At 46.1% G+C, this 114930-nt stretch overlaps 3 protein-coding genes and 1 long non-coding RNA gene across 6 annotated transcripts; 2 read left to right on the forward strand and 2 right to left on the reverse strand.

Annotated features, from left to right (window-relative positions):
• The first annotated feature begins 393 nt into the window (after nucleotides 1–393).
• SENP8 (SUMO peptidase family member, NEDD8 specific) lies at nucleotides 394–41297 on the forward strand. Of its 2 annotated transcripts, XR_014296292.1 has the most exons (3): nucleotides 394–437; nucleotides 17283–18057; nucleotides 41114–41297. XR_014296292.1 is itself a non-coding variant. In XM_082647369.1 (2 exons), exon 2 carries the CDS (start codon nucleotides 17319–17321, stop codon nucleotides 17955–17957), a length of 639 nt encoding a protein of 212 aa, XP_082503495.1. In that variant the 5' UTR covers nucleotides 394–437; nucleotides 17283–17318; the 3' UTR covers nucleotides 17958–18541. The 2 variants fall into 2 exon arrangements, 1 of the variants encoding a protein (XP_082503495.1); XM_082647369.1 differs by lacking the exon at nucleotides 41114–41297 and having other exon boundaries at nucleotides 17283–18541.
• A 6532-nt stretch (nucleotides 41298–47829) lies between these two features.
• GRAMD2A (GRAM domain containing 2A) lies at nucleotides 47830–80724 on the reverse strand (the record flags this gene model as incomplete). The annotated part of the gene is given in 12 exon segments (XM_082648786.1): nucleotides 47830–47938; nucleotides 48786–48897; nucleotides 48900–48921; nucleotides 48924–49256; nucleotides 50227–50289; nucleotides 50780–50851; nucleotides 50984–51082; nucleotides 51688–51791; nucleotides 52417–52492; nucleotides 52854–52911; nucleotides 53689–53769; nucleotides 80665–80724. Coding segments are annotated over 12 exon segments (1170 nt in total). The 5' UTR covers nucleotides 80706–80724.
• LOC309818011 lies at nucleotides 53781–55655 on the forward strand. Its single transcript, XR_014296293.1, has 3 exons — nucleotides 53781–53891; nucleotides 54640–54764; nucleotides 55057–55655. It is a non-coding gene; the product is annotated as an uncharacterized lncRNA (long non-coding RNA).
• Nucleotides 80725–81872: 1148 nt separating the features above from the next.
• Nucleotides 81873–108227, reverse strand: PKM (pyruvate kinase M1/2). Of its 2 annotated transcripts, none has more exons than XM_082647809.1 (11): nucleotides 108108–108227; nucleotides 96608–96789; nucleotides 95944–96035; nucleotides 92716–92847; nucleotides 92059–92245; nucleotides 91068–91338; nucleotides 89647–89797; nucleotides 89046–89198; nucleotides 85244–85410; nucleotides 83333–83514; nucleotides 81873–82622 (listed from the first exon to the last, which is right to left on the reverse strand). In XM_082647809.1, the coding sequence occupies exons 2-11, from the start codon at nucleotides 96759–96761 to the stop codon at nucleotides 82516–82518; spliced, it is 1596 nt and encodes a 531-aa protein (XP_082503935.1). In that variant the 5' UTR covers nucleotides 96762–96789; nucleotides 108108–108227; the 3' UTR covers nucleotides 81873–82515. The 2 variants fall into 2 exon arrangements, with proteins under 2 accessions (XP_082503935.1, XP_082503936.1); XM_082647810.1 differs by lacking the exon at nucleotides 85244–85410 and adding an exon at nucleotides 85793–85959.
• Between the last annotated feature and the right edge of the window lie 6703 nt (nucleotides 108228–114930).

The raw sequence follows: 114930 nt of genomic DNA on the forward strand, positions 1-114930 counted from the left end.
CAGCAGCCACAGCCAACCGCCGCCCCGACCCCGTCCGCTCCGGCCCGCGCGCCCCCGACCCCGCGCACAAGGCCCCGCCCCGCGCGACTCCTCGGCTGCAGACGAGCAGGCGCGGACTTACCTCCCACGCCCCCTACCGCCGGCCGAAGCTGGCCCGGCCGCCCGGCCCCGCCCCCGCCCCCGCACGTGACGCCGCCCGAGAGTACCGCATGCGCTTGCGCGGACACGCCCCATTTCATCCGTCCCGGGCGGCCCCGCCCAAACTTTTCTTCCTCACCTTACGGCAGAGCTGGGAACTCTGCCTTAGATTCTCTCTCTACTAAAGAGGAATGTCGCAATGTTGGGGTAGAAAACTCAGGGTTTGCGACCGTAGCTTTCGTTTTCCGGCCAATAGAGAGCCGCCTGAAGGCTGGTTGGGGTGGTGAGGTCCGAGGCAGGTAAGAAGCCTGCTCCCCACTTGGGTTTGCTGGTCGGTGTGTCTGGGCCGGGGACCGCTTTACCGCCCACGCAGATCTAGGGTATCCTTGCCCCCTCCCCAGTTTTGGCGCAGGGTTCTCAGCTCCACCCCGTTAGCCCTCCCCACCCCGTTTCCACACACACGCCCTCCCCCTCATTTCCCCGCCCCAGACCTCCGTTTCCTAGCCTTTCTTTCCATTCATTACTCAGTTTTTTCACTGAGTGGTTTCCAGGAGTTAGACTCCAGAAAGTCAGAAGCAAATGAAACAGGCTCAGCTTTCTGAAGCGCTCTGTTATGTCGAGACGATGAGAGAATCCGCAGTGGTAGTAAATTTATAATAGAAAAAAAAAAACAACACAGGATACTCTGAACCTGATTGTATAGAAGGACTTGAGGAAACCCTTTCCAAGGTGACCTTTGGGTCACTCAATTTGTGTTAAAAGGCTAGTGAGCAGAAGCTGGTCAAAGAAATATGAGAGGAGATAGAAGCAGAGGGAATGACGAGTACAAAATCATATGCCAGTACTGGCTGGAAGAGTAAAAAGTCATAGAACATAGCTGGTAAAAACCATACAGGTGTAGGCTACCCTTTAAAGAAACATCGTTGTAAAGTGATGAGATGAGGGGCAAGTGTGTGGGCCGCAACAGTGTGTTCTTTTAAGATGGGAAACTCTTAGGCATAAAAGTGTAGCATGGAACCGAGAAGTAGACAATTTATGGATGAGAATAGCTAATTTACAGAACCAAGAACACTAGTGGAACTCAATCTTGTATGCACATTAGAGTCACCTGGGAAGCTTTTTAAAAATAAAACCAATGCAGTTGCTCCATCTGAGGCCAATTAAACAAACTCGGGAATCAGTGTTTCATTTTTAAAAACTCCTGAGGTGACTGATGCTGTGGGTTGAGAACCACTAAACTAGAGCAAAGGAAAGGATGGGAAGTAGGGGAAGGCAGAAGGTTGATAGAGTTGACTCTGTAACATTAAGATGGGAGTCATTTGATGAGAGAGAGTTAGAGATGGAATGGGACGCTTGGTCAGAGTGATGATAGTTTTGAATAACTGCTCTGGGAAATGGGAGAAGTCGTCACTCCTGCCTTTCCCTTCAGCACATTTCCATCCTTCAGTCTTAATCAGATCCACCTCAGTTACTGCTCTCTTTCCCCTGCCTTTCCCCTCCATCCAAGATTTATCAGCTGGGGATCCAGCCTTAGAGCTCAAGGGCCTCCTCATTTCTATCCCCAAAAAGATCAGAGCTAGGCGAATTTATGAGATTCAGAGGCTAACTTCACTCCCCTAGAGATTATTACTACACACAGTGCCTTGCCAATTTAGAATCTGTCTTTTATATTCGTTTCATTGATCATTTACGTTAGGTATGAGAAAGATTAAAGATTCAGCCCTATTAGGACCTCGTAGTATTAGGGAAAACAGACCTTTAAAAGAATTCACCTGGCAGGCAGAGAAGGCCTGGGTAAGGCAAAGCCCAGGCCAGTGCATGGCTACTGTCTATTAACTAGGGTTAATTCAAAAACCTATCTGCCACCAGATAAGAGAGAGTCACTATTGTCTGGTATGACTAGAGTTTAGTATGAAAAGTAGGGGTGGGACAGAGATAAAGATGATAAAGTGGGTGTGAACAGTTAATGAGGAGCCTTGAATTCCATGCTAAAGCGTTTAGATTATATACTATAAACAATTAATAGGTATAAATAACAAAGGTAAAAATAAAATAACCTCTTTTATGTCATGGACCACTTTGGCAGCCTGGCCTGTGGACCTTATCTCAGAATAATGTTTTTAAATGTATAAAGTAAAATACATAGAAATGTAAATGAAATTATTTTTATTGAAAGTTTTAAAAATATTAAAACAAATGTGTGATGTAGTTATATATGTGCTTCCTTACACATTAAATAACATCTGGCAGCAGGTCTAATTATGTAATTTCAAAATAGTGATGAGTATAAATTATATTTTGAGGTAATTGGAACAACTTTAATGTGATATGAAAATATATTTCTAATGGTGACAAAGACATAGGGACTGTTAATACCACTGAGGATTATTGCCTACACTTAGTGAAGAAAATGCTAAATTTCAGCTAGAGTTTATTGAAAAGATGCAATTTTTTTCCCCAATCCAAGTTCATGGAACCCTTAATTCTAGCCACCTCCTGGCCCATGGATTCTAGATTTATAAAAAGCTTACTGTAATGGTTTTAAGCAAGAGCATGACAGATCAAGTCTGTGTTTCGGAAGAGTACTTGAGCAGTGTTCACTTCTTAACCTCTCAGTTGGAGTGGGAGTGGGGAGCTGGCTCTTCTCTTTTTCCTGTACCTTAGTTGCAGTAACCACTACGACTCCACTGTTGCCTAATAATTTGGGCCTGCAGGAGAATTGAGCTTGTGGCTGTGTATGTGGGAGAAGTACAAGGAAATAAATTGGGAAAGGTTGCGGCTATTTTAATGGAAATAATTTAATGCCGTGCTGTAGTTTGTACTTAATTTTGGTAGATGATGGAGAAATGTTTAAAAATTTGGAGAATAATGAAACTAGAGTTCTGTTTGAAAAATAATGTAGCAGTAATGTATAGGTTAGATCATCAAAGGATAGGAATGAAGAGACTAGACCAATAAATAATTAAAGTTTTTTAAAAATAAATTTTATCATAAAGCGATCTCCAAAGAGTCTGCTGAGTTCCTTTATTTTCCCAGGGTGACCAATCTAAAGAAAAAGATTGGACTGAATTACATACCTTTCAACAAGGACACGCACACCTGTGTAGAGATCAGTTAGCAGTTTACGTTGTCAAGAGGCTAGCCCATTCTTTTATGTTATAAATTATAATGTTAGAACTTATGATAAGCAATGGCTTTACCACCTATCTACGTTTCTAGATATTGCTAAGGCCTTCCTTGGTTAAATTCCATCTACATCTGTAAGTCCTAAATTTCTGACTGTTTAAGGTCCAGACTCCTCTCCTTGCCAATTCCTTAAACCTCTTGGATGAGTAAAATGCATTAGTAAACAAAAAGGAAGTCCTCAAGGCCCAGGTAACCCATCTCTTTGGAAACTGACCATTGCCAGACTATATAAAACTTACTGCTCAAATCCCAGGTACTCTCCAAATAATGTGCTTTTTTAACCATATTATTCAAAAAATTGAATTTGAGGTCCAAGTATTACTAATCCAAATGAGTAAAGTAACTTAACTTTTCTGAACCAGATTCTCTGAGAGTCTACCTTCTTCAGCATGACTAGCTTATATTCACTTTGTCCATCTACCTACTGGAGACCGTTTGGGTAATGATATGGTTCAATACAGATAGAAAGTCAAGTTTATGTAGACTTTGAATTTCATCTGTCTGTCTCCTTTTTTAGGGAAGGGGGGGAATAGGTCTATCTTAAAGCAGAGAGAATACTTGACACATATGAGAGATTTTAAGCATTTTTATTACTTACAGAAAATCTCTGGAAGTTCCTTTCTCTGGCTTCCAATTAGATGACTACACTTTTGCACATTCATCTGTTATAAAAGTACTAGAACACAGTCATGATACTGAAAAAAATTGTCCTGGTTACAGTTATTATTTTTGAGCATCTATATTGTAGGTTTAAAAATCGTTCTAGGCCTTCCTTCCCTGAGGGCCAAAAAATAAATAAATGCTCTCTCAGAGTAGTGTGATAGGTTAAATTCCTTCAAAACAATAGGGTGTGGATATCTGGCCTTAGCTGGCCGTAATTTTCCCACTACTGTTTGTTGCAGCAACTTGGCACTTTATATTAGCAGCTAAAATATATAGTTGCTGGAAATGTTTAGTCCTACTTAATAATATATAGTTCAGACCTGGTCAGATGACTCACAAGTATTCATATTAATTAACATTTAAAGACAAATTGCTAAGAGAATTCTATGTCATAATTGGGTCCCATCAGACACTGTTTTCCTGTCAGCACAGTACAGTAAAACAGAAATTCATTGTTTCTTCCATTTGTTCATTAAATATTTACTGAGCACCTGCTATACACCAAGCACATTTTTGAAATCCATTAAATAGGAGTTTGTAATAACAATTTACCTCTTAACTATCTATGAAAAAAATAACTTACCAGGCTTTGAAATCTAGAAGACAAAAAATAAAAGATGATGGCTTTTTTATACTCTTTCAGACAAAATGCTTGTGTATAGCTACTGTGGGCTAAACACAGTGATTATTTGCGAAACCAGGCAGATTATATAACTTTAGCTTGACCACATCTTATCAGCTAGGATATATTAGCTATATACTAAATAAAATTCTGTCTACTCTTTTGTAAAATATCTTAGACCTCTCATTAAATCTAGTGTCCTCCCCAAACACTATTTACAGCCCTAGTCACTTCAGATTTTGCAATTGTGTTAAGTCATTTCTCAGAAAATTTAAGCAAAACAAAATCATTTTAAGAAAAGGCTGGTGGGGCTTCCCTGGTGGCGCAGTGGTTGAGAGTCCGCCTGCCGATTCAGGGGACACGGGTTCGTGCCCCGGACCGGGAAGATCCCACATGCCGCGGAGCTGCTGGGCCCGTGAGCCATGGCCGCTGAGCCTGTGCGTCCGGAGCCTGCGCTCCACAGCAGGAGAGGCCACAACAGTGAGAGGCCCGCATACCGCAAAAAAAAAAAGGCTGGTGTTTACACCAAGTAAAGGAAAAAAATAGTGACACAGTTATAGATGGAACCTTTGAAGTAGAAATGGTAGACTAAGAATAAAGTACTTTTTCTGGTCAATGACCCCTTAGCCATTGATAGCCATGCCTAATAAGTAACAGAACAATAAATGCAGAGCCTCAGTGCTAGAAGAAATTCTAAAAGGTTACTTAGTCTATCTCCCTGGCCCAAGGTAGGGCCAAATGGAATTTATGGCTGTAGAGTTACCAGGCATCATCATCATACCAAATGGTTTTTCTGCTTTGAGAGCTGAATTCCTCTATTTGTAAAATATTCATGTTAGAGTAATATTGTTCAAATTTATAAATAATTTATAAAATTGAGAAATCTTCCTATGTTTATAACAATTTTGTGTTTTCACGCACTGAAGATAGCACGGTTGAGTAAAATATAATCTTTGTCTTCAACAGGGATGTAAAATCTTGATGGTAATTTTTAACATGCCACTTTATACAAATCTCTGGATGGTTTAGCCTAGCATTAAAAGGAAACGTTTAATTAGGGGAAATTGAAACCAAAAAATAAGGCTTCAACTTCCTTCCTGAAAATTTTTCTGCTTATGCTGCCATGAAAAGCACATTTGGTCTTGGATGTGATTCTTTTTGTGAAATTGCAAAGGGAATCATTCATTAGAAGTTGGACGTAATCTAATCTTAATGAACATCAGATTATATTTAAATCTTTGTGTTCGAAGTTTTGTAGAAGAGAGATTAGATTTACTGTTTTTTTTCCAGAGGACGAAAGTGAGACCTGTGAGTTGAAGAAACAGACATTTTTAGGTCAGTGTAAGAGTGGGAGGTGGTACATTTTTTTTTTTTCTTGAATGAAAATAGCTGTACTTACTGGTATGTGCTCATTATAAAAAGAAAGGGGAAAAAATTAAGCAGTCAATATCAAAAGAAGAAAAAAGTTTAAATGTATTAAAATTCCATTCTTAAAGAAAACTGTATATAACTTTAGATGGCTATCATTCTTGACTATTTTTGTGTATATTTGTGTACAGATTTTTATATAACCTTTCTTTCCATAACATATTGTGAACATATTTCTGTGTCAATAAATTTATTTCTATAACTTCATTTTTTAATGGCTGCAAAGTATTCCATTGAATGGAAATCCTATTATTTAAATTTACCAGTCCTCTTTTAAACTTTCCAATTTTCCTGTTATAAATATTGCTGTGGTAAACATCCCTGTTAAATTTTTGCACATATCCTAATGTTTCCCTTCAGATAAATTTCTGAAAGTGTAATACCTACCTATAGACATTTCTTAAATATTAAAATATAATGGCAAATTATCCTTCAAAAAGCTTGCATTTGTTTACATTTCTGTTAACAATAAGAATGCCCATTTTCCCATAGTTACTCAGCAATGCTGGTTATTATCAGTTTTCTACATGCTTGCTAATTTGACAGGTAAAAAATGAAATGTTACTTCAACTTACATTTCTTTGATTACTAGTAAGGTGTTGAGTATCTTTTCATGTGTTTATTGACCAGTTGTATAAGTGTTTTTAAGCTCTATTTTCTTTTAATATTTTTGTTTCACTTTTTAACATTTAAATTTCACTCCATCTGCAATGTAATTCGATATGAGGTCTGAAGTAGGGATCTAACTTCATTTTTTAATCGAATGATTAACAACTTGTTCCAGTGCCATTTATTAAATTACCCAGTTAGCATATCCCAAACTTCACTGCACAGACAATAAGGTGTTAATAGATAATATACCAAAACAAACACAAAAAGGATTTCATTGGTCAAATGAGTTGGGAAAAAAATCAGACCAAGAAAAGTTAATTTTCTTTATTGCAGAACCTCTCGTAGCCTCTAATATGCTTGTGCAACAAGCAACAATACAGAGTTTTAGGATGCAGCATTTCCCTAACTTACTTAACCATATAATCTTTTTTCTTTCCAGAAATACCTATGAAATCCTATGGAACTATGCTGTCCAAAATAGTAGCCACCATCCACATGTAGCTATTTCAATTTAAGTTTAAATTAATTAAAATAAATAAAATCAGTCCCTCAGTCTCACTAGCCATTTTCAAGTGCTCAATAGCCACATGTGGCTAGTGGCTACTATATTGGACATTGCAGATAAAGAACATTTATTTCCATCATCACGGAAAGTCCTACTGGACAGCACTGCTATAGAACATAGTGTTCATTGAAAATGGAATAATCCATAAATTTCTCCCATTGATTTTTAATGTCTTCATCATCATATTTAAAATTTCTAAAATGCATGGATTTGTTTTTGTACTGTTGCATTGATTTATCTGTTTCTGCTCCAGTATTACACAGCTAGTTGTAAGTCAGGCTCCTGCACATTTTTCCCTGAGAGCAGAAATGAAAAATTCCTGCATAGAGTAGGAAGTTAGACTAGAAGGGATAGTAAAGGCCTTTACACTTCTAAGACTCTATAAAGGTAAAAATTTCTCTGCAGAACATGATATATATCATGTGAAGATCCATACTCCATTATTCATTCATTTATTCTTCAATTATTATTTATTGTCTGCCCGACAAGTTTTGTTTTAGGCCCAGGGGGCCAAGGTGGTAAACAAGTTTAGGCAGACAAGGTCCTTTATTCTCTATGCTCATGGAGCTTACATTTTTGGCCTGGGGAGGGGGAGTGTTAATCAAGAAACAAATAAATGAAAAAGAAAACTGTCAGACAGCCACAAGTGCTATGCAAGGAATTGAAATTAGAGGACAAGAGAGTGACTGGGGGCCTCTTATTTTGACTGATCATGGGAGATCTCTGTGAATAAGTGACATTTTAACTGAAATCTACCCAACACATGGAGCCAACCACTAGAAGGTTCAGGCACAGCTAGTACCCCAGACCTCAGGAGAAAAAAAGCATGGTGTGTTTGAAGAATAAAAAGAAAATTGGAGTGGCTTGAGCTTAGTGGGCAAGGGGAAGAGTGATGGAAATGAGATTGGAGCGGTGGCTGGGGCCATGTGATCATGCAGAGTGTTTGTAAGCAGCTAGGGCAGGGCATTCACCTTTTTTTCTGAGTGTAATAGTGTGCTACCAGAGGGTTTTAAACAGGACAGGTGTGACCTGACAAATTTTTAAACAATTACTCTGACAGCTGTATGAACAATTTACTGGAGGGGTCAATAGTAGAAGTAAGGAGACCTGTTAGGCTATATCAAGATAAGAAATGTTGATGGTCTTGACTGTGATGGAAGTAAAGATGAAAACCATTGGACAGGTTCAGAACATTTTGGCTGTAGAATCAATAGGACTTATCAATTGGAGAGGCGGTATGAAGAAAATAGAAAGTTCAGGGATGATGTCTATATTTTCATTATATAATATTAGGTTCAATTTCTAGTCATTATTGTAGGCAAAATTGGCACACAGAAAACACGAGTAAATGTATTTTGACCAAATGAATAAATTTGCTTCAATAATTGTCTTGCTCCTATACACATTTAAGCTGCTAAAGCATAAGGTTTTGCTCATGTCTTTATTAATTTTTAGGGAATCTGGTTCCTAAGAATCCTAAATATTCAAGTAGTATGCATTTTAAGGTTTTTAAGGTTAATATGAAAAATAGTCTCTTCCTTTTGTTAAAATTAAATATTTGGGAAGTGTTCTATACTATGAATTCAGTGTTTACTTCATTTAGCTACAGAAGTTGGAAGATGTAATAAACTAAACCCTGTAACCACAAGGATAGAAAATCGCCTTTCTCAGGTGCAAAAGTTCTCTGGAAATTTCTTATTTTAAAAATCTGTGCTGATTTTGCATTTTATGCTACATTATGTCCATCTTTATGTTAATTAAGATGTTGTAAGTTACTGATTTAAACGTTTTAAGTATTTAAGATATAAAAATATCAATATTTAAGATTAAATTGCTTAGCTCTTTTCCCCAAAAATTAGTGAAATTGAAGCTCTAGGAAGATGCACTGGGATTATTAGCCTATGTTTGATTTTCGGTGTGTGGGTGTGTTTGTTTGCTTTTGTCTGTCAATACCTGCTGGCACATAGCCATGTATCTAGTTAGAGGAGCACAGACCACATCTGTGAGCGTTTGCAGTTTGATACAATTTAAAACAAAAACTGAAGGGAGTGAGGAGGGGAAAGGGGAACTGCATTTCAAAACTACTAACTGTTATAATCTTCACTTAAAATGAGTAAATAGCTGCACTTTGCCCTTTGTAGTGTTTAAAAACATAACTGAATGAAGCTGTTCCTTTTTTTTTTTCTTTTTTAAGGAACGCTTTCTGAATAATTAGGGGGAAAAAAATGAATAAAAGTCACAGTTCTGGGATAGTGTTTTCTTTGGGGCTTTACAGTAAAACTTATCTGGCTCACTACTGTGGTTTTAACCACAACAGGCATATTTTCCCAGAAGTTATGAGAATTGATGCATACCTTATGAAATGCTTGTTAATTAAAAACTTCATGTATATTTTTGATCTTATGAATATTTATGCATCTCTAATGTAGGCAATTCTTATATCCACTGTAATTAGTATTTTTAAGTATTTGCTCATCAAAAATTCCAACTGAATCAGCAGTAACACCTCTAGTTAAAGGTTAATCTACTTGGAAACTGCCTTTAAGATATTTTAACAAATAGCTCCAATGCTTTATTAGATCTCTAAAAGCTCTTAAAATTAATTCAGCCTAGACATTTACAGTAGGTTACATTATAGTGGTCTAAAACAGGGATTGGCAAAGTTTTTCTCTAAGAGGGCAAACAGTAAATATATTAGACTTTGCAGGCTACTCAGCTCTTATAGCTCAAAAGCAGCCATAAAGAATATATAAAGAAATGAGCATGACTTTGTTCCAGTAAGACTTTAAATAGGAAGGGAAGATGTTTATTTTATTGTATTGTATTTAACATCTTTATTGGAGTATAATTGCTTTACAATGGTGTGTTAGTTTCTGCTGTATAACAAAGTGAATCAGCGATACATATACATACATCTCCATATCTCCTCCCTCTTGCGGTCTCCCTCCCACCCTCCCTATCCCACCCCTCTAGGTGGACACAAAGCACTGAGCTGATCTCCCTGTACTATGCGGCTACTTCCCACAAGGGAAGATTTTTAAATTTGCAAAGATTAGAGCTTAGAATTGTACAACCCTAGAGCTAGAGGAGTCTTTTAGAAATCATAGAATCACTTGGAAACATCTTAAAAATACAGGTGCCCAGACCCTCCCCCCAGAGATAGATCATGTGTGTTCTTTAAAATCTCCATAGATGATTCAAACGTGCATCCCTGGCTAGAACCGCTATTTATCTAGTCCAAACCTCACTTTACAGATGATGAAGCTGAGACCCAGAAGTTTAAAATGTCTTCTCCAGAGTCAAACAACTGGTTGATTGCAGATCTGAACTGAATCCCAAGTCTACTGACTCCCAGCCTAGTGTTTTTTCTACTGAACCTGCAGCTTCTTGCCTTACTTATATCAGCAGGAAATCAGAATGGTTCCTATTGAATTATAAACTTTCCCTTTAAATTAATTTTTATTTAATTTCCCTGTTTTTATATCAAACAGAAATATTCAAGTAGTATGCATTTTAAGGATTTTAAGATTAATATGAAAAATAGTCTCTTCCTTTTGTTAAAATTAAATATTTGGGAAGTGTTCTATACTATGAATTCAGTGTTCACTTCATTTAGCTACAGAAGTTGGAAGATATAATAAACTAAACCCTGTAACCACAAGGTTTGTGTATGCTGACAACACATTAACAGCACGCTTCACTCAGGTTGAGAGACTGCTTTTCTCGGGAGTTAGCATTCACTCTGCTTATGCCAAAGGTAAAGTACAAGAGTGCAGAGTCATGCCCTGGCTAGATCTATCCTTGGTGACTTTGTGGCTTTATATAAAGAGACAAACAGATGCTTTATTTTCAAGAAATCTTTAAGATCCATTATTACCACCGCAAATATATAGAGAACAGGGCAGGAAACAATTTTTTTTTTGAGAGCTTGCTATCTACCAGACAATGTGCTGAGTCTTTTCACTTGTGTTTTTAATTCACAAAGCAACTCTTGAGAGACAGGTTTTATTATTACCTCCTTTTACAGATGAAGAAAATGAGGCTAGGAAAGAGGATGAATAACTTGTCCAGAGTCACACAGATAGCAAGTGGCAAAGTCAGATCCTGAACTCAAAGCCTCCTGGCTCCAAAATATAAAACTATACTATATATTTTTTTAACATCTTTATTGGAGTATAATTGCTTTACAGTGTTGTGTTAGTTTCTGCTGTATAACAAATTGAATCAGCTGTATGCATACGTATATTGCCATATCCCCTCCCTCTTGTGTCTCCCTCCCACCCTCCCTATCCCACCCCTCTAGGTGGTTGCAGAGCCCCGAGCTGATCTCCCTGTGCCATGCAGCTGCTTCCCACTAGCTATTGGTTTTATATTTGGTAGTGTATATATGTCAGTGCTACTCTCTCACTTCGTCCCAGCTTACCCTTCCCCCTCCCTGTGCCCTCAAGTCCATTCTCTACCTCTGTGTCTTTATTACTGTCCTGCCCCAGGTTCATCAGAACCATGTTTTTTTTTTTTAGATTCCATATATATGTGTTAGCATACGGTATTTGTTTTTCTCTTTCTGACTTACTTCACTCTGTATGACAGGCTCTAGGTCCATCCACCTCACTGCAAATAACTCAATTTCGTTTCTTTTTATGGCTGAGTAATATTCCATTGTATATATGTGCCACATCTTTATCCATTCATCTGTTGATGGACACTTAGGTTGCTTCCATGTCCTGGCTGTTGTAACTAGTGCTGCAATGAACATTGTGGTACATGACTCTTTTTGAATTATGGTTTTCTTAGGGTATATGCCCAGTAGTGGGATTGCTGGGTCGTATGGTAGTTCTATTTTTAGTTTTTTAAGGAACCTCCATACTGTTCTCTATAGTGGCTGTATCAATTTACATTCCCACCAACAGTGCAAGAGGGTTCCCTTTTCTCCACACCCTCTCCAGCATTTATTGTTTCTAGATATTTTGATGATGGCCATGCTGACTGGTGTGAGGTGATACCTCATTGTAGTTATGACTTGCATTTCTCTAATGATTAGTGATGTTGAGCATCTTTTCATTTGTTTGTTGGCAATCTGTATATCTTCTTTGGAGAAATGTCTATTTAGGTCTTCTGCCCATTTTTGGATTGGGTTGTTTGTTTTTTTGATATTGAGCTGCATAGGCTGCTTGTATATTTTGGAGATTAATGCTTTGTCAGTTGCTTCATTTGCAAATATTTTCTCCCATTCTGAGGGTTGTCTTTTCGTCTTATTTATGGTTTCCTTTGCTGTGCAAAAGCTTTTAAGTTTCATTAGGCCCCATTTGTTTATTTTTGTTTTTATTTCCATTTCTCTAGGAGGTGGGTCAAAAAGGATCTTGCTGTGATTTATGTCATAGAGTGTTCTGCCTATGTTTTCCTCTAAGAGTTTGATTGTGTCTGGCCTTACATTTTGGTCTTTAATCAACCCATTTTGAGTTTATTTTTGTGTATGATGTTAGGGAGTGTTCTAATTTCATTCAAACAGATGGGGAGATATACTATGTTCTTGGATTGGAAGAATCAACATTGTGAAAATGACTATACTGTATTTTGTAGGATTTTACAAATAGAACTATGAGGAGGTCATTGTCTCCCCAATATTCCTTACCATCCACCAGGACCAGATACATAGGTCTCTTACTTCTGAAGGAATTTACTACTAATCAACAGAGAAAAAACAGACAAGACACAAAGCCAAAGCAAAAATGGGGATGTTACAGACAAAACAAAAATCTTAAAATGCCTTATTTCCCTTTTTTCCTAATCTGTATTTTCTGACTCCCTTTTTAAAAAGGTTCATTCATCTGACAAACATTTATTGTACCTCAGGTATGCTAAGCACAGTGCTCACTATATGGAAAGGATATAACCCTAGGATGGTTCCAAATGGCTCCTGGGTCTTGTGCTAGGTCCCCTTCCATCTCCTTTTCCCTTACTCCATTAATGATGGGATCACTGTTCTTCCAGTCACTCCAACGAAAGCTTCCAGACCGTTTCTTAATTCTTCTCTCTTATCTACCCTCCTCTGATCCCTTATTGATACTCTGTCTATAATATCTTTTCCTCCTTGCCTCTCTCCTACTACCATTTCGCCTGGTTTAGGTCATGTCCTCCTACCTTTACTTTCAATGAAAATCTAGTTGATCTCTACCTCCAATTTCTCTCCCTACCAGTTAATCCTGTATACTATGCCTGAATCATTAATCTTCCTAAAGCACTGACAAAGCCATTAATGGCTCCACATTTTCTCCAGTATAAGTTCTACACTTTACACTTGGAAATCAGTCTATCAACACTTAGCTTCTGATAATCCTCCTCCAGCCTTCACCTACATCCCTACTCCCACTTCATTCCAGACAAACTGGACTACACACTTAAAGGCACTTTCCTTGCCTCTCTGCCTTCTTAATGCCCTTCTACACGTGCAACTCTACCTGGCTTTCAAGAGCCCACTTTTATGCCACTTTCTCCTTGAAGTCTTTCCTGATCCGAGCTCTCCATCCATTTCCCTCTTTTGAATTCCCATTCATTTTATTTGTGGCTTATGGGCTTCTTCTTTGAGTGTAAGCTACCTTACACATCTTTGTATCTCCCATGACACCTAATATTAGGTACTCAATAGGTGTTTATTGACTAAAAGAGATGTGTATATTCATTATGTATTCATTATATAGCATAATAGGCTTAAGCTCAGTGAAGGTAGGAACTATGACTATCTTATCCCCATTCTGATTTTCTAGCCCCTAGCACATAGGAAACACTCAATAAACATTTGTTCAGTGTGAATCACTACAGTTACCAGTTATCAGGATATAAATTTCCTGATGACCCAGTAGATATCTGGAAATACTACTTTTATATTTTTTTTAAGTATTAGTTACTTACGTTTCTTCATTAAATACTGACAAATACCGGTTGGTAAAGGCCATGTATTAATACTTTCACTTTACAGAAAAGGAAACTGTTTCTTAAAGAAATGAAGTAGTTTGTTTATGATCATATAACCAATGAGTTAACATAATGGAGTCTAAATTTCAAGTCTTCCGATATGACGTTTAGCATCCATTTTCTTGGCCAAGGTGGTTTGCCCAAAGGCCAGTCTGGTTCCATCTGCTTTAGAATTATTGAGGTTAGGGCTTCCCTGGTGGCGCAGAGGTTAAGAGTCCGCCTGCCGATGCATGGGACACGGGTTCGTGCCCTGGTCCGGGAAGATCCCACATGCCACGGAGCAGCTGGGCCCGTGAGCCATGGCCGCTGAGCCTGCGCGTCGGAGCCTGTGCTCCACAACGGGAGAGGCCACAACAGTGAGAGGCCCGCGTACCGCAAAAAAAGGATTGTTGAGGTTAAGCTATTGCAATCATGCTGTATGGAATAGAATTAAGTCCTGATTGACCCAATGTCTGTATGTTGGATGTTTTCAAAATCAAACAAACAAAACACAAAAACTGTTTTCTGAAGAAAATCTTGGCCCTGCCTGTAGACACTCCCTCCAAGGTGAGATGCCTGTCTGTTCAGGCACTCTTCTTGTGGGCTTCTACCCCTAGTTGGGTTTGCTGTTAAGGTGTGGGTCTGATTTCAGCGGGCTGCATAGAGAGCAGGTCTCCAGGTATTTGCGAGGCAGTACAGTCTGGCCCTTACCACTCCTCATAGTCATTGAAGGCATGAGGGGGAGAGTCAGGGAGCCTTGCTCGATGCACATGCAGTCATTCCCTTTTCATACTCATATATTCTTAAATCCAGTCACAGCAGCAGCCAGCTGAGCACCTAGCCTCCCACAGCTGCTTTTACTAGATTGCTGTTTGCTCATTTGCCATCAGGCTGGATATTAAGGATCATTGTAAGAAACAGTCCTCTGAAACGGTTTCATCTTTTATAAGGGTATTATGGGACATTCATTATAATACACCATGTCTTTTATGAAAATTTCTTGAGAGAAATCTGTCTGACCTTAATGCAAAGAATGCTTTTACCTCTCCAGAGCAATTGCTTTGTTTTTACCTTATGGACATTGTGAATGTTTAACTTAACACTCTCTGGTTAGCTGCCAAAAGGCAAGAGCCAAATTTGTGGCCCACCCATAACAAGTGTACTCTATGCCTCGTTAACTTCGTTCCTGGCTCCAGTTTATGTCTGTGCTCAAGTTATTCTTCTTAAGAAAATCTTAACTCATGCCATCTTATTTTATACAGATTGATATACACACTCATCAACAGCCTTGTATTCTGAAATAGTTCATATTATGATACACTGTATGCACAAAAAAACCGTCTTTGGTGCTTCCTAGCTAACTCATTACTTGAGGTTTTTTCTTCGGGGTATATTTATTTTTCTGTATGGATTTTTGTAGGGTTTTGATTACATGAAAATGGTAAAATTTTATTGTTTTAATAGTGTAACCAAGTGGTAGAATAACTGGTCTAATGGCCAGAGTTGATTAAATTGATGTCACTATTCTAGCCCAGTCTTTCATAGCAGTGTTATTTTCTTACAATATGCTTTGCTTTGTACTCACAATCTGCATGTGACAGTTTATTGCTTTATGATTTTTAGAAATATTGTTATGCTGCCAAGTGAGTGCATAGCAGTGACCTCTGTTAGGTTCAAATATTATATTACCACACTTATCACATTTCTTGTCTCTGTTAGCACCTTACCTCAGGTGATCATGAGCATATTAATTTACTATATGACTTGTCTTGCTCCCACTCTAAGTTAGTCATGCCTTTGTTTGAACAAGGTAATAAGAATGGATATTTGTTTCCAAGCCTCATTTCCTTTGATTAGTTTGGAGCTCTATCCAGATTGTCCAATCATCTTACTAATATCATCCAATTAATAACATAAATACTATTTGTACAACATTTTATACTTTTTTAATACCTTCGAGTAAAATTATTTGGCCTTTTCTACAACTTTCTGGGGCCTTTTTACAGATGACCAAAAACAAGGACAAAATCAAAATCAGTTAAATGACTTAATCAGGATGATACTAGCAAATCAGTGGTAGAACTAGGGCTAGACCCAGGTCTCATGATTTCTGTGCCACACTACCTTTCAGTGCCCAAAGAATTTCTGTAGTCTCTGTCTTACCCCTTGAGGTTAAAGATGGGAAAGACTGTCACTCATGTTCATAACTGGGCAGAATCAGGAATGAATTTCATTTGTATTACTCATGATTTTCTGTTCTTGAAATTACAGTTCCTTTTAATACTCTAATCACTGTCACTTTCCATTATGGAATGAGGAAGCAATATTTTATCTTATCTCTTGAAAATTAATTTTGAAATGGAAGCTATTTCCCTTAGTAATTAGTAACATTTAAATTGGACTCTGAAAATTCATCTTTTTTAAAATTAATTAATTTATTCTTGGCTGAGTTGGGTCTTCGTTGCTGCACGCAGGCTTTCTTAGTTGTGGCAAGCAGGGGCCAGTCTTCGTTGCGGTGTGCGGGCCTCTCATTGTGGAGCACGGGCTCTAGGCACGCAGGCTTCAGCAGTTGTGGCTCACAGGCTTTAGAGCGCAGGCTCAGCAGTAGTGGCACATGGGCCCAGTTGCTCCGCGGCGTGTGGGACCTTCCTGGACTGGGGCTCGAACCCATGTCCCCTGCGTTGGCAGGTGGATTCTTAACCACTGCACCACCAGGGAAGCCCTGAAAATTCATCTTTAATATAAAAACAATTTACCATTCTTATCATGCATATTCATTAAAGGGCCAAATATATGGTTAATGCTATAGAGTTTGGTAAAACATTAGTTATAATTTTAACCAATCTCTGCATTTAAAGAGGAGATTTTAAATCCATGGTTACTATTTCAGATGCAGAATTTCCAAAGTTTTCATTCTAACTAATTGTTAACATAAAGCACATAAGCTAGAGGGTTTTTTTTGAGTGTTTACTCTTAGCCAGACATTGTTGCTAAACACTTTACAGTTATATTTAATCCTTACCCAAAACCTTGTAAGAGTAGTTGATATTTATGATCCCCATTTTACAGCCAAGTGTCATATTCAACAGTAAATATTGTCTTCTGCCTCTCCTTCAGCTTCTGGAATTTCTGAGCAGCCCTGGTCAGTACAAGATGGACCCAGTAGTCTTGAGTTACATGGACAGTCTACTGCGGCAATCAGATGTCTCACTATTGGATCCTCCAAGCTGGCTCAATGACCATATTATTGGGTTTGCCTTTGAGTACTTTGCCAACAGTCAGTTTCATGACTGTTCTGACCATGTCTGCTTCATCAGCCCTGAAGTCACCCAGTTCATCAAGTGCACTGGCAACCCAGCAGAGATCGCCATGTTCCTTGAACCCTTGGACCTCCCTCACAAGAGAGCTGTATTTTTAGCCATCAATGATAATTCCAACCAGGCAGCTGGGGGAACCCATTGGAGTTTGTTGGTTTATCTCCAAGATAAAAATAGCTTTTTTCATTATGATTCTCATAGTAGGAGCAACTCAGTCCATGCAAAGCAGGTAGCAGAGAAACTAGAGGCTTTCTTAGGCAGAAAAGGAGACAAATTGGCCTTTGTGGAAGAGAAAGCCCCTGCTCAACAAAACAGCTATGACTGTGGGATGTACGTGATATGTAACACTGAGGCCTTGTGTCAGAACTACTTCAGGCAACAGCCAGAATCACTATTGCAGCTACTCACTCCTACGTACATCACAAAGAAGAGAGGAGAATGGAAAGATCTCATTGCCACACTTGCTAAAAATTAGCTGTTGAAATATATTTGTGACTTTTGAAGTCTCGCCTCTCCCCATGTATTTGGATGGCTACAACCTCAGTGCCTGAAGGAAGATGACTGGTAGAGGAAAGGTTAGAATTCTTACTTTTTCCTGAGAGAATGTTATCCTCTGTATTATCCTAATGGAAAGTTTCACTTTAACCCTAACTTGAGAGCAATATGTTCTGTGAAAATGTCTTGAAAATATGCACCAAAACCTTAAAACAAAGCTATCTTAACACTTATTAATTCCCTTTTGGTCTCCCTTATCCACATTGGCTTATTCCAAATGAAAAGCAGTGATCGGTAAAACAAATTAAGACTATGTGAAGTCTAGAATGCAAGAAGAAAATTATAGCAGAACCAAAAACTTATTGCACAGCCCACATATTTTTTTTTTGTCAAAAGTGATTTGACATAACATGACCTATAACTAAATAAACAATTTAAAAGCCGTATGCCAACTCACTGTGCTATTCTGTTGATTTTTAGTTAGTGCCTAGTGACATGTAAAAGGATTGTTTTATTTTTTTTGAATTTTATTTTTTTATACAGCAGGTTCTTATTAATCATCAATTTTATACACATCAGTGTATACATTTCAATCCCAATCACCCAATTCATCACCAGCCCCCCCCCCGCCGCTTTCCCCCCTTGGTGTCCATACATTTGTTCTCTACATCTGTGTCTCAGTTTCCGACCTGCAAACTGGTTCATCTGTACCATTTTTCTAGGTTCCACATATATGCGTTAATATACAATATTTGTTTTTCTCTTTCTGGCTTATTTCACTCTGTATGACAGTCTCTAGGTCCATCTACATCTCAACAAATGACCCAATTTCGTTCCTTTTTATGGCTGAGTAATATTCCATTGTATATATGTAACACATCTTCTTTATCCATTCGTCTGTCGATGGGCATTTAGGTTGCTTCCATGACCTGGCTATTGTAAATAGTGTTGCAATGAACATTGGGCTGCATGTGTCTTTTTGAATTATGGTTTTCTCTGGGTATATGCCCAGTAGTGGGATTGCTGGATTATATGGTAATTCTATTTTTAGCTTTTTCAGGAACCTCCATACTGTTTTCTATAGTGGCTGTATCAATTTACATTTCCACCAACAGTGCAAGAGGGTTCCCTTTCCTCCACACCCTGTCCAGCATTTGTTGTTTGTAGATTTTCTGATGATGCCCATTATAACTGGTGTGAAGTGATACCACATTGTAGTTTTGATTTGCATTTCTCTAATAATTAGTGATGTTGAGCAGCTTTTCATGTGCTTCTTGGCCATCTGTATGTCTTCTTTGGAGAAATGTCTAGGCCTTCTGCCCATTTTTGGATTGGGTTGTTTGTTTTTTTAATATTGAGCTGCATGAGCTGTTTATATAGTTTGGAGATTAATCCTTTGTCCATTGATTCATCTGCAAATATTTTCTCCCATTCTGAGGGTTGTCTTTTCGTCTTATTTATGGTTTCCTTTCCTGTGCAAAAGCTTTGAAGTTTCATTAGGTCCCATTTGTTTATTTTTGTTTTTATTTCCATTACTCTAGGAGGTGGATCAAAAAAGATCTTGCTGTGATTTATGTCAAAGAGGGTTCTTCCTATGTTTTCCTCTAAGAGTTTTATAGTGTCTGGTCTTACATTTAGATCTCTAATCCATTTTGAGTTTATTTTTGTGTATGGTGTTAGGGAGTGCTCTAATTTCATCTTATACATGTAGCTGTCCAGCTTTCCCAGCACCACTGATTGAAGAGACTATCTTTTCTCCATCGTGTATCCTTGCCTCCTTTGTCATACATTAGTTGACCATAGGTGTGTGCGTTTATCTCTGAGCTTTCTATCTTGTTTATTGATCTATATTTCTGTTTTTGTGCCAGTACCATATTGTCTTGATTACTGTAACTTTGTAGTATAGTCTGAAGTCAGGCAGTCTGATTCCTCCAGCTCCGCTTTTTTCCCTCAAGCCTGCTTTGGCTATTCGGGGTCTTCTGTGTCTCCATACAAATTTTAAGACTTTTTGTTCTAGTTCTGTAAAAAATGCCATTGGTAATTTGATAGGGATTTCATTGAATCTGTAGATTGCTTTGGGTATTATAGTCATTTTCACAGTGTTGATCCTTCCAATCCAAGAACATGGTATATCTCTCTATCTGTTGGTATCATCTTTAATTCCTTTCATCAGTGTCTTATAGTTTTCTGCATATAGGTCTTTTGTCTCCCTAGGTAGGTTTATTCCTAGGTATTTTATTCTTTTTGTTACAGTGGTAAATGGGAGTGTTTCCTTAATTTCTCTTTCAGATTTTTCATCATTAGTGTATTGGAATGCAGGAGGTTTCTACGCATTAATTTTGTATCCTGCAACTTTACCAAATTCATTGATTAGCTGTAGTAGTTTTCTGGTGGCATCTTTACGATTCTGTTTGTGTAGTATCATATCACCTGCAAACAGTGACAGTTTTACTTCTTCTTTTCCAATTTGTATTCTTTTATTTCTTTTTCTTCTCTAATTGCCATGGCTATGACTTCCAAAACTGTGTTGAATAATAATGGTGAGAGTGGACATCCTTGTCTTGTTCCTGATCTTAGAGGAAATGCTTTCAGTTTTTCACCATTGAGAATGATGTTTGCTGTGGGTTTGTCATATATGGCCTTTATTATGTTGAGGTAGGCTCCTCTATGCCCACTTTCTGGAGAGTTTTTATCATAAATGGGTGTTGAATTTTGTCAAAAGCTTTTTCTGCATCTACTGAGATGATCATATGGTTTTTATTCTTTAATTTGTTAATATGGTGTATCACATTGATTGATTTGTATATATTGAATAATCCTTGTATCCCTGGGATGAATCCCACTTGATCATGGTGTATGATCCTTTTAATGTGTTGTTGGATTCTGTTTGCTAGTGTTTTGTTGAGGATTTTTGCATCTATATTCATCAGTGATATTGGTCTGTAATTTTCTTTTTTTGTAGTATCTTTGTCTGGTTTTGGTATCAGGGTGATGGTGGCCTCTTAGAGTGAGTGTGGGGAGTGTTCCTTCCTCTGCAACTTTTTGGAAGACTTTGAGAAGGATGGGTGTTAGCTCTTCTCTAAATGTTAGATAGAATTCACCTGTGAAGCCATCTGGTCCTGGACTTTTCTTTGTTGGAAGATTTTTAATCACAGTTTCAATTTCATTACTTGTGATTTGTCTGTTCATATTTTCTATTTCTTCCTAGTTCAGTCTTGGCAGGTTATACCTTTCTAATAAGTTGTCTATTTCTTCCAGGTTGTCCATTTTATTGGCATAGAGTGGCTTGTAGTAGTCTCTTAGGATGCTTTGTATTTCTGTGGTGTCTGTTGTAACTTCTCCTTTTTCATTTCTAATTTTATTGATTTGAGTCCTCTCCCTCTTTTCCTTGATGAGTCTGGCTAATGGTTTATCAATTTTGTTTATCTTCTCAAAGAACCAGCTTTTAGTTTTATTGATCTTTGCTATTGTTTTCTTTGTTTCTATTTCATTTCTTTCTTCTCTGATCTTTATGATTTCTTTCCTTCTGCTAACTTTGGGTTTTGTTTGTTCTTCTTTCCTTTAGGTGTAAGGTTAGATTCTTTATTTGAGATTTTTCTTGTTTCTTCAGGTACGCTTGTAGAGCTATAAATTTCCCTCTTCGAACTGCTTTTGCCGATTCACATAGGTTTTGGATCATCGTGTTTTCATTGTCATTTGTCTCTATGTATTTTTTGATTTCCTCTTTGATTTCTTCAGTGATGTCTCAGTTATTTAGTAACGTATTGTTCAGCTTCCATGAGTTTGTGTTTTTTACCTTTTTTTTTCCTGTAATTCATTTCTAATCTCATAGCATTGTGGTCAGAAAAGATGCTTGATATGATTTCAGTTTTCTTAAATTTACTGAGGATTGATTTGTGATTTGTGACCCAAGATGTGATCTATCCTGGAGAATGTTCCATGCGCACTTGAGAAGAAAGTGTAATCTGCTGTTTTCGGATGGAATGTCCTATAAATATCAATTAAATCTATCTGGTCTATTGTGTCATTTAAAGCTTCTGTTTCCTTATTTATTTTCACTTTGGATGATCTGTCCATTGGTGTAAGTGAGGTGTTAAAGTCCCCCACTATTATTGTGTTACTGTCGATTTCCTCTTTTAGAGCTGTTAGGAGTTGCCTTATGTATTGAGCTGCTTCTATGTTGGGTGCATATATATTTATAATTGTTATATCTTCTTCTTGGATTGATCCCTTGATCATTATGAAGTGTCTTTCCTTGTCTCTTGTAACATTCTTTATTTTAAAGTCTTATTTGATATGAGTATTGCTACTCCAGCTTTCTTTTGATTTCCATTTGCATGTAATATCTTTTTCTATCCCCTCACTTTCAGTCTGTATGTGTCCCTAGGTCTGAAGTGGGTCTCTTGTAGACAGCATATATATGGGTCTTGTTTTTGTATCCATTCAACAAGCCTGTGTCATTTGGTTGGAGCATTTAATCCATTCGCGTTTAAGGTAATTATCGATATTTATGTTCCTGTGACCATTTTCTTAATTGTTTTGGGTTTGTTTTTGTAGGTCCTTTTCTTCTCTTGTGTTTCCCACTTAGAGAAGTTCCTTTAGCATTTGCTGTAGAGCTGGTTTGGTGGTGCTGAATTCTCTTAGCTTTTGCTTGTCTGTAAAGCTTTTGATTTCTCCATCGAATCTGAATGAGATCTTTGCTGGGTAGAGTAATCTTGGTTGTAAGTTCTCCCCTTTCATCACTAAGTATATCATGCCACTCCCTTCTGGCTTGTAGAGTTTCTGCTGAGAAATCAGCTCTTAACCTTATGGGAGTTACCTTGTATGTCACATGTCATTTTTCCCTTGCTGCTTTCAGTAATTTTTCTTTGTCTTTAATTTTTGCCAATTTGATTACTGTGTGTCTTGGAGTGTTTCTCCTTGGGTTTATCCTGAATGCGACTCTCTGTGCTTCCTAGCCATGGGTGGCTATTTCCTTTCCCATGTTAGGGAATTTTTCGACTATAATCTCTTTAAATATTTTCTCATGTCCTTTCTCTCTCTCTTCTCCTTCTGGGACCCCTATAATGCAAATGTTGTTGTGTTTAATGTTGTCCCAGAGGTCTCTTAGGCTGTCTTCATTTCTTTTCATTCTTTTTTGTTTATTCTGTTCCACGGCAGTGAATTCCATCATTCTGTCTTCCAGGTCACTTATCCGTTCTTCTGCCTCAGTTATTCTGCTATTGATTCCTTCTAGTGTAGTTTTCATTTCAGTTATTATTCATCTCTCTCTGTTTGTTCTTTAGTTCTTCTAGGTCTTTGTTAAACATTTCTTTCATCTTCTCAATCTTTGCCTCCATTCTTTTTCCGAGGTCCTGGATCATCTTCACTATCATTATTCTGAATTCTTTTTCTGGAAGGTTGCCTATCTCCACTTCATTTAGTTGTTTTTCTGGGGTTTTATCTTGTTCCTTCATCTGGTAAATAGCCCTCTGCCTTTTCATCTTGTCTATCTTTCTTTGAATGGCAGTTGACATATTTGAAGAGATCAACTGGCTAGAAGCAGATCAAGACCTAACCTAATTCAACATCTAAATATTAAGAGAATCGGTTACTCAGTTCTGTGAGATCTCTTCCATTCACCATGCAAAGACTTTCCCAGCTATAACTTTTGCCAATACTTGATAAAATGGTGTTAGTCCATTTTCCCCCATCTGATTCCCGGAGTGCTTTAAGAAAGGGGGAATATTAAATAACTTCATCAAAATAAATGTCTTGGTGGACATCTTAGTTTGCTCAGTGAGTGGGCTGCCTTGCTACTCTGGACTCATAACAAGCTTTCCTTCACCTCATCTATTAGCCATGCACACACTCTTTCCTTATATCCAAAGTTCTGTGGTTTTAAAACTTATAGCTGATAACTTCCCAAGATTACCTGGTTTTTCAGATAAATATTTCTGCTTTCTGATAGTCATTTTTCCTCTCCTCTCTATCCTTAATCTGACAATTGCTTTCAGTTAGTCATGGTGATTTGAGGACTATTGTATCTGAAACGTACAGACAAAGTTGGTTTATTTTTGAGATATAAAGGAGAAAAAGTGACCTTTCTCAGCCCTTTCACTTAATTCAAAATGCAGACAATGTAACTTTTAAAATGTGGAGCTAAGAGTAAAAAAGAAAAGCTATCCCTCCTAAATCATGGATATGTTTTTTCAGAGTTATTTCAGATAATTAATAATTTAAATGATACGTTAGATGCACATATTCTATTTCTAATGAGAATTAGATTGCAATGTGTATGGGACTTGAAAGCCAAAGATTAGCTTCAGCCATGAAACTTATTTCAGCTACCTCCCCAGCCTAACCCTGCCCCCAGCCCGCATGGCCCAAAATAACCTCACCACTCAGTGACCACAGAGGCAGTAACCCAGTTCCTTTTAGTCGGGAAGGGAAAACCCGACTAAAGTGTAAATAAGTACAGGTCACATAGCAGGCCTCAGTGAACACAAGTTGAAACTAAAAGTCAAAGAGAAAGCTACCAAAAAAGTTTCCATTTCAAGTCAGTATATTTGGGATAAAAAAGTGTACCTAATGGAAGCTGGGAGCAGGAAAAAAAGATTAGGAACTGGCAATCAGCCATTGAGGTGAAATAGGGAGGAAGGGACAGCAAAAGGACACAGGTTGCTGAGGCCAGGAGTGTAGATATGATAAGAAAGCAATATTGTTTAAATAACTGTTGACTTAGGCATCTAGTCTAGACTGCGAAAGGGTCAGATTCTCTCTGGGAAAAGTTGTTGTCTTTCTGATAATGAATAGTACAAAGTATGTCTGTTTAAGTGTCAGATTGTCTCCCTCTTAAGATAGTACATATGGGAGCAATCTTTCCTGACTCCCTAAGATTCGTGCCAGAAATAAATTATTTTTTGAACTATACTAGTAAAGCCTAAAAAAAAGAAAAAGGCTAAATCTAAGGTCTCCTTTTCCAGATACATAGCATGATTGGATTGTACCACAGGTTAGTCTACTTCTGTAAAACTTTTGAGTATGCCATTTGTAAGTGTTAGCATTGTAAATGACAGGAGAACTTGAGTCTACTTGTAATACTTCACTAGATACTATAAAAGCCTGTAAGTTATACACCTGCTTGACCATATACCATTGATATTACATGATACACAATAGGGAAAAGATCTTTTGCTGGTATTGTGCTCCCTTCTTTTAGAGTCAAAAGGATCTAGTGTGCAGAATTCAATTTAAAAATATTCAGTGGGTAAGCAGTTTATTCAAAAGTGGATTGAGCAGTTATTACACTGAACCCCTGCTTTCAAATATCCTGTTGTATTGATCCATAAGTAACTCACACTTGTCCAACCTGTGTCTCATATGGAATTGAAAGGTCACCATATATAAACCCAGCTTCAGATGGTAGTCAAAAATATCATTGAGTTTTCTATTTAACACTGTCCAGATCAAAATATTTCTGCCCTTTGGCTAGATAGCTGTTGAAGTTCCTAAGCACTAGTCCTAATTGGATCAGAATAATTTAAAAACAAGTGGATTATATTTCTGATATGTCTTATTATTTTTATCTATAGTTTTTACTATATCCATATTGACTATATGTTTTAATAATAGGTATTCCATTGAAATGGCAAACTCATATGGTTATTTACTGATACTGAAATTTTTTTCTTCCATCACTTAGAAAAAGGGAAAATAGTTACAGAAATTTACATGCTATGGTGTGGGAAAGAGCATGAATGTTGCAAATCCAAGCACTATCAGTTATACACTTATAGTCTTGGGCAAGTTTCAGATTCAGTAGCCTCATCTGCAAAACGAAGTGTTGTAGTCTGTTTAAGCAGGTACAATGAGGATTCAGTATGGTGTGTAAAGCATATAGTACACACAAAAATAAACCTGTTTCTCTGTCCTACTACCAGTCCATTTTAAGACTAGCAGCAAGTTTGAAAACTTAGTTTTATAGTGCACCCATTCAGCTGTGTGAAAAATGGCCTGATAAATACTGTTATGTCAAAAGAGAAAACTTACTCAAGGGTGGTAAATGACAACTAACCTTTGTATCACTCTATAACGTGCAAAGTACTTTATATACGTTATTATATATAATTATAATCTCATTTAATTGTCAAGTTTTTTCCAGGTATTATTTTTGTATTGAATTATGGTTGATTTACAGTGTTTCAGGTGTATAGCAAAGTGATTCAGTTATACATGTATATATTCTTTTTCAGATTTTTTTCCATTTTCTATTATAGGTTATTACAAGATATTAAGTATAGTTCCCTGTGCTATACAGTGGGTCCTTGTTCTTTACCAATCTTATATATAGTAGTGTGTATCTGTTAATCCCAGATTCCTAATTTATCCCTCACCCCCACTTTCCCCTTTGGTGACCATAAGTTTGTTTTCTGTCTTGTGAGTCTTTTTCTGTTTTGTAAATTAGTTCATTGTGTCATGTTTTGAAATTCTGCATATAAGTGATATGTGATATTTGTCTTTGACTTCACTTAATATGATAATCTCTAGGCTCATCTATGTTGCTTCCATATATATATATATGAATATACCATATCTTCTTTATCCATTCATCTGTCGATGGACATTTAGGTTGCTCCAATGTCTAGGCTGTTGTAAATAATGCTGCTGTGAAAATTGGGGTGCATGTATCTTTTCAAATTAGAGTCTCCTCCCTATGTATGCAGGATTGGGATTGCTGTATCATATGGTAACTCTATTTTTAGTTTTATAAGGAACTCCACACTGTTCTCCATAGTGGCTGCACCAGTTTCCATTCCCACCAACAACGTAGGAGGGTTCCCTTTTCTCCACACCCTTTGTTGACTTTTTAATGATGGCCATTCTGACCGGTGACCAGTGAGGTGTAACCTCATTGTAGTTTTGATTTGCATTTCTCTAATAATTAGCGATGATAAGCATCTTTTCATGTGTCTGTTAGTCATCTGTATGTCTTCTTTGGGGAAATGTCTCTTTAGGTCTTCTGCCCGTTTTTTGATTGGATTGTTTGTTTTGTTGTTGTTTTGACATTGAGCTGTATGACTGTATGAGCTGTTTGTATATTTTGGAAATTAATCTCTTGTCAGTTGCATTATTTGCAAATATTTTCTCCCATTCTGTAGGTTGTCTTTTTGTTTTGTTTATGGTTTCCTTTGCTGTGCAAAAGCTTGTAAGTTTAATTAGGTCCCATTTGTTTATTTTTGCTTTTGTTTCCACTCTAGGAGACAGTTCCAGAAAAATCCTGTTGTGATTTAGGCCTGTGTTTCCCTTTAGGAGGTTTATAGTATCCAGTCTTATGTTTAGGTCTTTAATCCATTTTGAGTTTATTTTTTTATGGTGTTAGAGAATGTTCTAATTTAATTCTTTTATATGTAGCTGTCCAGTTTTCCCAGCACCACTTATTGAAGAGACTGTCTTTTCTACATTGTATATTCTTGCCTCCTTTGTTGTACATTAACTGATCATAAGTTCATGGGTTTATTTCTGGGCTTTCTGTCCTGTTCCATTGATCTATGTGTTTGTTTTTGTGCCAGTGCCATACTGTTTCGATTACTGTAGCTTTGTTGTATAGTCTACAGTCAAGAAGCCTGATTCCTCCAGCTCCATTCTTAAGATTGTTTTAGCTATTCAGGGTCTTCTGTGTTTCTGTACAAGTTTAAAATTTTTTTGTTCTAGTTCTTTGAAAAATGCCATTGGTAATTTGGTAGGGATTGCATTGAATCTGTAGATTGCCTTAGATAATATGGTCATTTTAATATTGATTCTTCCAATCCAAGAACATTGTATATCTTTCCACCTGTTTGTGTCATCTTCAATTCTTTCATCAGCGTCTTATAGTTTTCAGAGTACAGGGGTTTTTTTTGCCTCCTTAGGTAGGTTTATTCCTAGGTATTTTATTCTTTTTGATGTGATGGTAAACGGGGTTGTTGCCTTAATTTCTCTTTCTGATATTTCATTGTTAGTGAATAGGAACTGTTTATTAATTTTGTATCCTGCAACTTTACTGAATTCATTGATGAACTCTAATAGTTTTGTGGTAGCACCTTTAGGATTTTCTATGTATAGTATCATGTGATCTGCAAACAGTGACAGTTTTACTTCTTTTCCAGTTTAGATTCCTTTTATTTCTTTTTCTTCTCTGATTGTTGTGGCTAGGACTTCTAAAACCATGTTGAATAAAAGTGGCAAGAGTGAGCATCCTTGTCTAATTCCTGACCTTAGCGGGAATGCTTTCAGCTTTTCACCATTGAGCATGATGTTAGCTGTGGGTTTGTCATATGTGACCTTTATTATGTTCAGGTAGGTTCCCTCTGTGCCTACTTTCTGGAGAGTTTTTTTCATAACTGAATGTTGAATTTTATCAAAAGCTTTTTCTGCATCTGTTGAGATGATCATATGGTTTTTATTCTTCAGTTTGTTAATGTGGTGTATCACATTGATTGAATTGCAGATATTGAAAAATCCTTGCATCCCTGGGATGAATCCCACTTGATCATGGTGTATGATCCTTTTAATGTATTGTTGGAGTTGGTTTGCTAGTATTTTGTTGAGAATTTTTGCATCTATGTTCATCAGTGATATTGGCCTGTAATTGTCTTTTTTGTGTGATATCTTTGTCTGGTTTTGGTCTCAAGGTGATGATGGTGGCCTCATAGAATGAGTTCAGAAGTGTTTCTTCCTCTGCAATTTTTGGAATAGTTTCAGAAGGATAGGTGTTAACTCTTCTCTAAATGTTTAGTAGAATTCACCCGTGAAGCCATCTGGTCCTGGACATTTGTTTGTTGGGATTTTTAAATTACTGATTCACTTTCAGTACTGCTAATTGGTCTGTTCATATTTTCTATTTCCTCCTAGTTTGGTCTTGTGGATTGTACCTTTCTAAGAATTTGGCTATTTCTTCTAGGTTGTACATTTTATTGGTATATAATTGTTCATAGTAGTCTCTTATCATTCTTTGTACTTCTGTGATGTCGGTTGTAACTTCTTTTTCATTTCTGATTTTATTGATTTGTGCCCTCTCTCTTTTTTTCTTGATGAGTCTGGCTAAATGTTCATCAATTTTGTTTATCTTTTCAAAGAACCAGCTTTTCGACTCATTGATTTTTTTTTTCTTTGCCTCTATTTCATTTATTTCTGCTCTGATATTTGTGATTTATTGCCTTCTACTGACTTTGGGTTTTGTTTGTTCTTCTTTCTCTAGTTGCTTTAGGTATAAGATTAGGTTCTTTATTTGAGATTTTTCTCATTTCCTGAGATAAGCATGTATCGCTATAAACTTCCCTCTTAGAACTGCTTCTGCTGAGTCCCATAGGTTTTGGATCATCGTATTTTTGTTTTCATTTGTCTCTAGGTTTTTTGGGGGGTTTTTTTTGCGGTATGCGGGCCTCTCACTGTTGTGGCCTCTCCCGTTGCGGAGCACAGGCTCAGGATGCGCAGGCTCAGCGGCCTTGGCTCACGGGCCCAGCCACTCCGCAGCATGTGGGATCTTCCCAGACCGGGGCACGAACCCGTGTCCCCTGCATCGGCAGGTGGACTCTCAACCACTGCGCCACGAGGGAAGCCCTGTCTTTAGGTATTTTTTGATTTCTTCTTTGATTTCTTCAGTGATCCATTGATTGTTTAGTAGCATATTGTTTAGCCTCCGACATGTTTGTGTCTTTTGCAGTTTTTTTTTTTTTTGTCTCATAGTGTCGTGGTTGGGGGGAAAAAAAGATGCTTCATACGATTTCGATTTTGTGAAATTTACCAAGGTGTGTTTTGTGGCCTAGCATGTGATCTATCCTGGAGAATGTTCCATGTGTACATGAAAAGAATGTGTATTTTGCTGCTTTCGGATATAATGATCTATAAATATCATCTGGCCTAATGTGTTATTTAAGGTCTGTGTTTCTTTATTGATTTTCTGTCTGGATGATCTGTCCATTGATATAAGTGGGGTGTTAAAAAGCCCCCTACTGGGCTTCCCTGGTGCTGCAGTGGTTGAGAGTCCACCTGCCAATGCAGGGGACACGGGTTTGTGCCCCAGTCTGGGAAGATCCTACATGCCGCAGAGCAGCTGGGCCCGTGAGCCATGGCCCCTGAGCCTGCGCGTCCGGAGCCTGTGCTCCGCAATGGGAGAGGCCACAACAGTGAGAGGCCCGCGTACAGCAATAAAAAAAAAAAAAAAAAGCCCCCTACTATTCTGTTACTGTTGATTTCTCCTTTTGTTTCTGTTAATATTTGCCTTATATATTGAGATGTTCCTGCGTTGGGTGCATGTGTGTGTGTATGTGTGTATATATATATATATATATATATTTACAATTGTTATATCTTCTTCTTCGATTGATCCCTTGATCATTATGTAGTATCCTTCTTTGTCTCTTGTAACAGTCTTTATTTTAAAGTCTATTTTGGGACTTCCCTGGTGGTGTAGTGGTTGAGAGTCTGCCTGCCGATGCAGGGGACACAGGTTTGTGCCCCGTTCCAGGGAGATCCCACATGCCGCGGAGCGGCTGGGCCCGTGGGCCATGGCCACTGAGCCTGCGGTCCAGAGCCTGTGCTCCGCAACGGGAGAGGCCGTGGCAGTGAGAGGCCCACGTACCACCAATAAATAAATATAAAGTCTATTTTGGCTGATATAAGCATTGCTACTCTGGCTTTCTTTTGATTTCCATTTGTGTGGAATACCTTTTTCCTTCTCCTCACTTTCAGTCTGTATGTGTCTCTAGATCTGTGAGTCTTTTGTAGGCAGCATATATACGGGTCTTTTTTTATATCCATTCAGCCAGTCTGTGTTTTGGTTGGAGCATTTAGTCTGTTTATATTTAAGATAATTATCATTTTTTTTTTTTCTGCTATGTTGGGTCTTTTGTTGCTGCACGTAGGCTTTCTCTAGTTGTGGTGAGCAGAGGCTACTTTCTGTTGCAGTGCCTGGGTTTCTCATTGCAGTGGCTTCTCTTGTTGTGGAGCATGGGCTCTAGGTGCATGGGCTTCAGTAGTTGTGGCACACGGGTTCAGTAGTTGTGGCTTGTGGGCTCTAGAGTGCAGGCTCAGTAGTTGTGGCGCACGGGCTTTGTTGCTCCGCGGCATGTGGGATCTTCTCAGACCAGGGCTCAAACCCATGACCCCTGCATTGGCAGGTGGATTCTTTTCTTTTTTTTTTCTTTTGCAGTACGCGGGCCTCTCACTGTTGTGGCCTCTCCCATTGCGGAGCACAGGCTCCAGACGTGCAGGCTCAGCGGCCATGGCTTATGGGCCCAACCGTTCCGCGGCATCTGGGATCTTCCCGGACCGGGGCACGAACCCGCGTCCCCTGCATCAGCAGGCGGACTCTCAACCACTGCGCCACCAGGGAAGCCTGGCAGGTGGATTCTTAACCACTGCGCCGCCAGGGAAATCCTCGATATGTATGTTCTTAATGCCATTTTATTAACTGTTTTGAATTTGTTTTTGTAGGTCTTCCCCCCACCCTTTCTTCTTTTGTTCTCTATTTTGTGACTTGATGGCTATCTTTAGTGTTATATTTGGATTCCTTTTTCTTTTTTGGGGTGTATATCTAGTATAGATTTTTGGTTTGCCATTACCATGAGGTTTTTGTATAGCAGTGTATTATATACATGATTGTTTTCAATTGCTGATCTCTTAATTTCAAGTGCATTTAAAATACCCTGCATTTGTATTCACCCCTCACGATTACTGGTTTTGATATCATGTTTTACATCTAATTGTTTTGTGTATCCCTTAAATGCTTATTGTGGATACAGATGATTTTACTACTTTTGTCTTTTAACCTCCATACTGCCTTTGTGTGTGGATGATTTCCTACCTTTACTATATGTTTGCCTTTACCAGTGAGCTTTTTCATTCCATAATTTTCTTGTTCCTAAACATAGCCTTTTATTTTTCACCTAGATAAGTTCCTTTAACATGTGTTGTAAAGCTGGTTTGGTGGTGCTGAATTCTTTTAGCTTTTGCTTGTCTCTAAAGCTTTTGATTTCTCCATCAAATCTGAATGAGAGCCTTGCTGGGTAGAGTATTTTTGGTTGTACGTTTTTCCTTTCATCACTTTAAGTATATCGTGCCACTCCCTTCTTGCCTGCAGAATTTTTGCTGAAAAATCAGCTTATAGCCTTACAGGAGTTCCCTCGTATATTGTTTGTTGCTTTTCCCTTGCTGCTTTTGTATTCTCTTTTTATCTTTAATTTTTGTAATGTTGATTAAAATGTGTCTTGGTTGTTCTCTTTGGGTTAATCCTGTGTGGGCCTCTGTGCTTCCTGGACTTAGGTGACTGTTTCCTTTCCCAGGTTAGGGAGGTTCTCCTTCTGGGACCCCTATAATGCAAATATTAGTGTGCCTGATGTTGTCCCAGAGGTCTCTTAAACTGTCCTCATTTCTTTTCATTCTTTTATCTTTTTTCTGTTTAACTGCAGTGATTTCCACCCTTCTGTCTTCCAGCTCACTAATCTGTTCTTCTGAATCCTTTAGTCTACTATTGATTCCTTCTAGTGTATTTTTCATTCCAGTTATTGTATTGCTCATCTCTGTTTGATTGTTCTTTATATTTTCTAACTCTTTGTTAAAAACTTCTAACTTCTCGCTCTGTGCATCCATTCTCCTCCCGAGTTCTTTGATCATCTTTAAGATCATTACTCTGAACTCTTTCTCAGGTAGATTGCCTATCTCCACTTCACTTAGTAGTTGTTCTGCAGTTTTATCTTGTTCCTTCACCTGGAACATATTTTTCTGCCACCTAATGTTGTCTCAGTTGCTGTTTGCATTTTATGTATGTCATAGGTTACCTACGTTTCTCAACCTTGGAGACATGACCCTCTGTAGGAGGCAGCCTGTGCATCCCCGCAGTGCATTCCTCTCTCATCACCCAGGCTATATGCTCTAGAGGTTCCCCCTAAGAGGGCTGCATGGGTCCTTCTGTGTAGCGGGCTGACTGTATGGGCTGTCTGGTAGGCTTGGTTAGCCTCTAGTCCGGTTGGTTAACGGGCCCTACTTTGCGCGGATTCTGCTGTATGTTGTTTAGCAGGGCCTGGTCCTGAGGTCGCTGGTTACGGAATCCTAGGGAGCCCCAGGGCTAGTGCTGTCTCGCTGGTAGGTAGAGTCAGGGTCCTGAAGACTCTGGGGCTGTTGCCCACCTACTGGCAGGTGAAACCAGATCCTGGGGTTGGTGCTGGGCTTCTGGCAGGCAGAGCTGGTTCCTGAAGTCTGGCTGCAGGGCCCAGGGATCCCAGATCTCATTTCAGATCATTGGTGGGAGAGGGCCAGTTCCTGACACAGTTGGGTATGGGGTCTGGAGTGTCCTGAAGGTTGCGTTGCCCTGCTGGTGGGCAAAGGCAGGGCCCAGCCGGTCCCAGGGTAGGGTCTGGCCTGTGTTTCAGGATCATAATTTTCTTGCTTCTGATGTCTGCTCCCCGGTGGGTGAAACTGGTCTAGAGGCTTGTGCAAGCTTTCCTGGTGGGAGGTGCTGGTGCCTGTCCACTGGTTTGTGGAGCTGGGTCTTGGCCCTCTGGTGGGCTAGGCCATGACTAGGGGAGTGTCTAGAGGTGGCTGTGATCTCTTTAGTCTTTAGGCCACCTGTCTGCCAATGGGTAGGGCTGTGTCCCCACCCAGTTAGTTGTTTGGCCTGAGTCATCCTAGCACTAGAGCCTACAGGCTATTGAGTGGGGCCAGGGCTTGGCACTAATGAGCCAATATGGCAGCTGCCGGGAGTGTTCTTGAGGTTGAATGTTCCCCAATACGTCTGCCACCAGTGTCTGTGTCCCCAGGGTGAGCCACAGCCACCCTCCCACGTCTCCAGGAGACTCTAAGACCAAGAGGTAGGTCTGGCCCAGGCTCCTATCAAATTACTGCTTTTGCCTTGGGTCCCAGTATGCATGAGATTTTGCGTGCCCCCTTTAAGAGTGAAGTCTCTGTTTCCCCTAGTACTGTGGGGCTCCTGTAATTAAGCCCCACTGGCCTTCAAAGCCAAATGCTCTGGGGGCTCATCTTCCCGGTGCCAGACTCCCAGGCTGAGCAGCCTGATGTGGAGCTCAGAATTCTCACTCCTGTAGCAGAACCTCTGCAGTATAATTATTCTCCAATCTGTGGGTCTTCTACCCAGGGGGTATGGAATTTAATTATATCACGAGTCCACACCTCCTCCCCTACTCATTGTGGTTCCTTCTTTATGCCTTTAGTTGTAGAAAATCTTTTCTGGTAGGTTCCAGTATTTTTTCATCAATGGTTGTTCTGTAGATAGTTGTGATTTTGTTGTGCTTGTGAGAGGAGGTGAGCTCAGGGTCTTTCTACTCCACCATCTTGGTTGTTCCTTATTATTCTGATTTTATAGATAAGAAACAAACTTAGTGGAGCTCAGTCACATGATTTCAAGTGACAGGGCCATGACTCAAGTGCAGGGCCTCCATCTCCCCTTCTCACAGTCTTTCCACTTGTACCTTTCTCCCTCTTCCAGAAAATGATAGCAAAAACTCCTTGCTTGAACATTTTAAATGTAATCTTGCCTCACTTTATAAATGTCCTAAATTCAGCAAGTATATTACAGAAACCAATAGTGAGAAACTGTCATCTCAATTAACTGCTAGGTAACAAAATGTATATAATAACTGGCTTTGTTTTATATATTAGATCATATTTGGATCAGCTCCTGACATCAATGTACTGACCTAAAGCATTTTAAAAGCTCTACATTGTACTTCCTTTCAGATTTCATGTATATGAAAGATGGGAAGTAGAACAAGAGCAGCAGCCTGGGGAAAACTCATACAAAAGAAAGGACTTAAAGGAATTGAGTCAAATAAATGGTACTAAGCAAAGGTGGTACACTGTACAAAACTGGGGAAATTGGTCACTAATTTCCAAAATGAAGCAAGTGAAACTCCACCAAGGAAAAAATCAAGTGCCAGATGCATTTAAATTAAGTCTTCTTGTGTAAGGAAAACATACGTGTCAGAGTGTCAAAGGAGGAGGTAGCCAACTAGAGTGTTAGTACTAGGGAAGAGTTACCATTACTCAGGAAAAAATTCATCTCGGATCCTGCAGTTTGGGATAAAAGCCAGAAGAATTACTGCCTGGCTCTTTTCCCTCCATGTACCAAAACAGAGCAACCTGTATTTAGAAGAAAACCTGTCCCCCACGACGCAGGCTAGGACAAGTTTCTCTGCCCTTGGCCATGCTTCCCTTGCCAGCTCACACTCTAGCTCTCCACAGCTACTGCCTCAGTCTTCGTTCCACAAACCTGTGAAGCCCTCACCTCCTCCCACACTCTCCAACTTCAGAGAGAAAATAGGAACTGTCATGAACTTCAACTTTCCTGACACCAAATCTACAAATCTAACTATATCTATACCCACCTTTGAGCCTTCCTCACGCCTATCGCATTGACCCTCATAGCTATGGCTAATGCCTTCACCTGTGCACAGGGATTTTTATGCAGACAGTTCCTTCACACACAGCAGCAGCAGCAGCAGGACCCTCTCTCTACTGGCTCTTTTCCATCAGCATTTAGATGTACATATGTATTAAATCTCCCCATCTTTAAAAATAAATAAAAGCATGACCTCATGTCTCTCTCTAGATATTGACCTTTTGCTTTCTTCCTCTTTACAGCCAGATCTAAAGTGTCAGTTTCTCACCTCCTGCCCACTTCTCAACCCACGGTAATCTAGACTCTGTGCCCACCACTCTACAAAAAATTCTCAACAAGAGCACTAATGGTTCTCATTTTACTAGTCCTCCTAGCAACATTAAACCCTCCTTTTCAAACAACTCTTCCTTTAATTGATGTGATACCTAGTTTTTCTAGTACTTCCTTGACCACTCTTTCTTACTTGCCAGTTTCTTGTCTATTTGCTGCAGATTCTCAGGTTTTTGTTCCCATATCCCTTTTCTCATTCTGTACACACTTCCTAGGCTCTCCCATCCTTTCCCCAGGCCAGTGATAGATTTGGGCATATCAGACCTATACTTCTCTCCTGACCTCTGCCGAACTTCTACCTGAATATCCATTTACCAGCCTACATCTTCCCTTGGATATTTCACAGGCAACTCAAACCCAACAAATCCCAAAGCTCAACTCATCTTTCCCCATCAAATCTGCTCTATCAGTATTTCTACCTCAGGAAATGGCACCACTGCCCCACCCAATTCTAGCCAGAAATCTAGGAGTCATCCTTTACTTGTCTCTCTCTCGCACACGCTTCACATTTCCCAGTCTCCTAGTCGTGTTGATTCTACATCTTGAATATCCTTAACTCCATGGATTTCTCTCACCAATGCCACCACTGTCATCCGGGCAACCATCATCTCTCATCTGGACTGCCACAATATCTTGTAAAGTAGTCCTCCAGTGTTCACACATATTGTCCATCCCCCAGTCGGTTTCATATCCTGCCAATATCTTTAATAAAGCTCTGCACAATCTGGCCTCTTCCTGCTTCTCCTGCCTCTCTATGAGCTAGATCCCTCTTGCCCTATTTTATTGTTCCCCAACTCTGCAGACCTTCTTTTAGTTCCTCCAGCAGAGCACATTCTTTTCTCCCCTTAAAGCCTTCCTACTTGCTGTTCTCTCCCCCTCTAACTCTCCAGCACTCTTCATCAGGGAAATTCCTATGGAATCTCTTCCTCAGGGAAATCTTCCCTGATGCACCAGACTAATTTGCTTTCCTTGTTAAACAATACCCTAGAATCATGAACCCTTCCAGTGTGCCCAAATCACCTATAATTTTTGGTGGTGTAAAATTACAGGTGATTTATAGTGGCAAGATTTTCCAGTCTTGCCACTAAACTAGAAGCCCTGGAGGCCAGGGACGATGTCTCATCACCACTGAATCCATGCTGCTTAGTATAGTGCCTGGCGCATAGACACTGGTTATTATTCGTTGAATAACTAAATACAAATATAGAAGCAATTTATCAAAAAAAAGCCCATCTTTCCATGGTATTAAAGCAGAAATCAAAATGCCCTGTTAATCAGCATAACTTTTCATGCTTGCATAATACCAAGCTATTGTTGGGGGAGGGTTTGACAAACTTAAGCAACCTGACAAAGAACAAGGAACTCGCTAAACGTGTAACTCTAACCATGGACATCTCTTCAACTTATCTGCTGATTTTTTAGAGATTTTCACATTTTACATAGTTATAATCCATGCATAAGCACTATTTTAATTCTGCTTTTTACAAATTTCCTCCCTTAATCATTGTCTACTTGTTATGTTTAATGGTAACCTGGGGTTACAACAGGTTAATAGGTCATAACTTTCATAGTCGTTTCCTCCCCAAAGTTAGGTGTTTTTTTTTTGGTTAGTTCCGATGTTGTTATGAATGGCATTGCTGCAAACACTCTTCATAAACAACTTTTTCATTCCAAATTATCTCCTTGAGGAATACAAAAGTGGAGTTGAGACATCAAAGCATATGAGCAATTTATTTCCCTTCATATAGATATCCAGAGAGTTCTCAAAAGAGAATCAATGTGCAAGTACCATTAATAATGTATAATAAAAACCTATGTTTAGGGCTTCCCTGGTTGCGCAGTGGTTGAGAGTCTGCCTGCCAATGCAGGGGACACGGGTTCGTGCCCCTGTCCGGGAAGATCCTACATGCCGCGGAGCGGCTGGGCCCGTGAGCCATGGCCACTGAGCCTGCGTGTCCGGAGCCTGTGCTCCACAATGGGAGAGGCCACAACAGTGAGAGGCCCGCGTACCGCAAAAAAAAAAAAAAAAAAAAATCTATGTTTAATTCTGTGTAGCCATACCAACACTGGGTTTTATACTTATTTAAGTTTAAATTTTCTTGAAGTTTAATAGATAATAACTAACATTTATTGAGCTCTTTCTATGTGTCAGGGACTTATAAGGATTTGATGTAAATTTCCAACTTAATAATAACCATAAAGCTCTAAGGTAGATGCTACTACTCTCCCCCTTTTAGAGATGAGAAGACTAAAGCTTAGAGTTGCCCAAGTGAATTAATGAGGTTTAAATGTAGATGTGCTGATTCCAGAACCTCTGCTCTTAACCACTGTGATACACTGCTGTATGGTTTGTTAGTGGTAATGCTTTTTTTTCTGTTTTATTTACCCAAAAGGAAAAACTACTATTAAAAACAAAAACTGAATGTAGCTTTTCTGACTTCAGGAGTGTCGCATAATTTATTGCTAGAGAGCTTGTTGTTTTGTTGAAGTAAATATCTTGATGGACCTTTTTGGTTGAGAAAGGTCAACTCTCTGGGTTTAGCCTAAGTGGGCCAGGAGGATACAAAGAGAGATCAGTTACTCCAAATAATAAGATGAAAGAAATCTGAATTTTCATTGGATGCCCTAGAAAAAGAGAATGAGGCGTAGGAAAGAAAGTAGAGGGAGGTTGGTAAAAAGAACTGAGATGGGATACATGCCAGAAACACGGCAGGAGGCAGGGGCCTACTGGAGGACATGGCTGGTGAGAAGTTTCCTGAGAGAATGGCTGTCACATTGCTATAAGCAGTCATGTGTGCACTGAATTTGAAGTTTTCGGCTTTGTGCCATAGCCTTCCATTAACTCTAAATCTTTCATGCAATTTGGATACATCTGATTATCTTGGTGGTGGATCATTTGGAGGAATGAAGGATGAGGAGTGGCACATCATGGGCAAGAAGGCAATAGCTAAAGGAACAGGAGACAGTAGACAAGCAGACTGCATCGTGGTCTAACCCAGGAGACACAGAAGCAACCTTGGAAACTCTTGCAGAAATTGAGTCTCAGGACTGACCATAGTGGTTGGAAATGGGGCTCGGGCCATTTTTGTACTGAAAGAATAACCCTAAACATTAAATTGTTTGGAGTTGTCCAGGTTAGAAACTTCTGGGTTATATTCAAGTGGAAAAGAAATTTTGTTGAGCCACAGTAAAAGAAATGTGGTTTATTAGCAGCATTTGTCAGTCTCCTCCTTGCCGTATGGGAATTACCTTCCAGAACACCAGACTCTTCTGGGTTTCCTTGTGCTTTATCAGGCACTCATCAGTTTCCTTTGCTAGTTCCTCCTTTTCTTCCTGATCTCTTGATCACAGTGTGCCACAGGGCTCAGTCATCCATACTTTCCTCTATCAACGGACACTCAGTCCTTGGTGATCTCATCCAGTCTCTTGCTACTACATACCGTCCATCTGTTGACAGTTCCCAGATTTGTATTTCCTAGACTTCTCTCCTGAACTCCAGACACATATATCTATTGCCCACTTGACATCCCCACTGATACGTCTAAAACTCATCTCAAACTTTACATGTTCAATGGTACATTTCTGATCTTCCTCCCAAAAAATACACCACTCATGGCTTTCTTCATCTCAGTTGATGGCAGCTCTGTCCATCCTCTCAAGCCATAAAACATGAGTCATCCTTTATGACTCTTTTTCTGTTATCCTCCATCTCTAATTTGACAGGAAATTCTGTTGTTTCTACCATCAGAATATATCCAGAATCTGCCCATTTCCACCATCTCTGCTTCTACCACCTGAGTCAGAGCCTCTGTCATCTCTCAACACAATCACCCCAAAGTCTCCTAACTGACCTCCCTGCTTCCACCTTTCCCTGCCTCACAGCCAACGAAGATCCTTTTAAAGCCTATATAATTAAAGCGTATTATTCACTCCTTTGTCTCTCATTTCATTCAGAGTAAAAGCCAAAGTTCTTACGGTGGTCTTATCTGATCTTCACTGATTCCTGCTTTAGACAAAGATACATCTTGGTAAATCATAGTTCTTCGTTGCAGGCCAGGCTGTATCCATCCACTCTACCAACTGCCAAAAACAAAATGTTAAAAAGGTGAATGCAAGCCTAGCAAAATTACAGATCAGTAGCTTTTCTGCCTGTGGACAGATTGGACATTCCTTATTCAAAGCAGTGGTTGAGTAAGATGTGACTTGGGGGTGAGCGGGTAGAGAGAGAAATCCTGATATCAGCCACTTTCTTGCTAATGAGCACATTATCTGTAGTTTTGGTGTATCCTCTAGAGGTTTCTAATATGCAGAATGATCTACTTCTGAGCCTCTTTAGGCCATTAAGTTTAGGCCATTAAGTTCTTTGGCATTGATGACGAATTTCCTGTGGCAAGGAAATCATTTTTACTTTTGTCAGCTATTCTAAAAGTCAGTAGATTGATGCAGTTGGTTCTGAAAATACCTGCCAACATTCTGAGGTCCAAGCCCTTACCTCCTGCCTTCTGGACTAATGATTCTCAATCATGGGCCACTGTGTCCCCCAGGGGACATTTGGCAATGTCTGGAGATGTTTTTGGTTGTCACAGCTAAGGGTGGGAGGTGCTGCTGGCATCAGGTGGGCCAAGGATGTGGCCGAGCACCCACCAATGCACAGGACAAACCCCCCATAACAAAGGATTACGCAGCCCAAAATGGCAGTAGTGCTGAGGTTGAGAAACCGCCATCTAGACTATTCTGGCGGACTTTTAATCTACCTTGTGCCCCGTTGCCAAACCAGCATTCCTAAACCATCGCGTTTATCCATCACTCCTAAGTTCCAGTAGCCCCCATAGCTCTTCATTGCCTGAAAGATCAAGTCTCTCCTTCTCATCCTGGCGTTTAGATCCTGAGGTGTTTTGCACACTTAACGTATCCATTCCCTAGCAGGGACTCTGCTTCTCCTAAGCTTTCATTGGCACCATCCTTCGCACTACCATCCTTTTACTGACGTTAACCCCCCAAACACACAACCGGTGAGGACCCTCCCCACAGCTCTCCTCTGATCCAACTCTTACCCTCTGAAGTCCACACGTGTGGCACACCCCTTGCCACTGAGTCAGTCTATGCCACTCCCTTCTGTACATATCAGGGCTCACATGTCTACACTGTTATACAGCTATTCCCTCTATCTTGTCTCCTCAATAAACTCTTTGAAGGGGTCCATATTGTATTTCTGGCCTATCGATCTCAGTTTCCACAGCGTAAGGTGTGAAAACCATATTGTCGTATTGAGAGTTCCTTGTTGTGAGAGTCAAATAAGCATAAAAAGTACCTTGCGTAGGGCCTGGTACCCAGTTTATTGCTCAGAAAATTACAGAATCATAGTATCTATAGAAGCATACATGCAGGAGTCCATAGCAAGTGCTTAATAAATCTTTTAAATGTAATTACAGACTGGAGAGAGCATGCATTCAGACCAGCCTGGTATTTGGAACTAACAGCAAAGAAAAACTTCCATCAGAAATCCTACACCAATTAACACTCCTTCATGCTAGAGTGAATCCAGGAGCAGTGGGTGTCACATTTTCCCAAAGTGGAGCCTAAGCCAACCTTTCTGCATTTAACAAGTTAATGAACAGCTTGTGAGTAACACTTTGCCCACTCTGGCCCAATTTAGAAGGCTGCCAAAAGGATAAGATGTCAATATGCCACTCTCTGCTTTGCCGCGGTGCCAGCTGCATCCTGCCTAAGTGCTTCTGCCCTCAGCCACTGGAGAGCACGATGTCCTTAGAGAAGGCGGCACCAGTAGGATGAGGCTGCAGCGCGGGCCTGGCCTTTCCCCAGGCGGAAGAGAGCCTTGTCTCAGATCCTGTGAGAGAAGTGAGTGGGGCATGGTATTCTGAGCAGCCCAGGTTTGGCTTTGGGCCAGGCACTGAGTGGCAAACAAGAAGGAACACATTCCGGGAAGGCAAGGAGCCCTGCCAACGCGAAGGAGGACCAGCCAGCAGGGCCTGCTGGGCGCCAGGTGCTCCTTGGCTCTGTGGAGGTCAGGCACACAGAGGATAAACTCGGGTTTCTCTGGATTATCGTTTCAGAGGCTTAAACGCCTCCCTCCCCCTCACTTTCATGGGCAAAGCGTATGTAGCCATGTAACCGTTAAATTTGAATCCTCTCTGCTCTGGGGTCCAGCCCCTTATCTCTAAATGAAGGGAGGAGGAGAAAGAGTGAAATCACACCTTGCAGAATCCAGGTTTCTGCAATTCTGTGCCCTGGGTAAGAGAAGATACTACTGACAACAAGGGCAGAGCCGGGGAAAGCCTGGGGTTTCTGTGCCCCTGTTGGAAGCTGAGCTCCCCACTCACCCCCAGAGCCCACACCACACACACACCACACACCACACACACACACCACACACATACCCCCCACACACCACACACACCACGCACGCACCACACACACCACACACATACCCCACACACACCACACACACACACACCACACACCACACACACACCACGCATGCACCACACACACACACACCCCACACCCCCCACACCCACACCACACACACACCACACTTGTTCTTCACACCAGCCACTTCTGCCTTCTGACTGACCAGACCTCAGGAGATCTTCAGAGTCCTTGGGAATGCTTTCCTCTCATAATCACCTCAGGCCTTTCCCCTGGGGTATGATAGAAGAGGGGAGAGGAGAGAAAGAACCAAAGGGCACCGGGGAGAAATGGCCTTGGGAGCCTGCCCAGCTTCCCTTCTGCCACTGCCAGGGCCTGGGGACAGCGGGCGGGGGGCGGGGGGGGGGGCCCTTTGAGAAAGAAGAGCGAAGTCTGTCCCTCACTGCCTTGGCTCCAGTTCCTGCTGGACTTTGCTGCCACCTAGTGGCCCAGTGGCATCTCGCCTCACCCCCACCCCCACCCCCACCCCCACCCCCCCAGATTGAGATCTGCCTAGGGATCTGGCCTGTCCCAGCCTGAGGCTGACAGGAGAGCCTTCTCTGAAAAGCTTCTCTGCCCTAGGATGCCCTGATTCTGCAGTGCAGCCGCTAGGAGAGAGGAGCAGCACAGGGTCACCACCTCACCTAGCTCGATAGGTGTCCTAACGGCATGGCCACCAGGTGAGAGGGCCAGGGCTGGCTGGGTGGGCGCCTGGGAGTGGGGGCAGTTTCTTACTCCCAGGATGTCTCTGGTGAGATGCAGTTCTCCCAGAGCCCCCCTCACTCCTGAATGCCTTTTTCACGAGAACTTCTGCCCACTCTCACGACTCTCCCTCATCTGGCTAAAGCCCATGTTGCAAACTGAGGCTCCCACATAAAATATATATACCTCCGTTTCTCCAAGTTTAGGGCTGTTGTTTCTCCCTTATAAAGTTAGCTCAACTTAAAAAATATGATATGCCCTCACTGTGATGCTGCTGCTATGAACCACTCCCCGGGAATAGTGAAAAGGAGGTGTGTGATAGTATGTAGAAATTCAGCCATATTTTTCTGCATATTACATCCACGTGTTTATTTCCTCTAGCAAAAGAAAGCACTTGGTTTCAGTAACCACTGATTCTGCCAGCTCCAAACTTTCAGACCTGAGCTGCAGTACCCAGGGAATGTATAAAATTCAAATTCCCTTCTCCTGCCTACCTCTCCAACCTCTTATTTTTTTTATTGTGGCAAAATACATATAAAATTTATCATCTTAATCTTTTTTTAAATTAATTTATTTTTGGCTGTGTTGGGTCTTTGTTGCTGTGCGCGGGCTTTCTCTAGTTGTGGCGAGTGGGGGCTACTCTTCGTTGCGGTGCGCGGACTTCTCACTGCGGTGGCTTCTCTTGTGGAGCATGGGCTCTAGGTGTGTGGGCTCAGTAGTTGTGGCACGCAGGCTCAGTAGTTGTGGCTCACGGGCTGTAGAGCGCAGGCTCAGTAGTTGTGATGCACCGGCTTAGTTGCTCCGCGGCATGTGGGATCTTCCTGGACCAGGGCTCGAACCCGTGTCCCCTTCATTGGCAGGCAGATTCTTAACCACTGCGCCACCAGGGAAGCCTTGTCATCTTAATCATTTTTAAGCGTATAGTTCCAGTGTGAGGTACATTCACATTATTGTCCAACAATCATCACCATCTCCAGAACTCTGTTTATCTTGCAAAACTGAAACTGTACACATTAAACAATAACTCCCATTTCCCTTCCCCATAGCTCCTGGCAACCACCATTCTGCTTTCTGTTTCTATGAATCTGACTACCATAGGTACCTCATATATGTAGAGTCATACAGCATTTGTCTTTTAGTGACTGGCTTACTTCACTTAGCATAATGTCTTCAAGGTTTATCCATGTTGTAGCATATGTCAAGACTTTCTTTCTTTTGAAGGTTGAATAATATTCCATTGCATGTATACACCAAATTTTGTTTATCCATTCACCTCTCGATAGATACTTGGGTTGCTTCCACCTTTTGGCTGATTGTGACTGACACTGCTATGAACATGGGTGTACAGATAGCTCTTCAAGCCCTTATTTTCCATTCTTGTGGGCGTATACGCAGAATTGGAATTACTGGATCATGTGGTAATCGTTTTTAATTTTTTGAAGAACTGCCGTACTGTTTTCCACAGTGGCTGCACCATTTTACATTCCTACCAATAGTGCATAAGGGTTCCAATTTCTCCACATCCTCAGTAACACTTTTGTTTTCCATTTCTTTGATAGTAGCCATCCTAATGGATATGAAGTGGTATCTAATTGTGGTTTTGATTTGCATTTCCCTAATGACCAGTGATGTTGAAATATCTATTCAAGTCCTTTACCGACTTTTAAACAGGTTGTTTTGTTGTTGCTGAGTTGCCCTTTCCAACCTCTTTTCATGTCACTCTCCCACTGACTAGTATCCTAGATTCGTGCAGATGGTCTCTCTGTTCCACAGAGACATATGTGTTCTTTCCTACCTTTCACAGTTGCCGACCCTTTTCCCAGTTCCTTCCATGACTGGCTCCTCATCCTTTAAGCACCAGCTTAAATCTCACTTCAGAGAACATTTCTTGACCACCCATCCAAAGCCACCTCCCTGTTTACTGTATCTTGTATCACTGTTTCTTTCCTTCATGGAACTTAACCACAATCTGGAATTACCTTGTTTGTTCACGATTTACTTGGAACTTATGTTTACGTGGAATGCAAGTGCCATGGGGGATGCAGAGATATTGCCTGACATGTTCACTGCTCTATCCTCAGTGCCTAGCTTAGTACCAGCTCATAGTCTGGGCTCAGCATTTACTGAACAAACGAATCACTACTAGAGGGGGCCTCCCAGACAGAAAGTAAGGTGACGTGGCCCAAATTGGAATTTAACCTCCCTAATCTAGGCTTGATGTCATAGAAAAGGACACAGGGGTTTTCTAGCTCTGAGTTCCAGACTTTAATTCCTGAGTCAGGAGCACAGTACTAGTTGAACCAGGGACACTGCTTTGGAGTTGCCCAGGAGAAACAGGGAAGCATTCTCAGTGTCCATCCAACAGAGGGAGGAGGCTATGGTGGTGTGCTGTGGCCATCCTTACCATTCCCCATATGCCTGAAGTATGAGTCAGCTCAGCTAAAGTCCTGTGAGATGTGCAAAGTACTTGGGATTCTGGGAATGACTTTGGCTCCGTTAGTCTCCTTCGTGCCAAATATGTCAGTAAAGAGCACTTTTAATGAGTAGTCAAAAGATAAAAGTGAACTTCCCATACCACGGGACACTAGAAAAATCGGATTTTTTATTTAAAAATATTTTCAACGCCATAGTGGAACAACTGAAGGATAGTTGAACCAAATTCTCAGGGAATTAGAGGAGCATCCTCCAATGCAAGCAGGTTGTATAAATACACATGGTTTATAAATGAGCACAACAGAAGGTACGCTGGCCAGAGGACCAGACTGGGGGACAGAAGGGAGAAACAGAGGGCCCTCCAAGAGGGACAGGCACACACTCCTATCGCTCAAAGCCCTGGACCCCAAGAGGGCCTCCAAAGCCACCTACTCTACTGCACGCCTCTTGCCGTCTCTGAGCCTGGGGCATGCAGACTGGAGACTTGGCACCCCTCATGGCCTCTGGCTCAACCCAGCAAGTCTCAGAGAATGGACCTGTTCTCCCTGCCCTTCAGCAAGGACCAGGGAGGGGAGGTGCTGGGACAAGTAGGATTATTTCCCTGAAAATCTGATTGGAAGGAAGTGATTAAGGGGGCTGGTTCCCAAAAAAGGACGGGCATTCATCTGGTGTGGCAATGTGGGGAGAATGGAGCAGTGAGTTTCACCTGAGACATACAGATTTAGTGCAGGTATCCCACAAGGCCAGGCTCTAAGCCAAATCCTAGAACCTGGGATGGGGAGAGAATGAAGAGACCTCCAGTCTGAGTTTAGGAAGTTGTCACCTCCTGTCAGTCCCTCCAGTCTTCAGTTGGGTTTGTCATAAATAGGACAGTCACAGCTCCACAGTAAATAACTTCCACCTGGATTTCTCCCTGGTTAACCTCTCAGGTGTCTGAAGAGGGAAAAAGTGGCTCTTTCTGACACCACCCACCCCATCGCCACTGACTTTCCCTGATACGTCTGGCCTCCTCACTAAGCCCTTTCCAGAACCTACAAAGGCACTCTCTCAGCATTTCAGAGTCCCAGAGAGGACAGGCCAGAGTTTTAAGGCACAGAGAAGCTTTTAGAATTGAGGAGACCTTGACAGAGAAGGAAGAATATCTAAGGCAAAGCCACTACCATGTCCACTCTTCCTATCCTCTACCTCTCTTGTCCCCAAAGGTATCAGACAGACCCCCTTGGCCTGGTCCCTGCACTGTCCCAGGCCCACCTTGGACACCTCCATTATACTCATGGAGAACAGAGCCCGTGGAGTGGAGGACCCTCCTGCATGGCCTGCAGGTGACATGGTGAGCTCTGCCCTGTGGTGGCCCAGCACCATCATGCCCAGTGCCCAGGCTGCCATTGGCCACACCCAAAATCCAGGCAGTCAGGCAGAGAGTACAAAGCAAGCCCTCAGATCAAAGCCACTGCCCCTTACATCCCCCACTTCCCACCTGGGGCACCTTGGAAATGTTTGAGCACACCAGGGAAAGATCCAGTACCTGGTCTGCGACCACAGTGGTCAAAAGGTCCTGCTCCACCTGTCTCACCAGGAAATAGCAGCTGAGGACACAGAAATGCTGGACCTCTATTCTCCTTCATAGCCACTGCCACAGTCCCCGGCTGCAGGTAGTGTCCTCTCAGATTCAGCCAGCCTCCTCATGAGGGGCCAGAACAGAGCCTCTGCACAAAGTGTGAACACTCCTCTTGCTGGAATCCTGGCCACAGGCCCTCCTCTCCTCATTCATAGCTTACCTCACTCCCTCCGGTCTACCCTGCATGGGTCCCTGGCTGACGGCAGAGAAGTCCTTTGGGCCCCATATCAGGGACTCTCAGGCGTCCAAGTGAGAGCACAGTATGCTGGGAGAGAGCGAAGGCCACACTGGTGGTTTGGGTTCTGGCCTCTGTCCCACCACTGGAGTGAGCCAAGTGACAGGTATCAAAGCGTGGCCGTTGTCCCTTGCAGCGGCCCCACGTGCTCTTCCTGTATGTCAGAGCTGTTTCCAAGGAACAAGTTAAAATCTTTTCATTTAAGTGGTTGCTGAGGCTTAGTGTACAGAATTCCTCAGCTAGATCCAAAAATCTGGCTTTTTGTCCGAGTCCCCAAATTGTAGGAGCTTTGTAAACAGGTACTAAAGATCACTCATTAAAGGAGGGAGAAGAGTTGGGGGGAGGAGAAGGGATCCGGAATATTTTCTTTCAGACTCAGTCTCAGCACAGCAGCAGCATAAACCAAGCGGACTGTTGGTGGCACCTTAGCACCCAGAGCATTCTTCTCGGAGGAGTGGGGACAAAGGCCAAGTGGCTGTTACCTGCACACAGGAGAGATGACCAGGTCAGACAAAGGGCCTAGAAGGCAGACAGATGAGTCAGTGAAGACTTTGTCCACCCATGAGAGGGGGTCCAGGTGGGATCTGTGTACCCTGCCCAACCTTGCTGAGGGCCATCAAGCCAGCTCAAGGGCAAGGCCAAGACCAGCCAGGCTAACAAGCAGCCTGGCCATAGGTTTTGGCTGCTGTCCTTAACCCTCAATCCCAGAAGCATGAGAAAGAGAAAAGGCATCACCTGTGCCCAGGGACTGAGCCGCCCCAATTCAGGGAGCATAACTGCTGTTCTAGCCGGGAGATGCGGAACGCCAGGTACGATGAAGACATTACCAAGAAGCAGATCCTGGAGAAAGAGGGGTAAGGAGGAATTGAATCTCTCTTCTAGAAACGGGGCATTTTTACAGAATCCCCAAAAATAGGAGTGGGACTAAGCTAGTTCCTGCAGTTGGAAGAATTAAAGACCCCTCTGCCTGCAGTTACGTTCTAGACCTAGGCATCTTTTTTCCCAGAGGCCACATGGGGGTTCTGAGACTCGTCCCCATGGAGGTGTCCTTGAAGCCCAGCAGGAGTTCTGGATCCTTCAGCTGAGCCCACCTTCCCTCTGACCAGCCACCTTGGTCCTACACCCCCTCTGCAAGGCCACTAAGATTACCCCCTAAGGCGGTAGCCCTTCCCCCAGCAAGTGCTGAGGTTGACAGTCAAAACCCAGCCAGCAGAGCCAGAGGAAGGTGATGAGGTAAGGTGAGGGAATCCAGGGGCTGGCTCTTCATAAAACATCCCACCATGCTCACTGCTCTACTTAGGCAGAATTACAGACAAGCCTGGGCTTCCAGAAAACACCCCAATGGCGGGCAGCAGGAAGGCCATGGCTCTCCCTTAGTCTATCTGATGGGCCTCTCAGATTTTGCCAACCCTCCTCCTCCCCAATCCTGTGCAACTTTTTCTTTCTTCAACAGTTTCATGTCTTGCCCCTCTCCACAGCCTTAACCCTAAATTACAGGGTTGTAAGGATGAAAACTGGAAATACTTTATCTTGCTCTAGAAGAGCCTGCTGCACGGCTGCCAGATGCCACCCGGGAACTTGCAGTTGACTCAGAACCTTCCCCTCGCTCTGGACACTGACCTCCCCACACACCAAGGCCCCGGCTCTAAACACTCAGACACCCACCACCCTCCATACAGCCACCTACAGCACGAGGAAGACCTTCAGGAGCCCGTGATCCCAGAGCCTCTGCTCCCCGTTGCTCTTGGGCTCGTCCTCCAGCCTCTTCTCCTCATAGTCAGCGTTCTCTGCAACAGGACGGCGTTAGGCATCTTCCTGGGCAGAAGGCAGGACCCCAGCCCACTCCCCCGCCCGTGTTCTCTGGAGCCGCTTGGGCTCTTGGCTTTCCCTTATGGATTTGGAGAAAGAAAGAAACAGCTCTCAGAAGCCCTGCTGGCTGTGATGACCTCTTTTTGCAGAAGTGGGAGGCGGGAAAGCCTGGTCTTTGCAAGCAGTTGCCATGGACAAGCACGCTGAACTCACCAGACCCCGGAGGCTTCCTGGAGGGGAAGAAGTCATCCGTGGATGCCCGAGGGATACAAGGGATATTGTCTGGGAGGGACAGGGACCTGGAGGCAGGGCACACTTTTCTCCACTTCATCTCAGGGATGAGGACTTCCTGCAGAGAAGGCAGGAGAAGCTGTCTCCCATGGCCCTTGGGACCTCACTTGCCCTAAGGGGTTCACGCTAGATTTATCAAAGGCTTTCCAGATATTATCAATATGGATGCCTAGCAAGCATGAAAGCGGGTGCCCAGAAGCGGGGAAACCACTGCCATAGCAATCACATGTCTCATCTGCTCCCTTGCTGTGAGCAGCCACTCTTCCAGGGAATGGTGTCTTTGAAGACTGCTAGTGTAGAACCACAGTGGAATCTAAGACATGAGCCATCCCAGGTGCGTGTTCAGACCGGCTGAGTCCAAGACAGCTTGGCACTGTATATCTTAGACGGAACAAGTTGTGACTCCTGCTAATCTGGGCTCTAACCCTGTGTCACTAACCTTGACTTAAGGTCCCCATCAATAAAAAGGGGAACATCGCCTTCCATCCCCTGCATGGCATTGTGCGTATTGTATGCTTGGCTAAACATTTAATAGTTACTGAAGTAGACTTCAAACACCCTGGGGTCATTTCCACCCCCCACCCCTGCTCTAGAAACTGCTTACCCAGGATCCCAGGAGCAAAAGAAACAGCTGGGACCTTGGCCAATCTAAAAGGATCCTGCCTCGGTTCTGACTGCCTTCAGCACTCTTCCCCAGGGACATCTGCAGCCCCTTCAAGGCCCTCCTGACTGCTAAAGAGGATGGGGTGCTGGCTCTGTACCCGCGAAGGTATAGGGTCCAACCTGGGCAGTGTTCCGGGGGCTGGGCACCTGTTCTGCTCAGGAAGTTAGCACGTCTGCCCAGGACAGCGGCTCTGCATGGTATGGAGCGTGCCGGGTCTAGGGGACCCCTTTACACAGCACGGCCACTGGCTCTTGAGCCTGCTGCCCCAGTTCTGCACTGTGGGCTCCTGCCTGGGAGGCCCTGAAGCCTTAGAACCACAGGCAATCTCAGGCCAGCCACGTTTGCTCCCAGCCTCAGCTCTCACCAGAGACTCGCACTCAGGTTCCTCTAGAGATTCTCTTGCGCTCAGACTCTTCTTGCTGGAAGGCTGAGGAGGGAAGGGAACAGGGATCACTTGTCCATCTGGAACAGCCAAAGTCAGGCATGGGGAGGTATTAACACTCTCCAAGAGAGCTTTACCTCCAAATAAGCCACTTTAGGTCAGATAGAGCCTAAAGCTCCCAGAGTTTGCAGGGGGATCCCTAGTTAATGCTGGAGCAGAGGGCAAAGCCAAGGCAACATACTCCCCCAAGCAAGCTGCTGCCCTCCGCCTTCCTCACCATAGGCGAGAGAGAGCTGTAGGCATATTGGGAAGCGGCCACATGCTCCTGCCCGTCTGTGCACCAAGGAAGCACAAGTGAGGGCTATACGTGGGGACACACGAGGGCCCAGTGGCCTCAAAAAGGCTCACAAGCATAGACACATGGTCCAAGGACTGCCTCTGATTCACTGAGCCTGAGCCTGTTACTCCCCGTTTCCTGTGCCGGGGAGATGGGCCAGCCCCCCCCCCACAACAGCCCTGGCCCCAAGCTTCATACCTGTAGGTGGGTGCAGACCCTCCTCAGCATGTCATATACACTGTCCCGGGAGAGCAGTGACACAAAGACATACTAGAACATACAAAGAAAACAGAAAGGGGCAAGGTACGTAAAGACTTGGGAGAGTGCCAGGGTCAAGCTGTGGACTCCTAGAGCTGGAATGGGGAGAAGGACAAGGGAGCGCTGGCCCAGAATCTCACTGACCTTCTGGCTGGTGTTGGTGGTGATGGCCAGGCCATTGGGAAGGAGCCGCGCCATCTTGTGTTTTTTGATCATTTGCACAGACACCACGGGAATGACCACCTGACGGGGGAGAGGGATTCTTCTCTCAGGACTCACCCCTAAGGACACAGTCCCTTTGCTTCCTGCGTAGGGCGCCAGCCACCGCTGGCAGTGACCCAAGCACGAGCACCGTGGAGATGTCTGGTCCCACGTGGGAGAGTATCTGAGCCTCCACCATCTCACGCAGGCTCCCTTCAGTTATCCCCCACCCCTTGGCCGCACGTGCTGCTCCGGCTTCTCACCCCATCATCCAGGAGGCAAGAATGGTTGCCCTGGTGAATCCCATACTGCAGTAAGAGAGTTCCCTGAGCCACCATGCACCATGGCCACTTTCGGGCCCCCCTAAGTGTGACATCCCACTCTGATTCTGAAGGCATTTTGGAGGTACCCGTAGGCAGAATAATTTGGCAGTGAACTGTTCAGGCCGCTCAGGCCATGTGGAGTCTAGATTGGGGCCCCTGTTTGGAAGGGGTGGGGCTGCTGCCCTGGACACCAGGTGGGATGCCCTACAGTGAGAAGCCTCACCAAGTGTCAGCGTGTGGGGGGACAGGCCTGACTTGAGGTGCACCCGCAGGGCAGGGGCGTCTCTTCCCTGGGCTGTGGCAGCCCTTATCACTTATTACTACCTTGATATCCTTGCCAAAGAGGCTGGCATGGAAGCAGAGCCAGTTGGGGGAGATGAAGAGCCGGCCCTGGAGAAGGAGGTCCCTCTGGAGGGCGCAGGAGCACACTGGGAAGTCACAGGAGACTGCCGTGAGCAAGGCCAGCCCGGGAGCCCCGGGGCCTGGGTCCTCCCACTCAGGAGTCCAGAGTCCAGCCTCGGGGACTGTCCTCCTCAGTACCCTTCCCAATCCCAGGCCCCAGCAACCCATTCCCCCAGCACCCTAGCATCCTTTCCTGTGACTCCTGACCGCTCCCACCCCACCAGACTGCTAGATGTTTCCTCTTCCTCCATCCATGCCCCAAAAGGTCTGGCAGGTTTCTGCCCTGGTCCCCTAAGCCTGGATGTTCACCTCCACAGGCAGAACTCCTTGCCCTGCCCTGCCAGGGAGAGAGGGCCTTGATTGTGCAAATGCTCCCACACACTCCCTGGCAGGCCTGAGCAGGAGAGAATAGACACTGATAAGAGCAGAACAGAAATAAGATTTGGAAGCCCCGACATTTCCTCAAGAAAATTTTTGTAAATTCAACTTCATATCTCAAATCGGCCCATCCTTCTCACACTTTTGAAGAAAAAAGGGCACGTTCAAAGGGCAGCCAGTTCCCATATCTGATTTGTGCCTGGAAGCTCTGGGAGAGGACCTGGGCCTTGGGCACTGCAGGTGCCTGTCCAGCTACCCGGGGAGACAGCTCACCTTTGAGAACCACCTCCTCCAAGGGGATGTCCTTAAACAGCTTGTGATATTGCTGGTTGTATTTTCTCAGTAGCGTCTGCAAACACACGAGCTGGGTCTGAGAAGTCCCAGGAGATCGGACCACCAGAGGGCCCTGCTCCAGCCACCAGCAAATAAGGCCACAGGGGTGGGGGTCCTGCGGTGACTTAGCATGAAGTCGTGGGTAAGCAGCCAGTGGGTGTGGAGGGCTGAGCTCCAAGCACAGCTTGTCTCCTGGTGACGCGAGGTCCTGACAGGCAGCCTAGGGCTGGAAGAGGACACAACTCCCACCCAGGAGGGGACACCCACTAGGTTTCCTGGTGACAGGCCTGTGGCCAAGGAGCCAACAGTCACCAAGTTCAGGCAGCCCGGGACCCCTCTCTCAGTGGGCAGTGAGAAGTCGGCTTCCCCACACTTACCCCTTCTCGGCCGCACTTCTTTATGTCTTCACCCTTCAAGCCTTCTGGCCAGTGCAGACTGCAAAGAAGACATGCCATTCCAGGGACAAGGAACCCTCAAAGTCCTACCCATGCATCCTTAGTGCCAACTCTGTCCTGGCCTCAAGCCACAAGCTTGGGGCAGAGATTGGAGGCTGGGGCCCTTCACAGCGGGCACATAGCTCACCCTGGGGAGGGGCACTCCTGAGGCAGGGAGGGGTCGCTGAGAGCCCTCTTCCCCGACAGCTGTGAGCAGCTGCCCCCAGGAGGTATGCTCGGCCTGAGCCTCGATGTCCCAGAGCTGCCCACCCCTGAGTGTCAAAAGCCCTCTCCCGTTTTTCTGACCTAGGCGCAAGCAGAGGAGCGGACCACAGAGTGAATGAGCAGGAGGCACAGGGATGGGGAGCAGGTGGGGTGGGGGTGTCAGCCTCACGGCTCCAGGGCCTGGCCATGGGCCATGATCCCAGCAGGACTGCCCTCTCCCCGGGCCTGCAGCTCTGCAGTGAGGGGCTGGGCAGACTCACCTGACCTGACTGAAGCTACCAGGGCTGGCGGAGCTGAAACGCAAACTTTTGCCCCGGCCAGGCTGGCCTGAAGACAGGTGGGCAGGGAGGAGGCTGGTAACCCGAGAAGCCTGGACTCTGCTAGGTCCCAGTGCGCTGGGACAGGCCTGGGAGTGGGAGGAAGAGGCCCCGGGCAGCCTATGCCCAACCTAACCCCCCTGACGCAGCCTTAACGCCCCCTTTCGAACAGGTCACCTCCAGAGGGCTTCCCACCCCCAACCAGTATGTATATCTGATCGGGAGAGGGGCCTCACCTGGAGCCTCGGAGTCTCTGGACCCTGCCTAGTTTCTCCGTGCTCTTCAAAGAAGCCGTCTTTCCGTGCATCTGTTGAATACTGAGGAGAAACAGGCCCTCATCAGGAAGGGGGGCTCTCTGGGGACACCTTTCCCAGCCAGCTCCACCATGTCCAGGGCAGCTGCCTCTGCCCCCTACCCAAGACCGGCCCTGCTATTCAAGGTGCGCTGAAGATGTCACTGTCCAGAGGCAGCAGCCCAGGCAGGGCTTCAGGGCAACTGACAGAGAGAGGAGACTCACTCACTGTCTTTCCTGGAAGCGTGAAGTCCAGTTTATGCCTGGGTATGAAGGAAAATCAATCTCCCAGGTAGCTCTTAGGCCTCCAGCCCCACCCTTGAGAAGGCACCTGGGAGGGAGGACCCTGTGACTTGCTCCCGACCGAAAGCAGAAGTTTCGGAGGAGCCCAGGCAGTACTACCGTAAACCATCAGCTTCTGGGAAAGGATTCTGAGCACAGGAGGCCTTATCAAGGCTGAGCAGTTGATACTGCGCAGATGTGGTTGTGAACTTCAGCCCACAGCTGAGTGTGGGCTTAGGGGGCGGGAATGCCCCACACCAGGAAGTGGCCTCAATGCCGTCAGACCATCAGGGTAGCTCGGACCTGAGAGCCAAACCATCACAAAAATGTCCAATAGAGAGGGCCCGAGAGGGGGGAGACACCCTCTCCATAGGCAGGTGGGGCTCCCCAAAGGCTTTTGAATTCATGCCTCCACTAAACAGCTCCAAAGCCTAGGGTCCTCCCCTTCCTGCTCCTCCAGAGCAGAAAGACTAAAGCTTGAGCAGGCAAACTAGCCGCAGCTGAGTGGGCCCAGGGGTGATGGGAAGAGAGGGTGGCCAAGAAGCAGGGCCACGGCAGGGCAGTGTGGTGGTCGTGAATAGGTAACGGGGTCTGTGCACTGGTCTCTCAGCAGGTAAGGAGCTGGAACCTGGAACCTGCAGATCCCAGCGCTCCGTCCCTCTGGGCAGTGTCACCAGGCAAAGTCAAATTCTCTTCTTCAAGAACAGAGTTACTGGGACTTCCCCGGTGATCCAGTGGGTAAGACTCCACGCTCCCAACGCAGGGGGCCGGGGTTCGATCCCTGGTCAGGGAACTTGATCCCACATGCGTGCAGCAACTAAAAGTGCACGTGCCGCAACTAAAGATCCCGCGTGCCACAACAAAGATCCCGACGCGGTGCAGCCAAAATAAATAAATATTTTTTTAAATAAAATTAAATTAAAAAATAAATTAAATAAATAAATAAAAGAAGAGTTACTGCCTAGCCAAGATCTGCCAAGCCCCTCCAGGATTATTAATCTGACCCTCCTCCCACCCTACCATTGTACAGATAGGAAACTGAGACCTGCCAGGGACAGGCTGTACCCAGTGTCACACAGCAAAGAGCCAGGTGATCTCACCCACCAAATGAGCCCAACCACAGCCATGTGGCCTGATGACCTCTGTCCTCAACCTTACGGTGAGTTTTGGTGCACATATGTATGTCCTGAATCTTTCAAAGTGACAGGTTGTGCTAGCGATGTGACCCTTTGACTCCTGAAGTTAATTTCTGAATTTATTTGGGTCCATCATAACACATTTCACAGAGACTTCTCCCCCTTGATTTTTTAAATGCTCATTATAGAAAATATGAGAAATATAAAATATATAAAGCATTATGATCAAAAATCACCCATAAGAAAAAAATCCCCCCAAAATCACCCAAAGAAAACATTTATGCATAAATATATAATTTACATAAGTGGGATTATATATCATATAATTTGTATGCCCTATTTTTGCTTAACATAATTTCATGAGAAATTCCCCATGTCACTATTCATTCCTTGGATAGATTCTCAGAAGTGAAATTTGTGGATGGAGAATGAGCATTTCTCAGGATCTTTAGACCCACTTCCAAAATGCTTTCCAGGTGCTATACCAACGAGCATGGCCATCAGCACTATATGAGGGTGCCCGTTGCCCTACATCCAGCCCATACACTGGGTATTATCTTTTTCTCACCTTTGCAAATTTGATAGGTGAAAATATATTGTTTTCATTTCTATTTCTGCTTATTGACAGGTTGAACATTTTTGCCAAATACATATTAACCACTGGGATTTCATCTGTGAATTGTCTATAAGGATCTTCATGTCTTTCTTATTGATTTGTATACCTTCTTTGTTGAGAAGATTAATCCTTAGTTTATCATTTTTGCAAATATTTCCCCCATTTGCCTTTCCGTTCTGTGGTATTGTTGCTGTACTTGTGTTTAATTTTTGTGCGGCTCATCCCATCCCTCTCTTTCATCTCTCTGTTTCTTTCTTGCTTTGAGGATAAGAGAGGCCCCTGAAGCAGAGTGTGTACAAGTCAAACCACCGAGCCTTAGAGACCTTGAACCCTGCAGCCCAGGAGCCCACGGGGCCACCAGGGAGGAGATGGGTGTGGGCTCCACTCTAAGGAACACACTCCAGCCCTGGGGACCAAGGATAAAACAAGACCCCAAGAGGAAGAAGGAGGAACTTGATCATGGTTTCAGAGGCAGGGAGCCTGTCACTCAGGCACTGGAAAGTGTGATACGAGTTGTCAGGGCTGCAGGAGCTCAGAGGACACACAGAGTGAAAGAGTTACAGCAGGACTCCCAGAGAAAAGGAAGCTGAGCCTTACCAGCTGGGTGGGACTATAATCCTGCTTGGCTTCCATCATCTAACCCTGCGTGATAATCACGCCTTTGCATAGATTCTAAACCCAACCCATCCTTAGGTTCAAATGTGACCTCAGGGAGGGGCGCCTTCCGTCAATCCTCCCCCAGCCTAGTGATGAGCCCTACTGCAGGCTCTCAGCCCCAAACCCCAGGCTCCCTCTCAGGCACCTGTGTGTGAGCTCTAACTGTCCACCTCCAGGGGCTCCAGGACGCCTCCTGCAACCTCGCAACCCCTGAGCCTAGGGCACCGCCAGCGTGCAGCAGGCACTCGTGACGTGACATGTCTGAGGAAGGACTGTGTGGACAGTGTAAGTGAGATCAAGAACAGAGGTTGGAGGAGAGATGGGCCATGAGAATAACAAAAAAAGGCTGCCACGATTCTCACAGCATCTCCATGAAAAAAATAACGGTAAGAAAACAGGAGTCCCTTGGGGTAAATGACTCAAATATGTTCAAACTCAAAGCAACCCCTTTTCGTGTGATGAACATGATGGTCACAAGCCAATCCTTCATGTCCATCGATTAAAATCAGCCCCTCCGGGCCGTCCTGATAATGCTGTTGATACAGAGACCCTGGCTATGGCCAAAATGCACTGCTTTCAAAACCACCTTCAAGTCAGACTTTCTACTGATTCGTCTTCTTTCCCATAGTATTTGTTTAGATGAGTAAAAATAAAGAGATGGGAGCAAAGTCAGAGGAAAAGCTAGGTCTGGGGTGATAGTCATCGAGAATTCACCAACAGAACCAGGCAGGTGGGGTCCACCCAAGGAGCAACAGGGCCCTGACCCAGACGAAGGAGGTGGCAAGAGCAGGGCGCTGGAGAGTGAGGGGCCAGGCTGGGTCCCCGCCCCCTGCCGGCAGTCTCTGTCCACTCCCACAGAGCCTTCCTCAACCTAGTTGCTCTTGCTATGTGTGTTGTGAACCATACCCGCTGCCCATCCAGCCCCATCACACCTCCATGTGCAGACTATGGAGTTAATATCAAGGGTCTTCAAAACCATATCTATTTTTTTCAATCAAAGCCACAAAAAAATGTCGTTATTGTCATGAGGGTGATGGAGCACGGGAGGCTCAGTATGCTGGACATTAAAGGGGGGAGAAAAAGTTTGAAAATTCCTCAGATGAGGCCCTTTCATTCTGCTGAGCCTAGTCCAAAGGCAAGATGCTGATCCAGAGGACACAACTTGTGCTTGCCCTGCCCTCAGGCCTTGCTGGCCCCAGTGGGAACTCAGGCTAACTGCCCATTCCTTCATGCCTTACTGAGCTTATCACCCCAGGAACCCAGTATGAGCCTGCCCAGCCCAGGGGGCTGCTGAGAGGGAGGGGATGGGCAGCTAGCACTGAGAGACGTCGGGAGAGGAGCAAGGCCCATCAGGAAAGGGGAGACACAGGGAATTCCCTGGTGGTCCAGTGGTAGGACTCCGCACTTTCACAGCCAAGGGCCCGGGTTCAATCCCTGGTCGGAGAACTAAGATCCTGTCAGCCAAGCAGCACAGCCGGAAAAAAAAGAAGGAAAGGGGAGACACAGAGAGGTTAGGAGAGGGAGAGAGAGGCAGTGCAGAGAAGACCCAGAGAGGCTGAGTCTAGCTGCTTCCTAGGGACCTCACAGACGAAGCTTCATGGGACACTTGACACATGCACTCCGCTCTGGATGTCTCCCCCGGGCTCAAAATATCCACACCAGGTAGATACTCCCCCACCTAAATCCCTAACGCGACACCTCGTCCCTCCAGAGCGGCAGAGCCTGCCATCTAGACGAATCCATCAAAGTGAGCTCAGCATCACCCCCCCAAATCTGCTTCCCCTTGAAAGGCCCCGTCCTCCACAGTTACCCAAGCCAGAGTCCTCAACTCACGCTTCTTCTCCACCGCTGCAACCAGTCAACCGCCAAGGCCCCGAGAGCCTGGCACCACCCGACCCACCGTACCATCTACTGTCTCCACTCCTGCTACAGCAGGCAAGCCTAGGCCACCATCATCCTCTTCCTGGATGCTGGCAACAGCTTCCTAACTACACCTGCCCCCAGCCTTGCCCTTCCACACCTGGCACTCTCCCACAGCCACACTGCCAACAGAGCCACCTGGGGCCCAGATCTGAGCCTGCCCCCCTCCTGCTGACTTTCCTCCTGTAGTTCCTTCTTGCCTCCTACCTGGCCTTCCTGACCTTCCTGCTTCCTTTCCAGCCTCACCCCTGCAGCTCAGCGGCGGCCCTTCACCCCTGCATGTTTGCTCTTCCTGGAATTCCTTGCCATGCTTATCTACCTGGGGAATTCCCTGGTCGTCTTTCAAAGCCCAGATCAGGCGTCACCTTCTCTGTGAAGCCTTCCCAGCTTTCCCCCATGCAGAGCTGGTCATCCCTCCTCTATGGTCCCTGGTCCCTTCTTTCACGCTGCTGCTCCAGCCCTTACCACCCCAGACTCTGCTTGTCTGTTTAGACATCTGAGCTCCACCAGGGGTGTGTCTTCTACATCTCTGTACCAGCAGCACACAGCAGGCGCCCAATGTTTGCTAAATGAATGCGTGAAGGAGAGACAGAGAAAGGGACACGATGACACTTCAAGAGGGAGGAGGGGAGAAAAAAAGCCGGGTAGTAGGGACTTCCCTGGTGGCTCAGGGTTAAGAATCCGCCTGCCAGTGCAGGGGACACGGGTTCAAGCCCTGGTCCAGGAAGATCCCACATGCCGCAGAGGAACTAAGCTCATGCGCCACAACTACCCAGCTTGCGCTCTAGAGCCCTCGATCCACAACTACTGAGCCCACGTGCCACAACTACTGAAGCCTGTGCGACTAGAGCCCGTGCTCGGCAACAAGAGAAGCCACCGCAATGAGAAGCCCGTGCACCGCAACGAAGAGTAGCCCCCGCTCGCCGCAACTAGAGAAAGCCCGTGCGCAGCAACGAAGATCCAATGCAGCCAAAAATAAATAAATAAATAAAAATTTTAAAAGCCAGGCAGTAAGAGTGAAGGAGGCACAGAGAATGATGGATGCCCAGCAGTAAGGGGAGGGGTGGTGGACAGGAGTGGAGGGGGGTCACCCACAGATGGGCCCTCCCCTCCAGGAGCCCCGGCCTGTGGAGCAGGCAGACAGCCCGGCCCGGCAGCTCCAGGCACTCAATCCACGCCGGCTGACTGATCAAAGAGGAGCCTGGGTGGGAGACAGAGGACATACGGAAAAGGGTGAAGTGGCTCGGAAGGGATGGGAGGGGGTGTTTGGGGAAAAGCACAGGCTGGGCCCCTCCCAGCCCCACAGCAGTGCTCACTGGCTGCACCCCGCTGGGCTGTCGCAGCTCCACCCGCTCCCCAGCCCCTCCACCAGAACCCTCCCTAACCACAGGGCAACCCCTCCCCTCGCTCCTCAAGCCTCGGGCAGCAGCAGTGCCCGTGGCTGGGGCTGAAGCAGAAAACTCGGCCAGGCCTGGCAGCCGGAGCCAGCTGGGCCTTTGTGGTCACTGGAGGGTCCCCTCAGGTGTCTCCTCCCCCAGGGGGATGTCCACACTCTCCCAAGTTGTCTTCTAGTGGACACCTGAGATGCTAGAGTGTCCTGTGGGTCCTGTCAGCTCTTCTCAAGGCCAGGGCCAGCTCCCCCCACTCCTGCAGGGCGTGGGTCCCAATCAGCTCCAAGGAGAGACCTTTTCCAAACAGAAAACACATCTTAGGGAATTCCCTGGCGGTCCAGTGGTTAGGACTCCGTGCTGGCACTGCCCAGGCGGGGTTCAATCCCTGCTTGGGGAACTAAGATCCCGCAAGCCACGTGGAGCGGCCAAAAAAAAGAAAGAAAACCCATCTTAGCAGCAGGCCCCTGAGAGTGCAAAGCCAGAGACGGCGAATAGAGCCATCTAGGGACAGGGAGCTGAGGGCGCGTGTCCTGGAAGGAACGTCCACCCCTGGGGCTCAGCAGCCTAGACCTTGGGGCGCCTCCAGATTCCCCCAGGCTCCCTCACCCCACCCCACCTCTACATCTCAGCACACAGCTCACCACCTACTTCACAGAGAAAAAAGACCATCCTGTTAACTCGGAAGGGTAGCCTGCCGGGTACACACTAGAATCACCTGTAGAGCTTTTCAAAAAACCAAAGAAAAATGATCCCTGAGCTCTGTTCTCAAACCAGTTAAATCAGAACCTCTGGGGGTGGCATTTAGGTAACTATATATTTTTAACTTGTTACTGATGTGTAATTTACATATTGAAAAGTGCACACAAAGTAAGTGAACCGTGCAACGCATTTCACAAACGGTGCATACCGGAGAAGCTGCCCTCCAGAAGCCCCTCCCACGCCTTCTAGTCTCACTGCCCACTCCCAACCCCCCACCCCCGGTCAAAGAGAACCACCTACGCGACTTGCAACAACACAGATTGTCTTTGGCTCTTCGGGGACTTTCTGTGGATGGAATCACGTGGCACGTGTTCTTTTACTCGGCAACACACTGGTGAGATTCATCCACACTGCTGTGTGGCTGCAAACTCTGCATTTTCCCTAATGTTTAGAGTTCCATTATATGGACATGTTGCAACTGATTTATTAATCTTACCGTTGAGGGGCATTTTACTATTGAGTTTCCAGTTTTTGCCTGTTACAAAACCGTTGCTATAAACATTTCAGCACCTTGTGTCTTGTGCACACAAATATTCGTTTCTATGGGTAAACACTTAGGGCTGGTATTGCTGGGTCATGAGGTTCAGCCTCAGGCTTTTAAAAGCTCTTGGGTGATTTTAAACCCCTCCTTTGTTTGGGGCTCAGAGGGAGACGCATACCTCCTGGTCTCCGAGGCCAGTCCTCCCACCTGGGCTCCGGACCTGGGGCCCTGACCCTCCTGTGCCTTCACCCGGCCCTCTGGAGTTCCAGGAACATCCTTGGCAAAACAGGGAATCACGCTCTTAATAGAGATTTCCTTCATCTGTTAAGGTCGCAGAGTTCATTTCCTGAGTTTTGTCAAGGAAGTAAGGCCAGCCCTCCCGTGTGGCAGCGTCCAGCCCTGAACCACACTGTGTCCTGCCCAAGAGCCCCCCCTATCTTTCTCTCAGGGCCACTGGCCCGAAGTACAGCCCAGAAAATGGCTGACAAGACCTCTCCCCAAGGGAAACTGGAATAACGTGGACAGAGTCAGGCTCGTCGTCAATACACTGAAACTTGAAGTGGAAAGGCAATCTCCTTTTGCAAAAAAAAACTCTATTATTTCTTACATAGAGGCTGCACCTCACTTTTTATTTTTCTAAGCTGATAATCCATATCTAGGACAACAAGGACAAGTTTCACCTTTTCCACCCATCAGGGAAGGGGAGAGAATCCCATAATTGAATTCCATACTGAGTGTAAGGGCATGTGGCTCTGAGCTGGGGGCCACATGCTGGGCCCCAATCCGTCTGTCCTGCTCAGCAGCCCTGGCAAAGGACTCAGGGTGGGGCAGGTGCTCAGCCTAGTCACAATCCCTACTTCCCAGGAGCTGGTCTGAGAACCCCTGGGCCAGGAATATGCTTCGTTTCCCTTTACTACATGTGGCAGCTTTGAAAGGGAATGTGGAGGCCCAGTTTGTACAGATGACCCGGGCTACAGGATAGAACCACGGGGGTGCTCCAGACCCGAGCAAAGCCACCCGCAAGCTGACCAGCGCCCTCTTTAGAATGAAAAGCTGAGGGACTTCCCTGGCGGTCCAGTGGTTAGGCCTTTGCCTTCCAATGCAGGGGGTGCGGGTTCGATCCCTGGTCGGAGAGCTAAGATCCCACATGTCTTGCGGCCAAAAAAAACCAAAATATATTTTTTGAAAAAGCAATATTATAACAAATTCAATAAAGACTTTAAGATGGTCCACATTAAAATAAAAATTTTTAAAAAAAGAATGAAAAGCTGAGCTGGCCCATCAGGATCCCTTTCTGATGAATCCTAACTGGGAAATACGGGAGGTGGAGGAGGCGGGCCAAAGGCAGTGAACAGGCAGGAGAGAGCCGCAGGTGTGCTGGGCCAGAGTGACTGGGTGCACCTGGAGATTGGGTCGAGAATGAGGAAGAGAGTGAAGAGAGAAGCAGGTGGGCCGTGGGCCGTGGGCCGTAGGCCAAGCCCTGCCCTGGGAGACAGCGAAGAGGGTCCGCTCCCCGCGGCAGCTCCTTGACTTTCCATCTGCTCCCAATGCCCCGGCCCTTGCAGCCAAGACCAAAAACCCCCATACCTCGTTTGCCCGAAGACCACAAACGAGGGCACACATGTGATGTCCTTTAAGACATGATGGGACTTCCCTGGTGGCGCAGTGGTTAAGAATCCGCCTGCCAATGCATGGGACAGGGGTTCGAGCCCTGGTCCGGGAAGATCCACATGCCGCGGAGCAACTAAGGCCGTGCGCCACAACTACTAAGCCTGCGACCTAGAGCCCGCGAGCCACAACTACTGAGCCCAAGTGCTGCAACTACTGAAGCCCACCCGCCTAGAGCCCATGCTCTGCAGCAAGAGAAGCCACCGCAATGAGAAGCCCGCGCACCGCAACGAAGAGTAGACCCCGCTCGCCGCAACTAGTGGGGCAGGTAGTACAACTTAACACCTCACGGGTGAAGAAGGGAGGCTCAGCTGGGTTCACTGGCAGGGCCAGGACTCCAGAGACGGCTGATACCCACACCTGGGGGTACCATACCTGCAATGCGCCAAGAAAGGGAAGAAGCCTCTGAAGAAAGTTCAGCCCAAGTCTGGCCCCATTAACGATGGAGACCCCCGGGGGAAGGAGGTGAATGGATCTGGCTCACGATCTCCTCTAATCTCAGTCCAGTTCTAGTCATGCAAGAGAGATGCACCATTCCCATTGCACAGATGAGGAAACTGAGACCCACAGAGGTAAAGCACTTTGCTCCTGACCACATAACTGGAAAGCAGTGGAGCTCGAATTCAAAATCCAGTCTGGCTGAAAGTGTGCACTCTTTCTACCGTGCCTGGAGCGCTCGAGGGACCCAAATTCTGCCCTTTCCTAGAGCTCTCCCTGCTGCAGGGCCAGGCCCCTGCTCTCCCCACAGGCCCAGTACAGGGGGACTAGGGGAAATGGAGGGGGTGTCTACTGGGCTGAGATGATCATGTGGGAGCCCTTCTGGGAAGTGGGGTTCCCTAGATCAGACCCCCCCAGCCTTTATCTCCCTTACCCCAAGAACCAAACACACTGGATGAGCTAGTTGCTAGGAAGATGTGGGCTGGCCCAGCCCTCTGGGGGCGGCTAGATCCAGCCTGAACAAGGACCCCTTTGAGCGCTGGTGCTAACAAGAACTCCTTCTACCTACAGGGATCTCAGAAACCCTGGGTCCTCCCATCCAATGGGAGCTGGGAGGGCCAGGGGCAAGGCTGGCCCCATCTCCCACTCTCGGCAGCCAAGCTGCCTGGTTGACTGGACCAGCCCTGGTTAAAGGGCCCCAAGCCCTTTTCCCTTCTCCCTGACCTCCCACCCAGGCCTGGGCTCTCAGCACACCAGAAAGGCCCTGCTCCTCATGCGGACAGAATCTGGGAGCAAAGTGCTCAGGCTGACGCTTCTCCTGCCCTCGGGAGCCGCGCTAAGGAGCCCCCCCTCCCAGGTCTGCCTGGGCCCTGCTCAGCTAAGCTGCTGCTGCCCGAGGTAGGGACCCCTCTTTCTCACCCCCCAGGACCTCTCCTCCCTGAAGCCTGGCCAGCCTGTACCTCCAGGGAGAGCAGAGCCGTCCCTCCCTGTGCCCACTTCTGCTCAGATAGCCTCCTTTGCTGCATCACCTGTTGATGCGGCAGTCTCCCCCCTAGACTGTCATATTCATCTCTTACCCCAGGGCCTCGCACAACCTCAGGCTTACAGTAAGTGCTCCATAACTGTTTACCGAAGAGACAAACGCTCCCTGTGGAAAACCCCTCTGTGTAGTTTGTTTAGCAGTGGTGGGGCCTCAGGATGCCAACATAAGACCTGGAGTAAGGGAATTCCCTGGAGGTCCAGAGGTTGGGACTCTGCGTTCTCACTGCCAAGGGCCTGGGTTCGGTCCCTGGCCAGGGAACTAGAGTCCCACAAAACACACGGCGCGGCCTGGAGTGAGAACAACTCACTCAAGTTTGCCTCTGGCTCCCCTGACCCTCCGGGTGGCCCCCAGGCATCTCCCTCTGAGTCTCCTCCCTCCTCTCTAAAATGGGGAGAATACTTTCTCTGGCCTGCAGATGGTCAGGGCCGCTGTGAGGATCTGAGACAGGTCACGGCCCAGCCCTGGGGAAGGGGGCCGGTTCTCACAGCCTTGCCCACTGGGCCTCCCACCCCTGCCTGCACCACTGAGAGCTGAGTTGCCCCCCTACCCTCCCATCATGTCCCTTGAAGGATGCCCAGAGGTGAGCTCCCCATGGGAAGTAGAGATGGGAACACCACCGGGCCCCCCACTGCACCCGCAAATCTCCATACATGTCCTGGGACAGTGGCAGCGGGCAGGGCCCTCTTTACACCTGGGTGGCATCCATGGACTGTGTCCTATCCCCTGGGGCCCAGAGGTCCTCCCACAGCTCAGGCCCAACCATACTCAGGATCCCACCCTCTCTTCTCTCTCCACCAGAGGTACGAGGCCAGCAGTTGCTGCCCCCTTCCTGGCCAGAGCTCAAAGACCTGCAGAGTGAGAACAGTCACCAGGGAGACAGATGGACAAATGGCTGAAACCTGGAAGCTTTGCTCCCGGGGATACGCAGGATTTCCTACAAAGCCCCGGCTACGATGGAGCAGGGAATTGGTTCTGCAGAGAGTGACCTGCCTGTTGCTGGCCTCCTCCCACAGTGCCCACCGCTGGAGCAGCATCTGTGAGAGCTGGCACCCCTGGACCTGGTCACAGACCACTTTTTCTTGGCAGGCCACTCGGGGCCTGGCTGTTTCCAGACAAGAAGCTGGTCATTCAGGTCTAAACACAGACTTGCATTCATGAAGAAACAGAGCACCCCTGTGCTCCTGGGGGCCACCCTCTGCCGGGCAGGCTGAGGGGAGGGCCCACAGACACCCTCAGATGCTCACCCCCACTCAAGGCTGCCTGGAGGTGTGGCTACTCCCGGGACAAGTCAGCTCTGTCCATCCATGGGTAGCATCCAGCATACCCAACTCCAACCATCCGGGGACACCCAGCTCAGAATCACTCTGGCTTTGGGGACCCACCTGGCTCTTGTCAGGGCACAGGCAGTCTCGAGCAGGCTCAGTGTCCTGGAAGAGCCTGGGCGTGGGGACAGGAAGACAGGACGCAGGCCTAGAAGTACCTCTCACTGCTGTGGGTCCTTGGAGAAGCCACTCTCCCCTTCTGGGCCTCAGTTACTCCTCTGCAAAGGGGCAAGAAAGTCTCAAGCCAGGAGGGAAAGCAAATGTTGTCTGAGAGAATAACAAAGCCTAGGCAGGAACTGGGTGAGGGGGCAGATGGCCACTGGCTCTCCGTGGTCAGAAAAACCCCAATCCCAGGACAGGCTGGCAGAAGCCCCTCTGCCTCCATCCTACAAATGCCAATTGAACGCCTGTATTCGCTCAGCTCTGTGTAAGTGCTGTGTACACGAAGAGGGATAAGGCATGCTACTATCCCCAAAATGCCCGGTGGGAGAGGCAGACATGAAACAAATATTTATAGAGACGGATACATAATTATAACTGTGTAATGTACATTACGAAGGCAAAGCACAGCGTCCTAGGAGGACCTCTGTCAAGGAGTCCTGAGTCACCCGTGGAGAGTGGGGAAGACCCCCCGAAGCAGCAGGATCTGCACTGATGGCCAATGGATGCTAATCAGACTGAGGGGCTGGCAGGGTCGGGGTGGGGAGGATTGGAGGGTGTTGGGAAGGGGTCCTTGTAGAGGGTTTATTAGAGGGTTTATGATGTGCAAAAGCCCTGAGGCCAGATGTGTGTGGCACATATGAGAAATATAAACAGAGCCTTTGTGTCTGGAGGGTAGAGGTGAGTAGTGAAGTGATGAGCAATGAGGCTGGAGAGGTTGGCAGGGCTAGATCATGCAGGGTCTTGTGGGCCCCAGTAAGGGTTTTTGTCATTCTCTTAAAAACTATGGGGTGGGCTTCCCTGGTGGCACAGTGGTTGAGAGTCCGCCTGCTGATACAGGGGACACGGGTTCGTGCCCCGTTCCTGGAAGATCCCACATGCCGCCGAGCGGCTGGGCCCGTGAGCCATGGCCGCTGAGCCTGCGCGTCGGGAGCCTGTGCTCCGCAACGGGAGTGGCCACAACAGTGAGAGGCCCGCGTACCGCAAAAAAAAAAAAAAAAAAAAAAAAACTATGGGGGGTAGGGCTTCCCTGGTGGCGCAGTGGTTGAGAGTCCGCCTGCCGATGCAGGGGACATGGGTTCGTGCCCCGGTCCGGGAAGATCCCACGTGCCGTGGAGCGGCTGGGCCCGTGAGCCATGGCCGCTGAGCCTGCGCGTCCAGAGCCTGTGCTCCGCAACGGGAGAGGCCACAGCGGAGAGAGGCCCGCGTACCGCAAAAAACAAACAAACAAACAAACAATACAACTATGGGGGGGCCTTTTGCGCTGCAGAAATGGAGTCGGAGACACTAGATATAGCTGCTTACCCCCGCAACTGGTTTCTTCTGGGGACTTTGGGCCCCCAGATTTTGATATCTGATTTCAGTATATACAGGAATTGGCTTTTTCTGGAAAATGTATGTGAAAGTGTGATTTTAATATCCATCACTTTTATACTTATATGAATGTCCATGAATAAAGTTGTTTATAGTAAAAAAAAAAAAAAAAGAAAGAAAAGAAGAAAAGCTATGAGGAGCCAATGAAGGGATTTTAAAGGGAAATACACTGTCAACTTTGTACGTTAAAGAGTACGGAGCAGCGTCTGTTTGAGCTGGCACCCCTGGGCGTGGTCACAGATCACTCTAATACATAGATTTATTTCAAAGTCATCCAAAGGGTGTGGGGCAGGGGGAGCACAGGATGAGTACTGATGAAATAGGGACAACCTGATGTCGGTGGTTATTGTAGTTGGTGGTGATGAATACATGGGGGTCCCTCCTACAACTCTCCTCCTCTTTTGTATATATTTAGAATTTTCCATGGAGACAGACCAGTTAGGAGACTGTATTCCAGCAGAGAGATGAGGTCTCAGACTTGGTGGCAGTGGTGGTGATGGAGGTTGAGGGATAGATTCACAATATATATTTCCAAGCAGAACCAACCTGGACTTGGTGATCAACTGGATGTGGGGCATAAGGTAAGAAGTGTCAAACCTGACTCTAGATTTCTGGATTGCAAGCAGGATACTGCTGTGTTTTGCTGAGACAAAAGAGGGGAAAATATACTGGAAAAAGAACATATTTGAAGGAAACAATCATGAGTTCAGTCTTAAACATGTGTGAGAAACATTTAAGTGGAGATATCCAGTTACATATGAGTAAGGAGCTCAGAAGAAAGGTCCAGGCTGAAGGGATACATTTTGAGTTATTGGCCCATGGTTGGGTACAGGAGCTAGGAAGATCCCCCAGGGAAAGTGGGTACATAAAGAAGAGAAGCTATCGAGAAGGGTGCCAAGACCGATTCAACAGGGGAGAGAATAGTCTTTTCAACGAATGGTGCAGGGACAACTAGACATCCACGTGCAAAAGAATTAAGTTGGATCCCTATCTCACACCATGTACAAAAAATAACTCAAAAGTGTGAGAGCTAAGACTCTTAGAAGAAATCATATGTGTAAATCTTTGTTTGATTAGGCAATGGTCTCCTAAGCTATGACACCAAAAGCACAAGAAACAGAAGAAAAAATAGATAAATCGAACTTCATCAAAATTAGAAGATTTTGTGCTGCTAATGATATTGAGAAGGTGAAAAGGAAACTCATAGAATGAGAGAAAATATTTGTAAATCATACATCTGATAAGGGACTAGTATCTAGAATATATGAAAAACTCTTATGACCTTGCAGATGTCATGCTAAGTGAAAAAAGTCAGTCACAAAAATATAAATGCTGTATGACTCCGCCTATGTGAAGTACCTAGAGTAGTCAGATTCATAGAAACAGAAAGTAGAATGGTGGTTGCCAGGGGCTGGAGGAGGGGGGCGGAATGGAGAGTTATTTAACGGGTATAGAGTTTCAGTTTTGCAAGGTGAAAAAGTTCTGGAGATTGGTTGCACAACAATATGAATACGTATATTTAACATTACTGAACTGTACAAATGAACTTAGAAATGGTTACGATGGTAAATTTTATGTTATGTGTTTTTCTTAACCACAATTAAAATCTTTTTAAAGAACTCAACACTGAAAAATAAAAAGACAAATAATCCAACTAAAAATGGGCAAATGTTTAAATAAACATCTTTCCAAAGAAGATATCAGATGACCAATAAGTACACAAAAAGATGCTCAACATCATTAGTCATCAGGGAAATACAAATCAAAACCACAATGTGATACCACTTCACACCCCCGAGAGACTGTAATTCGTATCAGGTGCTGGTGAGGATAAGGAGAAACTGGAGCCCTCACACATTGCTGGTGGGATTGTAAATTGGGGCAACTGCTTTGGAAAACAGTTTGGTGGTTACTCAAATGGTTAAACGTTTACTATATGATGCAGCAATTCTACTCCTAGGTACATATACCCAAGAAAACTGAAAATATATGTGCACACAAAATCTTGTACAAGAATGCTCATAGCAAAGGGAACCCTCCTACACTGTTGATGGGAATGTAAACTGGTACAGCCACTATGGAAAACAGTATGGAGGTTCCTCAGAAAACTAAAAATAGAATTCCCATATGATCCAGCAATCCCACTCCTGGGCATATATTCAGACAAAACTACAATTCAAAAAGACACATGCGCCCCTATGTTCATAGCAGCACTATTTATAATAGCCAAGACATGGAAACAAGCTAAATGTCCATCAACAGATGAATGGGTAAAGATGTGGTACATATACACAATGGAATATTACTCAGCCATAAAAAAGAATGAAATAATACCACTTGCAGTAACATGGATGGACCTAGAGATTATCATACTATGTGAAATCAGAAGTAGAAAGACAGGTACCGTATGATATCACTCATATGTGCAGTCTAAAATATGACACAAATGAACTTCTCTGTGAGACAGACTCACAGACATAGAGAATAGACCTGTGATTGCTAAGGGGGAAGGGGGTGGAGGAGGGATGGATTGGGAGTTTGGGATTAGCAGGTGCAAACTATTATATATAGAATGGATAAACAACAAGGTCCTACTGTAGAGCCCAGGGAACTATATTCAATATCCTGTGACAAAACATAATGGAAAAGAATATTAAAAAGAATGTATATGCATGTATAACTGAACCACTTTGCTGTATAGCAGAAATTAACACAACATTGTAAATCAACTATACTTCAGTTTTTTAAAGTTTTTAAAAAAAGGAATGCTCATAGAATTATATTTATTACCATAATAGCCAAAAAATGGAAACAACCCAAATACCCAACTGATGAATGGATAAACAAAATGTGGTATACCCATACAGTGGAACATAATTCAGCCATACAAAGGAATGAAGTACTGATACATATTACAACATGAATGGACCTGAAAAACATTATGCTAAATGAAAAGCCAGTTACAAAAGACCACATATCGTATGATTCCACGTACAGGAAATGTCCAGAATTGGCAAATCCAGAGACAGAAAGTAGATTAGTAGTTGCCAGGGGTTGGAGGGAAGGGGAAATGGGAAGTGACTAATGCACATAGAGTTTCTTTTGGAGGTGATGAAACTGTTCCAGAATTAGACAGTGATGATGGTTGCACAACTTTGTGAATACAGTAAAAGCCACTGAACGGCACACTTTAAAAGGATGAATTTTATGGTGTGTGAATTATATCTCCACTAGGAGGATGGGGAAGAGGGAGGGGAAGGAGAGTAGCCTGGGACCTCAAGAATTACAGCACTTAAAGACTGTGTGGGGCTTCCCTGGTGGCACAGTGGTTGAGAGTCCGCCTGCCGATGCAGGGGACATGGGTTCGTGCCCCGGTCCGGGAGAATCCCACATGCCGCGGAGCGGCTGGGCCCGTGAGCCATGGCCACTGGGCCTGCGCGTCCGGAGCCTGTGCTCCGCAACGGGAGAGGCCACAGCAGTGAGAGGCCCGCGTACCGCAAAAAAAAAAAAAAAAACAACCAACCAGGTGTATAGGTTGTCATGGAAGCCGAAAGAGTACTTCAAAAAGGAGGAATGGGAAAGCAGTGAAGTTTGCTGAGAGGCCAAACAGCGGGAGGACTGGAAGGCAGTCTAAGTAACTTTAGCAACAAGGAGGGGATCTGCAGCCTTAGCCAGGACCGTTTTGGTGCCCTACTGGGGGTCTGAATCCAGACTCGGGTGCTAAAGGCCTGCCCCTCCTTTCTCTCTCCCACGCTGCTGACTGCATCCCAGGGACGGACTGTGAGGAGAGGCGTCTGAGCACAAGTGAGGATGCTGCCGAGCACAGCCAGCAGCCCAGGACACCGGCCAGCTCAGCGCCCCACCAACCTCGGATCCTGCCTTCCTCCCAGTGAAAGACCACGGAGATTCTGGGGGATGGGACTGTACCTCCCTCTCCTGATTCCCTGGGCGGGGTGTCCACAGTCGGGGAGGGAGTGGGTGCTGCCCTTGCCCGCAGCTTCCCCGCCTGGTCCAGCCTTCCCCAGCCATCCTCACCTGACGCTCCTCACCCCTGGCGCATCTCTGCCGCAGCCCGCGAACCACAAGTCCATTTTCTGCGCCAGCCCTTGGAAGGGCTGGAGAGCCCAGCGCCACCCGGCGCCGAGAGCGCAGCCACACCCAGAATTCCAGCACCGCAGGGCCCCGCGCCAGTCCGCCCGGCCCTGCCCTGCCCACCCCTTGGCGGGGGCCGATGCGTCTGTAAGCGGAAGAGCAAAAGCTTGCATAGACTGGAGGGCTATTGGAAAAACAGCAACCATGCCGACACCTCTGCTCCCTGGAAAGGGAGCCCGCACCCCTTCCGGGACCCAAACCTGGTATTGGCCCGGATTTGGGACGTCCCAGGAGGGTCCAGCTCCGCGCCCTGCCACAGGCTTCTGCTACCGGGCTCTCCCAAGCCGTGCTCGTCTAAGGGTTCGGATTCCCGGGTGATGACCTACTCTTAAGAGCTTACTGGGTCCTGGTACCTCTCCCTCCAGGGAGAACCCCAGATTGTCCAACTGGTGGAAACCCCCTAGGAATGCCTGCTCTCGCCACTGTTATTCAACATTGTTCTGGAAGTTCTAGCCATTGCACAAAAGCACGAAAAAGAAATCCAAGGTTCATACGGTATTGGGGCTGGCCAAATTGTTGGTTCGGGTTTCCTACCGTCCTACCAAAAACCCGAACTTTTTGGCCACCCCAATAAAAAGCAATGATTATTGTTTGAAAGATGGTAACATAAACTAACTAGGGGATACGTCACCAACTGGAAAAATCATAAGAAAGTGGCCCAGATATTCTTATATTTGGGCCATGGGCTAGGCAGAGCTGTGATAAGGATAGACACACAATACACTCTCATGGAGTTAATTGTTATTCTAATGGTTACAAGATCAATATAAAAATCAATAGTTTCTCAGTAGACCTGCAATAAACAGTTATAAAATATATTTGGGGAAATGATTCTATTCATATGGCAATACATATAAGTTACCCAAGAATAAACTCTTAAAATGTAGAGCAATTTATGAGAAGAAAATCACAGACATTTTTTAAATGACACGAAAGAAGTCTTGAATAAATGGAGAGATAAACTCTGCTCCTGAGTGGGAAGATTGAAAGTTCTAAAGAAGCGAATTTATCCCAAATGTCATGCAAGGGCTTTGCCCTACCAGATGTCAGAATAAACTACAAAGCTGGAGCAATTAAAATACTTACTAGTTTAGGAAAAGATGAATAGATCAATAGAATATAAGGGGAGTTTAGAAGATGATCTATGGGCATCTGAGAATTTAGTATATAAGAAAGAAGCTGTTTCAAATAAGTAAGGAAAGAACAGATTGACCAATAAATGTTCTTGGGGCAACTGGCTACCTCACACCATTCACAAAAATAAATCCCAGGTAGATTAAACATCCAAATATTTTCTAAGCCAATAAAAAACTAAAATAAAATAGAAGAGAATATTAACATACCGAGAAAGGTCTTCCTAAGCAAGATATAAAACCTAGAACACATAAAAGATTTAATTGCATAAAAATTAAAAACCTTTGTACATCAAAATTCAAACTGGCAGGGGGCTTCCCTGGTGGTCCAGTGGTTAAGACTCTGCACTTCCACTGCAGGGACATGGGTTCCACCCCTGGTCAGGGAACTAAGATCCCACATACCACAATGTGGTCAAAATAAATAAATTAATTAAAATTTAAAAGGTGATGTAAACAACAAAGGATTGGTGTTTTTAAATGATAATGACTCGTCCAAGTCAGAAAGAAAAAGGTAAACAATCTAATAGAAAAGTGGGTAAAGAATATGAACAGGTAAGTCACAAAAAAAGAAATATCTCTATTACCTATCTTACTGGTAAACACTAAAAAAATTATAGTGCTCAATATTACAGGATGTGGAAAATAAGCATTCTTATTTTCCATGATGAGACTTAAAACTTAGTTAACATTTCTAACATATATCAAATTATTTAAGAAATGTAAATCCTTTGATCCTACAACTCCATTTCATGGAACTTGGTATAAGGAAATAAATGGACAAGTAGGCAAAAATTTATATTCCTTTAGTTAACAAGTATGAAGGAAAAGGTGGAAATACCAAAATAATATTTTATCAATATAACAGAGTCCTATGCAATTGACTAAAAGACTAGAGTATAGCTGCATGTGCTAATATGGAAAAAAGTCCAAAATATGTTGTTTAGTGAAAAGTACATATAAGTAACCAAGATATAACCCATTTATAAAATTAAAAGTTCTATATCAAACAACATTGATTATATCTCAGGGAAGAATTCATTCTCAATAGTTTCTGTTTTGTTTGAACTTATTATAACAGGGTGTAATACTTTTAAAATCAACAAAAATAATAAAGATATTTAAAAATAAAATAGAAGGGATATTTTTACTTATTAAATTTCAAAGGCTTAAAAGTTTAATAACATCTACTGTTGATCAACATGTTGCTGAATGGGCAGTCTCACACACCCCTGTGTGAGAGGGCAGTGTGTGAAAACGTACATACATTTGTATGTAGATACTCAACAGACCCACAAATTCCACTTCTAACAATTTATTCTTAGGAAATAATTGAACACAAATTTAAATGTATAAGAATGTGCACTGAAGTGTAGTTCACTACACTTGTAGAAGAGGAAAAAAACAATAGGGCATGAACAAATTATGGTTTATTCAAAGAATGAAAGGCTATGTAACTATTAAAATGATATTTATCATTATTTTTTAAAACTTATTCAAAATAAGTCTACCACAAAGGATAGCATTATAGAACATTGGAAAAAACATTATATAGAACAGCATGTATTATAAAATGTATTGGGAAGGATGCTCACCAAAATTCTAACATTATTTTCCTCCTTGAGTTGGGATTGCAGGTGTTTCTTTTCTTCTTTATAATTTTCTGTAGTATACTTTGCCTAAATTTTATGATCACAATAAACTATTTTCATTTGGTGAGAGAATGAAAAAAAAGGAGAAAGACACAGAAAGAAAGAAACTTGTTCCAAAGGCACAGCAATGTTAACTAATAGACACTTCTTAAATTCCAAATTTCTAAAACATGCTTCTTACATGAAAACCCTCAGAAGCCAACAGAAAAAGAAACCTTGATTTTAAAAATGAACTTTGCCAAATTCCCACATGTGATAAAACTGTACAAAACACACACACACACACACACACACACACACACACACACACACACACAGACAAATGAATGCATGTGAAACTGGTGAAATCTGAATAAGGTCAAAGGGATTATATCAATGTCAATTTTCTGGTTGTGCTATTGTTGTGCAGGATATTACCACTGGGAAAAACTGGGGGAAATGTACACGAGATCTTTGTATTATTTCACACAATTGCATGTGAATCTACAATTATCTAAAGATTAAAAAGTTTATTTTTAAAAAATGAACTTTGCACCTTGAATAGTAAAAAAAGACCAAGCTTTTCTTACAGCTGGGTCTGAATCATCAGAGAGACCTGGTCTCAGATTCTCAAAACTGGAGGAACTGCAGGGAAACTCATTTTTGGTGAGCATCTACTGTGTACCAGGCCATCACACAGCCTGAGAATCTTTGAAGTAGGCCAGATGTGACTCTGTTTTATAGAGAAGAGAGGGAGGCTCAGAGCCAGTAGTAACTCAGCAGTAACTTGTGGAGCAAGGATTTGAATCCAGGTCTTTCTGAAAGCTCAGGCTCTTCCTATTATTATATCACAGTAACTACGTAACCGAGAATAACTTAAAAGGGGGGAATAAAACAACCTTACTCAGTGTTATCCATAACAAGGAACTTAGTGTAAGGAAGTAAATATTCAAGTGGGTGAAAAAAGGGTAAAGTTGCAATTAGGCACAAGACATTTCAAAACGTGCGCCTACATGTAACTGTGATCTATCAGGTATGTCACTGAAGTTCTGATTATTAGAAAGTTCTTTCCAACACCCAGATGGACCTCTCTCTATCTACTGATCCTTCACCAAAGAACAAACTTTTGACATCATGTTCCTTTCTTGATAAAACCAGATCTTCACTGCTGGTGTGACCAGTGCAGAGTCTCTGCAATGACTACTCCTAATCTCTCTTCTCCTGGATCTGATACTGCAAGACCCATTAGCTTTCCCATCTGCTGCTCTTACATGGGGCCAACTGGTTATTTCCAGTCCTCCCAAGTCTTCCTCCATCATTATGGACCCCAGTTGACAGTCTAATGGACTGTGGAATCCAGGCAAGGGTTGCAGGGAAGGTCTGTGAACTCCTGGAATTTGGGGCAAAACTGTTGTGTCTGAACAAAGGAACATGTCTCCGGAAAGAGAATATTTCACTTTCATTAGATTTTTTTTTTTTTTTAAATGGGCATGACTGTAAGACTCTATTTGCAAAAACAGACAATGGGCAGGATTTGGCCTGCTGACCACAGTTTGCCAATTCCTGCGGGCTTCAATTCTCATTATGTAAAATAAAAGAGAGAGAGAGAGAGATTATTAAAAGAACTGCCAAGTATAATTTAAAGTTTCTTCATGGATACATGTATGTGTATGGCTGAGTCACTCTGCTGTGCTATATTTTTAATATAGCCTATGACTCCCAAAATGATAGGAAATACAACTTTAATTTGATCAGCAATCAAATGGGTTTAAAAGATAAACTTCAAAACTGATGACCTTAAAAAAAATAAATACTCAGCTAGCAATGAACACCCCTGGTGCTTAGATTATGGTCATGCAATTTCCCAAAAGGGAACCAGTGTTCCTTAGAGAAATGGCTGATTCCAGATTTGGGGCAGGAAATACACAAATGGGCCTAAAATAGCTAATCATACCAGAAAGCAAGGAAGCCATCAAAGACTGTGGTGGGGGCTTCCCTGGTGGCGCAGTGGTTGAGAGTCCGCCTGCCGATGCAGGGGACGTGGGTTCGTGTCCCGGTCCAGGAGGATCCCACATGCCGCGGAGCGGCTAGGCCCGTGAGCCATGGCCGCTGAGCCTGCGCGTCCGGAGCCTGTGCTCCGCAACGGGAGAGGCCACAACATTGAGAGGCCCCCATACCGCAAAAAAAAAAAAAAAAAGACTGTGGTGATGGCACAAGTATTCAGGAGCCAACCTGAAGATAGAGCAAGATGGGACAATTTGAGCATCAATAAGAATAATGTCTACAGTGAGCTAAAACACATCAAATATGTTTAAATCCATGAGATCATAATAATACCAAAATGACTCATTGGTCACCTTTGGTGATTACTAGAGACCCATCTCATTATTTTGAAAACCTGTAAATAAAAGGAAAGAGCTGAGGATTTATTCTCCCTTTCTAGTATTGGGGTAACCAAATAGTTGAAGAAGGGACATTTCTCTTATAGAAATATTCAAGCTAATAAATAATGAAAGAGTGATAGAATTGGAGTAATACCATTTTGCAATCCCTAATGAAATAATGGGTTTACATGAAATAATCATCAATGGCTGTTAACATGCCCCAAAGAGAAATAACCAGACCTTATGTGTTTCCTCAAGTGTTCAGTACCTCCTGAATCTGATCAATGTCTAGATCCAGCTGCCAATCTATAGCAAATACAGGAGTCAGAGGAACATTTTTAAACAGCACCAGCAAACTGGGCAATGGTATAGGAAAAAAAAAAAAAAAGATTTTTTCCGACAAATAAGTTGCAAGGAAAAAAGAAGAAATAGAAGGGGAATTTATACATTACAAGAGACTACTAGAGACACAGATATATAGATTCAATGTTTCAGCCAATTGTATAAAACTCATTTGGAGCCTTATAAAAGTTTTTAAAATGGCACAAAAACATTTACTAGATGATGTGGGAACTTTGCCGACTAGCTACCTGATGATTTTAAGAAGTTATTGTTATTTTTCAGGTGTGAAAATGGTATTGTAGTTATATTTTTAAAAGACCTTATCTTTTATAGGTACACACTGAAATAACTGTGGGTGAAATAATATATCTTAGATTTGCTTCAAAATAATCCAGGAGGGAGGGAGAAGGGAGGCCCATGACTTGATAATTGTTGAAGCTGGGTGATGGGCACATGCTGCTTATTATACTACTCTTCTTGTGTATGTGTTTGAAATTCTCCACAACGAAAAGATGTAACAATTAAATATATAAACATTTCCAACTTGTTTGGTAATCAAAGAAGCCCAGTATGAATATGAATATCGATTCTGAGGTATTGTCACTAGGTTATTTCAAAACAAAATTGTTGAATAGTCCTTCAAATTCAAAAATTATTTAAAATATAACATTTTGTGTGGCCCTGGTGATTATGGGCAAGTTTCAAATAATTTGATTAATGTTAACATAAATTAGAAATATTTAATTTTTTTTCTTTACACGAGGGAGTGAGAAAAACATTCTTACAACCAGTCACAGCTGTTTGCTCAGACATCCCACCCATGCTGCTGTTCTGACCCTAAGCCACCAACGATGACCCCAAGACACCAGTGAAATGAAATACCAGGATGATTTTGACAATTATTTAATATACCATGATGTGCCAGGTCAACACGTCAGAAGGAAAAGCAATTTGTATTTGATTTAAACTAATTCTTTATATGCTTTTTAGTCCATATTTTTTTGAGGGTGAAATAGATTAGGATAGCTTTATTACTTTGCCAGGCAAAGGGGGACACGGCAGGCTCCTGCCTCGAAAAACTATGTTTTCCCCTTTAGTTCATAGTTTTAAAAACTAGTCCCAGCCAAAACCAACGTCCTATTTAAAAATTAACAATGTGATTTTCTAGTGGTTTTAAACATCATCTGAGGAAACTCTGACTTAGGACAAGGACTTAAAGATCGGCTCAACCTCCACAGGTTATTAAAACACTCCAGTCCTAAATTATGACCAGGCATTTGTAAACTAATGAAAATGTGTAGTTGTCGTGGGGAGAAGGGAGACACCAGCCTGCCCCGCGGAGGCTTATATTCGTGGGAACAGTGCCTTCCTTCACGCTGTAGCTGGCAGGGACTCCCTGGGGAGGCAGGTACTTCTTAATTACAAAGGAAGCTCCGTTCCCGGGGGGCTTCTGCCCTCCCCCTCCTCCTTCCTTTCCTACGTTAGTAAACAGCAGGGGAATTAATCAAAGCTTCAAAGGTTGGTGATAACATGTGGTGACAGACTGGTGCCCTGTGGCCCAGGTGAATAGCAGCACAGTGGCCAAGATTGACTTCTTGCCAAACTTACCCTTGCATAAGAGATGGCTGCAGAATTGGGGGGAATTATTTTCACTTCTCAGGAAAGGAGAAAAGCAAATTATTTTCTGGTGTCCGGACTCAGACACTCGACACCAAAGTGGAATGCTGCATGGGTCTCGACTTCATGGGCTTTCCATAGGTAGTCATAGCAACGAAGTAATTATGTAAAGAGATAAAATACCTTCAGAAATCAAGGGGGAAACAGGCTAGTTAGCAGAGTCACTGAATGGCTGCATGGAGAAGGCCTTTAAGGAGCCTACAATCCAATCTCCTTACCTTATGACGGCAAAGCAGGCCCAGAGAGGGGACTTGTCCCAGGTCACAGCAAAATAGGAACTTCTTATGGGACAGGCTCTTTATGCTGGTCTGATAAGCATGGTATGTGGCATTCAAGGGCCAAAGCCACGACTTAACCAGGTTAAGGACTAGGGGGGCCCACCCAAGCACAGGCACGTGGAGGAGGTTCAGGGAGGCTGGCTGGCATAGCCCATCTTGAGTACTGCTGACCTCAGCCTCAGGGGGTCACCCTAGGTGGATGGGTTGGCACACAGATCCATCTGGTCTGCACTAAGGCTTTGAAGACTCGCCTAAGCTCAGAAATTTCAAAGCAACCAGTAACAACAAGGCATGGATAGGACCTGGGCTGTCCCCTCTAGGCTATTCAGAAAATTCTCCCAAAGGCAAGTCAGGAAGGAGAACTTGGATTTGGCCCCAGCAGAAATGCTCCTGGAAACTCAGGAGCAGCTTCTGTCAGCTTCTGCGCTGACATGATGCGCTCTAGATCTGCCCATTTGCCCCAGAGATGTGCACTGCTTAACTGGGCTTGTCAAACCATAACCTCAGACCTGAGAGTGTCTGTCAGCATGGTCAGAGGACTGCGGAAGGAGCATACTGGCCCCCTCACTGCAGGATGGGAAGGACACCCTCTATGCCACCTCTCCCTGCAACCCCATAAGTCTTCGCTCTGAAAGGAACTGGACTTCAGAGCCAGTTAGGGGGTGTACACTGGGGCAAAGCCGTCACGGATTGTCAGGACATTCTCTCATTCCCTAGGAGCCTGATTCCTGCAAGGATGAGTGGGGCAAGCAAAGCAAATAAGGGCAAATGCCAGTGGGGTACGGCCTCACCAGCCTCTTAGAAGACAGGACAGAGGGAGCCCTTAAACATTCCACCAGGGGGTTTCCCTGGTGGTGCAGTAGTTGAGAATCTGCCTGCTAATGCAGGGGACACGGGTTCGAACCCTGGTCTGGGAGGATCCCACATGCCGTGGAGCAACTAGGCCCGTGAGCCACAACTACTGAGCCTGCGCGTCTGGAGCCTGTGCTCTAAAAAGAGAGGCCGCGATAGTGAGAGGCCCGCGCACCGCGATGAAGAGTGGCCCCCGCTTGCCACAGCTAGAGAAAGCCCTCGCACAGAAACGAAGACCCAACACAGCAAAAATAAATAAATAAAAAAACTCCTACCCCCAACATCTTCTTAAAAAAACAAACAAACAAACAAAAACATTCCACCAGTTCCATGTACTTGTGTGGACTGGGCACTGAGCTCACACCACATTCACCCTATCTGCCCCAGTGCTAGTTGGCCAGCCTTCAGAGCTCAGGCTGTGGGCTTTGGGACTGGGGCAAGGGCAGGAACTTACAGCTTCATCCACTGGCTCTGTCTTCCACAAATAATCCTACCTGCAGGGCCCCAAGACTTCATGGGGCAGAGGCCACAATTCTTGGTGCCACCTGAAATATCACCTCCTGCCTGCCCTGCCTCCCTGCCCCTTGCCCAGCTGCAAGAACTTTCCTTCCTCCGAGGGTTACTGTGGAACAGATCTCGAGGCTGAGAGACTGGCCCCAGCCTGTCCGACGGCGAAGGGCCTGAGGGATGGGTGCGGCCGAGTCGTCCTGGGACAGCTCCACGCTGCCTCCCGGGCAACCGAGCGCCGCTACAGACCCGTTTGGAAGAGAGAGGCTGACACTTTCGGGGGCCAGAAGGGAAGCGCCAGCCCTCGGGTGAGGGGCAGTCAGGACTGGGGGTCGATATGGCTGGGGAATGAATGAATGAATGCCCAGCGACGGTGGCGGAGGAGGGTGATGGACCACGGGAGGTATCCCGAGGTGGCGGGGGTGCCCTCCACCTCCCTGATACCGCCTGGATGCCCCTCATCCGACAGGTTCGAACCCCTCGCGCGAAGCGCCTACAGCCTGACATCCTGCCCCAGCGCGAACACCTCTTAGCCCGGGAAGCGCCAGGGCCCGCGCAGCGCAGCTCTGGAGTGAAGCCCGCATTCCGGAAGGCCAGGAAGCGCCTGCCCCGCGGGTAGAACGCGCCGAGGCGCAGCGGCCTCCGGGTCCCGCCGGGCAGCGTCCCTTCGAGTTGGCCCCTGGGCCCTGGAGCCCGGTCCGCGGGTCGCAGCCCCTTACCTGCCCGCCTGGGTGGCCTCGCCCGGGCTCAGAGCAGTCATCGCGGAGCCTCCAGCGAGCGCCGGGGACCGCGCCGCACGACCGAATGCCCACTCCCGACCGCCTCGGATGACACGCCCCCTACCGCCTATTGGCTGCTCGCACGGGACGGGCGCAGCCCATTGGTTGTTCCTCCCTCTCTCCAGATCCAGGTGGGGCCCCGAGCTCTGCTCGGATCCTATCCCGGAGGACGGCCTGGGTCTGCACGCTCTGCCCTTCCCAGCGAGGGCCTTGGGTGCCTGCTCCAGGTTCTCCCTCTTTAGCTATTTAGTCTCGGAGCCCGAAGCCCTTTGCAGAAACCCATCCCTCCCAAAACCTCCCAACGCTAAGCTCCAAGGCAGTTTCAATTTCTCTCCACACCAGAGAAGTGAGGACATGAGTAGGGAACACCAGTGCGAATTTTGAACAGCTCCGGAGCTGTAATGATTTCATGCGCTTTCCCGAGTTGGGGACTTTTCAGTGCCTCCCCAGGCAAAAATCTTTTGGAGGTGTCTGGAAAGGGACTGCAGACGGCCAGAAATCGAGTAGCAAAGCACAGGCAGAAGAGCTCTGTGTGACAATGAACCTGGCCTCTGGGCTCCTTCCCTCTTATCCCCACCAGGAAAGGCTTGGTCCTTCAGAGTGGTCAGGAGAGAGGAAAGGTGCAAGCCAGATTTAGTTCCATTCCCAACCCTCTCCCCCTTCCTTGACCCTGCTCTATCATGGAGAGAGGACATTGGAAAACAGAAGGGGAACAAAGGGAGCCCAGGGTTCCACAAATATTCTGGAAACTGGGAGCAGAACTTGGTCTCATATCAAGGGCCTCTACTGCAGGAAGACCTAAGGCGGAGGGGCAGGACAAGGGCCACTTCACTCCTGGTTTACCCATGAGCAGGAGGGAGGGGGCCTTGTTGCTGCCTTCTCCAATCTTTGGTCCAAATAAGCTGTTAAAATTTCCCCAGCTGCAGGACCTTTTAGACTCCAAGGTGCTGAAAAGGGTAACCTATATTCTCAAGACAGTCAGCAACTGCTTCCCCAGCACCTCTGCACCCCAGGGAACAGGATGGCAGGTGGCCTGAGTTGTTACACAGGAGTACTCATCAGGAGCCACAGGGCTCTTGCCATTTTCACCCTACTTGGAGGGCAGGGTTCAACCACCCGCCCCCCCATCAGAAAAGAGAGGAAACAGGTGCTTCAGCTGTTGTTTATTGACATACAGGTAGGCTCTATAGCAACAGGCCTGGAGGCGGCTGCAGTAGTGAGGGAAATGGAAGGTGGAGGGTGGAGTGTTTGCCTGCAGCAACAGTCGAGTGGAGTGAAGGAACAGAAGTGCACAGTGCACAGGTGGGAGTGAGGGAGGCTGAGGGGGGCTGGAGAACCAAGTAAGGGCCAGGGCCAGAGTCTGCTTAAACTGGAACCTCTGCCCTATTCCCTAAGGCCCCTACTCTTAGCCGACTATCTCCTGATCCCACGCCAGGGCTGGGAGTTCTCTGGGTATCCATTTTCTACAGGAACTGAATCGAGTACACAAAGGAAGAGAAGCAGGAGCTGTTGCCCTCTATGTGAAGCTCTGGGGCCTCCAGTCCTGCCTGCACCCCTCCTTCATCCCTTGCTCGGATGGGGCCACATGATGGGTGGCCCAGCTCTGAACTACCCCACCCAAGCAGGGTCTTAAAAACAGCTGTGTTTCACAGAGGCATTAATCTTCCCTGGCGTCCCAGCCCACCAGTGCCACACCACAGCCCCAAGTGAGCACTACAAGCATTGCTGGCCTAACGGATGGGTTGGGGAAGGGGGATGGGACAGGGGCTGGAGGAGGGGCTCCGGGGCCCATCACGGCACAGGAACTACACGCATGGTGTTGGTGAAGCCAGAACCAGGGCGCCACCCGGTCAGCACAATGACGACATCTCCCTTCTTGAAGAAGCCTCGGGCCTTGCCTGGAGGAAGAGAAGAGGGGCTGGTGAGTGAAGAATCATGTGAAGAAGGTATGCACCTGGGAGACTGCCCCACAGTCAGAGGAAGCTAAGCAGGGCTGACGGGCCTTTACTCCCTTACACCACAAGGTGGCGCTAGCCTCACAGCCCAGGCAAAGGGGATGAGGGAAGCCTTGATATATCCGTATGGCTCAGATAGCAGAGCTGGCAGGGACCTTTGGACATCATTCATATTCTACTCTAGAGGGTGGACAGCCCAGCCCAAAGTCACAGCTAGCTGCTTCCTCTCATCACATGATATCCTACTCTTATACTGGGACAAAGACCATATGAATACATAATTTGTACATGTGCTGGCCCCAAGTGTAGGAGCTCTGGCTAATTTTATGAAAAACCTCAATGATGAGCAGATGCCAAAGAATGGACAACCCCGATTATCGAGGATCCTTTGCTTTGGATCCTAGACTGGAAGAGAGTGAGGAGAGAACCTGGGGTGCTCAGCCCCACAACTCAAAGGCCCCTCTTCCCTCCTGGGCTCAGCCCAGGACTCCAGGGAATGGGATGAAGGATTCAGAGAACATTCCCAGTGAGGACAGCTAGGGCTCTTGCACCCAAAGGCCAACATGTTCCCCTTTCTATAGGGTCTCAGAGAGACCAGTGCTCAGGCACCTTCTCCACCCCTCCACCTCTAGCCCTTGCTCCCAGCCACGCACCAACATTCATGGCCAAGTTCACCCGGAGGTCCACGTCCTCAGCCCAGGCCTCCTGCACTGGGTCCTTACACACCACAGGGAAGATGCCGCGGTACAGGTGGGCCTGGCGAGCTGTCTGGTGATTCCGGGTCACAGCAATGATGGGGGCCCGGGGGCGATATCTGGACACCTGATGTGCAGACCTGAGATGGGGGACAGGCAGACAAGACTGTTAAACAGTGTCCCAGGAAGCTCCTCAGGGCCTTCAGCAACAACTCACCCTCTAATCCAACTCCCTATGCCAGCCTGAGGCTCTCTGCTGCCAAGACTGGGGCGGCTCATCATCCTGTATCTTCCACAGCACATAATTCTTCTTCATAGCTATGCTACCCATCTGCCCTACCCCGCTCCCAACAGGCCAGGGCCCCAGGATCATGCCGACCCAGCAAGGTCAGTTTCCCCCACTTCCCCCACATGGCCCGTACTTGGCAGCAGCTACAAGCCAAGCAACATGGGAATAGCACCTGACTCTTGACATTTGCAAGAAAACAGGAGCAGAGCCCACCAGTCCCCCTTGGAATCTACAACGCAAGTCTTCCCTATTGCTGTGCCCTCTCCTGACTCCACGTGATCCCCCGGGTCCCTGAAACAGTCCCAGCAACTGGGCTGTAGAGCCCCCCAGTCAAACCTGAGTATCTAAGTGAGGCTTAGAAATACAGGTGGCTACCCAGGAGGCAAGACCAGGGGATGGGAGTGTCAGTGGGGGAGGCTCTGCCTGTGAAGGCTCCTCGGGGGGGGAGGGGACCCCTGTACAGCCCCAGCGCCAGGTGCTTCCTTCAGCACTGACACTGTACACGTGTGGCTGCAGACGTGCCTCGGGAGGTGGAGGGGCCTGCAGGGGGAACTGGGGCCTGGAAGGCAAGCTGTGAGGACTACTCAACAGGTGTTAGGGAAACTTCAGCCATGTCACAGCAGAGGGCGCGCTGCATTAAGGCCTGGCCTCCATACAAGGCTTTCAGAGGGCAGCAAGCGCTAAAGTCAGGACTCGCTGAGAGTGAAATCCCAGAAGCCTGGAGTTAAAAATAGCCAAGGAGCAAAGGCTGGACTTTTTCACAAAGGTCAACCCAAATGGTGGGAGCTTTTCATCCTGAGCCCTCTGCTGAGGGAATCTGCACATCGTGTGTCCTGGTCCTAAAGGCAGTCCCACCTGCTGCTCCTTGGTGCGTGGGGCTGCCTGTCTGCTCCTCTCCACCCGCCTCCTCCAGGAAACCCTAGCTGCCCTGTGGAGGAGGAGCACACCCCAAACCCAGGGAGAGAAGCACGACAGCCTAGTGATCTGGAAGGGACCCCGAGCCTGAGGCCGAGCAGAGGCCTCAGCCTGGATGCACGGCCCAAGTGCCAGCAACACACCACGGTGACCTTTCCTGGGCAGCACCCACTTGCCTTTGGGACTCAAAGACCGATGGGACGGGTGCACCAAACAAACAGCATGTCAGCAAACAGCACTCATTTTCCACACTGAACTTTTTAAGGAGCACATAGCAACCAGAATAAGCAAAACTGGTTATCCTTTACTTTTTGAGAAAAACAGCTTTTAAGTATCAACCATTTGTCATCAGTCTGTCTGTCTATGTAATTAAGTCTCTAGTTCGTCGTGAGGGTATAAACTTGCTTTGGACCCAAATGGTCTGACATGCCTATGAACGCTGCCTGGGATCCTGTCCTTCAGGCCCAGGGCAGGGGTTCTGCTCGCTCCCAGAGCCTGGTCACGGGGCCAGGGGAGCTCCGTCCCTGCAGGGTCCCGGGCACAGGCTGAGGGGTCTTACCTTGGCTTGGTGCCATCTGAGCACTGTTTAGTGCACTGCTCCCAGGACCCCCAAGGAAAGGTGCTGCCGAGCTGGGCGTTCCCAGGGAGCCGCTGCCACCTCCTACCTGCCAGACTTGGTGAGGACGATTATGGCCCCACTGCAGCACTTGAAGGACGCCTCCACGGCACCCACGGCGGCGGCTTCGGTGGGGTCACTGGTAATGGGCGACAGGCGGCGGAGTTCCTCAAATAATTGCAAATGGTAGATGGCAGCCTCTGCCTCACGGGCAATCTAGGGAGGGGCAACATCGGTCCAGAGGGACGAGAGGGGGACAGAGCTTTGTCAGAGCCGTGTCACACGGGAGAGGGAGGGGAAGAGTCGCACAGACAGCTGGTGAGGGGCATGTCCCTGGGTGCAGAGGCCAAGAAGAGCCCAATCGCTGGAGGTTCTGAGCTAAGCGAGATCAAGACTCGCAGGAACCAGCCCTTCACCAGGCGCCTGTGACGTCGCTGTGCCTGCCGAGCTGAAGGACCCTGCGGTCCTGGCCTGCCCTGACTCCCTGGCTAGCTTCCTGCAGGTGAGAGGAGAGGTCCTGAGTGCAGGCCCCAGGTGCAGGGCTGGGCCCTGGCTGTCTTCTAGAACGGCTGGAAGTTACCTGCCCTCAGGGCCCTACCTGCCAGACTCCGTCAGAACTATCAAAGCTGCCGCTAAACACTTATAAGAAGCCTCCACGCTGCCCATGGCCATGGCTTCCATGAGGTCTGTGGAGCGACTTGAGGCTCGCGCAAGTTCTTCAAACAGCTTGAGGTGGAACATGGCTGCCTCAGCCTCACGAGCTATCTGTAAGGTTTAGGGGGAGGGGAGGCAAGGAAGAGGGGAAGGTACCTTAGGTTAATTGGCTAAGTCTGTCCTTCAGGCAGATGCAAAGAGGCAGGGTGATGAAAGCCCGCTTAGGGATGTGTGGAGGATTTCAAACATCAACCGCTACTGCTTCCCCTCCAACCGAGGGGAAAGTGATTCTTCCGTTCTGGAAGGATCTATTGATCTTGGAAGGACTTTTTGATTGGCGGTGGAGGTGGAGGGAGATAATATGGTGGCAGGCTCTAGTGCCTGGGCACGGAAACATGCAGAGGCTGGGCCCCCGGGGCTCCCGGGCCTACATAGCTCCCTGGCAGGACTTGACCACGCTGCCTCATGAACACAGCTCACAGGAAGGAACAGGCCTCCCTCCTCACATGGCTGTCTGGTGGTTACTACCAGGCTTCATGCCTGGCCTCCATGCACACATGGAGTGCTTGCTTGGCTTCGGACACAGGGATGCTACCAGCCTGTCCAATGGCATGCCGTGCAAGCACACTGAGCAGTGCTGGAAAACTGAGGTCAGACAAAGCCAACGTCACGCGGCTTGACCGCGTTCTAAGCAGGCAGGTAGAAAATTGGCGAGCTTTGCGGTCAGGAGGAGTAGCCATGTGAAGAGAAAGGTGCCTGTGAAAACACGCAGGTAAGTTTAACAAGACATTTAATTAAATCAAATGATTAAAACACCCATGAGAAAGCCACTGAGTTATTTACAGACCACCTGGCTCAGATAACACCAAGAATTAGGAAGAAAATTTAAGCTTTAGAGGGTTATAATGCAATTACCAGCATCTTAGAGAATGATGGGTGAGGGAAGAATCAGTAATACCACCTCATTAATTTGACAGGATAAGAAGATGAGTGGCAGAATTTGCTAGGTTAACGGTTTTCTTCCTGCAAGAATGGAATGCATGCAGCCCAAAAGGACAGGAAACATGAACAGGAAGGAGAACCATACCTGGTACTGCCTAGCCCTTAGTTAAGGGACATCAACTGCATCAGTGAGATAAAGGAGAAAGCAGTGGACAGGTAAGAGGGGAAGCTGTTGGCCAGTGTTAACTGGTGACATGGACAGGAGAGGCCTGTACCAACTGGCCCAGACCCCATAACTTATCTCCTGAGCAGTGCCATGCAATCCCAGTCTTGCAGTTCTAAGGTGTCTGTTCAAAGGAAAGATTGGGGTATGGAAAAACAGACGTGGGTTCAGAGCCCAAAGTCTGGTTCTTAGACTGTGACCCCAGTACAGGCCCCACTGTCTTGATCTCCTGCTAGACGAAGTACCATGTTGCAGGAGAGAACACTGGCTTCAGAGTCAGCAGATCTGGGTCCAAACTCAAGCTGTATTACCATGTACCCTCATCTATAAAATGGGGTGACATCTATCTCACTGAGGTTATGGAGATTACGTCAATCTACACAAGGACTTAACAGACATTTAATAATAGTAGTGAAATTTAATGCTAAGGCTATAATTAAACATATCCCATCTAATTCATTTCATAAATAAGGCCTTGAGAGGTTAAATTTGGTACAGACATTAAAGTCCCTACAGTCTATGTGGTTTCATGGTTCCATAAATCAGGTCAAGGTCACTCTCGCACCTCGGAGGCAATGGGGCCACACAACTAAGCAAGGCAGTTATAGAGAAGGGATGATGTGTGGAGACCCATAAACACAATGGCAGCCACTCTAGAGGGGAGAGGTTCAAGGTCCACTGTCCCCCAGGAGAGAGGAAGCACTCACCACTGGGGCAGTTGTGAGAATGACCATGAGCCCATAGTGCATGAGCATCTGTGACAGCAATCATGTCACACACAGAGGGTGGCATATCAGCCAGGAAACACAGCTGTGCCAGGGACAGGGATTGGTCTCTACCAATTTCATTACGGGCAAATCCACCCAGGGTGCCAAGGACAGACCAGAAGACATCTGTAGTCAAGTTGTCTTGTTTCATGCCTGAAAAAGTATTTAATATAACTCTCATGTCTTCTCTGGAAGTCATCTAAGCCTAATAATCACATAGAAAATGAAGGAGGAAAGGACGATTATCTTATCTAGTCCAGAAGTTCTTTTTGGGGGATTGTTTTAAATTTGCGGGAATGCAGGGGAGGGGGTGTCACACAAAGGGCTTGGGGTCCTTTGTTGGCTGGAAAGCGAATAGGAAGGTTAAAGAAACACTGTTTCAGGGTAGGAGGCAAGTTCACTGAGCTATACATTATCAACAGCGACCTAGGGCTGTTGTGAAAGTTCATTTGCAACACTCGTTTTCCCAGGCCTGATGACCCATCCCTGTGTTAACTCTTCAGTAAGCTCTAGAGCAGGAGCAGCCAGGCTGCGGGACATGGCAGAGCGGGAGACCCTTGAAAAGCTAGCTCCCACAGGAGAAAGAGAAGTGGCCTCCAGGGCTCCTCCAGATGCTCTCACCCCAGGGCCAGGCGGGATCAGCCAGCCTTCCACCTGTTTCTATTTGTGGGCCTGTCACCCATCACTTAAACCCCACTTTTTAGTCTAGGGCGAGTGCAACAGCTCAGCAAAGCAGGCGCTGCTGCAGGCACCATGCAAGGCCAGCCTGCAGCCAAGTCAGTGCAGGCAACAGCCTCCAGTGCAGGCCCAGAGGCCCCCGTCGGGGAGGCACCTGGCTGGGGACAGGTGGGGAATCAAAATGGAAGCCAGACAGGACAGCTGCGAGCAGGAGCTCTTGGCCTTTTCCAGAACAGGGCAGAGGTACTCAGGTCCTCTAGGCTGCCCAGAGGAAGAGGTACAGATATCCCAGTACTTGAGCCAACGGAAGGCTTCACAGTCCTGCAGACAGGAGTGAACTGTGCTATAGCTGATGAAAGTGGCCGCCTCCAGAACAGAAGGAACTAGGAGACGGGTGTGGGCATGAAGGCAGAACAGAAAAAAAACAAGACACCTCCACGCCCCCAGCACACACCTCCTCATTCTGCTTGTAACTTGGAGGGTAATAAAAGATCGTGGGCGCAGAAGCCTAAAAGGTGTCGCTCTGTGCCAGAGTTCACCTCCATCCCAGCCCCAGCCAGGGCGATGGGCGGGCCGCGAGAACTCACCAGGTGTTGCATGCGCACAGCTTCCAGCGGGTAGTCCCCTTTGGCCGTCTCTCCAGACAGCATGATGCAGTCGGCTCCGTCCAGGACTGCATTGGCCACGTCACTGCCCTCAGCCCGAGTGGGGCGAGGCTTCTTGATCATGCTCTCCAGCATCTGGGAGGGGATGGGGTATTCGTGAGACGTGGCCTGGGCTGTCTTCAGACACACACTGACCCCCTGGATCGTGTGTATGTGCACAGAGTACAGCTCCGTGTAGGTGCATGGGGGCAGGGGAGGGGTGGTGGGGTAGGGGGGAGGATACGTACGTGTGTGTGTGTGTGTGTGTGTGTGTGTGTGTGTGTGTGTGTGTGTGTGTGTGTGTGTGTGTGTGTGTAACATGGGGCAGGGTCCATGCGAAGAGGATACGTGTGTGTGTGTGTGTGTGTGTGTGTGTGTGTGTGTGTGTAACATGGGGCAGGGTCCATGCGAAGAGGATGTGTGTGTGTGTGTGTGTGTGTGTGTGTGTGTGTGTCTGTAACATGGGGCAGGGTCCATGCGAAGAGACCGGGTAGCCTCCAAAGCTTTCCTGTGCAAGGATGCAAACTCAGGAAGAGGCACATACCTGCGTGGCACAGATGACAGGCTTCCCAGCTCGGTTGCACCGCCCAATCATCATCTTCTGAGCAAGGAAGACCTTCTCTGCAGGAATCTCAATGCCTAGATCACCACGCGCCACCATGATCCCATCACTGGCTTCCAGGATCTCATCAAACCTGACAGGGAAGTTGGAAAGAGAGAGAGGTTATATGGAACAGGGGCCACAAGTAAGGTGACGCAAAGGAAGTTTTCCTGGGATTTCTCTAACTTAGCCGTCCTTGCACCAGGACAACTACCCACGACATCATGATGGATGCATGGAGGTGGTGGGGTGTTTCAGCTACTCCAGTCCCCCAAAGGGGGCCAACAGTTCTGCTTGTTGGGCTTCTTTGGCACCAGTATGGACACATCACTGGGGGAAAGGGGAGGGGACGAGGTCTCCTCCAAAGTCCCATGGACTCATTTCCTCTCCATCTGCATCTTATGAGGCCCCTCTTAAGGTGTCTCTCTACCATCTTCATTCCAGTTGGCACTTCCAGGGCAGAAAGGGAACCCAAGGCGGCTGACTGCTCCTGACACAAAGGTCCGTGGCCTCTCCCAGCCAAGGACACTTGAGGGCTGCTCCTTCAGGGGGCCCCCTCTAACTTGCTGAAAGCATGAGAATATGGCTTTGCCTGGCCTGGAGCCAAGGTCAGCAAGCACCCATGGCTTATCAGGATGGCACAGGGAGGACCCCAAATTTCCCGGTACAAAGGACATCGACACAAAGCTAAGGATGGAAAGGTCACAACAGGATGACTGCTCCCCCCACTCTTCCCAAGCACACACTTAATCCCCACAAGTAGGTGTGGGGTGTCAGCAGCGCTGGGTTCTAGTAGGGAAACAAAGAGGAACAGATGTCACCCAGCTGGCCTTACTCATACGGCCGTACCTGGTAAGCACTAGGGAGGTGGTGGACCTGCGCTGGGACAATGTGCCCCTGGAAGAGGACGGCATGCTTTCCCCTCAGAAGCAGATACCATGCCAGAGCTGGCCCGATCACCAAGCCGGCTGCTTTCTAAGGCAAGACCAGGAGGCCACATGCTTCAGTGTCAACACCAGGCCCTGAGGCTTCCACAGGGCTCCCAAGGGAGGGAGTCCCTTCCTGAGAGCCTGCCGTCTTCCCCCTTGGTGGTCCCCAATTCCAGCAAACACAGGCAGTGTCAGGAGCGCAGCACAATGGCTCCTGAGCCTGGGAGCAGTGACCCTGTCCTCTCCAACGCTGGTCCCTGGGCTCATGGAACAACGTCAAGATGCTGGCACCCCAATCACCTGGGAAGCTTTTTTTCCCTTGAAATACCAATGCCTTCCACTCCCCCTCGTAGGATATTCTGATTCACAGGATATAGCGTGCTCTTCAGAGCTGGGCTGGGGCTGAAGGGGGCAGGGACAGTCGGGTGCACTTACCTCCGAACTCCCTCGTGATTCTCGATTTTGCTGATTATCTTGATGTTCTTTCCTTTCTCTCCCAGGACCTTCCTGACTGCATGGACATCAGACGCCTTGCGGATGAAAGACGCGAACACCATATCCACATCCTGCTCTACCCCAAACTTCAGATCCTGGATGTCCTTTTCTGAGACGGCAGGCAGGTCCACAGCAGCCCCGGGTAGGTTCACACCCTTCTTGCTGCCCAAGGAGCCACCGTTCTCCACCTCCGTCACCAGGAAGTCAGGACCTGTGTGAAATGGAGTAGGTACGAGAGGCAGAGCCACAGGGGCAAAAGCGTCCTCACCAGGAAGCAGGCTCTCCCCAGTACAGAGAACTGGGAAATAGCACATGGTGGGTGCTGGAGCCACACTGCCAGGGTTCACATCCCAACTCCACTAACTGTGTAACCGTGGGCAAGTCAATTAACCGCTCTGTGCCTCAGGTAAATAGGGATAATAATATCTACTCCTAAGATGGTTTTAAAATTCAAACAAATTATCATGTAAGATGCTCAGAATAGTGCCTGGCACTTAAATGTTAGCTCTCATTCCCAGGCACACCGGAGTCCTCTATGTATCCTACTGAGGGGATGGAGGAGGGAAGCAGAAAGCCTACAGTAGTGAGGATGAGTAAAAAAGAAATCTCGGGAATTCTCTGGCAGTCCAGTGGTTAGGACTCCACGCTTTCACGGCAGACAGCCCAGGTTCGATCCCTGGTTGGGGAACTAAGATCCCACAAGCTGCACCACAAAGCCAAAAAAAAAAAGAAAAAAAGAAACCTTCTCATCTCCTCCCCAAGAGTTCAATTAAGTTGGAGTGAAATCTGTTTTTGAGGCTAGGAGTTTATTATAAAAGGAGAATACAGAGACCCAATCTCGCTGCCAGCCAAATAAGCTATCTTCTGCCAGAGAAACTTAAGAGACGGGAGCTGGTTTTAGACAATTAGACCCTAACTCCCGCGTACGTACCTTTCTGCTTCACCTGCAGAGAAATAAGGCCGTCATCCACGTAGATCTTGCTGCCCACATCCACCACCTTGCAGATGTTCTTGTAGTCCAGCCACAGGGTGTTCTCGTCACACTTTTCCATGTAGGCGTTATCCAGGGTGATCTTGAGTGTAGCTCCCTTCTTCAGCTCCACCTCGGCGGTGCCGCTCTACAGACAAGACAGTAAACCACAAGTCCAAAGAAGCCGGGCCCTCCTAGCGGGAGAAGACAAGCCCTTTCCTCTAGGGAACAAGGAGCGAATCTCAGCTGCAAATAACAATAAAGCCTTTTCCTTTGGAAAGAAATAATCAGACTGTCTAACTTAGTATATTTCAAGGAAATAACCCAAGAGAAACCTAGAATGTTTTAGTTATACTATTTAATGATAGGGGAAAAGAGACAAAGAAATTGCTCCCCCAAGTTAGAGAGACTTGGAAGTAGGTTTGGAGCGTAAAAGAGGTTCCTTTCTGGTATTGTTTCTTAGCGAAGTAGATGAAATCAAGACTTCTTACAGTGACGGATAAAACTCTCATTTATAGACCTAAACTCTGAGAAACGTGACTTCTGGCCGGGACAGACTGCTGAGGATGTCTCTGGGGTCCCCTGCGCCTTCCTCCAGCTTCTCCCCAGGATACTCACGCCCTTGATGAGCCCGGTTCGGATCTCAGGTCCTTTAGTGTCCAGGGCCACAGCCACTGGCCGGTAGAGAATGGGGTCGGAAGCAAAGCTTTCCGTGGCTTCACGCACGTTCTTGATGGTCTCTTTGTGGTACTGGGGGAAAGGAGGGGTGATGATAAGCGTCCTCCCGCACACTAGGATCTAGGACCGGCACTGAAGCTGATCACTCAGGAAAGAGCTGTGGGTGTTCTAGACCTCTGCCTCCAGCGTATACCCTCACGCTGCCCACTCCCCGAGCATCCTCTACCGGCTTACGTCAACCTCCTTGGCCTCTACCCACTTGTACCACAGCCCTTACCCACTCTAAGGGCAAATCTTAGGAACTTTGGAATAGTTACGTTTTGGTGGCAAGACATGTCAACATAAAAGAGGCTTGTCTCCTTTCTCCCCCTCTAGGATTCATCAAATACCCTCAGCAAATAAAGCAGACGACTGGGGTAAAAAACCTAGGACTTGTATCTGGATAATACTGATCTGGCCATCAATGTCAGACTCATAGATTTGGTAATTTTGAGCTTTTCCTCTACTGATTACAACTGCAATTCAAACTCAGTTATTTACTTAAGCTAACGGTGGCCCAAGCTAAATAACTCACTGCTAAAGTCATGCAGGCCTGGTTCTGACGATCACTTCCTGCAGTCTGATTAGAAACGAAAGTGGAACAGGGAGAGGTGGGAATACGCCTTTCTCTGAACTAATTGACCTTTGCCATTTCTCACTTGCAACAAATCCTGGCTTCAATCTCGCCTCTGAAGCCCTTTCTCTTTTTCCATTTGCCATTCCTGTTTGACTAAAAAGGGACTCAGAGCCAAGATGTCAAAAGTTCTTCGTGCTATCAATATGGCATTGCTAGTAACAGAGGCTCCCAACTCAGCACTTTGTGGGCCTCGTCCTTCAATCACCTCTGTCCAGGAGAGCAGCACCTGAGAACAGGAGGTGGGAAGGGAAGGGTAACGCGTTTCATCCGTCAACGCTGTCCTTGTGGAAGGTTCTAAGTGTATGTTGCTTAAAAGGCAGTATTTCGGGCTTCCCTGGTGGCGCAGTGGTTGAGAGTCCGCCTGCCGATGCAGGGGACACGGGTTCGTGCCCCGGTCCGGGAAGATCCCACATGCCGCGGAGCGGCTGGGCCCATGAGCCATGGCCGCTAAGCCTGTGCTCCGCAACGGGAGAGGCCACAACAGTGAGAGGACTGCGTACCGCAAAAAAAAAATAAAATAAAATAAAGGCAGCATTCCTGGCCGACATGGCATTATAGAACCACACATTCTGTAAGAACACATCTTGCCCAAGAGAACTGCCAAAAGTGGGGGCTAGAGACACTGTGGCAAAGCTGTCAAAAGATCAGATGCAACAACAACAAAACCAAAAGATCAGATGCAGACGTGTGGATGTGGATGTCCCTCTGTCAGAGTGAGGGAGAAAAAGCAATTCCAACGCTCTGCTTAGAAGAGTATTTAAAATTGTCAAGAGCTGGAAAAGCATGTCCCAGCCACTCATCAAACTAAGACTGTTACATTATATAATTAACATTAGAACAATTTCAGATCAGTTTCCAAAACCCTGATCCCAGAGACCACACAGTTTTATCCTGGTCAAAAACCTCAAATTAAACCCACAAGAGGGACTTGGGTGTTTTGTTTTGTTTTCTAATCCCAACTCTAATCTGGGAAAACGAGTTAAAGCACAGATAATCTCCAAATGCCTCTTGTAGTTTAAAAAAACAAAATTTCTGAGTGAGCCCCGCTCCCGCAGGGGCAGATACCACTCGCCCTTGCCATTTCAGAGCTGTGTGGTATTATTTTACTGGATGGAAGAGGCCATAAAGCCTAGTTAAAGGTCAACTTCTTAAAATCTATTTCTGCTACTCCGCCTGCACACAGGAGACCCTGGCACAGGCCAGCAGTAGGGATCAGTTGTGAACTGACGTTCAGTGATGTCTTTAGTTCTCTCTTCGGACTAAGCTAACACTTACAGGAATGCCTAGCGACTCCTGCCGAGGACGCCCTGCCTTTGGAAAATTACAGAATGCCATCCATGGATGTCTTAACCTGCCCAGGGTGCCTGCTGAGCACAGTTCATCTAAACTTGGTCAGGCCCTCATGATATTTGGAGGCCGGATACCTGCCAGGCCATAAACTGTTTATGGAACATGGGTTAGAAAACCTACAATGAAGATTCTCATGTTTCCAGAAAGGAGGAATTCACCTCTTAGACTGCACTTCCTGAGGCTTTATTTTTAGCTGAAACTGAACACCAACTTCCAAATGCCAGAGGGCAACCCCTCACCTCCTGACCTTACAGGGTAGCATTTTCTTTATCCTGAACAGGAAATACAGAGGTCAAGAGGAGGGAAAGTTTGCCTCACCCATTCCTCCTCTGTTAATACCAGGATGAAATCCCATGGCCTGTGGTTGAACCTGAAGGTCAGGCACTGTCCCTCAGGCAGGTCCCACACACCTCAAAATGAGTTTGTTCTGATCTTGGGAACAGAAGCACGAATGGAGCACTTCCCAATAGCTGCCACCTGGTCCCTGGGTAAGGTCCAACGAGTCAGGTCAGCTCATCAACAGCCCCAGCACTAAGACACTCCTACCAGACTGTTGGGGAAGTATGCTGACTTTATTTTATTTTAATGTACCAAAACCCCCGGGAAGGGACACGCTGGGAACACAATGCTGATTAGGTAGGTATTATATGCCAGATAGTGTTAGTGCATTAGACCCAGTCTTCACTTGCAATAATGGAAACCCTTCTCCTGGACCTGCCCAGTTTATCCTGGGTCTAAACTAGGCCAGAATAACCTGCAGGGTAACTTACTGGTTCGTCACTGCAGTTATGAACTGTTACAGAAACCCTGGGGCAGGAGTGTCAAACTCCATGGGTTAGAGGAGTTTCCAGGACTTTCCAGAACCCTTGCACACTTTCCTTGGTGAGGGCTAATGGAGCACAGGTGTTGGGGAGAACCAGGGCCAATTACAAAGTAGGTCTTCTTTGCTTGAGGAGACCTGGCCACTTGAGATGGCAGGAGACGGGGAAAAGGAAGTAGGGATGGGCTGGTGAAGACAATCTTCCCATTGGCTGTAAAACCCACACTTTCTTGCCCAGTCCACCCTGGCTAAATGAACACGACATCCCCACCCCGTTTCCTACAAGCTGCCCCAGTGGCCAAACTACCCAGCCGAGGCACACCTCATGAGTTCCATGAGAAAAGTTCAAACGAGCCACGTTCATTCCAGACTTAATCATCTCCTTCAGCGTCTCCACTGATCGGGAAGCTGGGCCTAGTTAAAAAAAAAAAAAAAAAGTTTTAAAGTCATTAAGTGTTAATTATCCAAAGGAGAAATAACACTTTAAGTTTGCTTCAATTTAAAGAACTCTTGATAATTTTTTCCCCCAAATAACTCAAAATTCTTTAAAAAACATACACATGACTATTACTGTGCTAGCCTACTTTCTTGATTTAGAAGGACATCTCCCATTTCCTTCAAATTCTACAGGCTCCATCTAATTAGGAAAGCCTAGGTAAGTCTCGGCCAGCCCTCTATGCTCTCCCTGAAACCCAGACAGATGTCCAGCTACAGAATTCTGGTTGTACAGAGCATGTCAAAAAGATCCTTCCCTAGGTCTCTGAGATGCTCTGCTAAGGAAGATACCCTCTAAATTTTACCTTTAGCAGAATGCAGAAAGCATAAGAATTCTTTATTGCAAACTCCTCTGACCAGTTCTCATAAGAATCTCTGTAGCATCTTGCTCAGTACCCAGGTCTGCCACATTTATTTAGTCTTTTCAGGAGAGGAAAGGTCACTGTCTCAGGAAGCCCACGTTTCAGGGGGAGGGGGCACCCCCCACTCACCAATGGTGCAGATGATGCCGGTGTTCCGGGCCGTGATGGGAGGCGAGTCAATGTCCAGGCGGCACATGTGCTCCAGGAATGTGTCAGCCATGGCCGCGTGCAGCTGCTGGGTCTGAATGAAGGCAGTCCCGGCATCACTATGGGGCTTCGACATGGCTTCTGAGGTCTTGGGTCCAGGGGAGCTGAAGAGAGAGTAATCAGTTTGAGAAGCCGGAGGCGGCTATAATATACAGCTTGGCACAGGAAGCTGTTTCCTGCTTACACATTAACTCAACAAGCACACTTTGTTCAGAAGCCACAAGAAGCCCCGCCACGCTCTGGCTGTGTGGGTGCTCCTCAAGTCAGGCCACGGGCTCACGTTATTGTGAGCAAGTGGAAAAGACCTCAAAGAACAAGTTAAAACCACGTACCCAACACGTGTACGTCCCAGGCATCCACTGTAAGCACGCCTGCCTTACACTGGGCTAATATCTACCTCAACAACTTCCCTGCTAATCCTATAAAAATAACATCATTTTACATGCACTGCAGGAGCTTCCTCAAAAGGAAGTTGCAACCAATCTTCCAGGGATATAAAAACTCACCCCTAGTTTAGTACCTTGGTGAATCTAGATCTTTGTATGAAAAGCTGTCTCAAAGCTACAAACATCTGCTATGGGGAGGCGCACCCACACTGCCTCTTAACAATCCCCACCCAAACACAAAGTGACTTTCCTGGTCATAGAGACAACCACTATCCAGGCAGTCCTCCTAGTTCTAACCCACAGGACCACGTAAGTCCATTACTCAATTCATCCTAGGCTGGAGAACAGGTCCCAGCCCATTGACAAGCAATAAAAACCAGTCCCTGGACAGGAAGCAAAGCTCAACCAGAACCCTGAATGCAAAATCTTTCATCCCAGGAATCTGTACCTAAAAATTACATATGGTACTTTTGGTCAGAAGGACTTTAGGACGTGCAAAGCAATTTGCATCAAACCAAGGATAACCATAATGGTACCAGTCTGGCTCTAAAATTATTATAATTACATTAACAGGAGAGTTGCACTATGAAGAAATTAACGCTTGTCAAATCCTTCCCCCAGCTGATCTTCTAATGCACCACCCAATTCCCTAAGACTGACAAGTACACCACCCGCCGTGACAAAGACCATCTGTTCCAGGTAATTAATCAGCCCAGGTCACAATCCTGACCAGGGGCACAACTGCCCCCGACCTTTGCTTTTCTTCATTACTGACTTTACAACTAAACTCACTCAGCCGGTTAGTTAGCTGATTACAGACAGAGACTTGAGAAGCTTCCAAGCAGTGTTTCAAGAACCATCAGGGAAGGATGTGAGCCAGAAGCCTGACATGCCTCATCAGAATGCCATTCCTTTCCTCAAGTTTTCAGACCAAGGGTTACTCCTTCTCAAATCCTTCACCTAAGTGCTTCAGCCCAGGCTCAGGAACAAGCCCTTCTTTTGCCCTGTCCCACCGCCTCCTAAATCTCAGGGCTCCAAATCAAGGCATCCCATACATGTAACCCTTACTCTGTCTCCTCCTCCATCCCCGACTCTGTGGCCTCTCTGCATGGCTCGAACAAAGCATGCATCTAAACCCATCTCTGCCACCCTCGATAAGTCCAGAAAAAGCCCAAGAAGCTTTGCGACCAGTTGTGAGTGAATTTCCTGTAAGCTATTGAAAACTGATGGCTACAAGTCCCCAGCTACAGAAACTAAATATTTAAAAACGAGAAAATAAGATACCAGCTAACTATTCCACATGGCATATATACTGTTCCTTTCAGTATGTGTTTCCTAACTCCCTACAACATACCAGGTACCAAAATGAAAACGTCCTCTCCTCCGTGACCTATTTGGTTTTGTATCCCTTAGCACCAAGTACTTGGGGGTATTCCAGTTGTTTACTGAATGATGTTTCAGAGTATCTTAATGCCTCTTTGTCAAAATCAAAGTTATACCTATGTCCCTTTCCCCACAAAATCCGAGGAATTTTTGAATTCCTGACAGCACAGCCTGGGCAGCCAGGGTCCCTTTACCTGCACTCACGGTTGAAGTAGGGTGTATATAGCTCCAGAGCACCTGGGCTTAGGTGAGTCTGGCTGTTAAGGGAAGATTATTGAAGAGATGGTGCCTGGTGGCACACCAAGGCAACTGGAACACACAGGCCTTGCTGTGGCCTCCAGGCAAAGGGAGTCATCCAGTGCGAGGACTGTACTGTGATCTCAATGAGTGGGTTGAAATGACTAACCCGACTCTTCTTAAAAATCATCAGTTGGGGCTTCCCTGGTGGCACAGTGGTTGAGAGTCCGCCTGCCGATGCAAGGGACACGGGTTCGTGCCCTGGTCCGGGAAGATCCCACATGCCGCGGAGCGGCTAGGCCCGTGAGCCATGGCCACTGAGCCTGCGTGTCCAGAGCCTGTGCTCCGCAACGGGAGAGGCCACAACAGTGAGAGGCCCGCATACGGAAAGAAAAAATTAAAAAATCATCAGTTGGATCTTCTCTAGACCTCAGACATTAGGGTCTCCTTGCAAAGATCCGGCTGGGGCCACTGATTATCGTGTTCTCTGGGCTTGGGCTTCCAGTGACATAATGCTCTTTTTTTGGCTCAGGGTGGCTCCTTGGTCCCACCTGCAAAGACTGCTCGGAGCTGAGAAAGGCTTGCCCTGCAGAACTGTACAAGGATTAAGGTAAAAGCTGAGTGCACCTAAAGCTCTTTGGGGTAATGGAGAAATTACCTTAAGAACCAGGTATCCAGGTAGTAGTAGGTAGTAGCTGTTCCTAGAGATTCAGCTATGTTATAAATGAAAACACAGAAGCCACCCAAGAAAATACCAAGAAACTGGTAACAGAAAATTCGCAGGTAAGACAGTTCTTAATGGCTCCTTTGCGATGCTTTATCCCCTCCCCTAACACCCCAAAGATTGCCTTCCTTTAAAGTCTCTTTAAACTTTGATTTACTAACATTTCACTATTCTATACAAGAACCTGGTCCCTCTCCCTTTTCTTTGTGGGGTGGGGGGCAGGAAGGGGCAATAAATTAAACATACATAACAGGACTGGAAGGATATCTAACAAAATATTATCAACATGTTATCTGGGTGGTAGGATTACAGCAAATTGCAAATTTCTTTCTTCTCCTTACTAAAAAATTTACTGATACTAAACGCTTTCATAATAAGAAAAATTACAAATGTACCTCTTCTGAACATGATATATTTAAAAGCATCCTGGTAAAAGTGTTGGAATTAAAACAAATGTGAAGCTCCCTGTTATATTATTCAACTGCTGCTCTAGGCACTTCAGGAATATTCTAAACACAGTAGAGGTGGGATAATGCATCTTAGGCCCTAGATCACAAATGCACTGCAGGATAGTTTCACTGACTTAAGAAGGTCAACCTTGGGAATTCCCTGGTGGTCCAGTGGTTACAACTTGGCACTTTCACTTCTGGGCCTGGGTTCAATCCCTGGTTGGGGAACTAAGATCCTGCAAGCTACACAGCACAGCCAAAAAACAAAGTCAACCTTGATCTATTCAGAATCTCAAAGTGCAAAAAAAAAAAAAAAAACAAGGTTAATATGGTCCATAGGACTACTCTGTGCCAAAAAACCTGTTAGTCACATGCCCAAATCCAACAAAATTCTTTTCCTGTTTAGTCTGTCCTCAAGCATCAGAGCAAAATCTTTGTGACAAGGATATTCTGGTACAGAAGGGCTGCCTCAAGGACAGGAGATGCTATTAGCAGATACAATTATACTGGGCTCAAACACTAACCCTATTTCACCATCTCAAATTAAATCTGAGGGCCTCCCTGGTGGCGCAGTGGTTGAGAATCTGCCTGCCAATGCAGGGGACAAAGGTTCGAGCCTGGTCTGGGAGGATCCCACGTGCCGCGGAGCAACTAGGCCCGTGAGCCACAACTACTGAGCCTACGCGTCTGGAGCCTGTGCTCCGCAACAAGAGAGGCCGCAATAGTGAGAGGCCCTCGCACCGCGATGAAGAGTGGCCCCCGCTTGCCGCAACTGGAGAAAGCCCTCGCACAGAAACGAAGACCCAACACAACCATAAATAAATAAATATTAAAAAAAAAAATCTGAGGTCTGCAAGCTCTGATCTTTTGCTTATCCAGGTTACTAGGTACAAAAATAACAAGTGAAATTTTGTTTGAGTGCATTTGCACACCAGCAATCCAAAAGAGCTGGCTTGTCAGGAAGTCCGTCCATGTTCCTACAAGATCTCACCACGTCCTTAAAGCCCTCTACCAAACTAGGGACTTCATGTCTCATGCCCAGGTCACCAACTGGTTTTCTATCCCCTCAGGCTCTGCCCCGGAGCCTCCCTTGCAGGGAGGGTCAGGGCTCTCCTACCCAATGAGCCTCTTCTCCGGAGCACAAGCTGCCCATCCTACCTAAAACACACTCTGGACTCTCCCCCAGCCCCTGGACAGCAGCCTCAGCGGTGGTTTCTCAGGGCGGGCCTCTGGGAAGAGCTGCCCTCCCTCCGGCTGGCTGTCTGCACGGTGCCTGCCAGCAGACGCGGCCAGCTCATGCCAGTCTGACTCACTACAGCATCCTCCTCTGCAGGAGGCACAGACATGCAGAGGCAACCTCCAGCCAGCCGTGGGAGCCCAGCATAGCCACTGATGGCAGCAAATGCTGTGCCCAGGTATGGGAGCCTTATTCTTGAGCCTGAGCTCCTGCTGTAGGACCTTCCTCAGAGCCATTTCTCCTCTGTGAGAAATGAGACAACATCAGAGGCCTTATTGTTGTGTGGGCCGAAAGGACGGAGCAGGCACAGTCACAGCTCATCTCCAGGGGCCCCTGCTCCCACCCTGCCTTTCTCAAGTGGCTCCTGGCTCTTTAAAGCTATAGTTTTGTTTATGCCAGACACAATTCTTTGGTCACTCTTCAGAAACCTGAGGGTGAAAATCATAGAAGAAAAAATACCCAGCACCACTTAGTGTCAGTACTGTTGGCAGGTTGTCCTGGGAAAGAATCATGCTTCAGTCCACCAATTCTAGCTTTCACAAAAGCCCACATCATTCTGCCCTAGTAAACCAGCCTGGCCTATGAGCCCGCATCTGCATAAAATCTTTATTTAACCAGCCAGGGCTCCCTGCACCAATTTTTGCTCTGATGCCAATCTCACCATACAGACTAACTCAATAATGATGGCACCTGGTACCTATGATTGTGTTTCTCGCTCTGACATCCATTTGCTACCTACACCTCTTAAGTCTACAAGCCAGCATGAAGGTCTGATTCCCAAATCTTCAGAACACCAACATCCGTTAGAAAGTTTGCATCACAACGTGTTGGACAAGGCATTCAGGCCAGCCTGCTCTCTAGGAGCTCTGTTCCTAGATGATGGAGCAGAAAAATGTAATTCCCAAGACTGGCCCTAATCTGACTATGGTAGCAAGAAGATCAAAATGGGTGCTGGGCCAGCCACAGAACCTAATAAGGTCTGAAGTGAATGGCTGTTCATCCTCATATACAGTTAGAGTAATGACAACAGTGTATTTGCATATGGAGTGGGGGGAGGACAAGCAGTTTTTAGCTAAGAGATGGGAGTTATATTAAGTCCATTCTACCCTCAGCAGGCCCCATAACAGAAAGCAAAGTCTGGTGTCACCAGGTTACACAAAACAAAATGAACCCACCTGTAGGTTCAAGTAAAATTTCCTTCTTTTATTCAGGGCTAGAACTAAGTGACAAACATTATAAGCAGGAGCCCAAGGTCCTATTTCAAATCCGAGTGTGCAATAGGGCAGAAAAGCTGATATTAAATGAGCCTACCCCGCAAAAGGACCACTCAACTCCAGGGCAGGAAGTCCCGACAGAGAAACCTCTACCATCTCAGATGCCGAGGATTTGATTGCAGATGCTCGGAGAATAGAACTGGTTCAGTCGGAAGGAGGAAGTTTAGATGAACCTTTTGCTGCGTTGTGTTCCTTACTAGGCTTAAAATTATGAGGCAATGCTTCAGGGCATGATATTTACACTCTGGAAGCAGCAAGGAACCTGGGACACTGATTTAGGGCCTTTGCAAGCCAGGTACACCACCAGGATGGGTGATGGCCTCAGCAAAGGGAGGCACTGGCTCAGCATTTAAAGGAAGAGCTGCCCTGCATCACAGCTGCAGGGAGAAGAAGGGGGGAGTGAAAGGAGGAACGGCAGTGCCAGCTCTCCCAGAGCACTGACCTAGTTAGTATACCTGGTCTTCCTGCAGTAACCATCATAAGTTTGCTGCTATTTTATTTTGTTTTGAACTAAAGAAATATTAACATCTGTATTTTTACCACCCAGAACTGACCATTAATATTTATCCAGGGAATTCCCTGGCAGTCCAGTGGTTAGCACTCTGCACTTTCACTGCCGAGGGCCTGCGTTCAATCCCTAGTTGGGGAACTAAGACCCCGCAAGCTGTGCAGTGCAGCCAAACAAGCTGTGAAGTGCAGCCAAAAGTTAAAAAAATAAATCCAGATTTTCTTTAGACTTAAAACAAAAATTTATCATTATATACAGGTCATTTTTTCCTCCACTCCCAGGTCCCTCCAACCCTTCCACATCCCATCATGAACTTTGATACCCAACCAGTGTCATGAATTTTGTATCCTTCTAGTTCATTTAAGGGTGTCTGTATCTATACTGAACCCTATGATATTGCTGTCTTTAAAGTACCCTAAGTAATATACTGTAAGGCATCATCAAACAACTTGCTTTTCCAGCACATTTAAGATCTATCTAGTTGGTACACAGATCTAGTTAATTCATTTGAACTGCTATACTAGTCCAGTGCATAACTAGACCATTTATGTATTCCCTTACTGGCTGGTCATTTCCCCATTAAATCCAATTTTTCCTCATTAATCAATACTTATAACAACTCTCCTAGTACATGTCTTCTTGTGCAGGTGTGAGCTTCTATAACCAGAGATCAATTCCTGGGCCACAGGGTATATTTATTTTCTATTTTACTAAATAGTTTTGAATTGCTCTCCAAAGTGGTTATATCCACTTACAACCAACCAGTAAAGTGATTTCTTGCCTTCCCACACCTTTGTCAACACTTGATACTGTCAGACTCTTAAAATGTTTGCCCATCTGATGGGTGACATGTGTTAATCTGCTCTCTAATGTAATAACAAAAGAGGGATATCAGGTATCAGAATAGTTTTGTTTACCAAGTCTTCATTTCCCTGCCTCAACTAGATCAAAACTCCAGCACTCCTCCAAAATGTGTATGACTTTGTCTCATATACCATGACTGACTCAGCTGACTGAGTAATTATTTTGCACTCATCACCTGAGATAGGACGGATACCAGTTGTCTAAAGTTAAATAAATGCTATCTGTTGGTTGATTAAATGTTTGGAAGGGCTGGGACTCCTTTCAGAGAATGTTTTTTTTTTAAACTGCATCAGCTGAGCTGGTCCATACTCTGAAATGCTATAACCAGCAACCTCTGCCCTGTCATATCTCGTCTTGGCATCTCCCCCACTAAAGCCCTTATCTGACCTCCAAACACAGCTTGCTGGCGTCAGGAAAGAGAGGCTTACAGTTCCCCAGGAGTTTTGCCTATAGAAAGAACTGGGGGAGGTGAGTCGCAGAGGCCACCAGAAGTACTGCAGGCTGGCTCTCCCTCCTACGTGCAGACCAGCACAAACCAATGAAGGAAAAACGGCTGCAAGGGTGGGGCTGCACCACTTGGTGGCCCTGCCAACCTCCCCTCCTAAGCTGAGCAGTAATAGCAGGAGGCCAAAAGGCAGAGCAGAGGCTGCCTGACCACCCAGGCTGGCTCACCTTCCCAAAACAGCTTCTTTAACAAAGCCCCAAATAATCAGCCTATTCATTTATCTAGTCTAAGGCTGGCTTGTGGTTAAAGAAGAAGAAAAAAAAAGAATGGTCTTCATTTTGTTCTATTCCTATCTGTAACAGAATTGATGCTTAAATGATGACTCAAGGTCCTGTAAGACCGTTCACGAAATAAATCACATATTTCACAAGATCCTCGACGAGGTTGCAAAACTCTGCTCCCATGGACAACTCAGTCTTACGGTGTACCAGTTAACTGGGGTTTGACTGTGGATAGTTTGAATGATTCAGAAATAAAGATATTGTCAAATGAGTCATTTCCCCCTACCTTCACCTCAGTCTTAGCTCTTATCCAAAATAACACACCCTGGCGTGCCTTCATGAAAGCTGAAGAAAAATAAAAAACCCTGTAGTGCAAGTTTGTAATCAAGAGCTGCATTTTTTTCTACCTTCCTGCTCTCAACCATTTCCTTATTTCTTCCACTGCCTCAACATTAATAAACAGCTTTAAGAAATAAAATGGCTTTTCCTGTGACCCCACATTAATGTCACAATACTCAAAGCACAGAAGCACCTCCCATAAGGTGCTAGCTCTGTCTGGAGTAACAGCTACCAAACTTGCCAAATCACTGGGGCTGCAATTCTTAAAGACTCAATAATGCTCTTGGCTAAACTGTGAATTCAACACTAAAATTATTTACTTCTAATGCAGTGCTTAAAGTGAGAGCAGCTGCCCTAGACAGAAGACTAATGTCCATATACTTAGGCTCAAGTCCAGTAACTCAGAAATGAGTTCAAGGACATTCTTTAAGTCATCGTTATTCATGTCCACTACAACCCGTATTCCCAAAATGGCTGCCATGCCCACTGCACAAGGCTCAGAAATATAGGTGTGCAGACTGTTATCACCTGGGCATGAGGCTCTGCCATGCTGCACCTAAGCACAGTACAGAGAGCCTGGGGACCTCCACCAACCATTTGTCACTTAGTTGAGACACTTTTAACTGGGGGAAATGCATGCTTCATTATTTGACTCACTGAAAGGGGAGAGGGGACTTTTTAAGCCGGCAAAGACCACAATGCAGTTTCCCCACTCACCCAATGAAGAGAGTTCTCTTAAAAGCAGATAAATTCAAAGGTTTAGTCATCTTCCCCAAAGCCTCCCCCACCTACACACACAGACCTGGTGATGGGTTACATATTCTTCCCCTCGGAACAGCCCACTGCAATCCCAACAGCATCCTCAGGCAACCTGAGGGCAAATTATTTGCTAACAATGCTGCAGAGTCCTGACCTAGGCCCTCCTCTCTACGCCAGGGAGTGGCCACACCCTCATTACGGCCAACAAGGAGCTACTGTCCTTTGCCTCTAATCCTAACCTCACACTTAACCAGCTGGCTGAGCAAATCCCAGAACCCTACCAAGAGTGGGTGGGAATGGAACAGGTGAAGATTTCAGTCTTGGGGTTCCAAGTTTGTTTCTACTCTTGTAGCCAAACACCAAAGGCTGCAAATTATCCCCCTCCTGCCTTCCTTTGTCTAGAGGACCAAAGAGCCCCTGTAGCAAGTGGAGAGTTGAAGAGTAACATTATTAGTTACTCTGTAAACACTGTACCAGGACCCTGGAGGGGACTGGTTTCCAGATGTCTGCCATTTAGAGAGCCTGATTCCCAAAGATTAACTATGAGTATGTGGTTTGGGGATGGCAGACAGAAGAGGAGCCCTTGCACTCAATTACGATTTAAGTAATTGCGCTCAGTGACCAAAGAATACATTTGGAGGCATCTCACCTGAGATTAGACACTGCACTGAGTATTCAACATATATCCATGTAGGTGTGTATATATCAACCAATCCTTTCAACAATCAAGAGGAAAAATGTTACAAGTTACACATGGGAAACTGAGATCCAGAGGCTGAACTCCCACCGTTACTCATGTCAGTATGTTAATGAGTTAAACCCGACCTAGAAAAAGCCTGTTTCCAACTTCCCAATGCCTCTGTCAATCATGCCCGGACCTCAACTATCAGGCCGATTTGTGCAGAGGAGGATCAGTGTCCTGGGCTTCAAGGACACAGATAAGAAGCCAAGGGATGCCTTTCCATTACTAGGTCCTTATAACCTTCAGACTGGAAGGTGCTTTCCTGCTTCTTCAAACCCAGTGTGAGGCCTCCTCCCCTCAACCCCCAGCAGGAAGTGTGTACTTTCCTCACAGCACTTACCACTGATAACTTTCATGTTCTTCCCTAATTAGACGGCGAGTTCCGTGGGCTATAACCATTTTAGCCATCCTGGTGTCCACGCCGCTCCCCAAAACAGCTCTTTACACACGAGTTTTTATTGAGTGAATGCAGGCACGTGGCACCAAGCTCTTGACGTATTTCTACTCTCCCCATAACCTGCTCCCACCCCAACCCGTGGCCTCTGCGCTCTACAATCAGCCGCATCTGTTAAGTAACATGAAGCAGAGGCGGGGAGCCAGGTGAGTGGCTCGAACGCAAGGAGGCCTCTGAGCAGCATGCGGAGGCTTGTCGGGCCAGAGATGGTGCTTGGCCGGTAACGGGCCCGAAGGTCAGTGGTCCGCGATCCCGCGGGGCAGGGCTCTGCAGGGCGGGTCCCGGGCAGCTACGTGCAGCCCCGCCTTGGCAGGATGGAGCCCAGTAACCTCCTAGGAGCAAGAGCAGCCCTGCGGCCGCCCCATCATATTCAAGGCGGCACAAAACAGGAACGCGCCACCACAGGGCAGCCACTCTTTCTTCCTCTGCAGCGGGGAAGACCAAGAGTTACGTAACCTCTAGCTGCGCCCCGGGCCGCCGCTGCATCTCCCCGCCGCACGCGAGCCAGCCCGCCCAACCGCAGACCACTGCACTTCGGGCGGTGACGCCGGGACGCGGGCCCGGGGCTGCAGGAGAGCCCGAGACTGGGGAACTCTGATGGAGAAGGGGACAGGACTGAGATGGGAGACCGAGGGGCGGGGGGGCGGGAGAGCAGGCGGACGTGACCAGAACGGAGGGGGAGGGGCGAGGACGCGGGTGGCGAGAAGGAGGCTGCAAAGAAGAGGGATGCGGTGGAGCGAACGTGACTAGAGAGGAGGGGGAGGGGCGGGAGCCAAGGCATGAATGGGGGTAGGTACGAGGAGGGGACAGAATCCGAATGGAGGAGGGACGGGGGAGCGGAGCTAAAGAAGGAGTTTCAAGGAGAGGTTACAAAGAAAGCATCAGAATGAGGGGGACACGGACAGGATGAAGACGAGAAGCGAGTATTAAGGGTGAAGGGGAGGAGACGAGCGTGGTGGGGAGGGGGGAGGGAGACTGAGGGAGAAAGGATCAGATTAGGAGAGAATAAGGGGAGGAAAACGAGGATGGGACCAGGCAGAAGAGGGAGATAAAGGGAGGGGAGGATGGGACCAGACTGGGGGTGGGGGAAGGTTAGGGACTGGGACAGAAATGGGGCTGGCTGACCCATCTGCCTTCGGAAGAAGCAGGAGCTGGGGGCTCTGAAGAGGAGGCCCTAGGCGCGAGCACCCTTTCTCGTCTCTTCAGACCCCAACCGCGTTGAATCCAAGATGCCACGGATCCTGCGCCACACTGAGTGCGCAGGCGGGCTAGGATTCCGCACTGGCAGGGGCGACGGAGCCCCGGTGGGGACGGATGGCCCAATCTCTCCCCAAGCTCACCTCCGACGTCGTCCGGTTCGGGATGCGCGGCTACCACGGGGAGGCCCGAAGGCTCGCAGCGCGTCGCTCCAGTGCGGGGATCAGCTACCTCAGCCTCAAGGTTATCCCAGCTAAACGGCCGCCGCAATCCCTCCGCCGCCCCGCCCCCCACCCAATCCTGGCTCCCAGCTCTCGCGGCCCCGCCCCTCTGCGTCCTCGCCGGGCACAGTCACCTTCAGTAGAAGTGCTGAGGGGCGGAACGGGCGGGCAGGTTGCGGTTTAGAGGCGGACTACATTCCGTGGCGGAAGGACATGTTACAAAAAGTCACAGCACTGACGTCCTCAGCGCCCAATGGGGAAGCTTCGAGGCAGCAGGACCCGCCCCCGGAGCTCCGGGTATCTTACCCACCCCCCCTCCGGTCCCCCGGCGCCCGGGCCACCTGTTGCCGCCAATTTGGAAAGCTGGACCAGGGCTCTTCTCTTGACCCTTGGCCCAGGCCGCCCCAGCTGAGCTGCCCTGGCCTATCCAGATGATGCCTAGATTTATGGGTCCCCAGGCAGCATTCCCCCAGCCCTGCCCTGCGACTCCCCGCCTCCCCCCGCCCGGGTGCCCGCTCCACTGCACACCCCGGCGACTGAGCCGAACCCGAGGTTCGCGAGCCTGAGATGGGATCAGAGGTGGGGAAGGATGGAGACTCGTGGGATGGTTGGAGGTTTGGGCCGTCTTCGGAGGGGCTCCGACACTGGAACGGGGTAGGGAGAACCAGGGAGGGCGGAGTGTGCATAGAGCGGGAGCACGAGGCCCTTTTGTTCTTGGGGCTAGAACAAAGAAGGAAGTTGGGACCATGTGAATACTTATGTGGGGGCTGCAGTCCTGCAGAGCGAGTGCCTGAGAGTAGAAAGTGAATAGAAGGTATTAATATTTTTTATATTTCCATCAGGAAATGTCAGAACGTGAGAGCCCATAATCTCTGCCGAAGTAAGCACTTCTGTTTCCAAGCTTGTGTATTTAAATCAATTATTGTTGGAGCTTTTCCTACATTCTTCTCTAAGACATTTTCTGATTTCCCAGTAATTAGCCAATAACAAGTGATGACAGCAGTTATCAACGAAACAGCTGTTAACTCTTGCCATCTTTCAAGAGAGCAAGTTTTGAGAGCAGATACAATGTTGGCTTGTTAAAAATCGTGAATACTATTATCTTAGGTTCTTTCCTTTTCCTGGAAAATGAGACCAAAGGGTGTGACCTGCTCAGGCAGACGCCCTGCCTGCAGCTGAATCACAGGCCTTCATTATGCTTTCCTGTTAGCTCAGATAAGCTGACAAGGAAAAAGTGACCACCTAAATTTGTTTGAGATAAAGTATTTTAATTTCTTCTGTAAGTCCCTTCTGGTCCCCTTAGTTGTAGATAGGAAGTAAACGCTTGGTTATTGAGGTGGTAAGAGCACATGAAGTTGCTGAGAGGAAAAAAAGCCATGCCTCACCAGGGAGAATCAGATTCCTCCCTATTCAGTGAAAGAGGGATGGCATAAACGGCCATCTCTGGCCCCTGAGCTAAACATGAACTAAGTACAGTGGTGAACAACACTGGAGGGGCAATATCTGGCCAATGCTGGACTATGTTGCATTTTAAAGATCTAAATCTATATGTATTCCCATGATTGAAAAGCATGTGTATTAAACTGAAGAGCTGATGGCAAACTACTGCTCTTCAGTTACAGATATTGATCATCCAATAGTTATAAAAATGCTGTCCATGAAACTTTGGCAGAGACTAATCCACCATATTTTTGCTCACATTAGATGTATAGTGAAAATTTGTCACAGAGTTTAAGGTGGTTGTCATTACTTTGCTGAGAAGCAGCAGAGTACAGAAGCAAGCGTAGGTTCCATCATATTTAATTCCAATTCCACTCACTAGCCCTATGACCATATCCTGTAATTTCATGAGTCCAGGTCCTTAAAAGTAAACTGAAGACAATTCTTGTTCCATAGGGTGGGGTTTGATCAGATGATGTTTGTGAATGAGTATAGCACACGGCCCATAGTGGTCCTCTTCGAGAACTGACTAGTCCTGGAGGTGTTTCCTTATGACTAGTGCCAGAACATATTTCTCAATTCAAGTAACTCTGTTTGCCCTTCTCTGAGCCATCCTCCTGAATCAAATCTTCATTCCTTTGACCCAGCAACAAGTAACCCCAGGGCTACAGGAAACGGGAGGCTGAGGGAGGACACAGACTCCCCTGGAAGCTAGCTCCTCCTCCACGAGCCAGTCCTTCCACTGTGCTCATAGACCTGGCAGGATAGGAGAGGGGGCTGCTAGGTTCACTAGAACGAGGTGTGAGTGAGGGTGTAGATTGCTGTGTTACCTGTTTGGATTTTCGACCATGGAATCACAGAATCTGGAGTTTAATGATTTAACTCTTGGTCATTTGGAGTCCCTGGAGAGGTAGGTGTGTCAGCAAATACCCCCAACCAAACCCTGCAGCCTAAAGACAAGCCTTGGCCCTGGTGAACAGGGTAAGGTTACAGGTTTTACCATTACGTGACCTCTTGGCCTCTGCCTGAAATAGTACTGTTACTTCTCTCAGGCCAATACCGTTTCCAGGGCAGCCCATTGGCCTGAATGTCAGATTTAGAAGTGCTTATCACTTTGGACTTCATATGCCCTTTCCAGAGCCAGACCAAGTAGACTGTAATTTCTTCTATGCCTTCCTTCAGATTCCCAAGGTCTCTTCAGGCCCACCAGGGTGGCAGAAAATCTTAATTCCAGAGTATCCCCCAGACAAATCGTGGAAGGAAGAGAAAGTTGGCCTTCTGGAGTTGGGGATAAAGAGAGAACAGGTTGTCTGTGGGGGAAAGGGAAAGATTCATGGAGGGGGAGACTTGGAGGGGTGGTTACCACAGAGATGGGTATGGGAAGCCCATTCCAGGGTAAAGGAACAGTAAAACAATGTTTTCTGAATGCAGCTGTGAGGAAATGCCTCATCAGCACTTAGAAGGAGGGAAGATCTTGAGGAGTCCTTGTTCATTCCAGTGCAGGAAGTACTGCCTCAGCCAACGTGGCCTCCAACAATTTTTCTCTAGCCCAGAATTGCTAGACAAATCACAGGACAAAGCCTCCTTAGGGTGGGTTAGTCCTATCCACCAAGCCACTCCTGTGGAGGCCTGTGCTCTCTCCTTTTTCCCTACAAGTGTAGCCAGAGCTCAGGCTCCCTAAGATGCAAGTGGAACTTGTAAGCAGACCCTATTCCCCCAAAGTAATCCAGATTTAGAAGACCAAGAAAGGCATCAGCGGGAATTCCCTGGCGGTCCAGTGGTTAAGACCGCCCTTCCACTGCAGGGGGCACGGGTTCGATCCCTGGCCGGGGAACTAAAGATCCCACATGCTGTGGCCAAAAAATAAAATAAAATGAGAAGTTTTACAAAAACAAGAAAGAAAGGCATCAGCAAACAATAGATCAAATGCCCCCTTCCCCAGGAAGTCTTCCTACTGCAGTTCAATCATAATCCGCATTTTCCTTGGCACCATACTTCTAGTCTCCACCTCCATGCTCACTGGCTACAAGTTAACCTGACCCACTTATCCTAGGAAGGACAGCTAGGACAAAGGAGACTTTGGTCTCCTAGATAAAATAATTTTTGTAGGCAACACTTTAACTTAAAGGGTGACATCTTTGGGCCCCTCGCAGGGTGCCTCTGAAATATTTGTGGAAAAATCTACACAGTACTCCAGAGAGACCAATGCCCCTTCAAATGAACTACATTATTCCCCACCACCTTCTGGGGGAGAAGGACCCTGAAGGAATTATGTGACCCCTGAAGCTTCCTCCCCGCCATTCCCAAATTGATCCCAGAAGCTGAGACATCATCCACCCAAACCTCCATCTCAGAATCCATTCTGTGAGAAGCTGGTAAGTAACGCAGTTATGACTCAGCATCAGACTCTTCCCTTCCTCTCCCCATTGGCCAGAATGAAAGGCCGAATCTAGCAGAAGGATCCTCCCCTATGGATGGCCACATCCTCACCACAAACAGTCATGGCCACACCCTGCCTGGATGGAAAATTACCATGAGAGGTAAGGGGAAGGTTTAACTCCAGGAGTTCTCAATCCAGAAATCACAGCCGTCTACTCTCCACCTGGAACTAATTGAGGAAAACATTTTCCCGGCCCTAGCCCTAACAAAGCATGTCCAGGTCTAAATGAGTAAGGCTGCTTGAGCCCAGGACTATGTGAAAGGTAGGAGGCCACTGTCAACCACTGTGTGTAGTATTTGTTGTCCTGGCTTCGGTGAAGGATGATGTCTTGCTCAGATCTGGCTTTCACAGGCTCCACCTCCCCACATCCAAGGCAGCCAAGCCTGGGTGGGAGAAAGGGGCAATCCTCCTTCAACTCCCACTGCAGGCTGTAGGAGGATTCCCCTCCAGAAACTCAGGGCCCTGTGCAATTTTCCTTGCAATGAAAGCATTCTTGTTATAGGAATGCTGCGGGTTTTAATTAGATTTGTTTTACACCATACATGTTTTGAATTTTTTCAGATATGGTTATGTATGGCTTTCAAACTTCTCAGATTCGAAAAGTTCTGATGCTGTTATGTAGAACACTATAAAATGGTATATTTGATTTCATTACGATTTTATTAGCATTAGAAGACTAGTATGCATATGCTATTAAAAAAGTGAGTCCCATGAGGCAAGCTCAAGTTTTTTGAGTTTTTCTGGTAACACACACCATCTGTTCATCACTTCTCATTCCATCATTTGCTAGTACTTGCTATGTCAGATGCCACTGATAAAGAAAAACTGTAAGAAATGGTTACAAATGAGAAAAGTCTATTACCAATTTCAGAAAATTGAGCAAAAACGTCGTTATAACATTTGAGTAGCCAAGCACCTAGGTTCAATTGCTGGAACACCAGTGGGAGCAGTTTGAGAACCCCTGGGAAAGTAAAAGAGTTAAGAGCTCAGGCCCTGGAGTTGAGCAACTCTGGTTAAAAACCCAGGATGGCCACTAACCAGTTGTGAGACCTTACCCACATTATTTAAGATCTCTTAAAAAAAAACACCATCTTTCATCTTTGTTGTCAGGATTAAATGAAAAAATATTTGTAAAGTTTGAAAGGCTATATAGCATAGAACCAGAATGGCAGCTCTGGAGTCGGGTTGCCTGTCAGTCACTAGCTGTGGAATATGGACAAATCACTTATCCTTTGTGCCTGTTTTCTCATCTACAAAATGGGAATAATGGCATCTATTGCATAGGCTTGTTTTGAGAATTATATTAGTCAATACAGGTAGAGAGCGTACAACAATACCAAGCACACAGTAAGTAAGCCAAGGTATTAGCAAATTATTAAGGTGCTTAGCATAATGCCCAGCACCTACCTAATAAGAACTGAAAAATGTTAGCTATCTCTGATACTGTACACGTGAGCTGCAAGGGTCCTCCCATGTGGAAGGAATTTCAGTTAGGGTGGACTCCCTGATGGGGTCATTTACTTAGAGAAATTCCTCCTAGACCTGAAGCCAGAATGGGGGAAGAGACTTGTAGAGTCAGAATGTAGCAGTCTTTATCAAGAAGGGGTAAAGGGGGCTTCCCTGGTGGCGCAGTGGTTAAGAATCCGCCTGCCAGTGCAGGGGACGCGGGTTCGAGCCCTGGTCCAGGAAGATCCCACATGCCGCGGAGCAACTAAGCCCGTGTGCCACAACTACCGAGCCTGCGCTCTAGAGCCCGCGTGCCTAGAGCCCGTGCTCCGTAACAAGAGAAGCCACTGCAATGAGAAGCCCACACACCATAATGAAGAGTAGCCCCCGCTCACTGCAATTAGATAAAGCCCACATGCAGCAATGAAGACCCAACACAGCCAAAAATAAAAAATAAGTTAAAAAAAAAAAAAGAAGGGGTAAAGAGGTTTAAGAAACAGCTCCTAGGGGGATGGACCGTTAAGAATGGTACTTCCATGTTAAGTTGAGGCTTTGTAGTCTTAACTACAAAGCTGGTAAGATACCCAGGCAAAGAAGGTTACCTCCAAGGTAGGATGAAGGTAATGAAAGACAACAGGTAGCCTAGCACAGGCTTTATAAATCAAGAAGCTGTAACAATTTAAAAAACCCTATACTTGGGCTTCCCTGGTGGCGCAGTGGTTGAGGGTCCGCCTGCCGATGTAGGGGACGTGGGTTCGTGCCCTGGTCTGGGAGGATCCTGTGTGCCGCAGAGCGGCTAGGCCCGTGAGCCATGGCCGCTGAGCCTGCGTGTCCGGAGCCTGTGCTCCACAACGGGAGAGGCCACAACAGTGAGAGGCCTGTGTACAACAACAAAAAAACCCCTATACTTAAAAGCCAGGCTTGTTTAATGCTTTTTGTAGTCTCTGTGCTTATATTCCTGTTTTCTTCATTAATAGCTCATAAAATATTTGGCAATATCCAACCTGTCTCTTAGAACTAACTTAGGGTTTTAGGTACACAGAGCACAGCCTAAAGGCCAGCAGAAGGTTGGCAGTGGGAATTTCAACAGGGAGATGGCTTTCACTGAAACAGGTCTCCTAGAAACAGCTGTCTTCCCTCACACTGCTATCCTTGGAGAATCTGGATTTTGTTTCATTAAGGGAGGCTTTATTTCCTTAGGATCTCTTTATAGATTTCAAGTTAGAGACCAACCTGCTTCCTGCACCTGCCAGCTCTCCCCCCACCTCTCTTATCCCAAAGAAATAGCTGCGAGGAGGAGAGTAGGGCCCAGCCCCCAAGACACAGAGCAAGGGAGAGCGGATAGGTTTTGTGCAGAACGTAGAGGTCCTAAGGATAGGAAGTCTGAGCTGCTTTGGCCTCAGTGGTCCTTTTAAACCT

This window comes from Grampus griseus, assembly GCF_964374135.1.
Source record: "Grampus griseus genome assembly, chromosome: 2".
Classification (NCBI taxonomy): domain Eukaryota; kingdom Metazoa; phylum Chordata; class Mammalia; order Artiodactyla; family Delphinidae; genus Grampus; species Grampus griseus.

What these genes read in the sequence shown, in the direction of transcription:
- SENP8 (XM_082647369.1), top strand. Translation starts at nt 17,319, where the DNA reads ATGGACCCAGTAGTCTTGAGTTACATGGACAGTCTACTGCGGCAATCA.
- PKM (XM_082647809.1), bottom strand. Translation starts at nt 96,761, where the DNA reads ATGTCGAAGCCCCATAGTGATGCCGGGACTGCCTTCATTCAGACCCAG. An exon ending in TCTGCAGGTGAAGCAGAAAG is followed by an intron (nt 91,339 to 92,058) that starts GTACGTACGCGG and finishes CATTTCACACAG; the next exon opens with GTCCTGACTTCCTGGTGACG. An exon ending in GAACTTGGCCATGAATGTTG is followed by an intron (nt 82,623 to 83,332) that starts GTGCGTGGCTGG and finishes CTCTTCCTCCAG; the next exon opens with GCAAGGCCCGAGGCTTCTTC.